Source organism: Arvicanthis niloticus, chromosome 7 (genome assembly GCF_011762505.2).
Source record: "Arvicanthis niloticus isolate mArvNil1 chromosome 7, mArvNil1.pat.X, whole genome shotgun sequence".
NCBI lineage: Eukaryota > Metazoa > Chordata > Mammalia > Rodentia > Muridae > Arvicanthis > Arvicanthis niloticus.
Genome location: NC_047664.1, coordinates 11,592,400 through 11,730,002, shown reverse-complemented (window position 1 = coordinate 11,730,002; position 137,603 = coordinate 11,592,400). Strand labels below are relative to the sequence as shown.

Sequence of the window (137,603 nt, the reverse complement as noted above, 5' to 3'; positions counted from 1 at the left end):
ATGTGTGTCCACTGCTCCGGGCACAGCTGCCCTCCCAGGAACAACTGCAGCTCTCCAGATGATGAAGAGCTCCCAGAAGGGGAGGAGAATTAACTAGTTCCCAGCAAATAGAGCAGGGGCCTCAGTGCTCCCAGGCAGGGAGCTGGTGGCTTGTGGTTGAGACTAAGCTGGCCCCAGAAAGTTCTATCCTCCATATCTACACACAGACAGGGATCACAAGGGGTCTCTTAGAGCTGCGTCTGGCCAATGCTATCCTCCTAGTAGCTAAATTACAAAGTGACCCACACCCACTCATGAAGTTTCTGGTCTCACAGCCACTAGTGTGTAGAGGGCAGAGCCCAGGTTATCAGTTGAGGTGCCGAGCTTCTCAGACCTGTTCCATTGATTCCATACCCAAAAAGATACATCTGGCATTTCTTGGTCTCAGGACCTGCGGTCCTTAGAGGGCAGGAAAAAGTACCAGGTCCAGAAGACATCAGTTCAAGTTCAAATCTCTTTTTATTTGCCAGATGTGTGTGACCTTGGCTGCACTTCTTAACCTCTCTAGGCACCCATTTTCTTTCTTTTTTTTCTTTAAATTATATTTATTTATTTTCACCTATGTGTGCACTTGTAAATGTGGGGGAGGGGTGAGCCATGGTGTGCATGTGGAAGCCATAGGACACTTGTGGGAATTGTTTCTCTGCTATGCTTGGGTTCTGAATTGAATCCAAGGCAGGCTCCAGACGGAGTCATGGTACCATGAGATGGGATCACATAGTCATATGACAGGCCCCTAGGTATGAAGACAGGGCTGTGATTGGAGCTATTGACAGGTTAGGGGCTGGGAAGAAGGCCAGTTACCAAGCACAAAGAAGAACCCAGGGCAGACCGCTGGCAATACAGCTCCCGCCGTGTCTCTCACACAGCCTGCACTACGACCTTGGGCAAAGACATTCATCCATCCCTCCCTGTGCCATCTCCTCATTAGAAAGCCTGAGAAAAATAGTAATTATCTGCTTCAGTCTCAGAAAGTCTTTAAATAATTAACATTTATTGGACAGCTTTGAATTCCTCAGATATGAGCCATGGTAAAAAATATTATTATTGTTTTAAAAAAATAATATGTCTCCAATTCCAGGCTACTGTGGAAGGTCTGTTATCTTTTCCCTGGGGGGTGGCTGTTGGTGAGTTGATTAATTAAAACTTGTTTTTTTTCTGACTTTTTAATTTAGATGTTAATAAATTCAATAATTTGATCCATTTGTTGTTCTAGATAAGGTGCTTTGGGAATAGCTTCTCATTTATGATGGTGACCTGGTGAGGAATCTCTTAAACTATATTATAAATGCCCATACACAAACTAGTGAACATGGCACCATGGGTATGGCAGTCTCACAGGTCCCCAAGGATCCAGACCCTACCCAGCCCAACGTCACCAGTGAGATGAGGTGAGACTCCTGTAAGGAATGTGATGTGTGTTTCATCTGACTTTTCTGTTTAATTTCTCAACCCAACCATTCACATTTAATCGACTTTGCTTCAATCTTTATTCAAAGGAGAGGAGATGCAGGAGGAAGCCACTTCAGTTTTGTCCATTTCCCTTTCTCTGGGCTAGCTCTGCTTTCAGGAGCAAGAGGCAGGCTATGTGAAAGAGAGAGCCAGCCATGAGCCAGGAGGGGCCTGGGTACCAACTCAGACAATAGTCAAGTCTGACCGTTGTTTGCAGAGTGATGCCTGGGTACCAGGAGTAGACAGAGCCTTGGGGAAGGTGAGGGCTTCTGTTGTTTCCAGAATACCTATCTCTAGCCTCCAGCCCAACATCCAACTGAGGACTAGCTTAGTCTTGGGACTAGCCAGTAACTCAGATCTCCACTGGACATTTAGTATTAGACATAAATTTTTCTCGAAAACTTAAATGTCTGAGACCTTCAGAGAGGACGCCAACTCTCCTCTAGATTTCTCTTTTGCCACCATTTTTGTCTTAAAATTTTTCCCAAAGCCCAAGTATCTCCTTCTTGGTGTTAATGGAAGGCCATTGAACCTTTAAGAGGCCCCAGTGGAGGTTTTTCAGTCACTGTACGTGAAGGAGAGTGGGCTCTTGTTCTTTCTCTGCTCTCAGCAGTGAGGTAACTGGCTTGGTTCTCACCATAACAGGCTGCTAATCTATAAGTCCAAAGTGTTGATGGCCCACAGATAGCTCTAAAAAACAAGGGCCAAAATAAACCATCCTCTCTCCAAGTCTTAAGTATGACTAGAGAGAGCCAGTCAACACAACTGTTCTGCTTCAGAACCTGTCAGGAATGAAGAGCTGCAGCTGCTCCTCCAGAGGACCTAGGTTGGACCCCCCCCCCCCCAGCACCCACATGGTGCTCACAGTCATTGGAAACTCCAGCTTCAAGGGATCCAATGACTTCTAGCCTCTGAAGGCAGCAGGCATGAATGTGGTGTGGAGACAAACATACAGGAAGAACACCCATACACATATAAATTAATAATAACAATTTTGATGATGATGACAACTGTCTGTAGAGAGCCTTAGTCTAGACCTTCATCTGAAAGAAAATTTTGAAATAGGCCCAAACTAATAAAAAATAGCAGGGCCCTGTGATTCCTTTTCACTAACCTAAATAGTTAAAAATGCCTGTCGGCAGGTTTGGGCCCAGTTAGTCAGCCACAGATGATGTGGAGTTATAGGACAAAGGCCTGTTGAATCATCCAAGGACCTGGCTGGACATAAAGATAAAAATGGTATGCAAGGACACCTTTAAATAGAGAATAGGGATGTGCCCTGGAGTATGTCTAAATGAATAATAGGCCATCTGGTGTTCCTCCAAACCCTTCCCCCCCCCCAGGTCTTTTCAAGGTCCAAGAAACTGCAATTTAAGTTTAACTAGATACTATGCTAACTTAGATAAGCTTCCGCCTGTAGGAACTGCCCTCTGCCCCATTGACCGGTACAGCCTACTGATATAAAACAGCCAATCGTGTGTACCCATGTGAAGATTTCCCCTTTCTCCTCACTCCATACCTATAAAGACTCCAAAAATTGAAGCCTTAGGGTCATCCCCTCTGTCTCTTGCACAAGACATGTGTCTGGTGGCCCGGAGTGCTCCGTCATTAAACTACCTCATGTGTTTGCAGCAAGCTGGTCTCTCGTGAGTCCTTGGGTGTGTGCCGTCCTGAGACTCGAGTGGGGTCCCCTTCTGGGGGAGTCTTAAGCCTTTCACATCCTTATGCTTCAGCCTTCCTTCCTCTACACCGGCCTGTTCTCCCCATCTTGTTGCCTGGACATGTGTCCCTTTTCCTCCTTTAGCTGGCCCTCCTCAGCCGGTCTACCTTCACATCTCTAAGAAACCATGATTGCGTAGCCAGTACTCTGGATTTGGCTCTAGCTCTCTGCTACCTGCATAGAGATGCCAGGGTCTCATGGTCTCCACCTTCAAAGGATGCTTCTGTTGGCGCACTACTAAAATGAGTGTCAATCTGCGATCACAGGGCACCAGTTGGCATGAGATGGGTTGAGGACCACACCCCAGTCCTCTGTTATGTGGCTCAGCACAGGTGGTCACAGAGCCCGCTCTCAGCAGCTGGACTTTCCCTCAGCTCTGGGGTTTACTGAGCAGATACAAACAGCATACTGAGAAAGTCAGAGTGTGGGGAGTAGAGAGATTTGAAAGTTAGCGGTATTGTCAGACTGTCTACTGAAGACAGTGACAGAAATCCCTAAGAACTTGGCTCAGAAAGGGCAGAAATAAGTTTTGTACAGCAGCTTCCTTCCCTCTGGCTGTATGTGCAGATCTGCCTGCTGAGGTCACAGAATGACTCTGACCTCCGTGTCCCTGAATCACCCCAACCGCAGGCTCTTCCTGGCACATCCAGGTCCCCTACTGCCACAGGCTCACCTGCCTCCTGTTTCTGGAGACCCTACTGTGTAAGGATGAGGATTGAGTTTCATTGGATACAATGTGAACTCTGTAGCCAGGCAAGGGGGTGGGGTGTGGGTCTTCCCTGCTCCCCTTTTACTCTTGTCACAGATCCCAGGAGCTGACTAGATTCTCTAGTCCTTTCTTCCTGCGTATTCTCCATAGCTAATTCCCATAGGTCTTTCTGGCCTTTCCCCTCCCCTGCCATAGTCTTTCCAGGACTCCCCAAAGCTCTGCATAGACCACTTTGTAGTTCTAAAGCTCTTTTTCTCTGCCTTGGCAACCCAGGTGAGAGGTAGGAGGAATCCATGGTTGAGTACATAGGCTCTAGAAACAGATTACCTGAGCTCAAGGGCTGGCTCTATGGCCTTACAGTCATACAACTGTGGACAAGTAACCCTCAGTGCTCCCCTCTCTTAAATGGGGCTAAAACGACTTTCTACTATATGAATTAAAAGAACACACACACACACACACACACACACACACACACAAATGGGCACATGTGTATAAATGAACATAAATATATATTACATGCAAATATATGATGTATGCATAGATATGTTGCTTAGACAATATCTGGCATACTGCCGATGCCATGCATACATTTGCTATCAATGTTAACAGTATGTGTAATCCCTGTAAGCACTTCATATTCCCAGATTGCCACAGGACATCAAAACGAATCATCTCATAGACAGGTTTACTAGTGATACAATGCTGGACTCAAATCCTGTCTCTGTGAATAAGTTAACAATAAACTAACAATGAAGATTGGTCCCATTATCTGAAACTTCAATGTGAGGTTTGGAATATCTTCTTGGGGATAAGGGGTTTGCTTAGAAAGTTCTCATCTCTGTAGTATCCAACCTCTGATGGACACTGGATAAGCTGCAACTTCATTGTTATTGCTGAATGAATGATCTGTGAGCAGTAGACCCTTCAGAGCTGGGATGACACTGGTAAATCTTGAGAAAATCTGCCAGCCACACAAACTGTAGGGCCCAGGGCAAGATGAAGTATGCATCCATTGCCCGAGATTCATCCTCGGGTTCTGGACAGCAACAGTAGATGGTTCCTGCAAGCACGGGCCCTCCTTAGTACACAGGTTCCTCCCGGGGGGAAGTCACCAGGGCTGGTTTCAGACAATAGTTCCCAGCCAGAGAACTTCAGTCCTTTACCTCACGTTTCTTCTGGGTCAGAGCAAGTGCTCAGAACTCCTGCTGTCAAGTCTGGTGTCCCTAGCGACCACCAGTCCCCAGCGGCAGCCTGTGCTCGCTCACTCCTGCTCTACCGAGAACCCACACGACAAGGAACAATGTGTCCATGTTTATCTTCAAGTTTTTGTTAGGAATGAGCAAAAGAAACTTTTTCTAGGGAGAAACTAAATTCAAGGTCCTAGACTCTAGGGGAGCTGGGGACTTCCCTATAGCTGAACTGTTTCTGTTGTAAACAGTTGTCCGAGTCCAGCCATCTCAAGGACACTTCATCTGGCTGGCAGGGTCAAACAAGTTCACGTTCCCAGGCCGAGGAAGGAAGGCCTACCCCACACCTCCAAATGTTTTCTTAATTGTCTGTTAACGGCTAAAGAATACAGAAACTGCTGCTATCTAAACAAAGGTTGTAAAAGTATATAACCAATTGCTTCTTATGCCCTAATTAACTGCATGCAGCTGACCTGCTCCTTTGTTTCCGAACACTCTGAGCTCTGGACCTAATGTCTAGGAGAATGCATTAAGGACCTTGAAGCCAGGTGTCCTGGATATAGCCCAGTCTCCATTGACTCCCTTCTTAACTCAGAATGTCAAAATACAATTGGGTAACACTGCAGCTCCCCCCAGCACTCCTCCTTGCTTTGTGTTCCCATCCTTTAAAAATGTTATATAATCTCCCTTCAGGGATGTGGTCTAGAACCGGAACTGGCCACCTCCCTGAGTCTGAGTTTGAGTTTGTTTGAGTGCTCAGACAAAAAAGCTTCCATATCTGAAGTGAGTTTTCTCGGCTTTCCTCCCAAACCCAACCTTTTGACTAAAGACCACTGTGGTGCCTGTGATTAACTGAGCTCTTGGTCTGCTTTTTTCATGTCCGCTTACACTGCTAGATCCCCACCCTGAACTTGGAAGGTGTTCACAGTAGTTGTTTGGCCGGAGGGAGTGGTAAAGCTTGCCCTCTTGGGTACCTGCCCCTTGACATAGGAGGAGCACACCTTCTGTGCCCAGTATCCAAAGGAAGATGAGAGATGCGTGGGGCAGAGACAGATCTGCCCCACTGCTGCAGTCACATGAGACCTAAGTCAGCCACGTTCTGCAGAACTCAGACTCAAGAACAGGATGGAAATGTTACTACTTCTCAAGTCATTTGTCAAGCAGAATACTGTGACAAAGCTGACTGGTGAAATATCCTGAAGCACACCCTCCACCGAATGTATTACTTACTGAATGGCTACCCTAAGCCAGACAGCTTCCAAGTGCTTAAAAATGAAACACAGGATTGCACTCTCACACACACACACACACACACACACACACACACACACACGGGAGGGGGGTGTAAATATCTAAAAGGACTAGTAGATCAGTGTATCTGTTATATTGAATGAACATCTTTATTTCTGAGGCTCACGATTCTTCTGGTCACTCCTGAGTAACACACTCAGTGCTGTGGGACTAACAGTCACAATTATGATGTAGCACTGGAAATGCCAGCCCCGAGCCGAGGCAGGATTCTAATCTTGGCCCAAGTCTTCACTTTGTTTTTCTTTGCTGCCCCCAGACCAGGCCTACAGAGACAAGAAGGCTAGTTAGGAGTCCTACAAGGAGAAGTGTCCCCTTCATGGTCACTCCTAAGATGACTTGCATTGACTTCCTCTGGACTTAGGGGCACTGCTGTCTTGTAGACATCCTCAGGGATGCTCTGGGGACACCCTGCACCACAGGCTCCAATGCCACCACCTTCCTCGGCTTGTAGACATTCTCCATTTGGATTAGTTTTTCTCCTCCTGGCCTTAGGTCATCAGTGGATTCTTTCACTCCCTTAAGCTGAGGTCAGTCTCCCACTTAGATGGATCCCTTGACAAGATCCATACTGACCTTCTACTGCCAGTGTCCAGAGGGAGTTCCTAGAACTCAACTGCCTCTAAGCCTCTCGCCCTGGATGACCCCAGGGTCACAGACTGTGATGGCTCTTCTTGGTTGCCAGCTTGACTACATCTGGAATGAACTAAAACTCAAAACTGCTGGAGATACCTGCGAGGAATTTATCTTAATTAGATCATGTGAAGTGGGAAGATCCAGTTCTGGAGTCAGACGCGCTATGAGGTCACCCGAAGATCCAGTTCTAATCCAACTCTCTGAGGTGGAAAGATCCACCTTTAATCTGCCATACCTTCTGCTGGAAGCCTATATAAAAGGTGTGGAAGAAGAAAGCTGCTCTTAAAGAGCCTACTTCTTTGAGATTCTCGTGTATACTGAAGACCACTTGAGACATCTAACCTTGTGGTGGACTGAACTACTAGATTCTTGGACCTTATATTTATAGGCAGCCATTGTTGGATTAGCTGGATCACAGCCTCTGTGTGTGTGTGTGTGTGTGTGTACACATATATATACATAATTATATATATGAAGATATCCCATATATATCTTCATATATATAATTCTCTATATATAATCTCTATAAAAAGATTCTGATTCATTCTGTAAGTTCTGTAACTCTAGAGATCCTGACTAATCGTTTTTGTCAGAACCTATGTTTCAGGACCTTGTCTGGTGTGCCCCACCACCATCAGTATAGGGTGGCATAGTGACCTTTGATTATTGTCTATTTCACACCTTCTATCTGGAAATGGGGCTGCAGAGGATCAACCTCCTTGCCCTGTATTGGGTAGGGTTCAAATAAGAAACCAGAAACCTTTGTTATTTTAATCAGAAAAGATAATGGAGTCCATGCTTCTGGCAGCCCCGGGCCATGCATATTGCTGCATCGATGTCAGAAGACATCTGTGTCCTGAGCTTGGGTGAGGAGAGTGGACCTCCATGCTAATTCCTAGACTCTTCCCTCGGCTGATTTTAATCTTTTCCCACAGTGAAGTACAGCCGTGACTGTAGTAGCTATCAATGCAAGACCTTCTAGAGGCTTCTAGAACCTAACAACTGGGATTTGGGGTCTCTTCTAAACCTGTAGCTGGAGTTAAAGAGAAGGTGGTCAGGGCTTCTGTCCCTGTAGGTTTGCAGTTGGCACACTCACTTAGACAATAGATGCTGGCCCGATTCTTAGACAGGCCAGCAGAGAAAAGTCCAGTCTGACAACCCTTGACTCCACACTGGCTCATGCTTATCTCATAGCATTAATTCCAAAGATCACAGAGCCTCTGACACTGCCTGAAGTCCAAACGCTGTGGTCACCACCACAGGCAGCTATGTGTAAACCTTTGTGTCCTAAGCTTGAGTTGCCCAGAGATGACACTGGCCAGAGAACAGAATTCTGTGGAAAACTCCATGTTGGCCAGAGCTTCCCTGCTGTGACCACGATGAGGAGGAGGAAGGAAGGATTTGATTTCCACTGTGGCTTCCAAATCTAGTTCCAGGGTATCTTATTGCCAGGAGTGAACTGTAGCAGTTAGAGCTCTGTAAACCAGCAGGTCAGAGGCAGATTCTATACTTCCTGAGCAAGAGAGAGCAGATGTCGTGGGCCAGTCCACAGATGCACTGTGAGGGACAGTTTGCAAAATAACACATTCTAATCTTCAACTACCACATGCCTACTACGGAGGAGTATTTGGGATATGGGGCTAGGGTGGCAGCACTGTGTGATAAATTCTGCACATGGTCCTTTCCCTCAGAGTGTCGCAAGTTGTTGTGTGAGTTTCAGCTTGCGGTGGTCTGAATGAGAACTGTTACTCCATAGGCTCTGGTATTTGAACACTTGGCTAGACCTGTTTGGGGAGATTTAGGTGGGTGATATAGCCTTGCCAGAGGAAGTACATCAGTGGGTGGGATATCTGAGTTCTCGGATTCCTGTTGTGACTGCCATATCTACTTGCTGCCATGCTCCCACCAGGATGGACCTTATCCCTCTAGAACCATAATGCAAAATAAATTCTCTCTCCTGTGAGTCCCCTTGGTTATGGCTTTTTACCACAACAACTAAAAAAAAAAAACCTAACACAAGCCCCAAGTACCTGTTTAGATTGCATTAGATCTAGGATGACCAGAGCAACAGCAAACACCTGGGATGATGAAAAAACAATAGGAAAGCATTAGGATCTGAGTTTTGCCCCCAATTTTATCTTTGAGGAAAAGTAGAGGTGACTGAAGACCCTGATCTTCAGGCAGGACCAGTCACACCTTGCCAGGTCTCCCTTTAATACTCCTAGTTACCAAATCTGAAATTACTAGAACAATCCAGTGATAAATATTCATGTGGTTAAAAGATTCCTGGCACACACACAGTAAGTTAATGGTACAAGTCCCTAGATATTTACCACTTACCACTTGTCAAAACAGAAATTCCAACGTGTTAGGAACAATCGTTAGTTGAATGCCAATTATGAATGCCAGGAGAAACATTTGCGGGAAGCTCCGAAGAATTGTAGTTTGCTTTACACCACACTGTTTCTATGGGAGTCTTTTTTTTTTTTTTTTTTTTTTTTTTTTTTTGTACAATAAGACTGAGCTGTAAATTATGGGTATGGTGTGGCTTGGTGAATTCTCTCCAGCACATGACAGAAGCACTTCCTGTCTTCTTCTTTGGATGCTAATCTCTCCGAGAGAGTCTGTTACCTGCCAGTATTGCTTTTCTCTTAGTATGCAAATCCCAACTGAGTAGCCTTGAACGACAGAGATACTGATCACCTGTCCCAACAAGAAGTCTGCAGACAGGAAGTGCTCAGCTTGCTTAATTCGATGTGATGAAGTCACCAAGGGCCAGTTGCTTTCAGTTCTTTGCTATCTGCAGTGTCAACCTGGATGCCACAAGGTGGAAGATGGGTTTGAACGCCCCCAAGCCCATCATGATCTCCTCAGAAGAAAAGATAACTCTTTTTGTCAGATGTTTCCCTGAAGATCCATAGAAGGTTCTCCATTTTAGTTCTTTAATCAAGACTGGATCATGAGTGCATTCAGTTGCAAGGAAGTCTGCTGGTGTGTTAGGTTACCACAGATGTGCATTCAGCCAGATTGAAAGGAGATGAAGAGAGAATCTAGGTTCAGTAGTATGTCTCCCACCACAGGCAACTGCTCCTTCTAGTAGCATGGCCCATGCTCTGCACACAGTGGGGATTCAGCAAATGAAAAGTTAAGGAATAAGGCATCTGAGCACCAGCAGGGGCTGGTGCTGACTCAGACTCACCTCAGTTTTCTGTTGAGTATTTCTGACTGTTGAGTCTCCTTAGAACAAGAACCAGACTTTATTTTCTCATTAGGTGATGATGCTGAACCAGGAGTATTTCCAGGTATGCTATGCTCTGGTTCTCAAGCCATTCAAGGGAATGACTTGCCCAGGCAGGAGAAGCTCAGAGGTTTCTGCAGAAGAGATATGAACACATCAAAGTTGACCCTGCAGAGATAGGAGCCTTGACCACAGATCTGGAAATAGAAGGGCTTTGTTGGCATTGCTGGGACATGGAGGGAAACGCTCTGAAGTTAAAACAGGTGCTTCACACGGGTCTTTTGGAAGAGCTTTCAAGAGGAAAGAACAGAGGTTCAGAGGCAAAGTCCAAGGGTCTCCTACCCCACAGAGACTCAAAGACAAGGGACATTGCCTTGCTGCTTAAGATGTCAGTAGGGGCTCACTAAGACAGCCCAGCTTCTCCAACTTGCAGTGGTTAAAGATCTCATTTGACTGAGGGGCCTCATGACCTTTGACAAGCATTCTTTCAGTATACTTCCACCATCTTTCAAGAAGCCAGAGAGAAGTTGAGACTTCACCAGGGATCTCATCAAACAAGTAGATCAAAAAGAAATTCTTGCCCTGCAGACTCTGGGGGTAAATGCCAGAGGAAGAGTCACCCCTAGAGGGCAGCAGACCATTTGTGCTGAAGGGATTAAATGATAGTTGTTTTAAGCCCGTGGAAACCAAAACCCCAGAGAGACACACACAGGTTCTGTGACTCATAGGAGATGCAAATGAGCCCGCTTTCCACTCCTAATTAGCTACATAATCTTAGGTAGATTGATAAGCATTGGAATGCCAGCCTCTTCACCTGTAAAATGGAATTAATAGTGCTGACTGCACAGGGCTACTGTGAGCATCAGATGAGAAGAGGTGTGTGGTACTTCCTGGAACAGGAAGTCTCAGTGGCTGCTTCATTCACATACCTCCCTTGAGGGTCCCTGAGGCAGCGAGGAGTTGTGGGCTCTCTTTTCTTTCCCTAATACAAATGCAGCTCAAGATGAAAAGCTACGCAGGGATTCCCAGCAACGAATCCTGACCTTCAGAGAATGACGTTGGCCAGGGGCTGGATATAAAGTGAAGTGGTGTATGGAGCCCTCTTGGGGACCCTCAGCTGCTCATTCCACCCTATTTCTCCAACCTGCTCTCTTGGAACTATCCATCCTTTGTCCCCACAAAGAGGCCACAGCTTGAGAAGATGGTAGTAACTATGGCCAAGTCTGGGATACAGTTTTCAATCTCTTCTTTCTAATTGCACACTAGGCCTGCCCCAAAGAGGCTGTTTGTGTGACTGCTTCCAGGTTCCATCATTATCTGAATCAGTTCTAGCCCTGGAGGACAAGGGCCGCCATCTCTACCTCCCTACCACCTACCCTAAAGAGTATCTGAAAGCTACACCATAGTTCCAAAGACACTGCTCAATTTCTCTTTGGTTCCAAGTAGAACAATGGGTCTCAGTAGTAAGGCACACTCCCAGCCTACGTGAGACCCTGGGTTTAATCCATAGCACTTCCAAAGATAAAATGAAGGTGAATAAATAAGGAAAGCAGTAACCCACAGAGACCCTTCTGGAAGAGCATCCTTGGGAACTTCAGTGTTCATAGGGAAGAATCCTTTTGTCCAGGGTTCCTGAGTCCCCTCCATTTGCTGGTACCTCTATGGTCATTCTGCAAAATTTCTGAAAATCTTTACTTGGAATTGGAAGTGTGTCTTGCAGAGAAGCAAACTTTGAGCACAAATAGAGATATGGGGAGCCCTAGGTAAACCTGGGGTGGCATCTTGGATCCCTGCTTGTCCCATGGGACCTCAGCAAGCAGCATTTTGCCTCCCGTATCCTTGGAGTTTGATGTGAAGATGTGATTCCCTCATGGGGTCTTGTAGGGAACAACTGAATAGCGGTCGTGTTGCTAAGGCTTTTGGAAAGCACTACACAAATAACCCCACACATGAGTGAATGCCACGTGTGTAAGATGCTGTGGATGGCAGGGGGAGGGGTGGAGGGAGTCCTTCGCTACAATCAAAGACACACATCTCCATGTCCGGAAGCAAAAGCCCTTGAGGGTGGGATGCCTGCCGCGGGCTGAGAATTAAATGTCAGCCAAGACTCTGCTGTTCCTCATTTCCCTGCCATCACCACATGCAGATAGCAAGAGATGGATGGATGTGTTCTGAAAGCCACCAACAGTCAAATCCTCTTAGAATACTCAGACAGCCCTCCTGTGGAGTATCTATGGTGACTTCCATTCTCTTGGCCGCTACCTTTAAATATTGTGAAAAGTGTAGAGATGAACGTTAGTTTTCAATCTTATCTTGGGTCGTTAAGCCCTCACTCATCCTTTACCCACTGTCTTAGTTTGAGTTTTACTGTTGTGAAGAGACACCATGACAAAGCCAACTCTTATAAAGGCAAACATTTAATTGGGGATGGCTTAGAGTTTCAGAGGTTCATTTCATTATCATCATGGTGGAAAGCATGGCAGCATGCAGGCAGACTTGGTTCTGGAAGAGCCAAGAGTTCTACATCTTTATCCAGAGGCAGCAGGAGACTATATCCCGTAGGCAGCCAGGAGTAGGCTCTGTCACATTGGTCAAACTTGAGCATATATGAGACTTCAAAGCCCCACCTCCACAGTGACACACTTCTAACAAGGCCACGCCTCCTCCAATAAGGCCACACCACCAAAATAGTGCCTCTTCTCATGGGCCAAGCATATTCAAACCACCCCACCTAAAGAGACTTCTAAAGGAGGAATCTGCCTTTCACCTTACATCTCAGTGTTGAGGTTAACTAGATGTTATTTGCAGCCAAGCATGAGGTACACACTTATGCTCCCAGCACTTGAGAGGCCAAGGCAGGAGGATCTCTAGTTGAAGGCCAGCCTGGGAGTTATGGTCAAAACAATCAGAAACTTCAAATAAACAAACAGAAAAATCGTACAAAGCAAAACAAAAAAGAGATCATTTATAAAGATGCTCAAAGCCAGCCCCAACACACACACACACACACACACACACACACACACACACACACACCTTCTATTTTGGTAGAATGATCTTGAGACAGTTTTAGTCTATCTAGGTGGGGAAAAATTCAGTAGATTATGATTGTGTAAAGCCACACAATCTTTTAGTGTGACAACTTAAATGTTCTATCTCTGAGCTGAAAGCAGAGTCAACATAAAGTGCCATTTTGGTGACCAGCCAAGCCTGTTCCAACATGGGACAGATGGAGAATACAGACAGGCCAAACCTTTGAAACCAGAGCCCAATTTGGCAAAGAAAAAGTATAAATAAAATATAAAGGGAATGAAACCCAGTAGAGCTTCAAATAAGTGTCACAAGAAAATAAATGGACAATCTTGCACCAATGAAGCAAAAACTTAGATGAATTAAATAATTTCCTACGTGATTTAATTCACTCCCAGAAACAAAAAGTGGACTTCTGGGTTAAGACAGTGTATGGGTAAGGCACACCTACTATTCTTCCCTCCACAAACATCATTAAAACTACCATCAAAATTTTTTTTTAATTAAAAAAAAAAAAAAAAAAGAGCCGGGCAGTGGTGGCGCACGCCTTTAATCCCAGCACTTGGGAGGCAGAGGCAGGCGGATTTCTGAGTTTGAGGCCAGCCTGGTCTACAGAGTGAGTTCCAGGACAGCCAAGGCTATACAGAGAAACTCTGTCTCAAAAAAAAACAAAAGAAGAAGAAGAAGAAGAAGAAGAAGAAGAAGAAGAAGAAGAAGAAGAAGAAGAAGAAGAAGAAGAAGAAGAAAAGCTGGAAATCAGATCTACTGGTTCCTGCCCACTCTCTCACATCCACCAGGCATGGTTCTTTCTTTTTTTCTCTGTTTCCCGGACCCTCCCTTTGGGGACCACTGCCAAAAGGCATTGAGGGTAGCATCTCACTGTGCTCCTGGCCTGTTGGGCCTGCCGATCCCCATGAGAAAGTTGGACATCACCCTACCTTGTCTGCAGTGATCTCCACACACAGAATACTGGACAGGCAAGAGAGTCAGTACTCATGTCCATTCTTACCAAGCCTCCAACCAGGAGGCCTTCTCCTTCTCTCATTTCCTGTGACGCTGTCACACTGGCCCTTCTCCAGGCAGAATGGGGTCAAAGTGGGTCTCGTAGCTACCCTCTTACCTTCATTATGTCAAATTCAGTGCCCCCGTTGCTCTCTTCCTTGGCTAGCTTTGGGGAAATCTCAGGCAAATTGATGCTTGAAGCATCTACACATCTCTGCCATCTCCCAACACACACACACACACACACACACACACACACACACACACTAGCTTAAACTTCCCACTTGGTGCTTCAGGTTCTACTGTGGGCCCCTGCTATTCAGGCAAGACCTGACTTTTAAATTTTCTACAAAAGAAGAAAAGAAAGGCAGTATCTAATTCGTTTGCATTTACAGTGATCACACTTGATAGCTTCGGCATAAACGTCTCCCTCCTCACACAACTTTTAAAAATACAACCAAACCTGCTCCATTCCATTTTCATTTCAAGCAGAGTGCTCAGCCACTGAATCCTTCAGCAACCTAGCACTGATAGCTTCCACTGGGTTGTGAAAAGGCAAGCGAAAGTCCAAGGAGAAGTCAGCTGCATTTACCACAACAAAGAAAGGTGTCCTAGTGGGTCTAGAATAGATGCCTTCTGATGTCGATAAGGTAGAGAGAGAGAGAGAGAGAGAGAGAGAGAGAGAGAGAGAGAGAGAGAGTTTTATAGGATTGACACATTTCCAGACTTTCTGTGTGGAGTCTTATCTGTAATACTGAGAAGGCGGATGCTTACAGTGGGTGTTCTGTGTCTATCCTGAACCCTGGACTGAATATCCACATATTCCTCTATCCAGTTCACAGCAACCCAGGCCGGCAGATGCCACTGGTACCCATTTCTCAGTTGACAAAAATTCTTTCTGCTACCACTAATATTTCATTTGTATCAGGCTTGAGAGAGCTAGACTTCTGCTCATCTGAGAAAGAGTTTTCTGTACCTTCCTCCATATCTCTCTCTTCATCTCTTGGGTCAAGGTGCAGACTTCCAGAAGGTAGGTCCTCTGCCAAGAGAAGCCAGAATCCCAGGGACCACGGCTCATTGCCCAAGGGTATCAGGACCAAAGACCTAGTGGCATTCTGGACATGTCAGTCACACCTTCCTATCAAGCTGATGCTAACATTTTTGGTTGTTGAATGATACGTAAAAGAGTTTTCTGAGCCTTGATTGTGCTGGTCCCTGAACACTGTCAAGAGAGAGACCACCACTGACCTCCAGGGTGTGGATTGCTCTTTTAGGTTTGGTTATTAGCTCAACCATGCCAAGACAGTCCTTTCAGGTCCTTTTTGGGTATGCAACAACCTCTCAGATGTCTGTATGCCATGGTTACAATTCAGTCACAATTGACCCACTGACCTCTTTAGGGAACCCATATACTTCATAAAAAGACATCTACAACATTAGTCCTACAGCTCAAGACCTGCTGTAGGCTGTGTCTTACCCACATCCACTCACTCCAACCCCAAACTCACCAGCTTATGCCAGAGCTCTGCTCTTTCTATCTGACTCCGCAGTGCCCTGCTCCTTGGGCCAGCTACCCAGTTTAACCCTTGCAGTCTGTTTCCTTTTTGATCACTGGCTAACAGATTCCCTTACTCCTCACATTATTCCCCTAAAGATTCTCGGCCCTCCCTATGTACTGCCAAAGCATGAGCTTCTAGGACCAAGAAATGGAGGGAACATTGAAGGCTGGACACTTGGCAACTGTCGGTCTTTACAACATGTGACTTATTAATCCCACATTTTATCCCCAAAATAGACTAAAGAACCCCATGAGACTGCACAAAAAAAAAACAAAAAAAAAAAAAACAAAAACAAACAAACAAACAAAAAAAACAAAAAAAAACCCCAACTTACCATGAGTGAGGAGTAGAAGCTAGAAAAGAAAAAGAAGTAACAAGACACAGAAAGTAAAATTCAAGTTCGAAGTGTACTATATAAACTCTTCATTAGGTGTGAACTGTCATGGCATCTCTAATGTGCCCTGTACATAGTAAGGAAGGAGAGCCTCGGGGCTTATAGGAGGCTACCACCATTGCCATTTGCAGTCTGGGGTACAAAAATGACCAAAACTTGACCAGTTCATCCAAAGTACCACTAAGAGGTGGCAGGAGAGATGTGAAATTCAACATTTCTTATTCAGACTCTCTGAACTCACTCCAGTGTCAACTAGGGCCACAGCTTCTTTCTGAATTCCTGGTCCACCAGCGTCCAGCAGTTGTCATGGTCACTGTGGCCAAATGGAAAGGACAGAGCTCTGTATTAAAACATAGAGTTGGTGGGTTTGGGGTCAGCGGGTGCTTGTGGGTAAATGGACACAGTTGCTGCAGCTCTTGAGCCGAGGAGCTGGTGACAATGCTGGCTTTTATAGGGTGTGGGGATGCTTTAAAGAGAAGAGATCTCACCCAAATGAAGCGTGAAGAGAACAGCTGGCCAGTGTGGTCCTGTCTCTCCTGAGACTGAGAGAAGCACATTCTAGCTGTCAGTCTGTGCTCGAGGCAGAAACCAGTCCACCTCCCACTCAAGGCAGAACCAACAGGCTGAGGAAGAGCTAAAGCCCTCTGCGTTGACCCTCCACTCCTGTGTGACTGCCCGTTCCCTGCTTCACCTCGGAGGCAGTGTATACGTCTAATAGGCTCGTCATCTGGGGAGATAGCATTATCCTCGTCATTGCTTCTTACTAAATAAGTCATTTTAGACTAATTACCACGCACTCTAGAAAGAATTAGCTCTAGTTGACTCTTCCGTTCCTGCTGATTATCAAGTTGGCAGAATTCATTAGTCCTGTAGATAAACCAGTGGGTTTCTAAGCACTGAGTAGAGACGAGCTCACCCTCCCTCTCACGGTGGTGGGTTGCTACTAAAAGCCTAAGTACGAAGGAGCAAACACATCTGGGAACGCTCAGCCTGCAGTTAGCTGTATGGCTGGGAATGTGACTGATCTCACACACCAGGTCCTCCTCAGGAGGAGTGCTGCAGCAAGGGCAGTCAGCCTCCTATTTGCTTGACTTTGTTCTTTGCCTCTCTAGTGTTTCCAGAGAAAAACTGTCAATTAGCATGTCGACTGCTTCCCTCTGGACCCACGAGTGTCAAAGGACAATGGAAAGGATGCTCTGAGCAGAGAGGGGCATTACTCTCAGAATGAGCCCTGTATGGGGCAACAAGCTGAAGGATGCTGTACCACAGCAATGGATGGGAGGGTAACCGCTGTGTGAACAGCCACAGGTCTAGCCTCTCCCTAACTCACCAAGCCTCAGTACCTCTAAGCATTAGTAACCAAATTCCAGAGAATATTTGCTGTATTCTGGGCACTGATCTGAACACTGGAGACATAGGTATCATCCTGACCATCCAACTCTATGAACTCTCTGCAGTTCCTGTTAGTATTCTGTCTAAACTCCACCTCCACAGTTACCTGGCAACAGCCAGGTATGCTCCTCCCCACAGTTACCTGGCAAAAGCCAGGTAGGCCTGGTCCACTATAAAAGAGACTGCTTGCCCCCTCCTCACTCTCTTACCCTCTCTCATTCTTAATCTCTTACCCTCTTGCCTCTCTGTCCCCTCCCCACCCCCTTCCTCTCTCTCCATGTGGTCATGGCCGGCCTCTACTTCTCTACTCCTCTACTTCTCCTCTTCCTCTCTCTTATCCTCTCCCCACCTTTGCCCTATCTCTTGAATAAACCTCCTCCCCCTTGAAACCGTGTGGTCTGGAGTGGTCTGTTCTGAACTGCGGTCGGACTTCTAACAACTAACAATTCCCATCTTCAGTTAAGAAAACACAGGGACAGTGTGTTGGTTGAAGGAATTGGCCCCCACAGGAGCAGAGGGCATGGTATTATTTGATTAGGTGGTGTGGCCTTGTCACTGGCAGTGGGCTTTGAGGTTTTTGTCCTTCAATCTAGTTCCAATGCCTCACTCTCCTCCTGTGCCTACCTATCCAGATATAGAACTCTCAGCTCCTTCTCCAGCACCATGTGTCTGCCTGTGTTTCACCATGCTTCCTGCCATGACAATAATGGACTAAGCCTCTGAGCTGCAAGCTAGCCCCCAATTAAATGGTCATGGTGTCTCTTCACAGCAATAGAACACTGACTAAAACAAAAACTGGTACCAGGAGTTGGGTATTGCTGTGATAGGACTGACAATGCTTCTGTTTGGAGGAATGTGAACTTTGGAACTTTGAATTAGGAAAGCAGTGGAATGCTTCAAGTGGGACTTAAAGGGCCATCCTAGTAAGAGCATGGAAGACAGTGGTGCTATGGAGATTTGAATTGGGGACCTGGATCAAGAGGTTTCAGAGGAGAAGAAGGTTAGTATGTGGCCTGGGGACTGATCTTGTGATATTTTTTGGTAAAGAATGTGACTGCTTTCTGTCCTTGTCAAAAACAAAAGAAGAAAACAAACAAACAAACAAACAAAACCCTGAGGCTAAATTGAAGAGTTATGAATTAATAGCTTTGGCAGAGGAGATTTCAAAACAGCCCAATATTGACTGTGTCCTGTGGCTATTAGTGGCCACCCTTATACAGACCTGTAATGAAAAGGAGCAAGCTGAGAAAGGAACAATACAAAATGTATACTTTGAGGAGAAAGGGGACATGAGAAAGTTTAATGGAGCTAAGTCCTGGGTTCAAGAAGATAAACAGATTAAAGAAAAGCCTGATGCTAAATAGAATAAAGGTAGTGGTGACCTTGGGGCAAGATCCCACCCAGCTAAGCTTGTGCAAAGGAATCAAAGAAAATCTTAGAGCTGGGCTTGGTGTCACACACCTTTAATCCCAACACTAGGAAGGCAGACTCTGAATTCAAGACCAACCTGGCCTACAGAGAAAGTTCCAAGACAGCTAAACTTAGGCAGTAAAGAAAACCATTGGAAATAGAAAACTGATAAAGAGGCAATTGAACAAGAGGGGCCATATCCCAGCCCCAGGAAGCAACGGAACTCGGCATTTTTGGTCACATGGTTCTGGCTTTAGAGTCAAGTATACAAGAAAGGGGTTATGCAATGTCCCTCCGTGGCTAAGGAAAGCCACTGAAGATGGGTACATGGCAGGGCTGTCCCTCCGTGGAAGCCCAGAGAAGCCATTTTGTGAAGGTGTGAAGGTGAATTCTGGATTTCATTAGAGACCCCGAGATGTTGAGATGTTGAAGATGCCAGGGCCATGGGATACCTGCCAAGGAGATCTGCTAACCGGGAGGGGAGCCAGCCCAAAAGAAAGAAGTGTGCTGCAGTGAAGAAAGCTGAAAGGAATTAGAGATCTGAAGACTGCTTTGACATCACATGTGGAGATGCAGAGTTTGGAGTTTGCCCCGCTGGTTTTCAGTCTTGCTTTGGTCCAGTATTTCCTCACTGTGATCCCTTTCCTCCCTTTTGGAACAGTAATGAATATCCTGCGCCATTTTATGTTGAAAGTATGTGATCTGTTTTTTAGCTTTGGTTTTACAAGAGATTACAGTTAAGAGATGGCCATGAGTCCCAGAAAAGACTTTGAACTTAGGACTTTTAAGCAATGCTGAGAAGACAGTTATATATAGACTATGGGGACTTTTGAAGTTGGACTGAATACATTTTTTGCATAGTGATATGGCTACAAGCCTATAGGGCCTGGGGTGAGTGGGTGGGTTTAGGGAGTGGAATGTGGTGGTTTGAATGAAAATGGCCACCATAGAGTGTAGCACTATTTGAAAGGATTAGGTCTTGTCCCTCTTCACAGCAATAGGACACTGACTAAGACAAAAAAGCCAAATTGAAGCCCTCCAAACTCGGGAGACCCTTACTCAAGTCTCAGGAAATCACAGCCACCCCAGAATCACAAGACACCGTACCTGGATGCAATCAGCAGAGGTTTATTGGGGAGAGTTGGCTAGCCAACGGTAAAACTGCTCGTCCACACAGGAACAAAGTTTTGACAAAAGGCCAGCAAGCTGAGGGGCCTTTTTTATAGCACGGAGTGGGGAAAGGGAGGAATTTTCGCACGGTTACACATGATTGGTTGTTTTACAAATTTTGAACATCAGCAGGCTGTAACACTGGGAAAACCTCAAGGGGGGTGGGGGGGAGTAACCAAGAACAGTGGAAAGTTAGCTAGTTCTTGGAACCACCCAGATGACTTGCATCTTTCTCTGTGGTCAGGAATGTGTCTTTTTGCTTTGGGCCTTCCCCACCCTGAGGCTTGAGAGCCTGAAATCTTACACTCAGTCCCGCCTTCTGGAACCTGCATTCTCTTGCTCAGGTTTAGGGTAAAGAAAAAGCCTATATATATTTCATAAAATGGTCTTTATAATTTTTCAGTCTACAAAACAACCAGCTGATCCAGACTATACAGCTAGTGAGTGGCAAAGACCAGCTCTGCAGCTAGATGATCAACACCTCAGTGACCTTTGCTCTTCACTTGTGTCTCGTGGATTAGATAGAATGATGCCTAAACCTTTTCGTAGAAGCTGTGGTCCTTAGGAAAGATCCAGCCACTGTCAGCTCCTGTTGTAGTTGATGATGCAGATTGCCAGGACAGAAAGGACAACTGAGAGCAAAACTGGCCAGATGGGACCCAGCTGTCCTGGTTCCTTTCACTTTCTGAAGGGACTCTGCTGTCCAGGATTCTCACTTTCTGAAAGGACCCTGCCATCCAGGTTTCTCACTTTCTGATGGGACCCTGCCGTCCAGGATTCTCACTTTCTGATGGGACCCTGCCGTCCAAGATTCTCACTTTCTGATGGGACCCTGCCGTCCAGGATTCTCACTTTCTGAGCTCCCTGTGCTGCCCACCACCTCCCTGCCGGAAGCAGTCATGGCCATGAACTCTCCTTCCAAAGCTGCACTTTCCATAGTCATGTATGATCCCCAAGCACAGAGTGTTTTGGAGTGCCGGAAGGGAAGCTACTTACCTGTGCAGCCCAAGTCCTTCACACTATAGACTATAAGAAACTGAGGCCTGCAAAAGTCATCGGGTCAATGAGAACAGAACCTAGCAGAGAAGCTGTCTCCGTGATACTTCATGAATTTCCCTTCTGACCAAACTCAGTGTCCCAAGTTTTTGTTTGCAATGTTGGGGATCAAACCCAAAGACACATCTCCAGCACAATGCTCACACACCACCAGCACAATGCTCACACATCTCCAGCACAATGCTCACATGCACACTGCACTCCGTACATTTGCAAGTTAGTCTCTAATGATTCCACGAGCAAAACAAAACAATTTACGGATGCCAAATTCAAACCAAATAACCAATAGCCCTGAAATGCATAAGAAAGCCCGGCTGCAGTAAGGGGTGCCAAGAGCCCGTGGAAGGGGGTCAGGAGTACAGGATGATGTGGGTCTTTCCTAAAGAGAACCCAGAGACCATGAGTCCACCATAAGCCGCTGCTCCCAAGGGCAGAGAACATTGGAACCACAGAAACACATCTAGGGTAGTCAGTCTGTGGGGCACATCCCTGGGCCAGGTAATCTCTAATCCTAGTCTGACTGGAGGAAAAGTAGGGGAATTGACACAAAGTGAGTGAACATCCTAAACTTGCTAAAGACAGTGCTACCAGGTCTTGGGGCCCAGAAAGACCTCACTCTCTCCCCAAAAGCTCAAACGGAATCAGGGACAAGAGAAAACTGAGCTCGGAGCAGCTAGACCTGGTGAATGCAGGGAGTCCTGAGAAATGCAGTAAAGAGAGAGTGGTCTGGGGGTGCCAAGGCACACAGAACTCACTGGAAAGAAATCGCTGGAGTAAAACAGCTGAGGACACACCCCTTCATCTCACAGAGGCTTGGCATCCAGAAACCCACAAGAGGCGCCTGGCTGCTTCTGTGAAAGGTCTTGCCCCATTCCAGACTTCAGGAAAGCCTGCCTTGTCCAGGCCAGGAGAAACAGGGTGGCAGTAGCCTGAGTTGCAGCTATGGGAAGGAAAGGGGAAATTGGAAGCAAGGAGAAAGAAGCGGACAAGACTTGGTGATGGGCTAGCCCTGAGGATGAGGAAGAGAAGTAAAGATGGCTACATGTTGCAGCCAGATGGCAGGATGGTAGCATTAAGTGGTATTACATATAGAGGACAAAAAGAGGAATAGGTTCGGCTGGGGACATGGGGAGTTCCAGTCCTACAGACCCCTTCTCTCTAGTTAAGCCTCTTTTTTCCAGACTGAAGAACAACCTCAGGGTTTGGGACTGTGATGGATAGCTTGGTTCCCGGTTGAGCTAAGGCTTGAAGCCCCAGAAATCCTGAAGGGAGAGTAGGCACTTCGCCTGTTTCCAGGCACCAGGCCCCTGTCACTAGCTACAGACCCCCATAGATTTGTGGCCATCAGTCACACAAGGGCAACGCCCCAAGCCCCTCCACAGGTAGAGGACCTGACTTGTGGTCAAGTAGGCTCAAGGCAGATCTCCATTTTAATGAGGTACCTAAAGGCCTGGAGGCTTAGCCAATAAGCTTTCCTTCCCAGACACCCCTCCCAGCAAAAGGTATTTAATCTCAGGCCCACCCTGAGAAGTGGGGTATGGTTTTACTCATCCACTTTCCGCCATGACAATAAATGTCTTAAAATCATGAACTGCCTCTTTTCACCAGCCGGATCCGCCACGGGGAACCATGGAGAAGGCCTTCGCCTATAGAGCCGCCTTCTAGTCTCCCGTAGAAGGCCTCTTTGTGCTTCCAGCTTCGACCCCCCACCAAGCTTAAGCCAAGAACTCTCTCCCCTCAGGACCAGCCAGAGCTCCCCTTCCCACACCCACCAGTGTCCCCAGGCCAGATCCAGCCTGCAAGACCCCACTCCATTCTCAGCTCTTCTGCGGCTCCCAGTGGTGCCTGCCCCCACCCCTGGAGGGGTGTCCGGGGGCTTCTCTACAGCCCAACACCCGCCCATGACAGCGTGCAGTCAAAACTCCTGCGTCCAGCCTTGCGGAGTAGCCCAGCCCTGTGGCAGAGGGGATGCGGGACCCACAACCCTACATCAGGGGACTTCAAAGATAACACCAAATCTCTAGAACACTTAACAGAAGCCAGGCAGGAAATGACTTGGGTGGTGGACGTGCACCAAGGAGCCTGAGAACAGAAGCCTGGGGTCTATTACTTCTTTCCCTGCTGCAATCAAGTGCTCTACAAAGGTGACTTGGAAGAGGAAGGATTTATTTTGGCTCATGGGTTGAGGGCAAGGAAGGCAGGGTAGCTGGCAGTTGCCTGGCAGCAGGCGGCTGCTTGGTGGTGGTGGCTGGCGGTTGCACTGCATTGTGAGGCAGCAGGGCTACGAGGCCCTTTGCTCACATCTCAGTAATGCAAAAGTAGAGAAAGGAGAATTACTGACGCTCAGCTGAAATTTGCCTTCCCGGGCTTTGACTCGGCCCCCCGCCCCCCAGCAGACATTCCTGGTGGCTCTTCTTCTGAATGTCCATCTTTTCTAGAAATGCCCTCAATATACCGTAACTCAAAGAGTTGACATGGATATTAACTATCACTGAAAAGCAGAGAGAAGCTGAGAAGCTTGGGAAAACTATGACGGAGGGAAATTCGGATGGATATGGCCCTGGCAGCTCACAATGGGGAGGTCACCCACAGGTAAATGGGGTCAACAAATAACTGAAAGGGCTGAGCAAGAAACAGAGGCAAGGATGGAAAGAAAATGTCGACCCAGAGGATGCGAAGTCCCTTCAAGTCAACGGACTGCATGGGAATCAGGATTTCTGTCCCTACATGAGTATTAAAAAATGCAAACATTTTGAGTTATTAAAACATAATTTATAAATCTCCGATTATTATACCTGCGCTCTCCACATTAGCTCTCTTCTAATGAACTAAAAGAAGGCCTTTATCATCACTTTATGAGCACAGATTACTGAAATATTAAAAACAGATAAGTTCTCCATTAATAACAGGCCCACCCTTCAGCTATGGCAGCTGAAAGCATTGTATATTATTATTCCTTTATATTCAGTACCGCAGGAGGCTTTGCTCAGTTTTCATGAGCATGCCCAGAGTTTGAGCCTACCTCCATAGATCTAGACTGTCCCATACCACTGTTCCCTCTCACCTGGGCCGTGTCTCTGCTGCTCAATTCATTTCTCGGGTAGTCAGGTAGCCAACACTGATAAAGGACCAGGGGAGGTTTGCCTCTCTAGCTTGAGCCATCTAAAGATGTCTGCCCGTGCCTGTTGGTGTTGTAGCAAAGAGTGTGAAACAAAGTAATTTATTATAGAAACTTCTCGCTGAGGCTAAGAAATCCAGGAAAGGCACAAGTCCACTCACAAGGGCACCCCTGCCCCCAGGCTTTGTCACACTCCCAGGGGTCCTCAGCTAAAAAGCACCACTGTAAGTTCTGACAGGAAGACACTGTCATGCAAACCAGACCAACTTCCCATTTCAACCCAAAGGCCTGATAGGATCTTGCTCCCCACCCCCATCTCCTTCCTTGTTCTTTAGACTTGCTTCATCTGTGTTTATTGTGAGGCCTCAGCCAGCAAGCAGCACGTCCCTTGTGTGTTCCATGTCTTCATTCAAATGACATAATCTCAAAGTTGCCTTTCCAGAACTTTCTATTTAAAAGTGAACATTTACACACACATTCCTTATCTCCTTCTTTACCCAAGATTTAATTCTCTTCCTTATAGTATGTAATACGTGTACATGTGTGCACGAGAGAGTGTGTGCACGCATGTGTGCATACATGGTATGTGTGTCTCTTCTCCCCTGGGTTGCTGGCCACTGGCCCATGGGGATGATGGGAGCAGAGTTGATGAACAGGGTTTCAGACAGCCCACGAGTAGGAAAGGAAATGACGACATTTCGGGTCTAGCTTCGGGGAGTCAGATCATCTTTACTTGGGGTGAATCAAAGGTTATATAGTTTTGAGGATGGGGGGTAGGAATATCCAGGGTGGGCAGAGGCCTTTGGCTGAAGGCTGAGGTACTGAGATGTCTCACTGGCATAAGAAGATTCCAGGAATCTCAGGTGCTTGCTGACCAGGTTCTTACCTAGAGAAAGGAACCTGAACCTGTAACCTAACATTCTGCGGGTAGAAAGTGTGGGGGTTTCGAGCTTCCCAGACAAAGTCACAGGAGAAGCTCTGCTGGGAAAGGGAGGCCCCAGGTTTTGCACTGAGCTCAGAAGCCTATCCAGACAATGGAAGACTTCAGCCTTAATTAGCAGTTTCTACACACTAGGGATAGATAGATTGATTGATAGATAGAATTTACTCATTTGTTTTCTGTTCCCTCAACTTGAATGTGACTCTCCAGAGACAGGGACTCTGGGGCTAGAAAGAACCTAACACTCATGGGTGCACAAAAACCTGGCAGTGGACTGGATTTGAAGCTCATGAGAAGCACTGACACCTGAAGCTGACCTGGCTGGACATGAGACCGTCAATAGGGGACTCGAGCGGCAGTCAGCCCCACTGCGAGGTCTTCGGCAGCTTCAGCCTCCTTACCACAGAGCTGCATAGCTGCTCCCTGCTCAAGACCCCAGCTCTACAGTGGTCTGAGGTTCAACTTCCTGGGATCTCTCCAATGAGTGCCTAAGCGTTGATAAAGCTGGGCATGGCTGGGAAGTGGTGCATGCCTGTGCTGCCGGCTACCCAGGAGCAACACTCCAGTTTAGACCTTGTAGCAAGACCCAGACGATAATATTTCCAACCTTGTGCCGTTGCCCAATGAACCAGCAGCAGCTACCCCCATGGGACCTTGAGGTTCTCGCCGTAGCCATTCAGCTGCCACTTAGAACTTTCTGCCCTACTTAAATGTGTTCCATCTCGTCTCTTCTGTTCAAATAACTGCCGTGCCCCTCGAAGGACAGAGTGGAGTCAGCCCACACTTGGGATGGCACCCACAGCCTCCCTGCCTGAGCTTCTGCCACGAACCTGGGTCCAGAAGAACAGCTATGTAACTCCTTTACAGTTACACCCTCCCCACCCACCGAGGAGAATGAAGAGAGGCCCCACTAACTTAGTGGCCTGAGTTGTGCTACTTTATAGAGAATGTACTAGAAAGGGTCCCCAGAAGCCAGAAAGCAATCCAGCTGCAAGGCTGAGCACAGTGGGTTCCCACTTCTACATGCATCCCCTGAAACATTTACTGCTAATTCATTTCTGAATTACACAACAATGCACTTCCTAATTACATGTGGGGAGGGGCACAAGCAGCTATAACGGGGTCCTTATCTATTGCACAAGTGATTCTAATTTGTACCCTTCCCCCCACCATGAGCAAGCCTGAGAGACCTTGTTTACCACAACAAGGTCAAGTGACAGGATCTAGGTGGAGTTACCCACCTTGGCTGCCCGGAACACAGAAGCAGAACTGCCCCTGGGCTTGCCTTGAGACATCTCTGGCCATGACCTGGAATGGACTATGGATTATCCCACCCATCTGGAACCAGGAGGGGTTGTGGGTTGGGTCTTCCCCTTTAAATTGAGAGCTGAACATTAAAGCTTGGGGCCTTGATCAGAGAACTTTGTCTTGGCCTCATCTCTTCTCGCCCTCCTTCCCCCTTCAATTCCCAGCCCCCCTTTCAGGTGAACCCAGTTGACTTGCGGCCCGCAGGCAGCTACACTAATCAATGCTATTAGGCTGACTGGGAGAGGGGTAGAAGAAAGGCCAGGGCAAGGGAGGAGACAAACAGAAGGATCCAGGGAAGATCCCTGGCTGATACAAGCCTTCTAGCCTTGGAGCAAGGCCTCTCTCTGAGGACCACAACAGCCCTTCTGGGAGCTGTGTATCAGCCTCTGGGCTCAGATAGGAAGGGCTTCCTTGGGAATTGTGCCAACTGTGCAAACACCAGCACAGAAATGTAAATAATAACATGCAGACTCAATGCAAACATAATTATAGCCCAGCATCAGCATTAGGAGGGAAGACTCGCTGGAAACCTGCGTGTCTTCACATCTGCAAGTCCCAATCTGCATGGTGGTGATTAAAGCAGGGGCTCTGGGTGTTTCTCTCTCTCTCTCTCTCTCTCTCTCTCTCTCTCTCTCTCTCTCTCTCTCTCTCTCTCTCCTCTCTTCAGTGCCACCTGTATTTTTTTTTAAATCTACATGTTTGACCAGCACATAAAAATGAAGAGTTTTCATATTATATGGGCATATCTGGGCTATCGAATGTTTGTTAGACTCAATGAAGACTACTGAGTGCCTACCATGTGCTAGGAAGTATTCCAGGCAGCAGTCATGAATAGAATACTATGGGAGCCTGATTTGGGATATGACACCAAGGGAAAAAGATATCAAAACAAGGAGCCTCAAGAGATGAAAGGAGTGAAGAAGGAGGTGTAGGCAAGGAGCTACAAGAGTGTGAGGAACCCCAACTCTGTCTCAGGGTTTGGGAGGCCGTGCTCCATGGGATAGTGGAGAATATGAAGTATGAGTTTCCTCCCTAGGCAGTGAGGCCAAGGGAGCAACTGTAAAAAAGGTATTTCTCATCTACTTGGAAATCGCTTGGGGTCCCAGCCAGGATAATAGGGAGATAGACATTACCAAGGAATCTGAAGCTTAGAGAGTACTAAAGTAGCCTGCAATAACTTTCCTCTGATGGGGCGGGAACACCATGTAGCTTAGCATAGGTTATGTACCTTACTATACGTTAGCTCATCAACAAAGACAGCACAGAAGCAGTCGCTTGCTGGTTCAGGCTGCGTAGCTGGACTATGGTGGCAAGCTTGGAGATATTGTGAATCCTCCAGAAACACAGGAATCTCCAAGTAGACGTATCTTCCTCATTCCTTACCTTCTCTCTGCTTTTCCCTGCTCCTCTGTCACCAGTGTCTAAACATACCCAGAAATGTGTGCTGTGTGAGGTTACTGATGAATAAAGAACCATCTATCAATGTCCTATGTGTGGGGCACTGTGGAGCTGTGAGGATTGTGGAGCTGTGAGGAACAGGCTGGGAGCAAGAGTGGGGCCAAGGCATGTCCAAACCCTGGAAATCTCATCCTGAGATTGGCACAAGGAGGATGGTTACCGCCCCCCCACCCCCACCCCCTGTGGGGAACCTGCATATGTCCTGGCACATGTAGCCTTACAACCCCACCTCTGTCTCCCTTGAGGTAGTTATGTAGCTTGTTTTAGGTTAAACTTCCTCTCTCCTTATAAGCTCATGTCCAGTCAGCAGCACCTCTCTGTCTTCTTGGCTGTCCTTTTCTGTACCTTCTTACCACCCGTAGGTCATTTCAGGTTTTAATGACTGGGGCTTCTGCACCAGTGTCTCCTCATTGGATAGTGGCCACACTCACCTGGTGCATTCCACTTGTGACACGTGGCCTGCTTAAGAAATATTTATTGACAGAATGATTGAGGTGGTGACAGGCTTCTATTCCAGGTGACCAGAAGGAGATGGGAACTGGGAGCAAGAGGTAGGGTGTGTGAGAGGCCAAGGTACAGACCCACACTAGCCTTCATGATGTCCTGGAAGAGACTCCTCAGCAACCCTCTCCTGAGCTAAGGAGGACTCTTTTGATTACAGGATGGTTTGGGCTGGAATTTCAATAGCAGATTATGGCTTTCACCTCACTCCATTCAACAAGCCTGAGATGAAGGCATCTGACCTGAAGCACCCTGGGAAGATCCCGGAACACTCCAATCTGCTTTCCGTTAACTGCCTTGCCTTTCCTCGTGTGCACCCAGAAGCTGCTGAGCCTCAGCAATGCCCCTTGAGCCTGGAATTTTCTGAGCCTCGGAAGGCTGGGGGTGCACGGGGGAGGCGGTGCGTGGGGAGTGGGGGCAGGGACAGCTGTGTTCATGCTGCTCAAAGGAGCATTTGATGAGACAACTCTGAGAAGCCTGCTAAGCTGCAGACTCCTCAGGCTTGAAATTAATTCATGGAAAGGCAGGCAAACCTCAAAATCAGCAGGAGACAAACTCTGCTGCTACCTTTCAGCAACCTCTGAGCTCATGCTGGCCTGTTAGAACCTGGGCGTCCCACCTGTATCCACAATGACCCTCCCAATAACCTGGAAAGTGTGTGTTCCTTATCAGCCTAGTTTACAAAGAGGCACAAACCGATGGCAAGATACTGTCATCTGCTTGAATATGTTTGAGTGAATGAAGGAATTAGTTTACAGGAAATTTCTGCCCAGAAAGACCCTCTTGGGGAGTCTTTGCTTTAGCACGAGGAAGAATTCACAGGTCTTTAACATGTGCTCCATTGGAGGAGCACGGCTTCTGGGTGTTCCGTTTTGTTTGTACTGCTGAAGTACTCTGACCCCGAGTGCTAGGTACCCTTGAATTCTACCCAGCTCAGGCTGGAATTGTCGAAAGCTTGAGGGAGGGAGGGTAAGAAAGGGGTGAGAAAGAAAGAGCCGGTTTTTTTTAGAGGCTATGAAGGACATGCTCCCAGCAGGACCGGCTTCCCATCCCCTGAAAGCAGCTCAGAGAAAGAGAAAGACTAAGAAAGACTGCGCATGGGCTCTGGACTAGCTGTGGGTGCTGGGCAGGGGCTTTTAGCCTAGACAGTCCCGAGACATCAGGCCCAGGAGACAGAGACCTCCTCCAAGGATAGGCCGGCTTGGACAGCCTCCCTGTCGGAGTGAAAATGAGAACGGCTTTCCCACTATGCTGTGCTCTGTAAAGCGCACCGTGCGCCCCTGTGGGGGAGGAGCAGTAGAATGGGAACCCTGCCTGAGATTTAATTAGACTGAGAAACAAACCTGTCGAACCAATTCATATCACCAGCGTTCTCTTTTAAAACTCCAGTTATACTTTCTTCTTCTGTTTTATTTTATTTTTCTGCAGTTAAAAAGTATATGATGGCCGGGCAGTGGTGGCGCACGCCTTTAATCCCAGCACTTGGGAGGCAGAGGCAGGCGGATTTCTGAGTTCGAGGCCAGCCTGGTCTACAGAGTGAGTTCCAGCACAGCCAGGGCTACACAGAGAAACCCTGTCTCAAAAAAACCAAAAAAAGAAAAAAAAAAAAAAGTATATGATGAGGAAGTATTTGAATCTCCACCCGAATGAACCGATTCTAAAATGAAATCGATTCTAACGCCAATCAATGACATTTGAATGGAGATTGATTACTAAAGGTGATTAAAGAGTTATTAATTTTGTTGAGTTGGCCAGGGGCTGAAGCTATATAGTAAAGTGTCTTTTCACAGGGAAGCGTACAATAAAGTAAAATGTCAGAGAGCTGACATTTTACTCGAGCAAAAAGTTTGTCTTCAACACAAGAAAATAACCCAACAGATATGGAAAATATTAAAAATTGTTCAGTGTGTTTATATATGGGGCTTTGGTATACTGTTTCAATTTTGTTTATATTACACTTGTATAAATTATAAATGATGACATTTTATAAGTTAATTTCTATAGAAAATAATATATAGGAAGCTGTACATGGTGATACACATGTATAATAATATATAGGGAACTGTATATTGTAATAATCATGTATAATAATGTATAGGGAGCTGTGTATGGTGATGTGTGTGTATAATATTGTATAGGGAGCTGTACATGGTGATACACGTGTATAACCCCAGCACTTGGGATGTGTGTGCAGGACAGTAAGTGAAGTTGAAGCCACATAGGGAGACTTGTCTCAAAGAAAATGGCTAGGGATGTAAGCAAGTGGAGCGTCTGCTTAGCATGAGGAGCCGTCTCAAGTACTACAGAGAAGAGAGAAAGAGGCAGGGTGAGGGGATACAGAGAGTGAACGAAGAGGAGAAAGAAGAGAATAAGAAGGGGGGAAGGAAGCGAGATGGGCTGGTGGCACAGCAGAGTAATAGAGAATGTATTTGTCTAGAATGAGGCTTTGGGGCCCCAAGTTCGATTCCTGGCATCATAAAAGTATCAAATTTGCAAAGAGTAAGTAACAAATAAAGGAATAAGTGTGTGGGTATATGTATACACACACACACACACACACACATTTACACAGTATTCAGTAACTCGAGTACATCTTAGCACTCTACAACTAAACCGTGTCCCAACACTTCCTTTACTTTTTACTTTTTATTTTAATTGTCCAGGCAAGCCTGGAACTTGTGATCCTCCTGCCTCATCCTCCTGAGTAGGTGGAATTACAGGCCTGCACCAGCAATCTTGGCAGAATTGTCTTAAGCATCTATACTTGTCAGTTTTGTTACAGCTTTTCCCGAGTGCATGTAGTCCCCAGATCTGCTTTATGGGTAGCAGAAAGAAGAGACATGTCAGCAGCTTTAAATAGCTCTGTGGAGGGGACAGTGCCTCTGCCTGGTTTCTACTCCCCCTCGAGGCCCTTCGCAACTAATGAACCAAGACAGGCCTGCCAAGTTGATAGGAGCCAACATCTGTCTCTACAAGATAGAAACTCATTATCACCTTGTCCCCAACTGGTGGACCCTCCTCCTCCATTCAGCTGCAGCACAGCTGCATATGGCTAATGTGTTCCTTCTCAAAGACAAAAGGCACAGGCAGGAAACTCATGCTGGCCCACCAGACAGACACTTTCCTTTATCCTTGTTCTGTTAGTCTGTCTACACTCAATGCTGCAGGGCACACAGGTCAGAAACAGCAGGCATTATGTCTCACAGTCTTGGAGTCTAGGAAGTTCACGGTGAAGGTGATGAAAGATTTGATGTCTAGTGAGGACGTAGTTCCTGATTCCTAAAGGTCTGACTTTATCCTCCTCACATGGTGGGTGGACCCAGGGAGCTCTCTGAGATCCCTTTATAAGAACACTAACATACACTTGTGTATGTTCCACAGTCATGCTATAATTCGTTCTAATAACACTATATCTAATTAATGGGTTTGGGGGAGGACACACAAATTCTATAGCACCTGCTATGCTATAGACAGACTTAATCACATGGGAGGTAAAGAATAGAGTAATAATGACAGATAAGTCTCCTTAAATGAGCCCTGCAGACATAATCTTTTCTGAAATCAAAGAGGTCATGGATAAGCAGAAGACTTGATTCCTCCCTGACTGTTTCACAAGCCATTAAGTCACCCACATCTCTGACTCAGAGGACATAATTAAGGCACAGAAGGGAGACAGACACTCATCTATGACTTGGGGCTCTTGTAGGAGAAGAGAAGACAGGCAGTGGTGTAGGAGAACAGGGGACAGCCTTGTCCTGGGGCAGGGCTATAAGTGGATGGGGCTCCCAAGATGTGCGACATGTAAAATTGAAGAGATGATGGACATCTGAGGACCTAGGCAGGTTGAACTGGACAGAAGCAAGTCAAGCAATGAAGCCTGGCTAAGTAGAAAATGTGTGGCTGACAGGAGGAAGGAGGCTTTGTCTTGGAGACACACTGAAGAGCAACTGAATTGGAAGGAAGCCAGGAGCCAGAGAGGGACAGACCACCTAAGCGAGGGGGAGACCCTCTTGGCCAGTTGGGTTGGACCTAGGTACAACTCTGCAGAGCTAGCTTGGAAGACCCTCCCATGGTCTGTAGATGGACTGTGTGTCTGATTCTCCCCAGCCTCGTTTCAAGCTGCTTCTGTGATTATCTATAATTACAATAAGCCCTGCCTGGGCAGGAGGATGTGAGGAGAAAGCTAATTCACAAGACTGTCTCAGTGCAATGTTCGTGCTACTACGGAGTTACACAGAATACTAGGTATACTCGGAACGCCTCCCACCTAAATGCCAGCTTGCAGTTCCTGAGGGGCGGGGCGGGGCTCCGATGAGTCTGGGGTTTGTATGTGGCCTTTGCTTCTTCCTATTGACTAATGAGCAATAAAAGGTGCCTTTAAAAAGTGAAGTGAATGGCTGAGTGGCAAGGGGGGGATTCTTTGCAAGCCCCGCCCCTCCACTCCTGGTTGTTCCTCCTAGCTGAGTTAAGCATTCTACTAAGCCTCTTCGTGGGAATTGGGAGAATTCAGGAGCTCTCCAAGAATGAGTGCACATATCAAAGACCTGATGGTTTGAGGGCCAGCCCACAGGGCTCCAGCTTCCTTTGCTCTGGCATTGGGGTGGTAATGGAAGCACTCGGCAGGGAGCCTGAAGGTGTCACATGTTTCCAAGAGAAGCACGCCCTTCACACTGGACAGAGTCCTGGCTTCAGCACATCTGCATGTCAATTGTATCTAGTCTGGGCTCCAGATGCTGTAAACTCCCGCGTCATCTGTATGTGACCAAATGAAAACCCATCTAATCTCCCTGGAAACTCAATGAAGTCCCTGGTGGTCAGAGCCTCCTCTGGCAATAATGTCATCTTATTATCTTCTTTGTGCCAGGCACTGCACTAGGCTGGGGAAGAGGGAGAACAGGAAAACATGATTCCTGCATCTACTATCCAGTGGGAACATGGGAGGCCAGTCGGTCAACATGCTTATTTGGTAGTGCGGCATGGGCTTCAGTGGAGACATGTGGGATGCTATAGAAGGTCTATGTCTCCTGAGATGCAGCTGCATCTAAGGGATGTGTTTGTGTGGATATGGGTATAGCCCCCAAAGGCCCACATTTTAAGACTTGGTTCCCTAGATGGTGCGTTGAGAGATGGTAGACTCTGTAAGGTCTTAGGAGAACCCTTAAGGTTGTGCCTTCAAAGGGGAATTGAAACTCTACTGGTGCTCTCCTTCTCTACTTCCTGGCACATGATGTAATTTCTTCACTTCCCTGCTTGCTCCTGCCACAATGTGCCACTGTCCCTGGGAGCCTAAAGGTATGAGATTGCCTGATTTGGGATAAGAACCTCCAAACTACAAAGAAAATAAACATTTCCCTTTATAAATATATCGTTTCGGTATTTCATTACAGTGACAGGGAGGAGCAAGGGAGAGGCCATGCCTAAAAGCAACATTTCTAATGTCTTCATCTGGGAGAGGAGTAGAGAAAGAAGCCTGAAGCGAACTCTCAAGAGTTACAGTGCTGGGATTCTCAGCCTACCTCATTTTGGAATGTAAGACAGCAAAGCAAATGCCATTTTTGTAATGAGACGGTTTTATTACCGATCCATTCCCTAAAGTAAGTAAAGCCCACAGGCTTAAAACAAAATACTTGCAAGTTGATTATAATGCAGCCATGTAAAACTACGCCACATTTTCCAAATACTCTACCCACCTAGTAGGTTCCATACATTGAACTCAGAATTTTGTTCTATTTCCAAGCTAGAGATAGGTGGTGTGGTTGTCTCTTACAACACTGGGCAGTGACAACAAACCACAGCTCTGCATCAGGGTCTTGTTCACAAGGAAGACTTGAGAGGATGCCTGAGGACACTATTGGCAGGGCTTCTGGACACAGACATTCAGAAAATACCAACATCTTAGTTTGCTTTCTATGGCTTTGGTAAACATCAGGACCAAACACAGCGTGGGGAGGAAAAGGTTACTTCACTTCATAGCTTTCAGTTCATCAAGAAAGAAAGTTAGGACAGGAACTCAAAGCAGGAACTGAAGCAGAGACCTACTTACTGGCTTGCTTTTCAGGACTCAGCCTGGTTTCCTATACAACCTGGGACCATCTGCCCAGGGTGGCCCTGTGCATGATGGTTGGAACTTCCCATGTCAAACATTAATGAAGAAAATATCCACAGACATGTCCACAGATTTGTCCAAAGCCCAGTCTGATGGAGTCAAAAACCTCAATTGAGGTTCCCTCTTCCCAAGTAACTCTAGTTTGTGTGTACCTGACACTGATAAGCACAACTGAACCCTAATTAATTTGACATACAAACGTATCAGTCTTAAACTGTAACCTTTTCTTACTTGTTTATCCCCAATATTTCCAGTTGATATCACAATATAAAATACAATCCCACTTTAAAAGTCCCATAATCTGTAAAAAATGGAAATACTTTAAAAGTTTGGTCTCTTTAAAACATCCAAAATCTCTTCATTGTGAATGCCCTCAAAGTCCAAATAAGTTACATACGTTCTTATTCCAAGAAGGAATGAAGACCCCCCATACTCGGGAGACCCTTCCTCAAGTCTCAGGAAATCACGACCACCCAAAGATCACAAGAAGCCATACCTGGATGCAATCAGCAGAGGTTTATTAGGGAAAAGAGCTGGCAGCCAGCGGTCTGACCACGTACTCTCGCAGGAGTAGGGTCCGACCCCAACATCCAGTCTGTGGAGGGGTTTAAAGGGAAAAACCACAAACCAGGGGAGTAGGGAGGGGTGAGGGGTTGCCAAGGATACATAACATAAGAATAGTGAAACATTCCAGAGAAACCCACCCTGAATGGTTAGTGTCATGTGGAAATCACCCTGCATTCTTCTAAAAAATGTGGTTTTTATCATGTCATTGTGTCCTATCCTGCCATTACCAACTATTTCAGATTAACTATCTTCCGGCTATAGCCCCACCTAGGTGGCAGCATCTTTATCTGTAATCAGGAATGTGTCTTCCTGCCTTGAGCCTCTCCCACCCATAGGTGGGCCTGTTGCTTGAGGCTTGATTCAGGGGCAGTGTCCTCCACCCGGAATGTGCCCCGGGGAAAGTGAAGGCCTGAAATCTTATTTTCAGTTCCTCATTCTGGAATCTGCACTTTTCTGCCCAGGTCTAAGGGCAAAGAAATCTACACATATTTCATAAAATGGCCTTTATAATTTTTCACTCTACAGGAAGAATAGTCAGATCAAAATGAAACCAAGCTCAAGGATAGTCAATAAGACTACAGCTGAATTTTCAGCTTCAGATAACTAGTGTTGATTGGCCCAGTGTAGCAAAGGTTTCTCTTCACTGTTGAGTGGTCTCTTGTTAATCATAGCTGATTCTTTAGTCCCTGCTTTCCAGCAACCACAGATCTTAATTAAAAATCACATGAACAACCCTGATAGGATCTTTGCGTCATGCTAAAACTTCTCAAACCAGGCCTCTACTGTCTACATTTCTCCCAATATTCTTTTCCTAGCTCACACAGACCATCCCATTAAACTCTGAGTGCTAATGGTTTTTCTAGCCCAAGTTATAAACACATCCATAATCCTCCTTCCTAACAGTAAGGTCGGGTCTCCCACAACAGCCCGCTCTCCAGGACTAGTTTATGTCCTGCTTTGCTTCCTATTGCTGACATAAACATAATGTCCAAAAGCAACTTAAGAAGGAATGGACTTACTTCAGCTTACAGTTTATAGTCAATCCTGAAGGGAAAGTCAGGGGAGGAACGGAAGCATAAGCCATGGAGGGACATTGCTGACTGCTTTTGCCTTCCATGGCTTGCTTAACCAGGTTTCTTGTATAACCCAGGACTACCTGCACAGGGGTGACACCTTCACTTATCCTAACGATGGTCTGCAACCTGTAAGCTGAAATAACACCCTGTCTCCCCGAGTTGCTTTTGGTAATGGTGTTTATCATAGTCACAAGGTAGATTCATGTTTGAACCACAGGTTCATGTTTGAACATTCAGTCACCCACCTCATGCTCCTCCCCTTACCCTTTCTTTCAGGGGTAGGGATTGAATCCAGGGCTTCCCTACATGCTAAGAAACATGAGTTACCATCTCAGAGGTCTTCTTACTTTTTGAGACAGTCACATTAAGTTTTCCAGGCTGGCCTTGAACTCATTCTGTAGCCCACATAGGCCTTGAGTTCACAGTTCACCGGCCTCATTATCTGAGTAGTTGGGATTTCAGGCCTATACCATCAAGTCTGTAGCACTGTTTTGAGAGCTGTGGAACTTTTAGGATGTGGGATGTGGGCTCTGGCTAGGCTGTGACGTTTGTTTGCTTCTGGTTCCAGCCTATGTGTCCTATTTCTTGTCTTCTCTGATATGAAGAGCCAAGGTCATATGTTCCCAACTCTGTAAACTCTGCCGTGTCTTCTTCACAAGGATGGAACGAAAGTTCTGAGATTAGCCAAAATAAACCTTTTCTCTTTAAGTTGATGCTAGGGATCTTGTAGTAATGGGGAAAGCAACTGCGGGGCTGGACACAGCTGTGATAAGCTTGACCATGAGATTCTCAGGCTGTTTGAACTGGTTTGCAGGAGGAATTTGAAAGATTTTAGAACTGCAGGCTAGAGAGTAGCTAGGATAGTGTAAGTTTTGCCAGATAGTAGGTTCTGGTGGGAGGGCAGAAAATCAGAATGACAATAGGACTACAGGCAGTAAGGATTGAACTCACAACTTCCAGATAGATAAGAAGACCTTATTGGGAAAGAGGACTCAAGGTCATTCATGGTACACCCTGACCAAGAACCTGCATTGATTTCACGTATCTTTAAGGACTAGTTCACCTGGTAGAGGAAATTTCAAGACACCCAGACTATGGCATGGTTATCACCGGCTGTTTTTAACCAGATTTACAGCAAGGAGCCACTGAGTAGAAGGATTTGTAGATCATTCATCAAAGGAGTCTGAATACTGTTATTGTAGTGAATCATGTGAATACTGCAGGCAAAGCCATGGTAGCTGTTAAAGTCAAATTGAATGCTTTGCCATAGTTCAAGGGATGGGTGGCAGGGGGCGGGGCACACAGGCCTCAAGGCAAAGATCCCACCTATTGGAGACTACAGGGTATAAACTCAGTTGAAAGACTTTTATTTAAAATGAGAGTTCCTATAAAGGAGTGCCTAAAGGGGCGCTCAGGAATTATTTCTCCAGGCTAGGCTTTTTGGGGGCTTTAGAATCCTGGCTATATCCTGAGTTGGAAGCAAAAATTAGTGTCATCTGCATGGTGCTGAGTTTTCACACACAAAGAATGCAATTGTAATGGATGGAATGCTTTGCTACGAGATTCCAGAGAAAAGTCTAAGGCCTGGAAATGTGCAGCAGGATTGGGGCTCCTCACAGGACCTCCTGACTAGGCTGTTAAGGTGAGGCCCAAGTTTCAGAGGAGACTCCAGGATACTGAAAACACCAAAAGCAGGTGACATATGCTGATAAAAGCCACAGGCAGTAATTGGAGGTGGCTCTCAATTTTCTCACCAGCAGCACACAGCCCTGTGTTCACTTGTGAGCAAAACTCACCTGAACTGCCATTAGCTCTCGTGGCTGCTTATCAGCTAAGAACATTCCTCGACTCTAAAAAAGGAAGTTCTGGTCCCCCATATACCATGAGCGCTCAGGCAGCAGGGATGGAAGGGGAGGGGCCGCCCCAGCCCCTTGAAGCTCAGATGATGTCATCATAAGCCTCATTTGCCAGACACAGAACTTACTTACGTAATTTACTGTTTCCATGCTTGGCTTTGGTCTTGCTTTGGTCTAATCTCTCCTTACCGGTGTCTCATCCGTCCCTCTGTACCACTGTGTACGAAAAGTATCTAAACTTGTTTATTTTTGTAGAGTCTCACAGTTGAGAGTTTGCCTCAAGTCTCAGAAGAAATGTTAAACTTTCAAACAGGGTGGGGACTGTTGCAACTATGGAAACTTTTGAAATTGGACTGAACGTGTTTTGTATCATGAGATGGCATGCGCTTTGGGGGGCAGGGACGGAGTATTTTTACTTGAGTGTGAAATGTTCCTAAAAAGTTCCTGGTTTGAAGTTGGCTGCAGCTTGCGGCAGTATTTTAAGGAATGCTATGGGACCTTTCCGAGGTGGATACGCTAATGAACGCGAGGCAGTAGGGATGTTCTACCCACTTTGGGTACTGGCTGGTTTGCTGGGCATCTTGTCTACGGCCATGCTGTGTGGAGCTCAGATCTCTGTTCCCACTGTCATGGACTCTCTATGCCTTCCCTCCTGTGGGGAGTCTAAAACCTTTTGCAAACCGTGAGCCAAAGTAAGCCTTTCTTCCTTGAGTTGCCTCCATCAGGTCACCTTGTGTCACTTTGTCACAGTGAAAAGTGCTGCTCCTCCTCCAACTGAGTCTAGGAGAGTTGAAGTCAATGTGAAAGCTGTCACCATGACTTCTGGTCAAAATCCTACAAGGAACATTCATCAGACTCTTCTGCTAGAAACAGAAAACTAGTCCACAGTTAAGACTAATACAGGAGTCAGGGCGTGCAAGGAAGTGTACTGTCTCCCTTACACTTTGATCTGAAGGCCGTATGGGAGACACAGCACTATCCTGTGGTAGCAGCTTGAGTGGAATGTTCTCCATAGGCTAGGGCATTTGAATACTTGGTCCCTGGTGGGTTTGGGGGGTATGGCCTTTCTGGAGAAAGTATGTCACTGGGGGTGGGCTTTGAGAACTTAAACTGTGCTTGTGGTTCAAAATGCGAACCCCTGGCTACCTGCTTCTGACGACATAACTTCACTCCACTCTGCTCTGGAACCATGAACCCAAATCTTTGTTCTCTAAGTTGCCCTGCTCAAGGTGTTTTGTCACAGCAATAGAAAAGTAGCTGATACATCTGTCTGCACACAGCGATGCTATGGCTGTGCTCTCATTTTTTTCACCAGCAGCAGGCAGCCCTGGGTTCACTTGTAAGCAAAACTCACCTGAACTACATTAGTCCTTTAGCTTCTCATCAGCTAACAACATTCCCTGTCTCTAAGGAGGGCGGTTCTCAGCGTCCCTACACCTGGCCTGTACCCTTTCTTGGCATTACTGAAACTCTGCCCTTTCCCCAGGAGCCCTCAGAAGCAGCCTTGCTTCCAGCAGGAGCTCAAGCCATGTCTTCTCCCAGAGCATGAGAAGCCCAGGTTGCTTTCACCACTGTACATCTCTAGAGGAAGGCAGAAACCACCCTGGCCCACAACTTTAATTGATTGCTTTCCTTCTGCTGGGCCCTGGGATCAGCCCAAATAGCTCAGAGCTTGGTGCTGCCGAGAGATCTGGGGCTCCCCAGCATGCTCTGTGGGGTAAGGCCAGTGTCTCAGGATCAGTGATTGGCTGGAACAATAATACAACAGTCAGTCAGTAAGTGCCACTTGAGGATACGTGCTCATAAGATTGCGAAGAGACAAGCGGGAGGCAGCGAAGTTGTTGATATCCAAACAGCGGGTCAGACCAGCGCACAGCACAGCCACTGCAAAAGAAGAGGTAGACTTAGCACATAGTTTCTAGGGAGTATGTGGGCTTTGGCCACAGATGCTCTCCTGTCTAATAGATCATCATTTGTTACAGCTCCATCCTGCTCCAAGTGCCTTACTCCCAGGAAGCCCTTAACAGTCACTAGCTCCCAACTCAGAGCACTGTAGAAAATGCCACATAGAAACTCTCTGTACCCAAAGGGGCCTCCAAAACTAGGTGTGTCGATAAGTACAGTGGGCCTCGTCTGTCCACAAGTTACACATCCGTGACTTAGCCAAGAACAGATTAAAAATCTCCAGAAAAAAGAATTATACCTGTGTTGAACATGAACAAATTTCTTTCCTTGCCATTTCCTCCCTAAATAATGCAGTGAGACAGTTCTTTACCCAGCCTTGGCATTCTTGCAGTATATTAGGCTTTATATTTATTGTAGTAGACGTCATCAATAGTCTACAGAGGATTTAAAGTGTGCGAGAGGATGTATATAGGTCCTATGCAAATAGTACGCCATTTTATACAAAATCTGATGCATCCAGGTGTCTTAGGAAGGTTCTGGAACTAAATCCCCATAAAGGACAATTATGTTCATATACATATATATTCTTAGAGACATACATATATCCTTATATTTATGTTTCTGTATACTTATGTCTCTATATTTTTACATATGTGAATATATTCCTAAATTCATATCTGTATTATATACATATGTATATGCATTCCATATGTATGTATGTATTCCTGCATTTTATTTGTATTTCACATATATGCATATACGTTCTTATATGTATGTATGTATGCATGTATGTATACTCCTGCATGTATACTTCATTTTATGTTCTACACTGATTCCCAGGTATCTGCAGGAATTCACAGATATGTTTCAAAGAAAGCTTTCTTTTGATCATAGGAAGTAATCAATAGCATTTCCATTAATAAGAAGAATAAAAAGCATTTGGACTCAGAACATGTCAAGAGGGTAAATAACCCAGTCCTCTAACATGGCAGGGAGGGTAATAATCCAGTCCTCCAACTTGGCAGGTAGTGTAATAACCTAGTCTTCTAACATGGCAGGGAGGTAATAACCCAGTTCTCTTACTTGTCAGAGAGGTAATAACCCAGTCCTCTAACATGACAGGGAGTTAATAACCCAGTCCTCTAACTTGGTAGGGAGCTAATAACCCAGTTTTCTAACTTGGCAGAGGGGCAATAACCCAGTCCTCTAACTTGGCAGAGAGGTAATAACCCAGTCCTCTAGCTCCACTGCCTCAGAAACCTTGAGCCATGTCGGCAATTTCTGTTCCCCTTACCGCCCTCCCCCTCCATCCCCCCCAAGCCAGCGACAGATTGTGTTGCCCAGGGTTTGCCCCTTACGAGCACTGACTGGCACTTTCTGCATTAAGCACAATGTGACTTATGTACTATTAGAACCCTCATTTAATTAGTACCTTTATATTACCTCATTGGAGATTTAGTCTTGGCTTCTGGTGCCCCCTATATGTTAATTCAGAAGTCCCAGAAGTCAGGCATTTTAAATTTTGCCTACTCCCTGCACCAAACACAAATGCACCTACAAGTCCATCCCAATTAACAAGAGTTTGCATCTTTGGAATAATTTTAGATAGAGCTACCTGTAGCTTTACCTTTAAGATAAAGGAATGGAAGAGGTAAGAGGGGGGCCTTGATTAGATTATTTAATTCATTGATTAAAATGTTTGACTTAAAGTACTATGCATTCCTTCTTCCCGTGTCCACCATAGAACATTCAGGGGGTTTGCATGGCAATAAGCTGGTTGGTAGAAATAAACACAGCAGAGCACCTATTCTGTCCAGGGACTTAAAAGTCTGTCTAGGAGAAGATACTTGGGCCTTGGGCCATTTACCTCAGCCAGGGAGAGCTGGACAATGCCATTCTGATCCTTGTCCAAAAGGCTGAACACTTCTGAAACACCAGAGAAGGGTGAAAATTAGTCATGTCTGTTCCTGGGTTTTGGAACATCAGAGAGTAGTTGCCTCTGACCAACCATGCCAAGCTATAAGCCTCCACCCCTCTTTTCCCCTCTACCCCCTGCCCTCCGGATCTAACCCAGGGACCAGCAGTCAGGGTGAGTTTGGTGGCAACAGACATCTCCCAGATTGAATGGGAACCCTAACCCTGACCCTGGCCCTGACCCTAACATCGTCAGCAGAGATGCCCCTCTGGATTGTCATCTTCAGAAGCTCAACTAAGAAGCTGGTAGTTTCTTTGACAAGAGGGTTGAGGATGGCCCAGTCCCTCTGCTCTATCTCTAGCCAGCTGATATTTTACCCCTAAGACTTTCCACCTTGTACTCACCCTGTGTGGGGAAGGTCCCTTCCCTTAAAAAGATATTCTACTGAATGGCTCTCAATGCCTATCGTGGAAGGAATGCAGCTACTGCCTCCTAGAGAAAGCCCTCCCTCTTCCTGGAAGGTGGCACAGCCTCTCAAACGACCCTCGTGGTGACATACAGGTGAACCAACACTAGAAGCTCATATCACAGGACCTTTAAGAGACTCAGCATCTTGGTCTAAGGAGTTTGCATAGCTCAGTAATCAGGATGGCAGAGCTCCAGGACTCCAAGGAAAGGCCGCCTCAGCACTTAGGTATGACCACCTCAGACATCCATAGCCCCTAAAGTGTCTACCGTCCCATCCTCCTGAGTATCAGATATACAAATCTCATATATACTTTTAGTCCCCAGGCTCCAAAGGCACCATCAGGCCTTACCTCCTGGCCTAACCCCTGAAGTGCTCTGTGTCTCTGAAGAAAAGAAGAGGGGCAATGAAAACAGGCTTACTGAACAGTGTCTCCAGGCGGATCATACAAGCCACAAAGCCGTCAAAGTCAATGCCAAGCTTGCTGCATGCATATCGCGTGGCAATGGTCTGTTGCACCTGGTTGTTGAGGGTGAAACCTGATGGCCAAGAGAGACTGTGTCATGCGTGGATGATGCAAAGATCTTTGCATTTTCCTGATAGACTCCAAGGGGATGACACCACAGGGGCTCTCCATCAGTCTGTGGAAATCTGTAAAGCAGGACTCCTCTGCCTCTCCCAGGGAGTCTCAGGAGGTGCTCTGACAACAAGTCCCTCCACTTTTAGAGAAGTTTCATCAGCCCCTTCCCTAGTCCAACGCCGGCCCAGCCCTGGGTCAGTCATAGCAACATACCCACTGTATATGAACTAGAAAAGGTGAGGAGTTTTATATCAGTAGACACGGGCAGTGCCTCAGCAACAGGCAGAATGCAGAGCCCTGAACATTTCTCCTTCCTGGATAGGATGGATCTTCAGCAAGACTTTCTTGTCACGCTGGCATCCAGTGTAGGAAAGCTCTCGGGAAGGACCCCTAGGCCCCACCATCATTAGAACATGTGCTATTTCCGGTGAACACATCTGGGTCCTAAGACCTCTTCTACAGGACAGCCCCTCACCTGCTTTCTTGAGAGCTGTTCTCATCTCATGGGCATCCATGATCCCTACATGGTTGTGGTCCATTTCTTGGTAGATCTCCTGAAGCCACAGAGAACACATGAGAACAGCCTAGCCCCAGCATTGACACTTCCCTCCAATCTACTCTCTTGAGAGGCCAAGGATACACCCAAGAAAGGTTATATTGCCATCTCCAAAGAAATTCTGGAACAAATAGGTATGGGACAAATGTCCGTGTTGTGCTTTGTCTTCTGCATGAGGCTTTCGTCATAGAGGTCGGCATTGGTGTCTCTCATTGCCTTTGCCTCCTGGCTTCTTTCTGAACAGGGTACCTAGGTGTGGATGGTTTTGGACCAGAGTCTAGAATCTAGAACACCCCAGGAATGAGTATTATAGAGGGTCATAAGAAGGAATGGGGCCAGGGCCCAGAGAGATGCCCTTCTCTTCCCAGAGGTAGTTACCAGATACGTGTGGATCTTCATCCAGAGAGTCTTGAACTCCTCAGGTTGCAGGCTTCCTGTCCCATCGCTCTAAGTTTGTTAAAGGTCAATATGGACAAGCTCTAAGTCATTAGTGAGCTTCTCTCTTGTGTGAGCTGACATCAGTGCCTTGAGCCCTTAGTAAACCTTCCACATTTGCAGCAAGCCACACAATGGGGTGATGGTGGGAAGCAAACTCAAATTAAGATGAAAAGGTTCGGTACTCACTACAGAGGCCAGGGGCGGAGGTAGGAACAAAGAACCACATGGGCCTAAAGCCTCCTACAACAGCACTGATTGGCCTCACACCCTCGCTATCCTGGGTGACAGCGGCTGCAGCTATGTGTTAATACCAGACTCAGATTTCTGCGATTGGTGCAATTGCTCTTTCAAATCATGAGAGTATTGTCAGAATGTTAAGACAACAACAACAACACAACAACAACAACAAAAACCCAGGTATTAGAAACACAAGGTCTTCTCAAAGGCTCTAATAAAACCAAAAGAGGGATATGTGTGTGGGGAAGGCTGTGTGGAACTTCCCATATCTGGCTTATCTTCTGTCATGAGTACTTACTGAGGGCTGAGCTACACGTGGGACTTTGGCTGTCCATTGTCCTTACCCTCATGAATTTCAGTCTCTTTTTTCATCAATCACAATAAATCTATAAACACCATTGTGTTGTAGGACAGAAACTCCTCCACGTGTACTGTAGATAGCCAAATGGAAGGCCACTCTACACCCAAGAGTGTAAAGCTCTCTGCCCCAGTCTAGAACCGTGGTTACTGCCAAAGGCCCAGATGGTAAAGGCTCAGTCCCCAGCGTGGCACTCTTGGGGAGGTGGTGGAACTTCGACAAGATAGGCCTAGTGGGACACCACAGGTTACTGGATCCTGAAAAGGATGTTGGACCCTGCCCCTTCCTCTTTCTCTCTCTCTCCCTCACTTCCTGGATGCCACAAGGAAAGTTCTCATTGCCACCATTGTGTGTTGCCTCGTCAGAGGTCAAAGCAGCCAAAGTCGTGAGCCCAGATAAACCTTTCTATGACTCATCCCTTCGGGTATTCTGTTAAAATCATGCAAGGCTGACTTGCATCCTCATCCTTTCAGACTATCCAGTCTCAGGCTGTATCTCTGATTAGCGCTGGATGCTGAGTGGAGCACAGCTCACTCCCTTACTACAGCACAGACAATCGCTGCAGAGTGCTGGGCTTGCGGAGATTCCACCCTGAGTGTCGGCATTTTCTACGCTTGCATCTCATTTTACCTCCACAATGGCTGCACAAACTAGACATTTTTATCCCATTCTCTAGGGAAAGACCCTAACAACTCAAGCATTTAGAAACTGCTCTAAATTTATATACCTGATAAGTCATAAATACAGCATTTGAACTTTTGCATGTTCCAAAGTCCAGATAAACCTATTGAGTCAGGGTCTCCATCACTGAAATGTAAGCAATGGCACTTTCAAGTTTCCATGGGCGAGGGGATACTGATGTGCTCTGATACTTGAAACATGTTGTATCTGATGTGGATGCCAGGAAGTGCATGCTGACAGGAGCCTGATATAGCTGTCTCCTTAGAGGTCTGACGGAGCCTGAAATATACAGAGTTGGATGCTCACAGCTAACTATTGAACTGATCATGGGGTTCCCAATGGAGGAGTTAGAGAGAAGGAGCTGAAGGAGCTGAAAGGGTTTGTGGCCCCATGGGGAGAGCAACAATACCAACAAACCAGAGCTCCCAGGGTCTAAACCACCAGCCTGAGAGCACATAGGGAGGGACCCATGGCTCCAGCTGTATATGTAGGGGAGGATGACAGTGTTAGGCATAGGTGGGTGAGGAAGTCCTTGGTCCAGTGAAGGCTGGACGCCCCAGTGTGGGGGAAATTGTGGGTGGGGAGGTGAGAGTGGGAGGCTGGGTGGGGACATATCCTCATAGAAGCAGGAGGAGGGGGGATGGGATAGGGGGTTCCTGGGTGGGAGGGAAAGGGGATTACATCTGAAATGTAAATAAAATATCCAATTAAAAAAAGAAAGAAAGAAACATGGTGTAGAGTTGATTCCATGGATACGAATGTCTACAGTGGGCAGATTTACATAGGTATACAATATAGACATGGCTGCCATGGAATTGGGGACAGGAGAATAGAGTGACTGCTAGCATGAGTGCAGGATTTGGGGGTGCATGAGAAAAGTGTTCTTAGCCATGTGGTGATGGCTACACAGCTTCAAATCTAGCAGAAGCCACGGAATAAACTGTATATCCCGACTAAGCACATTTTTGACATATGAACTACATCTTAATAGGCTTGACATTTTTCTAAGTCTGCAAGGGCATTTCCACTGCACACAGAGATTTAAGCACTACCTCATACTGGGGCAAAGGCTCCGAAAGAAGGCAGAGTCATCATGTTGGCATCCTTTGTGGCCACAGGAGACCCGGCATCACTAGAACAAACGGTGGGTAACTGTGACAAAATCTGAGTCTGAACTAAAATCAATAGAAAGCTTTGATGAGGGTAGTTCTGGAACCAAGGCTTTATCCACAGCAGAGTGAATCAGAGTTAGTCATCTGTGACCACAGTTAAACTGCTAACCACACACCCATGGAAGGACACAGGACAGAAAGGTTCTATCACTATGCAGCAAGGGGGGCACTTGGAACTCTGGGCTCACTGGACAGCACCACCTATCCTTCACTGATAACTTGTGCAGAGATTGACACACACTCCACTACCACAACTCTCTGCACAAACCCTGCTATGTGCAAAGGAAGGTCACGCTTACTGACTTCCTTGAAGCTGATGAAGAGGTCCTGTATCGAGGTTGCCAAATCTCATCATGAATAAGGCCCCCGAGAGCTGAGGAGGGAGTCTCTAGCCTAAAGGACTCACTTTCACCACCAGTATATGAAGAATGGCTACCTGGATGTATGCCTTAAATGTCGCATATATTTTTTTTCTGTTTTAAAGACTCCTCTAACCTTTTTCCAGGAAGCAGGGACTGTAGAGGAGGAAATAAGAAAGGAGACATATTTACTGTTTCCTTTCTATCCAGGCAAAGCTTGAGGAAAGGCTGGTGAGCCATCAGTACCCTGTACCTTCTACAGAAAGTCTCTGACATATAGACCACGCCCTTCCTCCACGCATCAGAAAAACTCCCACCCATTTATAATAGATTCAGTGTTTGTGTCCCCCAGATCTGTGTGTTGAAATCTAGTTCCAGTATGAGGGTATCAGGGAAATGGGACCTCTGGTAAGTAACTGGGTCACAGAGAGGACCCCTTTGTGAATGCAGCTGAGCTGTTATAAAAGGTAATCCCAGGGAAATCCCCTACCACCTGGTGAAGTTGCATCCGGGAACCCAAAGACAAGCCCTCACTAGACAAGGTCTGTACATCTTTGTCCTAGGTTTCCAGCACCTCGAACTGTAAGAAATGCCTACTATCTGTAAGCTACACAGTTTAAGGTCATGTGTACCACTATTCTGGCAAACTCTGAAAAGACTATCCTTCAATAGGGGATGAGAGTTAAATCAGATCAGAGAGAACAAATGGGTTTTATCTTGTATCATAATCCTAAACTATCAATAGTAGATATCCATGGGCCACCCTAAGTATCTGAAAGAAAATCATACAGTGATGGGGTGAGGGGGGAGCTGAGGAAGGTCTGGGTGAGGATGGAGAGTAGAATGGATTTAGCAGATGGGGACACACAACATAGTGTGGAGGATGAAGGAGGACACAGTCTCACTTGTTATCTTCAAGTTCCCTAATTTTAGACCAGGCACTCAAGTGTGGAATATCTTGTTGTTGTTGTTGTTGTTGTTTATGGATAAGTGGAAGATAGTCCCAGGTATGCTGAAGTCAATCACAGAAAACAAAATGGTACATTTCTCTTTAAAACTCAAACACAGTTCCTGACAGATGCTCAATAAATGAGTCTCCTTTCTCATTTCCTTCCCTGCACTTCCCCTTCCTCCCTGGAAAAAGGTAGAGGAGTCTTTAAATCAGAAAAAAAAAAAAAAGGATGTGACAATTCAAAAGATACATCCAGCAGGCTGATCATTTCTCTGCAAGTGTTGATGTTGAATCCGTCAAATTTCATGTCTGTTCCTAAATATTTAAAAAGAAAAGAAGGTGGGAGTCAGGAGTGTTTGAAGTCTGGGAGAATAAATAACCCAGACAGTCGGAGACCATCAAAGAGAGTACAGTTCCCATGGAAAAGGTGAGAGCATCTTGGGTGGCATGAGACAGACACTCCAGGCTCCTGGTACCCTGGGATATAGTACTGACCAGCCTTGGCACTGTGCTTCAAGCTGTGGACCTCAGATTTGGTACCCATGGATTTACATTTGTAAGAGTTGGTTTTCTGCATCATATAATGATGCTACTTGCCACCAAGAATTGGTTGAGCATTGCAGTAAGTTAAGTGAAGCTTTGTTACCAGAATATTTCTGTAAGCCCATCCCCTACTCCACCCTACCCTCCATCCTCACCCCAGCCCCTCTGGGCTCTCTCCATCATTATATGATCCACTCTTGGGAATAATTCCACTTGGCAGATGTTATCATCATCATCTTCATTTTATAACCAGGGACCCTGAAGCCCAGAGAGCTTATACAGTTTGCTCAAAACCATTGACCTACAGGGAACAGAGCTGGGATTTAAATATAGACCACCTGGTTCCATAGTCACAACACATACTGCCTCAATGAAGTAGCCATTGTTAACTCACAGGCATCTCTCTGGGGCTCCAGACACCTCTGCTCTCTACCCTCATCTGTTAAAAACCATGTAGCCCTCTACTCCACTGTTCCGAGCCACAGAAGGAGCAAAAGCAGAGCAGAGTGTGGAAGGGCTCTCCCAAGCTAGGGTGGAGCTCTGAGACCTAGGACACTGCTCAGGTCCCTGCCTATCTCTGTGCTAGCATGAGAGCCCATCACCCAACCAGCTGAAGGACTTAACCCTGGACATGCCTGGACCAGAACAGAAGGTAGCTGACTCCATGCTGGCTCCAATGGCACAGAGGCATGGAATGGCAGTACAACTGCCCTCCTTGGGAGACAGTTTGACACGTGAGAAGTCCCCAAGGCTTGCAGAAGTCTGAAGCTTCGAACAACTGAGTATTGGCAAGAACTGTCAGAATCACCCTCCTACCTGTATTCCCCAAAGAAGCATGATAGGGGATCTTCAGGCAAAATTCATTTTGTTGGAAAGGTGTCACATAAATCAAACACAGCTCAGCTTCTTTTCTCTCGGGACTTGCAAATAATTGCATTGGATATCAAGATTCTTGGTCCTGCAGGGTCTGGTTGCTTCCCAGTGTGGGTCTCACTTCTCCCAATGCCACCTCCTCCCAGCCTCTCCTATCTGCTATATGCCACCCACCTCATTGCACAGAGTTGGAATCTATAGGTCAGAGGCAGCCTGAATCCCTCTCTTACTTCTGGCCAATCTCTGGCCTTCTCTCAGCCCCACCTGCCACCTCTCTTGGATGCCCACGGACTTCCTGATGGGCTCCAGGGGAGAACTCACGTTTAGAAAGCACTCCGTTCAGGACCCTCCTGAGCTGATGAACACTGAACTCAGAATCCTAGAAAGAGCCCAAATGTGAAATGTTTCAGACCCAACAAGCTGTTTCTTGGCATCCGATTAGAGCTTCCCTCCCCACCACGACTCCAGGTCCACCAGCCCCGTGACTCTTCAAAGAATGTGATGGACTCATTCTCATGAAACTCAACTTCTCTGTTTCCTCTGAGGGCAGGGCACAGGAGGGTTAGTAGGGAAGAGGAGAGATGGATGGTCCAGGCTTGGTGCCTAACTCCACAGAAGGCTGCCAGCCCAGCCTCACCTGTGTTTTATGGGCTTGCTTGGTTGGTTGGAGAATAGAGTGTGACAAGTCGTGACAGTGGGAGCTTGCACTGATGCACACATCCTACGTGCAGCATTGCTAAATCTTTAACAAAGCTGCATCCATACTACAGTTAAGGAGCTGTGACTGTAGAAACTGTCAGTCAACACACACACACACACACACACAGTCATGTATCATTGAACTATAATGACTTGAGGTTCACAGACACCAAGTGCCAGATTTCCCACATATGTGAGCTGCCATTCTGTGCAGGAACACATTTTAGGCTGGGATTCAGACTCAGGGACTGAAGCAGCCCATGTGTGTTTGATGTGAACTCTGAACCAGAGAGAAGATGCTTGCTTTACCTCCCAGATGGAAGATGGGCCTCATGCAGGAAGAGGAACAAAGGGTGTGGTAGAAGCAATAGGCGGTGAACTAGGTTCCAGTCTGGTCTCTGACCACTGTCTGCACTGTGACCTCCTATACTCCCCAGGACAGGCCCTAGCATTGGAAAGGTGAGAATAAAACTTCACAAAGCTGCATCTCTGGATGGCCTCCTCAGGGCATAAGGTGGTCAGTTTTCATGTAATACCAGGGACCTCTCTAGAAGCCACTGGATAGAATGATTCAGCCATCTCCCAGTAAAGAAATGGGATACTCAAAGTCCATACTGGACCTTGGTTGTAACCTCATGAGGCCTTGTGACCTCCGACCAGCTCCTGAACCCTCTGTCACTTTTCTAGCAAGGGTGTGGATGGTGACCTGTGTTCAGACCCTTTCCCCATCACAAGAGAGAAAAGACAAGCTAGGGAAGAAATCTACCTAAACACAGTGTTTCTTCTCTGCTGTTTTGAATGTACTGAATAAAACATGCCCTTCTGGGAGCTGAGGAAGCAAGCCTCTGTAAGACTGGCCTGAGCAACTGGGGAAAGTGAACTGATGCATTCCGAGCTTGTAGGTTTGCTTTGCTTTGTTACAAAGGTTTTTCTTCTGGTATAATTTATGTTTTTCCATTATTCCCCACCCCTCTCTCTGACAGAGGACTCACCATATATCCTAGGCTATCCTCTAACTCCCAGATCATGCAATCTTCCAGCCTCAGCCTCCCCATTTCTTGGGATGACAGACCACTGTGCTAGGCTTCCGTTCCATTCTTAAGTCTGGAAAGTCTCTTGGTGTTTCAATGGGATAGGATGTGCCCGGCGAGGCAGAAAGTGTTTCTTGGAATCTTTTTAGCACTTCATGGCCCATCAAGGGTCCTCAATCACTATGGGGCCAGTAAGGACACACTGGATCCTGGGTGGGCTCAGACTTCTGACCACTAAAAGACCAGGATGAAATGAGCCCTGAACAGCTGAGCAGAGAGAGAAGAAATGGGAAACAGCTGTGCATACCCTGACCACAGTCACAGTCATACACACACTGAAACAGGCTCAGATTCCACAGGCGAGCACTGCTGGTCTCCCAAGTCAGTGGGCCCAGCTGTGTCTGTAATCCCAGGGCAGGTTAACTGAGTGACCTCCTGCTGCTGCTGGTCAATTCCCCCTCTAAAGGCTATTGATTTAGAGAGGTCACACTGCCCTGGCTTTCTACTCAGAGGCACCATCTGAAGGGACCAATTTACAAACTGAAAGGCTTTTGGCAAGACCCAGAGATTCGGCACTTCCATTTTCTCAAATCAGTCAACACAGGAAGAAAAGTGGCCTCTGGACAATAGTTATTCTCTCCCTCCCAGAAACACTGGGAAAGCCTGCTGGCTTCAGGCAGGATGAAGGGACAAGCAACAGACACAGGCTGAAGATGCAGAGTGTGCAGCTTTGCCCTCCTGTACTCCTGTAGACCCAAGGGAGTGCAGACAAGCATGACCCGAGCCTCCCACGGCCCAGCTGAGAGGCGCTCGCCCTCTACTCACCTTGTCCGCAAACTCCTCAAACAGGCTCCAGAAACGCTCATCTTTGACATCCATGTCACAGGGATGTGGCTGAAAGGGAGGGAGGGTACCAATGAAGTTAAAACAGGAATTGTGGCGTGAACTATGGAGAATCCCATTAGTATCTATGGTGAACCTGTACTCGGCCAGGCTTTGGGTTAAGTGGGAACATATGGGGTTATGAAAAATGTCCCTCATAGTCTCAGACACTTGAATTCTTGTTGTCTAGTTGATGGCACTAACTGGGGAGGCTTAAGAGGTGTGGCCTTGATGGAGGCAGTATGTCACTGGAGGTAGACTTTGATATTAGAACCCTCATTCCACGTGTGCTTTGCTCTCTCTGCTTTGATGTGCATTTAAGGATGCGAGCTCTCAGCTTCCTGCTCCTGCTGCCATGCCTGTTGTTTCATGTTATGCCTCCCTACCTGTCCTCTGGAACCATGAGCAAAACTAAATCACCTGCAAGTTGCCTTGGTTTCAGTGTTTTATCACAGGCAGAAATGCAACCAATACAGAAGGAGGCACGCAGAGGATCCTGCAGCATGCCATGCCAGATCCAGAGTCCTCTCTGAGTTCTACAACCCCAATTTCTTCTTTAAAGACTTATTTTAATGTTACCTATCTATATGTGTGGAGGGGGTATATGCATATGAGTACAGGTGTCCATAGAGGCCAGAGGTATTGGATACCCAGGAGCTAGAATTACAGGCTGTTGTGAGCTATCCTACCTAGGTGCTGGGAACCACATCTGGGTCCGCTACAAGAGCGGTATACACTCAGCTGAGTGGTATACACTCTCAGCTGATGAACCATCATCTCTCCAGGCCCCTGAGCCTTAGATGATTTGTTTCATCCCTGAATCACTTTCAGAGAACAATAAGACAGACACAGGGAAAACTCAGGGTGGGTATGGAGGATAGCCTAGGACTTTGCAGCAACCGCATAGGAATCTGAAGTTCAGAAATCACGTGAAAAATATTCGGCTGTTTATATGTGCTTTCCTAGCTCTCATAGAGGCGGGGGGGAAGAGACAGAGATAGAGAGAGACAGAGACAGAAAGAGAGGGGAAGGGGTTTAGGGAGGGGAAGAGGGAGAAAGAAAGGGAGAGAGAGGGAAGGAGGGAGGAAGAAGGAGAGAGGAGGGAGGTTAAGGGACACAGCCTATTAGATTATAATGGGACCAGTCCTGAACTACAGATCGGCTGCTTACTGGAGCCTGTCTGCATACTGAGCATCCACTTTCTAATGCTAATATTAAACTACCTCAGGATGTTTTGTGGGTCATTTTTAAATCAGATGAGAGCTAATGTAACAGTCCTTCAAAAATTACAAACCATTCAGTGAACGCCTTTGACCAAATACATTGAAAATGGTCTTGCACTGTCATCGAAAGAAAGAATGAAAAAGAAAAGGCTTCCCAGCTAGCCCAAAGAGTTTCCAGGAACCAAAGGCATTGCTAGGATGAGTACACAAAGCCCAGGAGAGCCTAATGATGCTGTAATTGTAAGTTACAGTCGTAGGAATGGTATTCTCCTTACTTACTGCCTGTGAAGTACATTAAATAAATTATCTCACTTAGTGGGACCATGCTGTGAGGTCGTCTCATTACTTTACTATTCACAGATGGGGAAAGAGAGAATTCAGTCACATCACAGAAAGAGGGGATCAGAAAGATAGTAAGAGCCGGAGGTGAGGGAGGATTACCGAAAAGTGGTGTCCTCTAGACGCGAGAAGCCGGATACATCCGTGAACTCACAGTACCTATGCTGTAGTTACCTATACAAACCTGCACAAGATGGAGCCTGTCAGCTTGCCAGCAAGTGTGGGTGAGAGGCAAGTGAGACCCTTCCCTGGCTGAGGAACTTTTGGCAGGTGATGGTTGCTGATTTGGGGGAGGGGCGATTTTCTTCATCGTGTACCCATGGTAGATTGCTCATGCTTTAATGAATGGCCCTGTTCCCATCTTGTATGGGCAGCACTGATTGTATTCCGTGGGTTATGAAGGTGGGGGAAGAGGAGGGGGAGGAGGAGAGGAAGGAGGAGGAGAAGGAGGAGAAGGAGAAAGAAGTGAAGATGAAGTTGGGGAAGGCTGGAGAGGAGGATTGGATGTGGATATAATCTAAATCTATTGCTAAAAATACAGACTACACACACACACACACACACAGAGTCAGGCCAAGCCCACACAGCTAATAAGTGATGGAATCAAGATTCAAACCCCTCTCCGCCCTTCTCTACCATCCTATGTGTGATAACCAGACATTGCTGAAAGAATGAACAGCCCACGACTTGGAGACTCGTACACTCGTCTTGAAAGGCACGAGACTTCCTGTCTCCTACATCCTAGTCTCTCAGCCTCCAGGGCTGCTTACCCATCTCTTCCAGGGGCTACTGACTCATATCAGCACACACAAAATGCATAAACCCGAAACCATGCGTGTGGTCTTTAAAAAAAAAAAAAGTAATACATGTCACCCACAGGATTTAAAGGTTTTTTTTTTTTTTTTTTAAGGAGAGAAAAATGTTATGTTGTTCACATGATGTATTGTAAAATCTAGTGGTGAGCCCATGAATTCTAGATAGGGGATAATATGCTATTATTCTGGGGGAGAAAAGGTATAAAGTTGCATTTTAAATGGAGAGATCAAAGGCCACCTGTGCTACATAACAATCCAGGGTCTGCATCCAGACAAGTGCTGTCTGCAGCAGGCAGGCTGCCAATGGGGAGGAGCCGTACCACTGGATGTGGGAACTTTGGTACACAAGAAATGTGAAGGATGTATTTCTGCAATGACAAAGTACCTCAAATTTGTTCATCCACTCACCTGGTACCAATTGTAGACTGCCCTGGCTCTATCAACAAATAGAGTGATGAACAAGGTCTGCCCTAATCTCAAACAACATGTTTCTGGAGAAGTGACTACAGCCCCGGGAGAAACGCTTGGCAATAAGGTGGCAGCCAGACAAAGGCAGGGATGGAGTCTCTAGTTACTAAATTGGGTGCTGATGTCATCTTAGCAGCCCTGATCAAAGGCACACATCTGAGTTCTGAGAGTGGCCGGTTCATAATGTATCTCCCTCACTCCAAGCGAGGCAGTCGGGCCCTTTGAACATCTAGATGCAGGTGACTTGGAGGTGAAAATGCAGGAATTCTGGAAGGCCAAGGCTGTATCTTCCTATCTCCTGTAAAGTCCTGAGTTCAACAAGATATTACCACTGTAGTGTGTGTGCTGTGCACACATGGGTATTGTGTGGGTATGTGCTGTGTATGTGTGTGGTATGTACAAATGCATATGAGTAGTGTGTGTGGCATAAGTCTGGTTTATGTGTGCATTATACATGCAGGGTATGTGTAGTGTTGTGATAGAGTATATAGCACATGTACATGATATGTGTATGGAAGTGTGTAGTCTGTATTGTGGGTATGTGTGAGTATATATGTGTGATATGTTTTATGATCAGCATATGGTAAGTAGTATACATTTTGTGATATGTGTGGGATATGTATACAGTATGCATGTATGGTGTATGTATGTGGCGGTTATGTGGTGTGTGTAGTACATTGTAAGCATGTGTGATGTATGTGGTGTGTTTTATGGTGGTACAGTATGCATGTGTGGTATGTTTTATGGTGGGGACGTGGTGAAGTATGATGAGTGTGTGTGCCCGTGTGCACGAGTGTGTATAAAGTTTGGTGTGTATAGTGTGTGGTATGTATATGTTGTGACAGAAGTGGTCACAGTGAGAAACAAAGTCAGAGCTTCTGTGAATCAGAATATTCTTAAGTCCCAGGCCTTAGAATCCCAGATTCCCTCTGATGGTTCCATTGCCACGCTCTGGAGACTGCTGAAGGCTCTCTGTCTGAAGGCTAGCACGTTATGAAGCTACAGGCCAAATAAACTGTAACCAAGGAAGGAGCATGTAATCTGACCACAGACTGCCAAGGCAGACCCATGGCCAGAAGAGACTCCGTGTTACTCTGGGGCTTTGGAAAACCCTAAGACCATGGGAGATGGAGACAGGAAGCCCCTGCGATGACCAAAATTTAACTTCTGCCAGCTTGGTTCAGTAGGGGTGTGGGCTTAGTTTTAAGTCATTTAGCAGAAATCAAACCAGACTTGTAATTCTGTACAGTCTACACCAACACACTATGGCTCCTCCAGCATCCCTGTGCCCCAGTGAGAACGATAAGACTCTTGGGAATAACGAGGCTGAGCTACCTGCAACTAGAGCTCAGTTACCAAGAGCCCAGCCCAGGAAAGGCTGATGCTGCAGAGAGGTGGGTACCAGGAGGGGGCTACAGACCCTGGGGGGGGGGGCAGTCACACTGAGTAGAGACTAAGAGTAAGATTAGACAGATGATGGGCATTTCCTGCCAGACAAACTCATCCCCAGCCCCAGGCATATAAATCCTCAGGTGCCACGTTCCTATTCAACTGTAGAAACAAGAACTTATACATTCGATTCTTTCCAATGACAGAGCATGTCTATCCTGGGACCGTTCACCAGCATAGCAAGCTCAGCCAGTAGAGGGCACTTTGAGCAGCAGCTGCATACAGATACTCAGTCCATTTGGGTGGACAGCAGAGTGGAGTTGGATTTGTGTCATGTGAAGACATCTGGCATCCCGGGTCCTGCCCCATGGAACAGAAAGACCACACACACACACACACACACACACACATACACACACACCATACACACACATATGCATGCACACACTCATGCATGCCATGTGGGAAGGACAAAAAATTGAACTCATACTTCGAGCCCTGCACATTTCTCTGTGTATATGCACACATACATGTGCAGGTTATGTGTATGAGTGCATATGGAGGGTACATGTATACATGTGTCATGTGCGTGTGTGTAGACTAATGGACAGCCTCTGGTGTCATTCCTTAGACACTATAGTACAGTGTCCCAGAGAAATAAAATGCTACTATTTTTAATATATAAAGAACTCCCTCAAATCAACAAGAAACTTGAACGTCTGCTATGCAGTAGTGTAAGAGTTTGGCACAATAGGATGGCATACCTCATGTGGGTTTCCAGCTACAGTGTCTCCGATTTCCCTGAAATCCAGACAGAAATGAATTAAACATGAAAACGCAAGTTCAGATAATGGCTGGGTCCTTTCAGAAAGAATTTCCTCTTATAGGGGGTTGATTTCACACTCACTATTTTCAGTTCCTGTTTTTTTTAAAAAACTGTGTGGCTGAATCCCTAAAAGAAATCCTTCCCCTTTACTGCCCCAACCCACAACCCACCCTGAAGTTTCACGAGACAAGGGGCTCCCATGGATTCCAGAATACTGAACATTCTGAGATGTGTCCCTGTTTACCCCAGTGACTACTCTTCTCTCTTCTGAAAAGTTCACTCCTGAAGGCTCTGCTGGCCTCATAGAAGCCTGAAGTCAGAGGGCTGGGTACACAGCACCGGATATGCAGTCTGTATGTGCTGTGTGCTCAGGATCTGTGGCATGGTGTGTGTGGACGGTGCACGCGGTATGTGGTGCATGGGATATGTATATAGTTTCTATGCATCTATGTGAATATTCTGTGTGCGATGTATAGTGATTAAGCATAGCATATTTAAGTTATGTATTAGTGGTATGTGTGCATAGTGTGGTATGTGATATTGCAATGTATGGTGTGTGTTATGTATATAATGCATAGCACATATGCATGTCATATGTTGTGTGTATAAGATGTGATATATAATAATATACATATGTGGTTTGTGTGTTGCATGCTTGTGTTATATATTTGATGCATGTGTTGTGTGTGTACATAATATACATGCTATGCATGCTGTACACGTGTATATGTTTATCTATAGCGTATATATGGTATGTATACATTATAATGTGGGATGTTTAGGTGGTAGGTACACATTTAACACATATGTCATATATGTGTCTAGTGTATATGACACACACAGAATATATATATATAGTATGTAGGTTATGTATAGTATATATAATTGATGTGTATGGTATGTGTACAAAGTATGTGTGTACTGTGTGCACAGCCCTACCCCAGATCCCATCAGCCTCTGCCAGATGTTAGAACAGCTGGTTAACAGGCTGTTGTTCGTACCCATTCTCCCCAGCCTTCACTTTCTGGATGAGAAAATTCCCAGTCCTATAGAGCAAAGTGGAGGCAGCAGGAGGCACACCCAGGGAAGGTCCCTGGGAAGTGTTATGCTTTTCAAATTTCCTTTAGAAGCATCGACAAAGATCCTGGGGCAGGTCATTTAGCAAAGAGTTCCGCCCAATGCTGCTCTGGGTCCTAACTCAGAAAACACCCTCCCCATCCCACGTGCTTGACAAACTTGACGCACAAAGCCTTGGCCTTCTTCTCCGAGAACACCCTCAAGCAGAAGTCACCATCCTTGAAGGGCTCGAAGGTAGATGGCACCACCAGGTACTGTCCTGGGGGGAGTCGGACCCTGCTGGACACCTCCCGAAGGTTCATGTAGGTGCTGGAGCAAGTTGAGGGCTGGCGGCCCAGGAAGAAGTCCCGGCCCAGGTGTGCATTCGTGTGATTCTCCAGCTGCACAAAGCAATGGGCAGATTCAGTTCCTTCTCGGAGCTCAACCCCACCCTGTCGAGTTAGGGATTGTTCGTTGTACCTAGTATGTAAGAATCAGAAGGTTTTGGTTCAGTCGTGAACTAGCTTACTGGGTCTCAACCACCGAGTGGACTTTCAGTGTCTGCTAGCTGCCAAGCCCGATGAGGCGGTGGCCTTAGCTGTATGACTTGAGCCAGCCTTTCAACCATCCGGGCCTCCCTTTAAGTGAAGAGTAGAGCTCTGGGTATCTAGTGTGGGCTTTGTATATTTCTCCTCATGATTCCAGCAGCAAGCATCTGCAGCTGTCTCTACAAGAACGGCATGGAATCTCAGTCCAGCTGGTCCTTAAACAAAGGGCTCCGTGAGGTGACTAAAGTGACCAGACTCTGAAGAAGACAGACAGAGGAGACAGCTATCCAGGCCTGATTCTGGGTCCTTCCTAGCCTCCTGGGGATCAAGACTCTTCCACAGACAAGATAAGATACTCCCGTGGATTTTGTCGTGAGGAGTGGGGAGGCTGCTTCTGTGTGACATGGACTAATTACTGACTGCAGAGTGCTCTAAAAACACAGGTGCCAGTGTTGTTAGCAATATAATTACCCTCCCCAGAACCCTCTAGCTTTACAATCAATCTTTTTATGGTGCCCATGACAGAGGCAGGTGCAAGCAAGCTGCAAGAGCTGAAACACCAGTGTCCACGCATGCTCACCAGACCCTCCCCCAGATCTCAGTTCTGATGATCAGGGGAGAAAAGTAGGCCCACCTGTCCGTCTTGTCATTGCCCAGGCTGGGACTCCTCAGGGATCCTCCCAGGTGACAACTAGGCCAGCCACGGTGCTGGGATTCCCTCTGAAAATGTTTACACCCTGAACACAAGAGTGCTGGGACATACCAGCAGAGCCACAGCCGACATCTGAGTGTAACAAGCTCAATGCCATTCTTGTTGTCTCTGATGGAGATGAGGGAGGAAAGAGTCCCAAGAAAGAAGGCGCTGTCCGTCCGTGCAGATGGGCAACTGACTATAACCTGGGCTTGACTGGGGAAAGGCGAATGGAGTTTTGGGAAGAATCCAAGGGTGGAAACAAAGAATCTTTGTTTAGGAGACCAGAGTGGGACCTGGAGCCACTGAGGCAAGAGCCTGGTTTCTTCTGTGCCACTGGAGATCCCATTCAGTCAGGTGTCAAGGGTCTCTGGCCTTCATGTCACCCCTTGCTGTGACTCAGCCGGCAATGGCAGTATGGGGGTCAAGCAGGTTCAACTGACAATGAGTCCCAAGGTGTGAGACTAAGGTCAGCAGATGAATCCTGCAGGGTGGGGCATGTGCAACTCATTAGGCCCACCCTGACCTAGAGCCTGATGTTATAGATGTGAGGCCAGATGGTCAGTGCTTTAACAACCCCTCCAGGGACTCTGAGATAAGTTCAAGATTTATCAGAAGACTCCATGACACTTGCAGATCACACCAAGGGCAGGCACTGTTGATGCCCCTGGGAAAGTTCTACGTGCACACGGAGGACCCCACACCCATATTGATGGAGCAAATCTGATGGGAATCACGGTTAAGTACACTTAGCTCAAGTTTGATTTCCATTATTTTCTAGTCGTTAAAGTGATGCACCAGACCACCCACCCTGGCTGTCTCCTCCATGATAAATGGTGAGCATCTGTGATTCAAGGGCAGGACAGACCGGTAGTCTGCAATCTGGGAACACAGCCTGGGCCCAAGCCTATGAATCTAGGCACTGTTGCTCTACCTACTCTCCTGGTCATGCTGAGAACCTGGGAGAGGAGAGGCAGTTGCTGCATGGCACACACCAGTGCCTAATTAGTGCAATTGATCCAGATCAAAGCCCAGCCATGGCTACACATGGGAGTCGAGGGGCTGTTTATAAACCTGCAATGCCTGTACTCTCCTGACCCCGAGTTGCTGCTATGACCTTCTGGGATGTCGTCTGTACACTAAGACTTATTTTAAGAGTCCCTAGGCTACAGCTGAGATGATCCTGGGCCAGCACATCTGGGATCTTGCTTTGTGCTGTCTGTACCGTCTTGTGGGGCCATGCAGGTCCCTCTCAGGAATGTTTCCTTCTGAGGTGGGTGGTCCGAGGTGAACAAGACCCAGGAGGTCAGAGGACATCTCAAACCGGAAAGACATTATTGATAGGATTCCCTAAGCCAGCTGTGAGTTACTGAGGATCATGGAACAAGCCAGAGCAGAGAGGGTGAACTTGGCACTTCACTTTCTAATTAGACATCAGGGCATTGCTTCTGTTGGCCAGACAAGAAGGATCCTACACGATGCTGTAATCACCTTATTCAGACCAAGCCACCATGCACATAGGGGCAAGAATCACCCCTGCTCTCTTCCCAAAGGGCCTAGCAGGACTTCAGCTTGTTTTCACCGGCTCTCATGGCTACCAGCTCACCAGATCCTAAGAATATTCACAAGAGAGCCCGTTTCCATGGCAGAAAGTAGCCAAAGGCAGGGATGCCCTTTCTTACCGAATGAATTCCACCTCTGTCCAGGCAATACTCACGTACCTCCTTGGGAATCTGCATGGCAAAATAAATAAATAAATCACAACAAAAAAAAAAAAACAAACAAACAAAAAAAAAAAAAAAAAAAAAAAAAAAAAAACCAAGAGCAGGTTTCCTGAGAGCTCAAGCCCCTGCTGAAATGAAGGGTGACTAGCATTTCTGAACTGACTGGGAAGTGATTGGTGGATTCGAAGCTGTATGCAGACTGCTGAGTCCTGGAAACCTGGGGCTGGGTTTGACCTTTGACTTTGTTTACTAATTGTGTAATCTACCAGGATCTCCCAAATCCTTCAAAAGTAATAACATTTAAGCTTAAATTGGATTCAAAGTAGTCCAAGAGTCTTTTTACCCTAGCCTGCCTGTTCAAGGAAGTTAGCTGGAAAGAAAATTCCACTCAACTTGAAGTTGTAAATGATCCTGTCTTTGGCCATAGCAACCCAAACTGGCCCTATAGTAGGATTTTTAAATTGGAACTAAGGAGCCTCTTCCTTTATGTTAGTGACATTGAGCAGTGCAGAAAGCTAGACAGGAGAATGGAGCTAGTGTCAGAGAAAGGGATGCAGAGACAAAGCATCCCCATAGCCTCTGACTCCCTCACCCTCTGACTTATCCAAGCATCCTCTCTGACCCTTGCTTTGCCTACATGAGATGGTGAATTCTTTCTCACTAACTCAGCTGCAGCTCTCTCAGGGAAACCAAAGACATCAACTATGAAGATGAGCTCTCAGACCCAGAGAGGGAACCCTGCTATGCCCAGTGTTCCTGTGCCAGGCTAGAAAAGAGGACCCCCATCCTCCTGTGTCCACCTTCTGCTGCTGCTGCTGCGACACAGGCTGTTTGAACCAAAAGAGCACACTGGTGCCTTGGGCCTGTTCTGCAACTGCCTTCCACTCTGAGGGAAAATGAGAGCTGTCTGGCATCCTCTCAGCAGAACTACAGTGGTCAGGAGACAGTGGCACTCCTCTAGTTTAAAGTTTAAAACACAAACAGCTGCACCCGAGGCCTCCCTAACCCTGCCAGAAACTTTCCTAATTCCCTTGGTCAGCTTTCCCTCAACAACCTGGATGCTTCTGGCAATATGCTTTGAGTCTACCTGGCCCTGAGTCTCCTGGGTCAGATAGGAACAGCCACTGCCCACCAAGAGACTGGAAGGGCAGCCATCTGTGAAATGCAAGATCCTGACTGGGTGGTGGGAGAAGGGCTCTTTAGCCTTCAGGGCTGCCTGGCAGCTTCTCAACTGGCCACAGGTTTTCAACCTCAGGCTAGAGTCCAGTTTCAGGCAGTGACAGCCATTGAAGGGTAACACAGGGGTGAGAATATGATAGTCCTAGCTAGCCAAGCTCCTCCGCACATCCAAGCTGCTCTCTAGCCCAGCTACTCCCTACGCCCCAGATGTTCCCCTCACCTAAGCTGCTCCCCTCACACCTAGGCTGCTCCCTACAACCATCTCCTCAATTGGATTTAAAACCTGATCTTGCTCATAGATTCTAAGCTCTAAATTATATGCCTCCGGTGACAAGAAGTGAGGCGACAGATCACACACCCTGGAGTATCTTATAAGCAGCTATAATTTGATACACGAAATTGACATGCTGTGTGTATTACTTACTGATGCAAATACCACACCACACCAGCTATTGAGAAAGATCGCTTTGTTGCTCTGGCACAATGAGAGGGGCCTGAAGGATAAAGCACTGGCCACCATCCCTGAGTGGCTCACCCTGTAACCGCTCCTGCCAGCTGTCAGCTCTCTAGAACTGTCACTAAGTTTTAAGCTATCAGGGAGCACATGGCATCCCTTCAGGCTAGAATGTTCTCTCTTCTCCACCTTTGAAATCCAGGTCATCTTTTGAAGACCCGATCAAAGTCTCCTCAGCATGAAGCTGAGGAGCCCAGACTGCTGTGGTGGAAACCACCATCTCAGATGCCTCCTGCCTGTTGTCAGCTGAGTACATTGGGGTTCCTATTCCAGATTGTAAGCACCCTGAGGACAGGAACTGTGTGTGGTGTGCTGTCCCGCAGGGTCCCAGCTTCTAACTCTGCACATGGCACAGAGTAGGTGCTCAGGCAAGTTTGCCATACTGGGATGCATCCAAGATGAGATGGTTGTGGATTGAGCTGTTAGCTCTGTGATCACTGAGGATGGGCTTGCAGTATTTATGTCTCCATAGGGCCGGAACAGCTGAGTGAAAAGGAGTTTGGCTACTTTCGAATCTTTTCTCTTGCAAGTAAGTAGCAATTCTTTTCCAATCACACACACACACACACACACACACACACACACACACACACACCTGAAACCCTAAGCTTAGGAATCTGATCAATGGGACTTGGAGGCTGATGGTATGAACTTGGCAACTGAATTTTTCCTTGTTAATGAATTTTGTTACAATACTTCATATCACAAATGCTTATTTTAATGTGCATTAATTTATACTAAGACGTTGAGCCTCCCAGCTGCTCTGGGTCTTCTAATTAGAACTGTATTTTTACCAAGAAATTCATTTATAATAAAACCATACCAAACATACAAGAGTCCCCATGGGATGCATTAGAAGGAGTCTTTGCCTGGGTTAAGGTATAGACTAGAGCGTGGTCTTAGCTGAACTGTCAAGACCTGAAGCCTTGATTTACTGTATCAGGAAGACAAAGTCCACAGAGGGGTAGTCACTGGAGAAGCCTGGTATCCTGAAGCAGGGTCTGAAGCCTGAGACAAGAGCCAGCTGTGTTCCTCAATCCAGAGACCCTGGAACCAAAAGGGCTGGGTGGGTTTCTTACCTAAGCTGGTGGCTATGAGTTCCTAGTGACTTCCTGTGATAGGAAGAAGGGACTGTATACATTTGGTTTCTTTATCCAGCCATCTTTCCCTACTCTGGAATGCGTATTATTGCTCAGTTATGTTTCGCCTTCATGTTCTGAGCTCCTGTGCACTGAGACACCTCTTCTCGGCTAAGAGTCTAAGATGCACATTTACACTGAGTTCTCACTGATCGGCACTGTGTAGTGAATTGTGTATCCCAGTGTTAGCAGACAAAATTCTAGCCACAGGGATGAATAACTATAAAACTCAAGCCTCAGTAAGAGTTTTAGAGATTTAAGGAAGGAAAGACAACACCTTATTGAAAGAATTTGAACAATGGGAAAGATGCGCTCCAGTTACTGACCAGAATATTCCCATCAAAGACACCAGTATACTGTGACAGAGAAACCTGACTTAGCCATACCTGGTAGACAGCATAGCCTATGCTGAGCATGCCCTGGCCAATTCTCTTTTGACGTCTGCGATTCTTCTGCATCAGACCCAGCAGCACAGTGCAGCAGGGTTTACTGGTGCCCTCCTCCTGGTCCTCATCCACTTCATCCAAATGGATTTTAAACTGGGGATTGGTTCAGTAGGTGGCTGGAAGTTGTGCAGTGATGGTGGTCCAACAGGGGTGAGAAAAAAAAAAAAAAAAAAAAAGGCGAAAACCTCTATCATCCCAGGGAAAGAATAACACTGGCCAGACTGCCTGGCGTAGCAGAACTGGGAATAACACTGGCCTGGCGTAGCAGAACCGGAAATCTGACCTTCCACCTCCCTGACACATCCCACAGGTAGACACTTAGAACATCTATCGTCTCAGCTTAGTCAACCTACTGGACTGGATACTAGCCCAGAACCGTCTGAGTGGCTAGTATCTTGAGCTGCTCTGGACTGTACCAGGAAGAAATATCTTACCTTCCTGGAACGCTTTCATTTCTTCCTGTTCTTAGCTAAAGACTCCACCTGGACGGAGCTGGTGGATGAGGAAGAACCAAAGAAGCCTCTGCCTGATAGTTTGGAAGCCTTCTCACCGCCATGTGCTCCACCAAGCCCAGGAGAAACTCCTGCTTTGGTTTTGACCCCATGAGGCCCCAAGACCTACCCTCTGACCCTTAGCTCAAGAATCCTCCCAAGATGTGCAGCCTTGCAGCCTGCTGATGAGACACATGCCCTTCCAAACAAGCCATTTAATAATGTAAGAAAAAAACACAGTGTTGTTAAGCATTCCTGACTCACCACCCATGGATACCTAAAAGATGCCTTCTAGAGGTGGGGACACGGCTCAGTGGGTAAGGGAGCTTGCTGTGCAAACAAGAGGACCTGAGTTCAGATCCTAGCACCATGCCAAATGCTGTGGCTGTGACTGTGACTGTAAACCAAGTGCTGTTGGGGAATAGAAACAGGGATTGCTGGCCCTGCTGGCATAGCTTCAGGTTCAATGAAAGACCCTGTCTCAAAGACATAAGTGACAAAGGGTGATAGAACTGGGAAGACACCTGACATCTGCAAGTGTGCACACATAGAGATGTATAAGCCAACACCCCATGGGCACACGTGATGCCTTTATTCAAAGACAGTTTTTGAAAAAGTTCACTCAACTTAGTATCTACCCAAGCTAGGCATGGAGAGATTGTGGAGATCAGCCATAGACACCAAACAGTTCTATGGTGGAGCTGAATTTAGGGCATAAATGAAGAAGACAGGCCTGGTGGATCTCACCACGCCCGGTGTTCAATTGCAACAAAGAGTTGGGAAGGAATGTTTGCTTTAGGGTGAGAAGGGATTGTGGGTGTTTTCACAATCTCTATACAATGGTACAACACTATAAAACACCATAGCAGTCTCATATGGCCAACACACATTCTTTATTTTTTTTTCCCCCTAACAGCGAGAGTAGTTATTCAGCTCCTCCTTCCCAGAACCTCCATTTCTAGGTATTTCTTTTTTCACTCAAGGCTCAGGTGTACATAGATTTTAAGATCAGGTGTCTGTGAATTCCAGGGGAGACAGAAAATTCAGTAATCTTCTGTACTTACTTCATTACCACGAGGCAAGAACAACCCATTCCTTCCTGACAGCTAGCTGGCAGCACAGATGGGATTATGATTTGGTGTGTGCAGATACCTTGAGAAGCCCCTATAGTTCTGAGCTTCCAGAATGATCCATGCAAGTTTCCTATGTCTTTCCTAAGAGCTTGTTAATGGTGAGCATATTTTAATTTCTCCCAAATGTAGCATTACCGCAATCCCTACATTTTTTGTTTACTCCTTAACAGTACTACAGGAAGAGAATGGGCCATAAAAATAATACATGCCATTTGTTTAACGCAGCAGTTTACAAAGCGCCTCCCCGTGCTCTCTGTGTTACAATGCTCACTGGGCCCCACCAAGTCGGAAGGGAGGAATTGAGGACTGAGAAACTGAAGCTCCAGGAAAGGAGCGCCCCTCACAATCCTTGACTGATGGGGGCAGGCCATCAGCTCTCCCTTCAGGCCTGACAACAGCTGGTCTTTGCAGCTGGATGGAGATGGATGGGAGTGGAGATAGGACCTTGTGCTCCCGGTTTGTACCCACATGAGGTTTTTACAATGCTGCCATTTCTACAGCAAGCAGTGCTCTGGCTGGGAGGAGCTACTCTTCGCCCCGCCCAGAGTCACCAAGTCAATCAACACAAATCAACACAGCAACAGCAAGCCAAAGAAGCGTGAAGGTGGGGAACTAGCAAGCAGGGATGTGTGTTTTTCTTTCCTTTCTTTCTCCAGAGAGCTGTAGGGTCGTTTCTCAGTTGTTTCTTCAGCTGCTGCCTCAGTGGACTCCACCTAGGAGGAGCCTACACAGTACACGTTAGTCATCTTGCAAGAACCAGGGAGACTGATCGCTCTCACCTTTGGCAAGATGAGGAACCAGAGTTAAGTCAGAGGTTGGACTAGGACATCACCACCAGGGATAGATCCCCGGTAACCCCCACAGAATGGAACATGACCCATAGATAGCCCATGGATGTCCATTCCTGACCCCCAGAGCCTTACTCCTTCTGTTCTAACTCAGGCAGCACAAAGCTGAATGGCTGGCCTTCTGAAAGCAGCCCACACAAGCAGTAGATTGCCTTCTGACAGCATTAACTACTCTGCCCCACAGCTCAGTGGGGCGGTGTCAGCCAGCTGGACCAGGGAGGGAAGGCAGAAGTCTAAGAAAAGAGCAGGAGGCCTTAGCGATGGTCCAGGAGAGGTGACCCAAAAGCAGCAAGCTGGGAGGACAGAGGGGATGAAGCAAAAATGATCTGAACACAGAGGAGCTGAGGTGAGGCCTTAGATAGGCAGCTGCAAAGTCACTGTCCACTCTTGCCTGCCTGGCCTCTGAGCCAGAAGAGAAACAGGACCCCAGATCCACCAGCATTAATTATCCACAGATTCATGTTAAAAGCCACACAGCCTCCACAGGAGAAACCAGAGGGCCCTCTGCCTCACCTGGGTAGTTTTGGCAGCCCCCAGCTGTAGAACCCCGTGTCCAGCGGCCGTTGAAGAGTACCAGGTTCCACTTGTGTAGCTCCTCACAGCTCAGAGAGTCCGGGGACAGGTTGCATATCTCCAGACGGGAGAACTGCTTCAAGAAATCCGAAAAGGACATCCTGAAGAACAAAGGAACCAGAAGGGAGTGAGTAAAGTGGGCTAGACTGAAAGAGATTAAAGGCCCAGGAAGGAATTCTGTCTTCTAGCAGCTGTGGGCTGCCTGAGTTTCTTTCTACAGCCCAGTCACACGGACAAGCAGAGCTACCATTCAGATTTGTTGCTGTGGTCAGTGTCTCAATTCCTAGAGTATCTCCCCTCTGTGTCTACCAGCCACACAGAATTGGAACCATGAACCAGAAGGAACCCTCCACTCTTCCTGGGAGCAGGGATGTGAATGCAGCCCTCACCTCTAGGCTGGATCATAGCTAAGCCCACCAAAGGCTCATTTCTGAGGAATTCTCCATGATATCCAGTGTGGAGATTTCCTCTAAGACATTCCATCTTCCAAGGGACCCCCTGCATCTCCCAGGAAAGGAAAGAATCCTGTTTTGACTATAAGCTAGGCCTTAGGATTGGCTGGGGGTAGAGAGGGCTTGGTTTAGGCTCACAACAAACAGGCTGAAGCCTGTTGTGGGCACGGATTGCTGCGTTCCAATGCTTTAGACATGAGAATGGAGGCAGAATTATACAATCATACCAGAGGAAGGGGAAGAGAAAAACAAAATCCCCTGTGCTAGGAACGTTGTCACATTCTTGCAAGTCCGAGAGACTGGCCCTCCCATACACCTTGGAACAGACTGGCCACCACAGGGCCCTTTGGCGCAGCTTCTCACCAGAACTCTCCGTCTTCTGCTCTCTTGTCCAGCTCTTCCTTCTTCCCTGGATCTATGCAATTCCACTCAGGTGCACTGTGGAGGGGAAGAATGAGCCAGAGGTGGTCGTTCCTGAGATGCAAGCTGTTTACTGCAGCTAAATGTCCCCAAAGGACCACAAATGGGATGCAGGGATGCCCCCCAGCAAGGGAAGAAGACAGACTGGGCCTGGTGTAAAGTGCTGACCACTGGGGAAATGGGTGAAGCCAAGGATGTGGGCTCCCCATGGCCTAGGCATGCAGCTGAAGTGCGATGGCTTTGTCTAACTTCCACTCTCTGGGCACGTTTTACATTCCAACTAAGACTTAAGGACTTCTCACGTAAGAATAAGGAGGTCCTGTCACACGAAAGGCATGCATTTCTCTATCTATCGGTAACCTGCCAGTCTCCTCTCCTATCAGACTGGGACCAGCCAGCTCTGGGTACATAGACACTGTCCACCTCCTAAGTCTACAGCTTTGATCATTGGGCCCAGTTTTATAGAAATTTTCCTCAGGTGTCCAGTTGGTGGCCTTTCTGTGACGATATCCACGTGTTTTATTCAAATGTCATCTATAGCTGCCTGACCTTCACAACTTTGGGTTTTCCTGAGATACATCCATGTGCAATATCTAGATAAAGGAACAGGGTTGGTACCAATCCTAAAAACAAACAAAAGCTCTTCCCTGAGCACACTCAGGAAACAACCCCCACCCCCCATTCTTTCTTCCTTCCCCAGCTGAGAAGGCCAGGCCCAGCCTCTCCCTCCAGCTGGCTTCTAAGCACTGGATTCCGGGACTTCACAAAGTCATTGAAACATCCATTCAATCAGTACTGAGTCCCACTGTGTGCTTGAAAAAAAAAAAAAAAAAAAAAAAGGTTAGGAATCTTTTTTTTGTTTTGTTTTTTTTGTTTTGGTTTTTCGAGACAGGGTTTCTCCGTGTAGCCCTGGCTGTCCTGGCACTCACTCTGTAGACCAGGCTGGCCTCGAACTCAGAAATCTGCCTGCCTCTGCCTCTCAAGTGCTGGGATTAAAGGCATGCGCCACCACCGCCCGGCTAAAGGTTAGGAATCTAATGGAGAATTCTAGTTCTAACCTAAATCTACCAGTTGGTCATCTCATACCTTCAGTGGACTTCCCCAACTGCCATCAGGTCAATAGCCCAGGCAGTTCTCTGGTAGGAGACAGGAAGAACATGGGTGCCAGAGAACAGCCATCCCAGGACCTCACCTCCTCTGACTGACTCCCCTTTCCCCTGGCTAGGCAGCCCAAAGACTGTCCTCCCAGCCAGGGATCAGCACCCATCCAGTCCTGAACTCATGGTGCAATGTAGTCCCATTCACTACTGCCTCAGTGGGCCATGGCTCCCAGAATCAAGGTTCTCCTGACATCTTAGTTTTCTGTTGATACTGATGGAACAGTGTTTGTGATGTGGAAATCAGATTTGTGAGCTATCGATTTGACCTTGTAGCACTCAGTGTGGTAGGCAGGAAATAAGTAAGCCTTCAGCACCAGGCAAATTTCCATGGAGCTGCCAAAGTTTCAAGTGCCAAAGCAGAAATCCATAACCAAAACCGTCAGCAGAGTGGTTTCTATTCTGCCTTTCCCATCCTAGAACTATTTCCACAGCAGGCTATATAATCTACAGAAGGTAAGCCCTGCAGAACCCATGGAGCTATGGGTCTCATTGTGTATAGTGTGTTATAGGACATCTTTGTCCAGTTGAGCATTGAGAAAAACGAAGAGGGATATACTTATCACTCCAGGCTCCCGACCACTCCACTTCACCCCACGGGTTCCTCAACCTGATCAGCTTCTCTGGGTGGCCACGGAAATCCACCTGCAAGATCCACACACCACACATACGAGTCATCCATGACTGCTGTCTGCAGTGTGTGTCTGCACCCAGGACAGTCAGTGTTCCAAATATTGCTAAAACACCACATGTTCATTTCTTCCTCATGCTTTTTTTTAAGCCTTGGTCAAGTGTTCTTTTCTTCTCACAAATTATTAGAACAAGTGAAGAGTGAATTTACCACAGAACAACTATGTATCTACTTAAAACTTAGGTTTAAATTTGCAGTTGACTTAAGTTGGACCTCATTCTGAGTATCAAATATCCCATAAACAAAGACAAAAGCATGGAATATATATATATATATATTTATTCATGGAAAACAGTTTTTCAAAATAGGGTTTCTCTATGTAGCCTTAGTTGTCCTAGAACTCGCTCTGTAGACCAAGCTGGCCTTGCACTCATAGAAATCTGCCTGTCTCTGCCTCTCAAGTGCTGGGATTAAAAGCATGTGCTGCCACCACCACCAACATCACCTGGTCCAACTTTTATTTATTGCTTACTACTGGGTTAGGTACAGTGCTAAATATTTCAAATACACAATCGCTGCATTTAAACTTCATAGTTTGATGTAAAAAATATGAGTCTTGGAGAAGGCCAGTTATTCAAAATCATTTAGTTAGCTGTATAACTATCACCTCCTGAAGAAAACTCATAAGACTTGAGGAGTAAAGGAAACGTGAAGGCCCAGAAAGTTCCTGAAAGTGTCAAGATTCTCAAATCCCCTCCCTCAGGTTATAAAAGTAGTGAACAGTTGAAGAGCAAGCAGAGTTTCTTCAACGAATGCTGCCTTCAGGTCAAGCAAGCAGCTCCAGGGATAGCCATATGCCCCACCAGCCATGGTGGCTTTCTGGTGATGCAGCTGTGCTTGAGTCACACAAGCTCTAGGAAGTAACCCCAATATAACCACTGGTTCACTGAAGTAGATCTGGGTGGGCCTGTTTCTCTGATCTGTCACCGGCACTTTATTCAGGTCAACAGATGCTTGCTCACACTTCTCCACAGCAAGGGAAGAAGCCCATAGTCTAAATGTATAAATGCCTTCAGACAGCTGTGGTAAATTTTTATCACTGCTGTCATGAGATTTGCAGGTGGAGCTTTCAAGAGATTAAAACATGAAATGGAATTAATGTCTGTCCTAAGAGCCTGAGTTCATTCTTCTGACGTGAGGTCTCCTTCTCTCAGGACTGGACCAGTTGCTAAGAGTGATAAAAAGCAAACCCAGCCTGTCTCGTTTCTATGTCTTCTGCATCCCACTTATCCATAATTTCAACTGATGCTGTTAGGAAGCACCATGAAGCTACTCAGTATTGGACTTCCCAGCCTCCTAATACATGAAATAAAAGAAAAAAAAAAAAGCCTCTTATAAATAAATAAATAAATAAATAAATAAATAAATAAATCATCCAGAGTCAGGTATTGTGTTATAGTAACAGAAAATGAACTAAGACACTCCCTCACCCTACTATTTAGTGAACACTCAAGTATGGTCCCCATGCACCTGCACACATGCTAAGACTCACATACACTCATAAAGATTTCAGTCTTTATCCTCCTATTTTCCATGAAACGCTAGCCTGAAGTTCCCTCATATTCAATTCATGTTTATGGAGCTGACTTGATTTTACAATACCACACTCAACAGAGAGAGATGTAGTGAATGTTGTCACCGTTACAATAAGCAGCAAGCTGGAGTACCAGAATGTGGCTCTTTCTGCGTTGACTACTAGAAAACCTAAAGAAAATTCATTTCTCAGTTGTGGCACCATTTAGATTGATGGACTTTACCTTTGTCTTATGGTCCACTTAAATCTATGCTTTTAGCCATAAATCAAATTATTCAAATCCTATTTGGACATAGATAAACCATATGAAATCAAAGTCATGTATAGTACCTGGCAATGCTGAGGCCAGAAAATGAGGAATATCTATGTGCCTTCTCATTATTAAATATCATCCTGAACACTGCAGTAGAAATTGTTACTTCTTTTAGGAATGCCTATGGGTTTATACTGTTTGGCCTAAACGAACATTTGTTTGGAATGTGTGTATAATCTAGCTGACATTTGGAATGTGTGTAGAATCTAGCTGACAATCCCTATGACTTTTCTGACAACACCTCATGAAAGAGTTGAGTTTAATTAAAACCAGAGAGCTCGAGGCCAGAGTGGCTCAGATACTGTCCTTGGAGAAGCCAAGAGTTGGAGCCTCCTGTAACAGACAGGAGTTAACTGCACATCTGTCCAGGGCTCTGAGTCCAGAGAGAAACTTGCCCTGGGCAAGCAGGCAAGCTCAAAGGCATCCCCAAACTTCTCAGTGTTACCTCCTACATTCTCCTAGGGATGAACCAGACTTTGGCTGTCGTTCATATTAACCCCTTCCTACCTCTTCGACTCCAGTCACAGAGTATGCGTGACCCTTAACCAGCTTTTGCCTGGTGGTGGCTTCTGCTTCAGCTGCACTTGAGACCTGTGTCAAGAAGAAAGTCCAATCAGTAAAACTGATTCTTACTTCTGACTTCTCTGGGGTCAGCACTACAATGCTTTCTAATAGTCCAGAACCTAGCCAGAGACCTCCCAGGTGAGAAGAATGCTGGGGTGGCCACGAACCCATGAGCAGAGGGACTCATTTCTAGGGGACCCACTTTCATAAGTCAGTCGGACACTGAGCGGCTGCTGAGGCTGAAATGTGACTGAGAGCACAGTCATGCTGCCTTAAAACAAACAAACAAACAAACAAACCTACCCATAATGACAGCCACACAGGAAAAGAACACATGACCAGACAGATAACAAAACGGCCCTCAAGTTACTGGCTTCCAGATCTGATAGCTAAGACCACGTTGGCATTCTATACAGCCAAGCTTCCTGTCAGAGCTGGGTCCTCCACATTCACTCAGGGATCTCCAAGTTCATCAAACATTGTCAGCTGCCATGTTTGTTTCCCCAAAGACCCAGGTGACTTAGCAAAAAGATGGTAAGTAGATAGTGCCTAGGATCCAGGGACTGGGGCTGTGCTCTCAGGATGACTGGGCCATACTAAAGCAGCTCCAACCATTACCAGCCAAAGATAATTTTAAAATATGACCAACCCTAGTTCCCACCCACTCACCAGGCTTCACCATTTCCTGTACACTGTAAACCAATATGTCACCAGAGAAAAGAGACAAAGAGTTGAGGCTTACATCAATGGAGCAGCCCAACAGAGAGCCTTTGCGGAGGGCCTTCTGGATGATATAATACAGATTGCCCGGAGGCTTCCTCAAGTCATAAAATTCAGAGATGCCACCGGTGAAATCCTCAAACCCCTCAATTGTGGAGCCTCCAGCAAGAGCTTCATATGAACCATTAAGCCTGTTGAAAAAGAAAGAAAATATGCACCATCCACAGCCATGAGCAACCCCAACAAGGGGACCATGGGCCACGGAAATGGACAATGCCAAGACATAGGCTAGAGGGCCAGGAAAAGACCCTGGCCTATTATGAGGAGGAGCCCAGAACACACACAGGCTTCTGTTTCAGACAGACACCTCAGAACACGCACAGGCCACTGTTTTAGACAGATACCCCAGAATTTGCCTAGAAGCAGATCTTTAAACAGCTCCTCCAGGCCTCCCAACTTCAAAACCAAGTGTAACCCTTCCAGAATTTTCCTTAACTGCTTAGGTTCCTGGGGTGCCCAGGCAGATAGGAATGGGGAACCCTACCTTGAGGCTAAGAGGTTTCTGCTAAGGATTGCCCTAATATAGCCAGAAACTTACTGGAGTGTTAGAATAGAGTGACTGCAAACCAGACTAATTCAAAGAAACCCAAAGAAGCCATTGAACTTGGAATGTCAATCAAAAAACAAATGTCACTTTTCTTCTTCTTCTTCTTCTTCTTCTTCTTCTTCTTCTTCTTCTTCTTCTTCTTCTTCTTCTTCTTCTTCTTCTTCATAATCATCATCATTATTTAAACATCCATGCTGCCCTAAGATCTTACCTTGGGGCTTGAGAGAGAATAAGATGATGGCTAGGGAGATATTCTTATGAGACAGAGTTAGAGTCTTAAAAAAAAAAAAAAAAAAAAAAAAAAAAAAAAAAAAAAAAAAAAAAAAAAAAAACAAAAAACATTATTTTTTACTTATTTAAGTTTGTGGTATCGGGGGTTGAACCAGGGCTTTAAATGCATGCTAGGCATGCACTCTATCCCTGAGCTACATCCCCAGCTGCAGAGATGAGATCTACAAGTCTCAGGCCAAATTTCCATTTCTCTTCAGAGTGGTACTTTCTGTATAGCCTATGGATGTCAGGATGCTGGGGGCAAACCTCGGCCATGGCAGGCTCCCGGGTCTGCTGGTTCCTCACCTCCCCACTTACTTGGCATAGGCTTTCTCCAGCAGAGCACTCCAGAACTCATTGCCTTCCTCCGAATGTAGAAAGAGCAGCTGTCCATTCTTGGTGGGGAGCCGGTCATCAATGACCACGTCCACCCATTCTCCATACTGCCAGAACTAAGGGTGGGAAACAGAACACAGATCACATGCAGAAGCAGAGACGGGTCCTCCAGTGGCATCCTTGGACGGGGTTTCTGCAGTCACTGAGCAAGTCTCCAACCTTCATGAGCCTTAAACACCCTGAGAGAAGGATTTATGCCCCATCTGCACACAGGAGGTGCCACAGACACCAAGAAGGCATTTGGTCTTTCTTGGAGTCTGTGGAGAAGGGAGCCAGAGTGGGCAATTCAGACACCCATCCTTAGTCCACAGTGATTCTCTTGGCCCACGGCCTGGAGGGAAATAAAGATGATTGGATAGATGTATAAAATGGTTCTCCAACTGAAGTGTGTACCCACAGGGATAATCTAACGTCAGTAACATGGCCTCGCTTCCAGAGTTTCTGGTGCCACAGATCTGGAGTGATATCTATGATATAAAAGTAGCGGGGAAGGTCACAAGCAAGGACTAACACCTGGAAATGGAAGATGCCCGCGTAGTTCTTCTGGAAGCTCTGGTCCCTGGGAACCACTCGGTAAAGCAGCTTTTCATTCAAGGTGAGGGAAGCAATGGCTGCAAGAAGCCAGCAGTCTCCTGCAAGGAATCAGAGGAGACAATGACTGATCAGGCCAGGCCCTCGCTGTCCCCATCACTCCAGAGTCTGTGTCTGTTGAAGACTACACTTCAGCTGTAACACAATTCCTGAGACAGGGTTATGTATAAACAACAGAAATATACGTGTCACCGTTCGAGAAGCTGACGATGAATTGGTATTGGTGAGAGCCACTCTCTCTGCTTGATGCATGACAGAAATGTGAACAGGCAAAAGGACCCGGCCAACTCTCCCACCCTATCAGAGGAGCACTGATGCCTAAGGCTCTCCTCTTGGCATAATCACGCTGGGTTTGTGGTCTGCCATTGAATCTTGGGAGGACACATAGTTGACCAAAGGTACCAGCACTCTCCTAAGTCATACAGGTGGTTTCACCTCTCCTGGCTGAAATGCACACACATTCAGCTCCTGAGGCCTCAGTGGGAGGGTTTTACTCAGACATGGGAACTCTCTGCTTATCTTTATTACTCTGTCTCCCTGTACAATGAGCACTTCACAGTTCTGAGGCTCTCACACAGTGGAATGCAAATGGAGAAGAAGAGAGAAAGAAATTCCTCCGTTTGTTTCACTGGTTGTCAACTTGGATACACTTGGTTAGGAAAAACAGTGAACCCATTTGGATAGGATATAAGGTATGCAAGGGAGGGAAAGAGATACAGAGGAAGGGAGGGAAAGATGAGGGGAGGGAAGGATGAGGGGAGGAAGGGATGAGGGGAAGGAGGGATGAGGGGAGGGAGGGAGTCGGTGACTGAATGATCCTTTCCCATTATGGCCTCGGGTAATGGCAGTTGATTTTGTATGATCTGTGTGGAGGATAATGGTCCTTTTGTGTTTCAGAGTTCACCGTGAGAACCCTTGAGGTATTGATTAGCATGAAATCATCATAATTTGAAGCAGAAGAAATAAAAGTCAAGAGAGGTTAAATATCCCAGGGCTTGGTGTTGGTCACTTTGAATATCTGAGTATATTTAAAAGCAGAAAGAAACCTCCCTTCTGTGTGAGACAGACCTCCTAGGCCCCTGAAAGCCACATCCGAGACAGCACCACTGACTCCTAGTGACATTAAGTGATGAATCACAGGCCGTGGACACTACATGCTTACCTTAACCTCCTGAGTTGGAGGGAGCAGCGTCTTGGAAGCTATGCAGTATTGCTTACACCTGTGTAAATGCTCATGGCTCTGCAAAGTATGAGGGCCAAATGTCCTTAGTGTCCCTCACATCTATAAAGCAATGTGGCATCTGCCCAGTCTTGCCTCTTTCCAGCTTTACTGTGGATTCCAGACTCTAGGAGTCTAGGGTTTAGTGGAGCAGTCCTTGCTTCTCTTACTCATGTGGTTCCTCTTGCTCTATGACCTTGTTGTGTGTTCCAGGCATCTCTGTCCACACGTGAAAAGTTAGACCTCTCAACCTTAGCTAGAGAAGCCCCTTTCTGCTTGGCACCAGCACAGACTCAACAGGTCAAAATGCTGAGACTAAGTGACTATTGAGCATTCAGTCCTAAGTGAGACATATATATCAATCCTCCCCCCAGCAAGGCTTAGGACATATTGTGGAAGGCGCAGCCAAAAGAACATACTAGCCAGAAGATAGACGGCTGTGAAATGCTGTCTCCTACACAAGGCATGGCCACTGCACTGGCTCCTGCACAAGACCCAGACAAAGTCAAGCCAACAAAGTCCTCAGCAACTCAGCAGGCAGAACCAGCTAGACCCAGAGGGTTAAATTTATTCAAGGAAGACAGGAAAGGGAAAAAGGAAGGAAAGAAGGAAGGAAGGAAGGAAGGAAGGAAGGAAGGAAGGAAAAAGGGAGAAAAGGAAGAGGCTGACAGATGGCTTAGCAGTTAAGAACACTCCCTGCTCTTGCAGAGGATCCAGGTTTGGTCCGCAGCACCCACATAGTGGCTCACAACACTCCTTAGCTTCAGTTCTAGGGATTCTCTGCCCTCTTCTGACCTCCACAGGCATTCACACAGAGAGAGGTAGAAGGAGAGATGGGGGAGCACAAATATATACACAGGCAAATATAAAATATAAAATAAACTATATATATATAATAAATTAAATAAATAAATAAATTAAATAAATAAACTTGTATATAAATTAAACTAAATCTAAAAGGAAAAGACAGGACATGAAGGTAGGAAGGGGATGGGTTGGTTGGTATCTGGGAAGAGTGGAACACGGCCCCCACACACTCTTGAGGTAGTGGATGGGTATGGCTTTGGATAGACATGATAAAGAAACATACATGCATATGTGAAATTATCAAATAATGATAATTTGTAAGAGATGTTCTAACAAACAAATAAGAACTCTTAACCTCTCCTATATACTTTCAGACTAAAAGCCTGGCATCATTTTAAATGTTTTTCAGGCCCTTTTCTAACTTTATGTTTTCGTTTTAATGGCAGGACTAAATAAAATTGCTTCCACAGCCCAGGAGTAAACACACCTGGTATTTCACACTCAGACTGTTTGAACATGTAGTCAGTAAACTATGACCCAGGACCAGTGTCTGAAGGTCTATCACCACCAGCAAGAGCTCTGTCACAATTTTACCCCTAACCTTTCTCAAAAAGCAGAGGCTCAAGACTACATTCCAGACTAATTTCAGTCTCTTCCCTTCTCTCTCTCTCTCTCTCTCTCTCTCTCTCTCTCTCTCTCTCTCTCTCTCTCTCTCGCGCGCGCATACAAAGTTACTTTCTAAAGAATTTTTCTGACCTTTGAAGTGGCATGGTCATTACTTCCCTCGCAGCACCAACAAATGCAACCCCTCAGATGATCACAGAGATTCAAGGCGAAGTTCAAGGTGAGACTAGAGACGGTTCCTGCATGAACGCACCGTGCTACGTTGCTCCTTACACAGAAGACTGCAGCAGGGTGGTAAGTCATTACAAGCAAGTTCCCAAGAGTGGAAAAATAACAGATTTCCCTTCCCCCACCAGGTGCCCCTCAGCTCCAATTCTTCTTGTGAACTCTCCTATGAGCTCATGTTACAATGTCATTTCTTTGCTTGGAAACCAAGAGACTCTACCCTTACCTGACCGGTTCCCTGCCTACTGTGAGTTTAGCCTCCAGTCATACTTGGAAAGCACAAAGTAAATCCTGATCACTTTTCCTGCCTGGTCTTTTCTTATTAGTTCTGTCTGTCTATCTGTTGGTCTGTCTGGTGCTTCCTGCAGTTTGACCAGTCTTCACCCCCCACTAAGTTCACCTTGGGGTCTACTGGGAAGACACCTTTTTTGTCCTTTGTATGTTCTGGAGATCTTCCTTATCTCTCTCAGCTGATCAGCGGGCTTTGTGATCCATAATTAACCCCACATCCCCAAGCCCTCCTCCCATAGAGCTCCTAGCCCCTACCAAGGCCACCTGATATGGGTCTCTCATCCCTGATCCTCTCAGATCTCCTCCTGCTGAGAAGGAGCATGGAGTCTTTCCCAGTAGCATCCCAGTATCTGACAGAGAAGATCCAGTGAATTTTCAACAAAGAAAAACATGTCAACAAATGACCAAAGGAGTTCGTCAATCATGTTCTGTCCATTTGCGAGTAAATAATCCTGCCTATCATGTGTTCTCAGGATGATCCCAGGTCTGGGCTGCAGTGAAAGTGGCCATGCATTAAACCTCATAAATTTCATACATGACACCCGCATCACACCAAGATGCTTGGCTACTCAAAACTCGGTAGCAGGTAAGATCCGCACAGTCCCCAGGAAAGGGGCAGAGTGACTGCTCTGTGGTGTCTCTGAAGCAGGTGAGTTCTAAAGGAAACCAGAGATGCTTGCTGCTCAGCCATAGTGATTGACATGTCCCCGACTCCCTTCTGATGTGAAGATTCTCACACACAGTCTAAGCTGCTGCAACACTACACTCTGAGTGCTTCCTAGATATTTCAGTAAGACATACCAGAAGACACTCTTCAGTGGTCAACATCAAATAGGTCAGCCCAGCCAAGGGAGAGTTTAATGCTTCTTTCTCTCTTTCATTCCTGACATTTTGCAGGGCCCACTCAGCTGCTTCAGCAAGCACAATGGGATTCAAAGAATGCCATAGATACAGACATTTGGGTCCCTGCCAAATACTACATGATTTTTAAGGGAATTCTCCTGTCAAGGATGCTTTTTCTGAAGGGCCCAAACAAATGTGCTTTCTTCCAAAGGCACTCTTGGAATGGCGGACATTTACTCTTCTTATGCATAAAACACCTTGGCCACCTGTTTGAGGGGCCTGCCTCGAAGCCATGGCACCTTGATCTCTGAGCATAGTTTTGACTTTCAAAAGCAGTCACAAAGCTTTGGGATCCACGTTTGTTGGCAAATGAGGTAGACAAGAAAGCCTCAGCCTGTTTCCACAGACGATCTCTTCTCTCCAGCTACCTCCGAGCTAATGACCACGGGTTAGCATTCCCAAGAGCTTACGTTTGAAGTGGGAATTTGATAATAGCACCTGCTTTTCTGATGGAAAATGGTGGTGGATTTGCCTACCAGAATCTTTCTGCCTACTGTTCTTCTCTTACATCCTTACTTAGGAAGTTTACCTTATGCCTGGAGATCCAGACACATCTCAGAAACCCAGGGCTACAGCATGGGATGGGAGTCAAGACACTTGGGAAAACAACAGAAACCCAGTGTGTGTCTGGATTTCTAAGAACTAGCCGAGGGCCACCCACCTCCAGACTCCTGTCACAACGAACAATGAGCCCCTCATCTGTGCTTGTCTACGCAGTGGTTAATGGTGCTTTCAGCCAACATTTTCCTGATATAATAACAAAGTGATTAGCATGCCTTGTGAAACGATGCTGGAAGAAACTCTACTAAAGGAGCTCTTAAGAATACCAGGAGTAGGGATAGTTGAAATACACACATTATTCTACACACTGATTGGTCTGGCTCTGTCCTGAGGACACTGGCTGGGTCGTCTGTCTGACCTCCACAGAGAATCATGGAGTATGGAATTACAGAGAATAACATTTGCATATGAAGCCCAATCAACTGAAATATGGAAGAGGAGCCTGATGAGAAAAACCCAACTACTCCTCAACACCAGCAAACATGGATATGTTCCAGGGACAGAAAGGATACTTTGTGTGAGGGACTGTGGTGGTTAGTTCTAATTGACGATGTGACACAGTCTAGAATCACCTAGAAAGAGAGCTGTCTCGATTTGTTGGTCTTTAGGCATGCCTGTGATGGGGAGGGTCTTGACTGTGATCATTGATGTGGGAAGACCTAGCCTAAGAATGGATGGTACCCTTCTACATTGCACTAGTGGGTGGTGTAGTCTACACTGCATGAGTGAATGGTACTCTTCTACACTGAGCAAGTAAATGGTACCCTTCTATTCTGCATGAGAGTAGAAGGACAAGCAGAACAGAGCAATTCTATATTCTCTCCCAGTTCTTGATGTGACCAGCTGCTTCAAGGTCCTGCCTTGACTTCCCCACCATGATGGACTAGAACCTGGAATTGTAGCCAAATAGACCTTTTCTTCCTTAAAGATGCTGTTGGTGGTGTGTTTGATCACAGCAACAGGAACTGAAACTAAGACAGGGACACGGGCCTTTTCGTTCATTTTTTTTTTTTTTTTCTTGCTCTAACAGAATACCTGAGCCTGGGTGATTTATGAAGGAAAGGACGACTACAGTTAGCTCATGGTTCTGAGAGTTTAGGAAATCTAAGAGCAGATGTCTCATGCTGCTTCACCTCATAGCAAACAAGAGCAAGTAAGTGCATGCAAAGAGGAGAGAAGCCCACTGTCCTGTGGTGGCTAAGCCGTTCTCCAGGAAAAGGCACCGAGCCCTCCAAATGAGCTCATCACTTAAGCAGCCTTACCTCCCCAAAACCGGAACACTTGAAGAGTCTCAGTGGGGACTGACTATTCAAACCACAGCAGATGTTTGCAGAGATGGGAGTCACACCTACATCTTATGTTATATCCCCATTAAGGGAACTGTACCCTGTCACTAAAGTCAACCTGAAAAGTCTCTGGGAATCTCTTTCCTTCTGGCTTGGCTCTGGTGTGGACCCATTTGCATCATCTGAGTCCAGATGATGTGGAAAGGAGAGAAAGACAGAGACAATGAGAGAGAGAGAGAGAGAGAGAGAGAGAGAGAGAGAGAGAGAGAGAGAGAGAGAGAGAGAGAGAGGGGAAGAATTCCAGGACACCAAGCATCTTGTCAAGAAGAAGTGGAAATGAACGAGTATTTCGGCAGTGGAGTCCAAGATTCCCCTGGCCCAACTGAGCAACTAACATAAGTCTGAACTGAAGAGAACTGAAGAGCCTGTCCTCTCTTTATCCAATGTACAGAATGAGTTAGAAGGTGTTTTGTGAATGGCAGGCACGCAGAACAGAAACAGACTCACTAGAGAGCACACTAGAGGCAGCCTTTCCCACTCATGTCTGTATTTGGTAAAAGAGTAAGCATCTGAAGAAGCTTGGGAAAGAGTGGGCCTCACCAGAAGCACAGAGGGACAGGAACATGAAAACACTCACCAGGACAAGCCCATCCATGAGTGCGTCGTGCCAGAGTCCTCGGAACCTTGTTCTCCTCATTGATTAGGAGTGACTTGTCTTTAAGATAAAGCTCTCCTGACTGCAGAGATGGCTCAGAGGTTTGGAGTACTCACTGTTCTTCCAGAGGATGAGGGTCTGGTTCCTAGCACCCACCCAGTGCCTCACAACCATTTATAACCCTAGTACCAGGTGATCCGATGCCCTCGTTTGGCGTCAGTGGGCTACTACACCCATGTGGTGCACACAAACTCATGCAAGCACATACACAGAAAAATTATTTTTTTAAGACAAACTTCTCATGTTCACAACAAGATACCCAAAAGGAAGACTATCTGAAGACAGTCAACAGAGAGGGGTACTGGTTATTGATGGCTCTGCATTTCATGAAGAATGTGAAATACCACTCAAGACTGAGGCTGCTTCTTTAAAAAAAAAAAAGCCAGAGGGAAAAAGATTCCCAGAGACTTTTCAAGTTGACTTTAGTGACGGGGTACAGTTCCCTTAATGGAAATATAACATAAGACTTAGGTGTGACTCCTGTCTCTGCTACTTACTAGCTGTGTGGACCTAAAAAGAGGCAGCAGCTCCTGGAGCCTCGGTTCATCGTCTGTGCACTGCCAGTGTTACTGATCCCCACTGGGATGGGTACTAACCGACCAAATGGGATCTGTAAGCTAGAACACGGAATGTGGCCATTAAATCATAGCTTATTAAATTACAGTTACTCGTGGGAAAGAAAAGACTGACAAGTAGCTACCAGGGCCAGGGCAAGAGAATAAACTATCCCAGTGTGGCATCCGGGCAACCAAAGGAAGGGGGCATAAAGTAGACAGGCTAGCAGCAGGGCAGATATTCTACACAGATTTGAGATAATAAAGACTGAACAGTGACCATTGCACTTAGCAATGTGGAGACAGGAGCAGCAACAGCTGCCATTTTATTCCTGTTCTATATATCCAGCTGCCCAGGAGGTGGAGGCAGAAGGACTGGTTGCTGGAGACTAGCTTGGACAATATAGCAAGAGCCTGTCTCAAAACACAAAGAAACAAATGATAAATGAGCAAAAACAATAAAACCTGCATATGTCAAGAGCCATTGTTATAAGAACTCGAGCTTCAGGGAATTTCTTGAACACTAGGTAGAAAGAGAAGCTTCCAGACTGCAGGTAGATGAGGAGGCAGGGGGAGAAGGTAAACACTGGAACCCAGCAGGAGGACCTTCCTCACCTTAGGAAGTGCAATGACTGGAAGAGAGATCCTCTGAACAGGAAGCTGGCCCTTGCAGTCCTTATGTCCTGCTGCCAGACACAGGAAAAGATGGCATCACAGTGCCTGAGTCAAGGGGAAAAGAAGGACAGGGCCATCCCCCTGCAGAGGTTATGGAGTCGTCTCGGGCCAGACACCAGATGAACTGATGTCTCGGGTAGAGCTCATGGGCACTCAGAGGGAGCTCAATCAGGTCTGTTGGGCCCTGATAAACAAGGAGACCATATAAGATACCACCACCTCTTCAGGAAGCAGTTGGTGCCAGGCTGTACAAAAACCATCTGGTTCCCCCTTCCATTGGGAAGTCATTTTGGCTTTCATTGTACCCAGCTACCATCTTGGGGAGAAACAAGAGAAGCACTTTCATCCACTTGTGATGCTAAAATAAAATACTACCCACTAGGTAGGTGGTTTGTGAACAGTGCCAATCTGTATCTCCCAGTTCTGCAAGCTGGAAGGCCAAGTTCAAAGTGTTAGCAGACTCGGTACCTTTTGAGAGCCCTCTTCCTGGTTCATAGATTAGGGATATCTTACCCCATCCTGACATGGTGGAAGGGAGAAGAAAGCTTGCCAGAGGCTCTTTTATAAGGGCACTAATTCCATTCATAAGGGCCCTATCCTCATGACTTAATCACCTTCTTACATCCTCTACTCTGAATAGTACATGTTGAGATTTTCATGAATTTCAATGGGACAAAGAAACCATTCCCCTGTATAATAACTCTCACAAAGAATAACCAAAGGAGGACTACCGTGTCCCAAAGAGAAAAGAACCTAGAACAAGGAGAGTCATAATACCTTTGATTGGCTAGTTTCTACTTCACTCCCTCCCATTCACTTTCACTAGAAATGGGGGCACTATAGCAAGCTAGGAATAGCCAGGACAAACAGTCTCCCTGATTACACATTCAGGTGGAATCCAAAGACTTTGACCCCACTAACAAATACTTGGTTTTTTTTGTTTTGTTTTTTTTTTTTTTTTAAATCTTCAGTATTTTATCACAGCTAAGGCACCCTTCGCCTGCGCTTCTTCCATAAGACTGCTCAAAATGTTTTTACACACAGGGCACTAATTTAGCTTGGCATTTCACTGCCCGGCCATCTCAGGAGCATCCTTCCTCCCTCCCTCCTGTTGGTGAGCAAGCTTTTTCAAGCCCGCTGGACTTCACTCATGCCAGCTTGACTGCGTTAGAACACATATGCTTCTGGCTGTTCCTGCTTTTGTTGGTTAGGCTCTGCCTAGGCTGGATGCTGGTCACAGATGGAGGATGGGCTCCACCCAGACCCAGGACACAATCCATCATATACACCTCAGGAAGTGATTTGAACACACACACTTGGACCATCAAGGGAATCCAACAGTTCAGCCCATGTTGCAGGTTTCTCCAACAGAGAAACACGAAGTGGCATGTATTTGATACCGTATAGGATAAGAACTGGGCTGAGATCAGAACTGCTCTCTTGGTGAGCAAAGCTCTTACGATAGAAGTGTAATGAGCTAGTGTAGGGTTCTCGGCTACAACATGGCTGGCATAATGGAGGTTATCCTGAATGTTGAGCAATGTATCTAACTTGTAGCTGATGGGTGCCAATAGCAGCCTCTCTCCCATCCTCCCCGGTGTGATGAACAAAAATTGATATAGATATTGCCAAATGTCCTCTGCGTGAAAGAAAGGAGAATCAAACATGTACCCATACAGAGAGAGAGAGAGAGAGAGAGAGAGAGAGAGAGAGAGAGAATCTAGGAAAGAGGAAAGCTTCCCCACACTGGAAAGAGGACAGACAGAATGACTTCTTTCTCCCCACAGTCCTATACAACTGCTTAATATTATAAATGTCACTAGTGGTAAGTCTCATGCTATAGCTTTGCCTGACACCATTAGCGTTTTCTGAGACCTACTTTCTGCTTCCCCTTGCTTTTTCTCATGCCTGCCTTCTCTGATTAAAGAAAAATTTCTCAGCTACAGGAAGTCCCCGCCTAGTCTCTACCTCTGACACCTACACCAGCAGCATCCAGTAGCCATTTCTCTGAACATTTTTAATATGTAATGGTCTCTCAGGTCCACTGGGATTTAGGTGGCTGGCCTCTTGGCCTCCAGTAGACCCTTCAAGCCACAATGATGCAATTCTTGGCTCTGCTCAAACAACAGAGATACTATCTCTCACTCCTGTGAACAGAGAGAAGCTAGACATTTCAGAACCTCTGCAACCTGGTCTCTCCTCTAGGTCACCCTTCACCTTTGCCCTCTCTCCAGTTCATCCTGGTAGCACATGGCTCTAACTCAGCTCTGGCCTTAGGCATCTCCATGACACCTGCGAACTCTAAGATCATGGTCACCTGCTCCCTAAGACATAGCACCTCCTGTTAGCATATCCATGCAGCTTGGCCAGAAGCAGTTGATCAACTCTATCCAAAGGTTTTCCCAACAAGTTTCTACAAAATAAAGATGAGGAAAACTCATTCTAGGCTCCTCCCTCCCCTCTCCAGCAGGTCTGTCACTCTCAGACCTCACCCCCTCACTGCTAGAGTGCACAAGGGCAAGGCGGGGTGACGCTTTTCTGTACTTGGCTCTCCATGCACAGGTAAATTGCAACTTTGATACCCACTTGCAGATGAGTAAAGCTGAGGCCCTGACCAGCCACGTGATCTCGGAGGTCGGACAGTCAGTATCCAGTTGAGAGATGAGCTTGCTGCCTCTCCTTGGAGGGCCAGAGGCTGAAACCAGCAGCATCATGACCATGTGTAATAGATGTTCCTCTCCACAAAGGGAACCAGAGATTTCAGGACTGACCCTCCTGCAGGCAGCTTCTCAGCCTCTCCTCCACCTCACTTTCCGTCTGCTTCCAGAACACACCCTCTTCCCACCTTGATTAACACTGAGCTCACCCACACCTACCTCAGATAATAGCATCTACTTAGCTGGAAGACCAATGCAACAGTCACTACCCCTTAGGGTGATTAGGAAGAGAAGAATGAGGTAGGATGTGTAAAGCTTGATGCCTGACACCTGCGAACCCCTCAATAAGCACCCCCATTATTCTTTATTATCACCTGACAATTAATCCAAACACGGGGAGTCCCAAAATGTGAATCAGCAGACATTTATGGAGTAGCTGCTACCTGTAAGTAAACAAAACTTACAATGACAGTAGTTAGTTGCTGGGGTCTCCCTGAGTCACCCCAGTTTGTACAGGAAGTGAAGTGTCGTCCGATTCCCATCTTCCAGTGCCTGCTCCCACTCAGCCTCCCCCAACTCCTGTAGCTGACACTGCCACCACAGTTGTCTCCATTCCAGCCTGGGAGCTGCTCTGTTCTTCCCTCCCCCTCCCCACATCCAACTGCTGGCCAACTAAAGGCCTCTGGAATCCCATTTCCCCAGCAATCTCTGCCCAGACTGCAAGACTAAGGGACCCTTTCTCTAAACATTCACTACCAAGGTGCTATAGTTAGGAAATCACAAAGGTCACCCTAACACAGAAATACAGTGAAACCACACTCCTAACTCCCAACCAAGCCGGCACATCTGCAAACACGAGGCCAACGGGTGGCAAAGCGACTACCTTAGTCTGAATGTCTGTGTCTCCTTCAAAATTTACATGGAATTTACTCCCATCTTGGAGCTCATTCACAGGAAACCAAGTCTTGAGAGGCCGGACCTCACACGTGTGTAATCCCAAGAGTTGACAGGGCTTGCCACATTTTTGCCCTGCTGCCCGAGACTGTGTGAGGACATGGTGTTCAGTTCTAAGAGTACACAACAACAGAACTTTGTTCTGGAGGCAAAGGCATCAAGTCTGTAGCATTTTGATCTGGACTGTTCGGCCACATGCATTTCTGTGACTGGCGGGTTACCCAACCTGTGGTATTTTGTTACACATAAATTACGATAGTGGCTACATTTGCAGAACTGGGAGAAGCTGGTGAAGTGACTGTGCCTTTGGCCACAGACCTGAGCTGCAGCTGAGAGAGAGAGAGACCTCAGCAGCTGTGGGAAGACCTGGGACAGGGGTAGGTTGAGTGCTAAGGGCTGAAGGGAGATCTTAGAAGAACTCAGAGTTGCCAGTGCTTTCAAGATCTTGCTTTGACAGTACAAATGAGGCATTGAGAGCACAGGGCCCTTGTCTTGTGTGCGATTATTTCCTAAGTATTGTGAGCTATGAGGAAATGGTTCATAATTTCTTATATCATTTATCAAAACAATGGGCTGATCACATCTTTTTAAAGAAACGGTTTGCTATGAAATGAGGACTTCCGGTTTATGCTATGGACCCATGATTATCTGCGGGCAGCAAGGGTCTCTCATATTGCAGCTGTGTCCTACCTGGGCTTCCTGTCCTCCATGCTCCACATCGGACCACACACACTTCTGCTTACAATCCATGTGGCTCCCCGTTATCCTTAGGAATAATCCAGAATTTTTCAAATTCTCTGCACAAGATCAGAGCTCCGACATGATCTGACCACTGTGAGGCCCCTGAGCTCCTTACTTCCTGTCTGTCCTACCCTACTTCATCTTAGCACCCTAACCATGTTCTTCTAGGCGAAATGGCTTCTTCAGATTGCTACTGCCAAGAAGCCTCTCCCACTCCCCCAGGACAGAGGAGGAGAGACTGGGACTGTCTCATTAATGGTTTCCTCCCATGAGAAAGAAACGTACTACTCAGTCAAATGAATGAAAGGCCATGAACATCCTTCCTAATTCTGACTAGTGAGGACGTAGGGTAAATCACATGTTCCTTACCCCTTAGAAGCATCTCCCACCAACCTGGACCCACCACCATAAAACAATCTCTTCAGTTGCAACTACAAGTGAAGGGCCTATCTAGCAGCGCTTGCTGGAGTATCATGTAAACCCCACAGCTTCATTCCACCAGGATATCATTGATCAATTCCATGTTTTGTACAAGTCCAAAAATCCTCAAGGACCCAATGCCATGTTCTCTATGGGACATGGCGTACTATGGTCATCTCGAGAGGTCAGCTACTTTCCAAAATCAGCCTTGAGTCCCCCTGGTGTTTTCCTGAGTGGCAGGAGCCTAGTCCCTCAGAGCAGCTATAATTTTTATGTCCTCAAAATAATTTTTCCGTCTGTACTGCATATAATAATAACACGCACTAAATAATCCACTCCTGCTGCCCCGCAGGTCGCCTCGCACCTCCCCTCCTGGTTCCCATGGTGACTCAGGAAAGGCTTCTCGAGCTTGACAGCAGATCCACAGTCATGTGAGACATCTCAGCGTGGAGGGCGGCTTCAATGAACAATGGCATTTGCCCAAGAACTGTTCTGAGCAAGGGAAGTGGGGAGAGGGGCTCTGCTTCTAGGAGCTGTAGAGCACCCCAGACCAAAAAGGGGGGGGGGGGGAAGAAAACCAGAAAGGGGTAGCAGGCCAGGCTGTGTGTGAATGCAAGACTATCATGCTTTGTTTTTTAGCTTATCAGTAGGGGGGGAAAAAGAGAGAGAGAGAAGAGAGGATGCTTAGAATTGCATAGGAAGCCCTGAAGAACAACTCTCATCTAATTTGAGCTATTGAAGAAATCAGACTCTCTGGCATAAAACAATTTAGGGAGTTCCCCACCCCACCCCTCCGCAAGCCCTTCCACTGTAAATGAGACCTTTAATGCCACTGAGAGGGAAAGAATTTCTTAGTAGATTATAAAAATGAAGCTGATTCACCAGAGCAGGAACATAATTAGGTATATACATTTGGGGTTTATGTAAATACATCACACGGCACCTTGCTTACTGTGTTTAAGTATAATGCCTTTTGGAATGACAACAGTCCAGGAAAATGCTGTAAGACAGGTATCATAGGGAAATACTGAACACTAAGAGGACCATGAAAGAACTGCTAAGATCCAGCAAGTTTGCACCAGCCACAGTTAAAGCCAGGGACAGCTTTGCTTAAAGCCCCCTCCAAAGCTGGCTGGAAAGTAGGGGGGGGAGCTATGAGTCCCCAAGGGGCACATAGTTCTTAAAGTTACAGCACATGTCAAACACAGGGTAGCTCAGGTCTCCCTAGAAAGTGGGGACAGCTTTCCAACCACAAGCAACTCTGATGTCAAAATGCAGGAGAGATCGAAACAAGGCATTTGTAGGCTGGGTAAATATCCTGAGCACAGTTCACAAGGGCAGAAAGAGTGAACGGAAGAAGAGAGGACAAAAGCTGAGCCCTGAACAGGGAAGCAGGGGGCCCTGCAGAGGAAGCGTTGCCACCTGAAAACTATTTAAGACTTTTTGTACAAACTCATCTCACAAATGGCCACGGAGTAGCTGCTCTGGACCAAGTGTGACTCCTGGCTCTAAGTAAGTGTGTCAAAGACAGTCTTTGACATCTTGGGTGGGACATTTAGTGAGGAAAACCATTAATAAACAACGTGCCTGGTGGTGGTAAATGCCATAAAGAAAATAAAGCCAGGCAGTGGGAGGGAGATAGCTGGAGGCAGGGGCTGGGGCAATGTGCCAGAGATGACAGTCAAGAGGTGACAGGAAGGGATGGGGCAGGAGAAGGCATCTAAAAATGCATGATGCATTGAATGGCTTGTGGAATAATGTCTACTTCCTTTCATCGGATTGGCAGCCTCGTGGAACTGTGTTATCGCCTGTGAACAGGTGCCATGGTTTCACTGCTGGAGGACAGGCTCTTGTGGGTCCTGCTTCTGGTCCTTGGACAGTGAGAGCTGGTTTCTCAAGGACTGACAGTACACATCTCTGAGTGACAGCCCCAGATGCAGTTGCTGAGCCTTCTAATACAGCCCCAAAGCTCCCTGAATGTGGAGGCTGCCCTGCCCCCAGCAGTGCCTACATCCATCTCTGTACAGCAGCACCCCCAGTTTCTGAGGACTGAGACATTGCATTCCCAGTACTCAGAGCTCCAAAAGCATGTTGTCAGGTGGTCTAGAGCCTGTAATCAGCCATATCCCTTGACCTGGTGTCTAAGGTAGGGGTTCCTGAAGCACCAAGGAGAACACAGAAACCCAAGTATCATGGTTGGCCAGTGATGAAAAGTTCCTCTCTAGGTCTCCCAAGGACTCCTGCAAAATGCAAGCCACAAATGGGAAGCAAGCAGCTATGCTTCCAGTGGGGCACAAACAGTGGAATCTGTGGAATATATTAAAGCAACACAGATGGATTTCAGCCTGAGCCTCTTGCATAGGAATCTGCTACACTGTGGGATATGGCTTGCACATGCAAACTCGGGCTGCTCAGTCAAGACTGAGCCTAGAGAGAGAAGCCCGTTACCTAAGCCTGTACATCACCTCCTCCTGGGATGAAGACAATGTCTCCCTGGGGACTCAGAGGCTCACCTGTACCTTTTACAATTGAGAACTGTATTTCCTTCCTGAAGGGCAAAAAGTGCTGTACTGAGTTATATTCTGTATAATCACATAAAACCAGAATATACTAAATTAAAAAAAAAAATCACCCCGACAAATCTTCACCTGGAGAAGTGGACTGGCATATTGTAAGTGAGCTCCACCTTGCCTGTGACATAACCCTGATCGATGGCAGCCAGTGAAGCCATAAGTTTGACCTCAGAATAGTGTTTCTAAAAGCATAGAACAAAAAGTAATAGTGTTCAAGTTCAATTCTACTGAAAAATATCGATTTTGGTTTGAAATTAAAATGTTTGTGCTTCATTCAGGTCTTATATGATTCGGAGGGAGGCTGCCTAAGGAATGCGATAAGGACAAAGTATCAGGCAAAGTGATACTTTGTGTATTTGTAGCAATTGTTCTATGATGCTAAGTGGCTGGAGTTGCCAGCCCTGTTTTTCGGCACTTTCAGTCCTTCCGGAAGGGAACAAGTAAACGTGAGTGAATGGAACTGAGCGTATAGCATAGAACTCTTCCATGTTCCGGAATAAGAGCCAGTATGAGTATCTTTTAGTAACTCAGTGTGTCAAACACACAGCAAATGTTAATGCTTGTCCCCAGCACATTTGCTCAGAAGGGAAAGGTCAAGGGTCACAGTGGAACAGAACATGAGAGCATCCGGAGACAGGAGCAGAAAGCAACAACAAAAGGAAGTTGAGACCCCGTCAGAATCCAACCCATCAGCGTCCCACTTACCCCCACTGGGTAGCATGAAACTGGCCCCTGCAGCTTCTCTACTCCACCCGGAGCGCTGACCCTGTGCTCTCCAGAATCAATGAGCAGATTTGGTCCTTTGTGCTTGCAGAAACTTCCCCAGTTGCTCATTAAAAGTAAGCATCCGGACCTAATGAATTGATCTACTTCGCCCCAGTCCTGGGAGGATGTTACAGATCAGAAGATGTCTTAAGGTGCCTGACACTACTCTCAATTACTGTTGAGTGCATACTGAGTCTCTGCCCCAGGAATCCAGGCCCTGCCCATGGGGGAAGCGCTGGCTCACAGAAGAAAATCAATGCCAGGGCTCCATCCAAGAGGGTGATGAGGTTCTGTCATTGTTATTGGGCTTTCGATTATCTTTAGAGACATGAAATGTCTCACTCAGTCTCTTTTGGAAACATGAATACAGAATATAAAACTCTATTCAATAAATGCAACAGAGATGACTAAGATATCAATTCCAGAGAGGTGAAGAGAAAACTCAGGTCAATAGAGAAAGGAGGTGAGGGGAAGTGACCACATACAGACACAAGCACACCAGGTACATGACAGTGAAATATAAAAGGGAGAGCCAATGTGTCAGTGGTAGAGCATTTGCTGAGGAGGAAAGAGCTGGGGCGGGGTGGGGGTGGGGTGGGTGTCTTCCCCAACCCAAAAGAAAAGGCAAGGAAGAGGGAAGGGGGAGGGAAGAAGGAAGAGGGAAGGAGGGAGGCAGGCTGTGAAGGAGGGAGGGGAGAAGGAAGGGAGGGAGAAAGAAAAGAGAAGGAAAGAAAAACATCCAATAGATTTAAATTTTGAATAAACATTACAGTAAGTTATTCAGAAAGCCCGCTGACTTCTTTCTACATTCTGGAAGTCTGTGGGCCATAGTAGTTAAAGAGAAAAAACTGTTCTTCTTCTGCAGGCAGCGAGCTTTAAAATTTTCATTTTCCAGGGACCAAAGTTTTTGCCTTTGGGAGTGCACCGCCATGTGACATTTGGGCCCATGAGTCACTAAAGGCCTTTGAGTCCTTTGCCTTTCCACAGCCTTGAGCGCCAAGGACATGTTAATGTTTTCAGAAGTCTCAGGCTTTGGTTATATCAGTTTTCAAATACTTTAATAATAACACAGTGACAGAGAGTTTAGGTCAAAGATCAAAGTGCTGCAAACCCTCTCTGGATGCTGCTTCACACCATGCCCTGCGGAACACACGGTTGTGATGCCCAGAGCTGTTAGCCGCCATTTCGCTCCAGGGTAGTGCCCCTTCCATGGTGATAAGGAAGCAAGTGATAGCTCCCTAACCACATTTACCTGGCAGGTTTAATTGTAACTGTGAAAATGGTAGAGAGCCGGGCGGTGGTGGTGCACGCCTTTAATCCCAGCACTTGGGAGGCAGAGGCAGGTGGATTTCTGAGTTCGAGGCCAGCCTGGTCTACAAAGTGAGTTCCAGGACAGCCAGGGCTACAGAGAGAAACCCTGTCTCGAAAAACAAACAACAAAACAAAACAACAACAACAAAAAAATAAATAAATAAAAGAAAAAAAGAAAGAAAGAAAAAGAAAATGGTAGAGAGGGCACTCAACAGCCAACCGTGAAGACCCAGGTCTGCACCAATGAGCTGAAAGAGTCTTGGCTAATTACTAATCCATAGGGAGAGCAGAAGCAGGGAGGGAGGGAAAGGAATGGGAATAGCAGGGTGATGGATTAGAGGAGGAAAGAAGCCAAGGCCCCGGGCTCAGAGGACAGTGGGGAAGCCCAGACTGGGCCAGACCCCTGTCCCCACCCCATACACATACATTTAAATGTCCCACTGTCACATTGTCCTTTTTCACATTGTCTATCAAGAGTCACTGCCCACTTCTTTTGGAAAGTCTTCCCTGTATAGAGTGTTCACAATCCTAACAGTGAGTGTAGGCCCAGGTTGGGCTAACAACAAGGAAGCTCACCCTTCTGTCTGAAGCAACCGGGCCAATGTATGAATGATCACCCCAGCCATCATATCAGAAGCCTCTTATGACATCTATAAAACCAAAGTTACTAGGGAGAATGGGAGACCAGTAGTGGTCAGAGTGCCATCCTATGGATCTTCTCTTCCATGGAAGGGATAACAGACAACTCATACAAACCAGCAGAGACAGAAGACGGTCAGACAGTATGCCAGGAACATTTAGATCCATGGATACCAGCTTTACCAATGCCAACAGAGCAATCTCCTACCCATGGGCCAGTATATTCCCTGTTTTCCTTAGAAGAGTTGGGTAGAACATTAAAAGCCAGGCACCAAATGAGTTGTGATACACAAATGTACCTTCTTGTGTGATAGCCACCAAGTTCAGTGCCACAGGGACATCAGATCCTCTGGGACATGCACTGGCCAAAACGCAAGGGCAGAGGAGGAAATACCATGGTGGGACACTAGAAGACTGGGATGGGGACAAAGGAACATTGAGGTACAACAGGTTGTGGACTACTGAGATGGCTCAAATGGGTATAATCATGGGACCAAGGAGCACTGTGATGAGGTAGTGGAGCACTGTGATGAGGTAGTGGAGCACTGTGATGAGGTAGTGGAGCACTGTGATGAGGTAGTGGAGCACTGTGATGGGATGGTAGACCACTATGGTGGAATATTATACAGGGAAGGTATAGCAGTGTGCTAGAATTTTAAAACATTGTGAGAGTTCGTCAGAAGCATTGTGCTTTGTTTTGGGAGCATTGGTTTGGAACAATGGAGCACTAATATGAGACAGAGGTACTGTGGTGGACAGTAGAGCACCATGATGGAACATGGAACGCTCTGGTGGGACAGTAAAGTATTATAAAGAGGAAGTACCGCATTGCAATGGGACAGTGGAACATTGTGAAAGACAGAACACTGGGATGATACAAGGGACTGTCGTGTCAAGACAGTGTAGCATTATAATAATGTTTGATGTATGGTGTAGCTTTCTGATAGTACGATGAAGAATTTTGATTGGACGATGAAGCATTGTGATGGGACATGGGGTACTCTGATCGGACAGTGGAGCACTGTCACAGGACTGTGGAACACCATCATGGGACAGTGGAGAATTGTAATGGAACTGAGCCTTGTGATGAAACCGATGCACATCATGATTAATAAAGGAAACATTGAGATAATACCACCTCGATAAAACAGTGGAGCACTATCATGGGAAAATGGAGCACTGTGGTGGGACAGTGGAGAATTGCAATGGGACAGAGAACTTGGATGAGACAGGTCTACATTGGGATAGAAGGACAACTGTGATGAAACAGTGGGGTATTGTGATAGGACAATGGAACACCGATGGGATGAGATGGAGCACTGGGATGGGATGATGGAGCACTGGGATGGGATGGTGGAGCACTGGGATGGGATGGTGAAGTACTGGGATGGGATGGTGGAGCACTGGGATGGGATGGTGGAGCACTGGGATGGGATGGTGGAGCACTGGGATGGGATGGTGGAGCACTGGGATAGGATGGTGGAGCACTGGGATGAGATGGTGGAGCACTGGGATGGGATGGTGGAGCATTGGGATGGGATAGTTGAGTGCTATCACCATAGGCAGTAGAACACCATGATGGGTTGGTGGAATACTCTTATGGGACGGTGGAACACTCTAACTGGGTCTGTAAAGCATTGTGAAGAAAATAGGCATTTTATAGAGGACTGGAGGACTTTAATGGAGGGGACAGTAGAGGAGTGTTACAACTCTCAAGTATTGTTTAGAGATACTGCAACATTTTGATTTTTAAATGTGTTTACCAAAAATGATAAGAATTCTATGAAAAAGCTACTGTTTTCAGCTCGGTGTTTTAGTAAACACGTATAACCTCAGCACTCAGGGAAATCTGCGGCAGAAGGAACATGAGAACACAGCCCAGCTGGCTTGCAGAGTGAGTCTGAGGCCTGTCTGTGCAACTTAGTAACATTCTATCTTAAAACGAATGTTAAAAGGAGGGAGGGCTTCCATTTTGCTCAGTGGTACCACTCCTGCCTTGCATGCCCAATGGCCCTGGGTTCAACACCCAGTACGATAGAAGTAAACAAATGACCTCTTTTTAGTGTATGAATTAAGCATTTTAAATTTTTTAATTAAAGAAAAAATATGACACCCAAGTGCCAGGGTTGGACTCTGGAATGCAAACAAGGAATTAAGTGAGCATTACCTTCTGCCACACCCAAATTGGTAAGTGCTATGTCAAGCTTCCTGGGCCCTCAGGAGAGTGAGCTATATCCAGTGAGGAATCTTTTCTCGTTGTTCAGATCTCACAGGCCACAGAGCTGCAGTTGCTCTGCCATCGGTTTCAGCCTTGACTATGAAACACCTTTTTTTTTTTTCTTTCTGCATACTAAATACAGTCTTGATAAACAGGGGCCCAGGCACCTGCTCTCCTCAGGTGCTCAGTGGCCCCCTTTTCTAGCTCTCTTCATTAAAATCCACGCCACAGAGACAGCTCCAGTTGTTTTGATGTGAGCAGGAACCAGAGAGCCAGTTAGGTTCAGTTCTTGTGCTTCTAGCTTGGGTCTCCATCCACCAACACACATTCTCCATGGAAACGCTCCAGCCCCTTCTGGAATCTCTTCAAATCTCCTTGCTTAACAGTAATCAAAGGACAATCCCACCAAGTCAATCAATGAAAAAGCTCTCATTAACAGCCTTTCCCAAAGTTAAAAGGTCTCTAACAAGGAGTCATTAAAGACAGACATTCAAAGTTGCCTTTCCCTGGGCTGTTCGCTAAATTAGACTAACTGTTTAGCTTGAGGGAAAAGGGCAGCGTGTCCTCACCGGGAGCGTGCAAAAGGTCAGCACATTCATCCCCTCTGGGAGCCTCACACCAGGGCCAGGAGATGCAGGATATGAGTTTCTGGGAGTGGGGCACTCCTGCGCCACATCTCATTTGTGTTTTCTGCTTTGTAGTCGTGCCGCCTGAGTTCTGACTAAGCTATTTGCTGCTATTTGCTGTACTCACTGAGGGACAGAACATTGAAAGTGTTTAAAATCAACTGCCCTGCAATTTTCCAAGTCATGACGGTTTCCCACAGACTGAAGAGAAAGAGATTTTCCAGGCTGGAACAAGGAGCAGGGAGAGGGGAGAGAGGAGGGGAGAGAGGAGGGGGGAGGGGGAGGGGAGGGGGAGGGGAGGGGGAGGGGAGGGGGAGGGGAAGAAAAGGGAGGAACTGGCTAAGGAACAAAGTCAAGGGGTTGGTGTAGAAGGAGGGTGTTGCTTATTTTCATCAGGTAGTGTTTCTCTCTCTCTCTCTCTCTCTCTCTCTCTCTCTCTCTCTCTCTCTCTCTCATCTCTAACCTGTGTTTTGTAGCTCTCCACTAACTAGCTAGCAAGGCAATACGGAAGATTAGCGAGTTTACTTTAGGGTCCCACTGTGCCATAAAACCTATTAAATGTTGTCCAATTCTGTGTAGAAACTTCCACCAGAGAGGCTCTGGGGTTAGGAGGGCTGGGGGTCAACAGAGCTAACCCTATTACCAAGGATAGCCTGTACTCCCTTCTTTTTTATGAGAAATATACACTTTAAACATTTGAAATATTCATATAAGGGGACTGAGGAGCCGCCCGGTGTGGAGAGGGCTGTTGTTTGTTTTCTGGTAGCAGTGAGAATTAAACCTAGGGCCTCCTGCATGCTAAGTAAGCACCCCACCACTGAGCCCCAGCCCTGGGAATGCTATTTCTGAATGTTCTCTCCATATTAAGAAAAGGTAGGGGCTGGAGAGATGGCTCAGGGGTTAAGAGCACTGACTGCTCTTCCAAAGGTCCTGAGTTCAATTCCCAGCAACCACATGGTGGCTCACAACCATCTGTAATGAAATCTGATGCCCTCTTCTGGTGTGTCTGGAGACAGCGACAGGACAGTGTACTCACATACATAAAATAAATAAATAAATCTTTAAAAAAAAAAAAAAAGAAAGAAAAGAAAAGGTAGTCACACAAGCTCCCGATCATGCTATTCCTACGAGCCAACCATTATTTTTCTTTTAAAGAAGTAAGGCAACAGTTGTACCTACTTTATGTTTAAACAGTTAAGAACTGGTTAAAACTTGATACATTTTCAAGTAAATTTTGCTCCCTAACAATATTTTGATATTTAAAAAAAGTCTTTTTCCAGATGTTCTTCAGTGGATAGAGGGCTGGCCTGCTACACCAAATGCCATGATTTTGATCCCCAGTACCGTTTATAATGGGCGGTGGGCTTGGCACACAGGTCTGTAACCTCAGATATTCCAGTGGGTGGAGGGTAGTGGGTGACTTCATGCTTAGCCTCTGCCTCAGCCAGCCCAGGGTCACTCAAGATAAATTTCACTGCCACCCCCAAAAATGTCCTAGGTATGTCTCTATGCATATCCTCAGCATATTTGAACTCTGATGAGAAGGTATGAAAAACTTAGTGGTTAGGAGCTGCCTTGAATGATTCTCTTTGGAAATAAGATACCAAACTTTGTAATCAACAAAGTGTTTTGTCAAACTCTTCTGATCGGTAAACTTTGTTTATTATTTTTGGTGCTGGAGAGTGGACCAGGAGGCCTCTTGTATTCCAGCATGTCCTCTGGAACTGAGGCACACCTCTGAGCGCATAGATCATACAAAATAGAAGGAAAAATATTTTCTAAATTGAATTGCTGCTGGCTTGAAAAGACTGTGAGACTTGGGGAAATGGTGGGTTTTCTGAGCCAGGTGGGTGTTTGTTAGTTTGTTTCCTTGTTCATTTGTCTGCGGGACTGAACCCAGGACCTCATCCTGGCTGGTACCCATTCCTCCATGACTCCTTAAGTCTCCTAAAAAGAGGCTCTTGATTCCAGACTCCCCGACCTCTGAAAGAATGTTTGGCTGGGAAAGATAGGATCTTGTTTTCTTACTCACGATGGAGGCATCTCCTCTGCTGTAATTACACAAAGAGGACCACTCCACAGCAAGCTCTGCCTGCTTAAGGGCAGTTATGGAAAACATCCTGGAGTTTCTACAATAGGTAATCCTGGCTCTTCACTCTAGCGTGAAAGGAGTTCAATGAGCTGGCAGGAAATGGCGGGCTAAGGGAAGCCAGAACTTCGTCATAACACTGAGACCTACCATGAAGCACGCAGCTGCAGAAACAGAAGCCCATATGTGTGTAATTGGGTTGGCTAAGCCTTAACAGCTTAATCTGATGTTGCTCATTTCGCACGCTCACCCGCCCTCGCCCTAAGTAAATAGGACTCAACCCAGTTACTCACCAAGACCCCCTTGGCGGATGTCTGTGCGTGTGGCTCCACCAACGATAAACTGAGCATTGGGACACAATTCCTGAAAGTAGTATAGAAGAAAACACAAGTCAGAAGCTGCTGTTTAATGGTGGAGGCAACACAGGTCAGAACATCAGCCCAGAACTCAGACCTGGAAGAAGCCAGTAGGTTGTCTACCACCACACATGCATGACTCTACTCCTCCGGCAGATCTTTAAGATTAGAGAAGGGAGGACACTAGAGACACACAGCTACCAGTCTGCAGGACAAACGCTGGAGTGCAAAGCCCCTGTGACAAGCAGGATTTTGATTACTCTGCAGGCTGGGTGTGTGGTGTGTGCCATGGGGGGTGTGACAGGTCTGAAGGGTGTGTTGTTGGAGGAGAAAGGCAAAGGCTGAGATACTAATACACTGAGATCGGACCTTCCCATTTAGACAACAGCCCTCTGTACACAGAGGTCCAATTAAAGGGCCCAAAAAGCAAAGCACACTGTGGACACCCATTAAACAGGTGACTAGGAAGCAAGGATCTTGTAGCTGAGGGAATCGTGATGGCATGGGGAGGAAGTTGGGGATGAGGTGTCAGGGAGTACTGTTTCCAGACAGGAGAACTCAGATATGATACAGTCATTCACCAGCCCCCACTTGGCATCTGCTCACTGGTGAGGTCACCTAGACTAGGGAAGAGATACCAGGAGGCTTGCTTTCCGCATTTTTTCTTTGTTTACCCAGGAAGGATCTACTGGGCCCCATTCTGGACATTATGTTATCACAGCAGGCAAGGGAGAGGGAAGGATGGTTGACTGAAGAGAACACAGGTAAAACACTGGCCTGAAAGTACTTTTGGTTTGCACAGGCAAATCAAGCTGACGTTATTGGAAAACAGAGTAAAATAGCACATATTAAAACACCAGCAGGAATTCTAGCTGACCAGCCAGCCACATGTAAGCATTGTCTGTCTACTAGAATGATGGGCTCTAATGCAGTCTGCAGAGGGGTGTCCAAAGAAGACAGTCAGACAGGGCACAAGACAGATTGTTAAGGAGAAAGGGTGGGACCTCAAGGAACCAAAGAAAACTTAGACTGCATTTACTAAAAGGCATTAAATCAGTGGGTTGCACCACAGAGGGGCTGGTTAGAGCTACAGGGTGAGAATGAGAAGCATTGCTTACTCCAGAGCCATGAAGAAATGATGTCTGGCCTGACAAGCAGGCAAGAGAGTGAGCTGAGCAAAAAGAGTGGGGCCCAGGTGGAGCTGTGAACAGGGCTTCTGAGCTTCTACAGTAGGAGGTGGAACTTTCTGGAAGGCAGTCCTACAGTTCTGCATGAACCTGTCAGCTCCTGCCTTCATGGCCAGAAGCAGCCCCTGTCCCCTCCCACCTGACTCTCCGACCCAAGACTCAAGTGTTACTTTTTATTTGCATTTTTGTATTAAGAAAGTAACTGTTACTGATACAAAATTCCAACAGTAGGTAATAAAACCCCTTAAGATTTCTAACACATCCTTCCAAAAACTGTCTTTAATATAATGGCACATTTTCGCGTGTGTCTGTGTGTGTCTTAGTCAACTTTTCTATCACTATAACAATGTAGCCAGGGTAATCAACTTACAAAGAAGAAAAGTTGCCAGGTGTGGTAGTACATATTCATAATCCCAGCACTTGGAAGAATGAAGCAAGATCATTATTTTGAGGCTCTATTGAAAACTCTGTTTAGAGAAGGAGAGGAAGAGGACAGAGGGGGAGGAGGAAGAAGAAAAGGAAGAGGAGGAGAAAGAGGAAGGAAAATCTCATTTGGGCTCACATCTTTGGAGGTTCAGTCTATGATTGGTTCTACTGTTTGGGGGGGGGGGGTCTGTGGTGAGGCAGACAGCAGTGTAAGAATGTGTGGTAAACAAGGCCTAATCACCTCATGACTGTAAGGAAGGAGAGAGAAAGGGAGAGAAGAGTCGGGGTCCTAATTCCCCCTTCAGAGAAACACTCTCAGTGACTTCGAGTCCCATCTCACCACATGTCCCAGTCATCCTAAGGTGAGCCCTCTGGGAAAGACAAGTGCAAACTATAGCCCCAACCCCCACTCTGTGTGTGTGTGTGTGTGTGTGTGTGTGTGTGTGTGTGTGTGTGTGTTTGAGTCTGTGTGATCATAGGTACCTTTTACATCTTTTATTAGAACAAAGAGAATTTTAAAGTTGCATTAAAAGTACCATGAATCATTCAGCCAGTCCTCCAGTGAGGGAGATTTCATTTTTGTTCTATTTTGTTTTAATCTTCTGCAATCTCTGGTGGCAAATGAAAGAAGGGCATGATGGGCCAGAGAGATGGCTCAGCAGGTACAGGTAACTGCCATCAAGCCTGACAGACAGCCTGAGTTCAATTCCTGAGGACTCATTTTGAGGAAGGGGAGAACCTCCCTCTGCCTTCACACATGACGGGACATTGGTACATATACACTACATATGCACACAATACACACACATACCACATACACACACCACACACATACAACATAGCACACATACAGCATGCACACACACCACACACACATACCACATACACACACCACACACATACAACATAGCACACATACAGCATACACACACACCACACACACATACCACAATACATGCAACACATATCACACCACACACACACACATATACATCACATATACCACACACACATACCACAATACATGCAACACATATCACACCACACACACACATATATACATCACATATACCACACACACACACACCACAGCATACTCACATACCTATACTCATACATACACCATACACAACATATCACACACAACACACATACCACATCACCACACACACCACATACACACCACACACATACCACACGCACCAGATACCGCACATACATACCACCTACCACACACACACCACACAACACATCACACATACCACATACACACAGCACATACATACCACACACACACCACACACATACATACCCTACATACACACACAGCATGCACCCACACACACTTACAACACATAACATATATAAACACACACATACTCACACACTCTCTCACACACACTTGCACACACAGGCACACATGCTTGCACACACACATACTTGGGCACACGCACACACTCACACACACTTGCACACACTTGCATGCACACACTTGTACACACGTGCATGCACACACTTATGCACACACTTGTACACACTTGCATGCACACACTTGTACACACGTGCACGCACACACTTATGCACACACTTGTACACACTTGCATGTACACACTTGTATACACTTGCATGCACACACTTGTACACACTTGCATGCATACACTTATGCACACACTTGTACACACTTGCATGCACACACTTGTACACACGTGCATGCACACACTTATGCACACACTTGTACACACTTGCATGCACACACTTGTACACACTTGCATGCACACACTCGCACTCACACATACACATGCACTTGCACACACACACATGCACACACAGAACATTAAATATAAAAGCTGTAGCTACAGCACTGCTCTCAGGTGCTCAAGAGCTCTCATCCTCTGGATCATAATTTCCTGACAACTAAAAGGTGGGGGATTGGAAAACACTAGCTAAAAAGTAACAGATTGGAAAATCTTTTCACTGAAACGTTGCTTGTATAAAGAAGGAAATAACTTCGAGACAGAAGGGAAGAAAGCACATTGAATGGGGTTTCAAAGAGTCTCTTTCCTTAAACAATTCTTTTTTTAAAAATCTCCACCACTGTTATTCTGCTAACACAGTACCAAGCTGCCCTCCAAATGTTATCTCTATACCACGGATTCTCACAGCGTGGCGGCGGTTCAAAATGCAGAAACTGAGTGTCACTGAAGTGTTCAGCCACAAATGGGACAACCGTGTCACACTTCCTTCCCTCAAGACTTGGGGGCCATCTCAGAAGAGGGGTCAGGAAGACTGTATGAGTCAGGGGTTGGGATGACCAGAGCAAAGCAGTGTCTTCTAGACAAGTCCAGACTCTCAGGGACTCACGAAGCAGGACAGGGTGGGAAGGTGGAGCATGGGGTCTGGAAAAAGCTATAGGGATGGGGTTGGGGTACATAAGATCAACAGCCATTGTAAGCATATCTAACATTCTTGAATAATTAATGAAAGTATTTTTTAATTCATTCATCCATCACTCCCATCCATCACTACCTTCTTCACAGCTCCACAAAACTGATCTCGTACGTCACCAGTAACCCCAGAATGAGCCTTTTGTGACCCATCTCACTGGGTGTTCCTTAATGTCTGCTCCCATTGGCTTGCTCTCCCTCTAAAAGCCTTCCTCTGTGGCATGTGTCTTCATTAGCTCTTGAGTCTCACGACTCTCAATCCACTGTCTCAGTTTCCCCCCATGGACTCCTGTTTTCTTGCTATAGGAACCCGGGAACCCTGGAACCCTGGACTTGGTCCTCGGCCTCTGTTCTGGCCCCATTTTATGCATCATTTCATGTCCTCATGAGCAAGGGAAATCGATCAAACTCAACTCCTAACCATAGACGACACTGTTGCTTCTAAAGTGACTCTCTGCCCTGTCTGCTCAATTCTATCACACTGTTCATGTGACAGAAGCTAAGGACGCTCACATCCAGTGTCTGCTAAGCTCGGCTACAATCCTAAGGTTGAGTGAGGAGAGAGAATGCTGGCAAGGCCTACAGTTTAAATGCTGTTTGTAAGTAGGTAGACTATTAGTCTTCGTGTGTGTGTGTGTGTGTGTGTGTGTGTGTGTGGTGTGTGTGTGTGTATGATATTCACTAATTACAATGCAAAAGTCCCCATTCAAAGAAAAAAAAATCATGACCAGTAACTTACATGGATCCTTCAAGGGTCACAGAAAGTCCTCAGCCCCACAACTCACAGGGAGATAAGACCTGGTCCACTGAATGTTTTCAGCTCCACCCATTGCCCACCATGTTTTATCTTCTCTAAGAACCCTGGACCACTGCCTTCTCTGAACACTGTTGCTTGCATGCCCTTCCGCAGTCCAGCCCTTGGCTCTCACCTATGACCTCTTTCTCCATCAATCCCAGCTCAGCTCTCTTTCACAGTTTTCCTGTCCAATTGCACAGTCGTCGGGATTCAGTGATTCTTCACTGAGCTCCAGTGTGTTTTGTCCATTTAATGCTTTACTCTCTGGACATTTTGTCATGTGATGCCATCTAGAGATAACTCACTTTCTAAGGATTTACGTATTCTTTCATCCAGACTCACTCATAATTCAAGGAAGTGTGTAAGACTGTGTTTCTCACTTCATGGATGAGAAAACTGGGTCTCAGAGAGGGCAGTAACTTATTCATAGTGACTAGTGGATGATAGATGAGGGACCAGTACCTTGACTACTGTGTGATATCCAAGCCCACATTCTTCTCCACCACAGTTCTTCCTCAGTTATCTGCCTATTCTTTGCCCCCTCCTCAACTAGCTAAAGCTCCTCATGACACCTCCCTGCACAGGACAACATAGCAAACCATAGCTGAATTAGAAGCCCCAAAGCCACAAATTCAAGATGTAACAGCTAGAGAAAGAATGGATACTCCAAACTGAAGCCACCACCATCCATTAACTTTCCAACAATTCGACCCCTGCACGTGTCTCTTAACTGGGGCCCTTACTATGTGCCTGGCATGGCTTCACTCTTAACTGTATTACTCCTTAAGATCAATAAGCTGCTTAATTGCCAAGAAGGGGAAAAGGATACTTCAGGCAGAAAAGAATATTGACCAGGCTGCGCTAAGTCCATTCACACTGGACATTGCATACATCACAGAAGCTTGGAGTGGTCACTGAGCCCAGACGGTGAGACAAGGAGCCAAGAGCACTGGAGATCAGTCCAAAGAGCTGCTGTCTCTGGGATAGTTGCTGCCCTTGCCCCACCCACATAAACAGAAAAAGCCCTAAGGGGTTCCAACCTCCCAACACAAAGTTCATCTTGAGAACCCAAGTGTCATCTTGAAACCTTCATGTGGACAAACATGTCTTCCATTCCTTGAGACAAGAGCCTAGGTAGACCTTCTACTTAGAAGCATAAGAATAAGAAGCACCCATACTCCTCCTGAGTGTGAATCCAAAAGAATCACAGTCAGCTATGACACTTGCGCATCCATGTTTATTGTAGCCCCAATCACGATAGCCATGTTACAGAGTCAACAGAGTACCCATCCACAGGTGAATGAATAAGAAAATGTGTACTTATGTGGGGGTATATGTGTGTATGTACAGTAGAGTATTGTTTACTATAGAGAAGAACATCATGTCATTTGTAGAAAAATGGACAGAAGCAAAAAAAATCATTTTGCATGAAGAGAGCCCAACTCACAAAGATAAATATTACATATTTTCTCTCATGTATGAAATTTGGGGAAGTGTAGGAGTAAAGGGACCGCTATCAGGAAGTGGATGAACAAATGAAGCAAACAGCTTAATTTTCAGAATTACTAGGCGGGGAAAAAAAAAAAGAAAGAAAGAAAAAAGGCAGCTCCCAAAGTAAAAGAAAGGGTTATCCTCAAAAGTACCAAGTCAAGCAAAGAAACCAAAAGCAAACAGAACCATTGAGAAACGGGCAAAGGGTTTAAACACTTGTCTCTCTACGGGATACACCTGTGATGATTAAGAACAAAGATGAAAACATACAGCATCTATTATGGTCAGAGAAATGCAAATCAAGACCACAGTGTGACCACACCCACCACCTTTAGGATGGCTTCCACCTCTCTGCTCTCCTCTCCAGACTTGGTGGAACCTTCTATGACCTTTAGTACCCCTGTCTCTCAGCAGTGATGCTATCACAGTTTGCCCATAGCTGACTGTCTCTACCCTTGGTTTGTTTCTCTGTGAGCTGGCCTGGGGGCACTATGCAATCCTAAGTAGCATGTGTTCTGTGCCTCTTACACACAGGGCAATTACACCCTGAGATTTATTTCTAGGTCTCGTAACCACACTGAAATACAATGGTTCCTGCCACACTATTTTTTTGGGGTGCGGGGGGGGGGACTGAATCTCAAGAGAGATGTTGCTCAAGGTCACATCAGCAGAGCCACTCCTGGGGTCTAACTTGTCGAGCTCTAAAGCCTGTGTGTGTTCTTCATCAAAAATAATTTGAGAAAATTAGATGGGGGGAGGGGGGGGTCAGAACTATGGGATCCAAAAACGGAATCCACCACTGTTACTTACTTCAGCTCTTGACCAGATGTGACAACTCTTTACCCTGAGTGACACTCAATTGTGCCTTGCCATGGGCCACTTCTCCATTGCCTTACCGTTGGTCGCTTCCATATGATGCCTTGAGTCTCTGGGGAGCCTGGTCCAAGATCTCTGTACCCCAAAGCTGACGGACATGCTGGGAATTCTGGGTCTTTAAATAGGACCCCTGCATTCAAGCATTGCTTTCTCAGGGTCTCAAAGTCCTGGCCCAGATACTTCACAGCATTCTGGTTAGAGCCAAGACCCTCAGCAACTGCACGTTGCTTGGATACTCCAGCTGCCAGGGCTGCCATAGCCTGGCTGTGAGTCCTGTAGGTGACAGGAAATCAGGGCTTCCCTGTCTTTTCAGACATCTGCCCTATGGGGATGCTGCCTTATAAGGCAGCTCACAGGGAGGTGGAGCATGCAAACTTTCCAAAAGAACATGAGTCATAAACCGGATCAAATATGTACCCAAGGTACAGATAACTCTGCCCCACCTTCTCCTGCTGCTCACAAGCTATCAGATGCCACAGTGGAGGCTATCAGAAGTCTCCAGAAGCTGGATAGGGCAGGGATGACTTCTCCTACAGAGGCTCCACAAGGAGTGGCCCTTGCCCACAACTTGGTTTTAGTCCAGTGGAAATAACTTAGGTCTGTGGGTCTCCAGAACAGAAAGAGAATAACCCTCTGCTCTTTTATCTTTAATTTGCCTGCATGTATACCTGTGCACTAAATAAGTGATCTGTCCTTAGAGGCCAGAAGAGGGTACCAGAGTCCTCAGAACAACAGAAGCTAACAGCTGTTAGCTTCCAGGTGGGTGTTAGGAATCAGTCTTTGGAAAAACAGCCAGTGCTCTCTCAAACCCTGAGCCACTGCTCCATCTCCAACTTCTGCTCTTTTTAGTCACATGTGTTCATTTGTTACAGAAGACACAGGCAACCAATACAGTGTGACAAAAATTCTCTGAACCGCTTACCCCACACACAGTCTCCCCATTAGGCTGCATTATTGTCACCATCTCTAAGAGCATTCTGGGGGCTGTAGGACGCCTCAGTGGATAGAGGGCTTGCCACACAAGCAGGACAATCTACATTGAGAGGTAGAGATGAGAGGATAAGGAGTCTGAGGTCACTGTGGGCTAAATAGTGAGTTCAAATCCAGCCTGGGTTACATGAGACCCTGTCTCTAAAATGAAATAAAACAAAATATAAAACAATTGTGATTCAGCAGTTCTGAGATAAGTCTCAAGAACCCGCACCACAATCTTTAGACCAGTCACCCACAGATGACTCTAAAACAGGGGTTCACACCGGACTCTGAACCTGCTAGCCTCTGACGCCTGCCAGTCTTCAAGCTGAAGGTAATTTGTGTGTTCAGTCCTGAGTGAGCAGAAAACACATTTACCTCCCAAACATGAAACAGACAAAAACGGTTTCCTGCGATTCATCAGAAATACAAGGTCAGCATGACCTTCAGGGGCTCAAGGCAGTTATCGGAAAGCTTTGGCTCCCCCATGCCTCGGGAGCCCCCTTTACTCCTCAGTACTTCTTTTCCTTCAGATCAACACTCACTCAGTGTTGGGCTCATTGGGGACTCACAGCTAAGTTTTCACCATGCACAGGCTGACCCACCCTTCCTCTAAACCAGAACCCTAGCTCCATCCCATACTCTGAAGTTGCCTGGAACACTGGAGATTCTAGAAGCTCTGCAGCCCTAATTTTTTTTGGGGGGGTGGGGGGGTGGGGGGGGAGGGGGGGTTTATTCCTGACTCTATTGCCCAGTTATCTGAAATTTGTGCTGAGTCACAGGAACCAGTGGTCGTTTCGAACATAGTTTTGTTTGTTTGTTTGTTTTTCGGTTTTTAGAGACAGGGTTTCTCTGTGTAGCCCTGGCTGTCCTGGAACTCACTCTGTAGACCAGGCTGGCCTCGAACTCAGAAATCCGCCTGCCTCTGCCTCCCAAGTGCTGGGACTAAAGGCGTGTGCCACCACCGCCTGGCTCGAACAGTTTTCTAACCATCACCAGCAAGCTAAGAAGAGCACAGGCTAGTGGGAGCCCTAGCACACACAATGACCCTGCTGACTTTGCCACCTGTCCCCATGTCTCTCCTTCCTCCATGTTCTTCTCCAGGAGCATTGCTTTCTGTTTAGGGAACACTGTGTTTGTCCCACCTCAGGGTTTTGCATGTGCTGTTCCTGCCAGACTGAAATACTCTTCTCTGCCACCTGCTCATCCTTCAGACCTATGCCTCAGGAAAGGTTTTCCTTAACCCCACCCTCAAATTTAGCCCCCGCCCTTCACACTATCAAATGAGTAGGCAAGGCCTTGCCCAGCACAGACTCCTGCCATCAGTGAGTTAAAGCCCCCTGCCCTGTCAGGCTTTGCATCCCACAAGGACACTTATCAGGACCAGTTTTATTTGTCATTCTCTGGCTCCTAGGACACTCCCAGAAATACAGTAAATACTTGTTATATGAAGAAACAACCACATATCTAGATTTCCAGTAGATAAATAGATAGAAGCAAGATATTACAGACCTGGCAACCTCATACAGGGTCACTAGTCAGTTAATAAAGAACTCATGGGAGCTTTTTTTTTCCTTGTGTTTCTTCCCTGTGCTTCCCCAAATCATCCTCCCCCCTCCAGACTGACAAAAAAGAGCAAGCCCTTCCTTCCTCTTCCAAGCACAGAAGCTGCACAGCTGGTAATTCTGCTTCCCCACGAGGAAGCTCACTTGGGGTTAGCCATCTATTCTTCCTTCCCACTCCCCTTTCCTAAATTGCCTCATTCCCGATCCAGATGCTATACCAAGAAGCCTTTCCTCATCAGGCAGGCAGGTCTGAGCCACTGCAAATAGAGCCCTCATTTGCCCAGTCACGAAAAAAAAAAACAAAAAAACAACAACAACAAAAAAAACCTGGTGAATGGAATGGGGAGGCCCCGGCTCAGCAGCCTCTCTCCAACAGACAAGTCTACCTGTTATCCAGCCAGGATCCAAGGAGGAAGCAACCTGTACCCACAGTCTCTGTCCATCTGGACAGATGTCTTCCCAACCTCATGCTGGAGACAGCTGCAAGAGCCAAAGCCAGCTCCCTGCCAGGAAGCCTCAGGATCCATTACAGAGGCAAGGAGCCTGGCGGGCCCCTACTTAATAAAAGCACCTCTTGGCAAATAGCCCAAGTGCATATCAGCCAAATTGGCTCCTGAATCTCACCTACAGACAAACCCTCTTTGACTACAGGGAGCCAAGCAGTAATGTCCCCTCAGCAAGAAAGATCACCCTGGTTGCACCCATGGGTCCAAGCATGCTTCTCAGGCAAATAAAATGTGTAAAGCTCGTCTTGTGTACCTATAATGCTGAAAGGATGGGTAAAAGCTGGCAGATTTGTCTCCTGAGCCTCCCATGTTCAGAAAGCTAAGGGAAGCAAGAGTTGGACTCGGTGTCTAGAGCATTTTGGGGGTTCTCTTACACGGCTGGGAAAAATCGAAAGCTGTACAGATGTTTTGGAAAACAGTCGGGCAGTTTTGCAAAATGCCAGATGTGGAGTGATACCATAGCTCCCAGCAGCACTTCACAGTTAGAGAATAGAAAGTCCGTCCATGCCTTGTCCATGGATGCTTGCACAATGAAGAGTTCCTCACGACAAAGGGGAGAAACAAGCACACACCAGTCAGTGGGTGAGCAGACAAAAATGTAGCGCATCCCGAGAATGAGAACAGAACAGTATTTAGTCATAAACATGAATGCAGAGCCTAGGTGTGATGTCACACGCCTGGGAACTCAGCACTAGGGGGCAAAGGCAGGAAGACTGTGAGCTCAAGACTAGCCCAGGGGACCCAGCAAGAGATGGGGGAGGAGGGGTAGCTTACAGTACATCATTCATCTGACATGAACAAGGCCCTAAATTCCATCCCTCAAGAGTGGAATACTGCTGCGTGCACTGAAACTTTATGCAAATTAAATGAAGGTAATCACCAAAGACATGTTACTTTCCAAGTCACTGTAATGATACATCTAACAATTGAGTTCCAAAGTTTTCATTCTTATGGCAGGGAGGGTGTGACAGAGCTGAGCAACTCACATCATGGTAGTCCCAGAACAAAAATGGCTGACTTCTAGAAGGTTCTTCCCATTTTCTGATCTCCAAGCCTTCTTAAACATGGGGCCATCTATATTCAAGGCAGGTTCCCATGCCCCTACCCCCCACCCCACCCCCAACCCCTGCTTAGTTAGCAGTCTCTGAAAATGCCTTCACATACCCAGAGTGCTTATTCTTCTTTTAGGCGCTCTTCAATCCAGTCAAGTTGACATCAAGATTAACCATCATGTCCAGTTACATGAGACTCTCAGACCTGGCGAAGCAGTAGAGACAGAAAGTGCCTGCCAGTAACTGGGAAGATGGGAGATTAGGACTGACTGCTACTAGATACACAGCTTCTTTCTGTGGTGATGGTCTTAGCTAGGGGTGATGGTTGTACAACTAAAACTCCTCCTTTAAATGTGTGGCTAAAAACAGTGATGCTTGTGTTGTGTGCATTATATCTCAACACAAAATCTAAATAGATCTGAGTATTCTGACTCATGCCTAGAATGTCAGCACTCAGCAGCCTGAGTTACAGAGTGAATCTGATGCCAGACTAGATGACATAATAATGAGGGCGGGGTTGTGGGAAGGACAGAAGGACAAAGGAGGGAGAGGGAGGGAGGGAGGGAGGGAAATATTATGTAAGGGAAGACTTGCAATAATGAGTGCAAGACTGGCTTCTCATCTGCCCAGGACATCAAATGGCTCATTATGCTGTAGGGTACTGGGCTGTGTGCCGAACCTACTCTAGCTACACCAAAGAAAAGAGAAAGTTGACCAAGTGACAGTATTGGGGTATATCCCTCAGCAGGTCTGTGACATCACACATGTAACCTTGGGGTTATACCTCAAGCCCTCATCTCTGGCAAGAAGAGACTAAATCAAGCCCAGTTGGAAGGCTGGCTAAGATTGCCCTCCAGTGGCCAATGCAGGTCCAGCTGAGCAGCTTGGCTAAGAGAGGGTGGTTAAACCCTTCAGTAGAATAAACTGGATCTATACAGGACGTTTACATTGCATGACTGATCAGATTCAGCACAAGCCCACAACCAGACTCCTCCAAGGTCACTCGGGTAGCAAATTCCAGGTCAAATCTTCTAATTTGAAATCTTGTTATCTTCTCACCACTAAACCTACAATTCCCAAGGCATCTGAATATCAGGATCAGATGGAACGCACCATCCATGATAGCACCAGGAGGGCAGGGGCCACAGATGATCAAGGGAATGAAATGACAAATGAACACAGCCTGCCCCTGCCAAACCATGGCAATCAAGGGCAGAGTGATGGAGTTTGAGGTCCATGAGTACAAGGAGGGATTCAGGGAAGAGGTTTCCAGTTGTCAAAGGGCTTAAGGGAAAGGATGTGGGGAAAGGAGGTGAGAAGCAGGCATGTGAGAAGCAGGATAACAATGCCAATGAGGAAGACCCTGCACACAGCACTGCATGCAGTGAGAAAGACTCTGCACACAGCACAGCCTGCAGCAAGGAAGACTATGCACTGGGCACTAAGAGTGTATCTGTGATGCACTGCAGTGCAGTGGAGGAGGGGCAAGATGAAGAGGTGTGGAGGGATCCTGATAGCTCTTACCTGGCAAGGACATTTTCTCATAGTTAGAAGGCACCTCCTGAAACCCGACAAGAACTGGTCAAGATCTAAATAGGATAGTGTCAGCAGGGTTGAAGAAGGGAGAAACTAGTTCCCAAGCTGCCATCTCTGTGAGGCTATGGGTGATAGGAGATGGGTAAAGACAAAGAGATGTGGCCAGGTTCCTCTTCCACCCCACCGTGTGTGTGTGTGTGTGTGTGTGTGTGTGTGTGCGCGCGCATTTCTCTCTCTTTCTCTCCCTCCCCCTTTCTTTCTTCCTCTCTCTCTCTCTTTCTGTCTTTCTTTTGGCACAGAGTTCCTAAAACCCCTGGAATTTCCCAAGCAATTAAAAATAACAGGAGCGTCTTTTGTGCCAATAACAAGTCTTCTATGCAAGTTCCTAACACAGAGCTCCTAAATCCCTTGGAATTTCCTGGGTGGAAAACATCCTTGCTTTTAATGAATTGTCTCTGGGTGGGCTTCTGGATCAGGAGTGGTTACAAAAAAAAAAAAAAAAAAAAAAAAAAAAAACCTAAACAAACAAACAAACAAAAATCAAGAAGGCTACTAGGAGCCTAGAACTTGCACTAGTGTCATGTGTTCCAGGAAGGAAAGTTCTGAATTGAGTTACTCTCCATCCTGGTTATATTATGAGGGCAACAATGTGGTTGGAAAGCCTCCAGGCTAGACCATGTGGTGCTAGGGAGGTGGTACATCTAGAGAGGGCTTGGAAGCTCCACCCCCTCCCCACACACTCAGCCCCAACCACAACCCAGCACCCCTTCCTGCTGGCTACTTATGAATTGTATTCTTCTACACTAAACTGGTACCTCAGTAAGTACACCTACTCTGATTCAAGTAAGATAAGCTATTCAGATCAATGAGATGAATGTCTTAGGAACCTTCTCTTGTGACCAAGTAGTACAGGGGGTGGCAGTACATTTAATGTAATATAATCTCATTGCTCGGGAGATTGAAGCAGAAAGACTTGAGTTTGAATATAGCCTGGGCTATACAGCAACACAAGACCTTATCTCAAAAAAAATCTTAGATTTGATCAAGTTGAACAGGAGTGGGCACAGGGGTACCCAACACTAGCAATGAGATGTAATGAGTGGGCAGTCTTGTAGGTCTGAACCTTGACCACAGAGGGCCTGCAGAATCTAATAAACTGTAAGACACACAGCTTGTATTAGAAAACTGGTCAGTGTGAGGGGGGAGCCCAGATCTGGGGTCAGAAGCAGAGTAGACTGTAAGCTGAGACAAATGGGGAGTGCTTCCAGTGTCTCTCAGCATCGTCAGCCTGATCCCACACACTGGGCCAGCTCAGAAGTCACTGTCTAGGGAAAAAGGGAAGATGCTGGCATTTCCTCTGAAAAGAAACTGCTCACGAGGAAAGCAGTGGCACAGGCTGGGACTTCTCAAGGTTTTAGAAAAGGCCCTAGAGACAGGAGCTGGGGTGCTTTACAGTCCCAAGCCCTTCACAGACTCCCCTTGCAGTCTCAGGCTGAGCACATGGACTTGGAAGTTGTTCTTGCTGGGCACCTCACTTGTCTTTAGTCCCTGATGCTAAGTGGTCACAGACATACCTGAATCATTAACCCGTCCCGAGGGTTCTAGTTATTCGTGGGTCTCAAGGGAGAATCTCACCTGAAAAGGAACATGGGCAAGAGAAAGGATGAGACCAAGGGAATACATACTCGTCAAGGTCTCATTTAATGTGAAAGAAACTCTCAACTTATACAGGGAAATGGGGAGGGAGTTACAATACGAGGAAGAAGAGCAGTCCATATCAAAGTCAGCCATCTGGGGAGACATCTTGATGGGACATCCTTGTGGTCCTTCTCATATCGAAGTCAGTCACCGGATGATGAGACCCACACTCTGCCCCAATGCTTTGGTGCTAAGTGCTCTGGTCAAGAGAGAGAGTGGGGCTGGAGGGGCAAGCGACTCGAAGAATGGAGACAAGACAGGGTGTGTGGTCAGGTCTTAATTCTCGTCCCGTCTCCTCCTGTCTCTCTTTCCTGTCTCACTCTATTGAAAGGAAATCTGGGGTATTTATCAACACAAGCAGGAGAACACAGGTGAAAACACTTTACCACGTGCACCATACAGCTGAGGTCACTAAACAGCAAAACAAGCTATGTGGGATAAACAATATACTTATCAGAGTGTGCTTCAGCTGTTATAGGCTTTTAAAAACCAAGTCTTTCATCAGGGTATATGGTTCCAGATGGCTGCAAAGTTGATCTAGCCGCTTTCTACTAAAGTTGGCTCCCAACAACCGGAGGGACATCCTGTGGTTTTATCTCATTCCAGTAAGCTGCTGTTCTGATATCAGGAGCAGACAAGCTGCACTTCCTTGTGGAAGCTGCATTTCCTCAAGCTTAGGCAAATCGTGGGAAGAAGATTTCAACTGGTCTCCAACAAATCATTTCTCCTCCTTCTTCTCCTCCATCACCACCACCATCACCACCATCACCATCACCACCACCATCACCACCATCACCACCACCACCATCACCATCATCACCACCACCACCATTACTTCCACCACCATCATCACCACCACCACTACCACCATCACCATCACCACCACCATCACCATCACCACCACCACCACCACCACCATCACCACCATCACCACCACCACTCAATTCAGCTCTTTGAAACAGTCTTTACTCTGTTACCTAGGCTGAGCGAGTCCAGACTGTATACTCAGGCTGACCTTGAAATGTAGATAATCCTCTAGCCTTGGCCATCCACGTGCTAGTTACAGATGTGAACCACCACATCTGGCTTCTGCTTTTCCTTTTACAATAAAGTTTGATGAAATTAATGTGCGTATTCACAGTCTCTTACTTACTGTCCCCCCCCAGGCAGATTTTCAGGATAAAACAAGGCCAGGACCCCTCAGGCCCCTAACATTATTCATCCAATGGTTGACTCTGAGTTCTCCTTGCATTTGACCTGCAAGTAGCAAATTAGACACCCAGGTTAGTGACCTTTCCTCCTAAAATGGCTGGGTTTGGAGGGTGGATTCCAGAAAGGAGACCCTAGAAGAAGCCAGATGAGATTATACCTAGAGTGTAGGGAGAGGCTGGCCTCTGCCAGGAGTGCAGCAGGCCACAGGTATGACAGCAGATCCAGTTGGGAGGGAGGTGTGGGCGCAGAACCTGGGAGTTCCAACCTGTTTGACTTTCTCGTGGAAATAGGTATTCAGGCCATTATGAAAGCATGAAAGGGGGCGGGGAGGAAAGGGAGAGAGAGGCTGAGTCTAAAAGAAAGAACAAGTTACATAATTATAGAAGGCAGCATTGGGGGGGCATTTGAGTTGGCAAGCATTAATTTAATGTGAGGCCAATCCACATGTGTATGATTTATCTATTATTACTAATTATCCCAAACTTAATGGTCTAGAACAGCAAACATTTATTATCCCACAGTTTCTGAGGAGAATGAATTTAGGGGTGGCTCTGGTCTGGAGAGTCTTTCAAGGGGCTGCAGCTTTGAGAAGGTACGGGGAGGAAAAGCGGCAGAAATCAACAGATGGCATGATGGGAGAGGAGGGGGCTAGAACCAAGATGGCGCACACGTGTGGTTGCCACGGGGGTCACAGACATACTTGTGGCCTCAGTGTGACTTTCTATGTGCAACTTGTGTGTCCTCATGATACAGGGACTGCCATATTTCAGGTCACATGATCCTGAGAGCCTGAAGTGACACATAATTATTTATGATTTATTCTACTATTAAAGAAATGGCTGGCTGGGCAGTGGTGGTGCACACCTTTAATCCCAGCACTTGGGAGGCAGAGGCAGGCGGATTTCTGAGTTTGAGGCCAGCCTGGTCTACAGAGTGAGTACACTGCTGCCTTGTGAAATGCTAAAACAAGATAGCCTGAGCCACCTGAGAGCAACTCTTTCTTCTCCGAAACCTCCAGGGTAACTGTCAGTGTAGAGGAGTAGGAGATTGAGACCGATTTCTCAATCCCTGCACGACTGACTTTATGTTCTGGGTGACCACCAAAAATAGCAGGATAACTGAGTGACCAGTTTACTGGCGAAATAGAATAATTTGAAATAGAGTTGATCAAAAAGAAAACACACGGAGAAAATGGAAAAGAACATAGAAGCAGTAAGGCAAATAAAAGAAGGAAGTGTTAGGTGTAGACACCAATAAATCAGTAGTTCTGTCAGGTCTTAGTAACAGCATAAGTGTACTTAGGATCAAGTGAATTGTTTGGTGGTGTGGGGGTCAATATTGTCAATCTGAGACAATTCATAATCCCCTGGGAGGAGAGTCTCAATGAGGGGTTGTTCAGATTAAGCTGGCCTGTAGGCATGCCTGTGAAGGATTCTGTTTCATGCTAGCTGAAGTGGGAAGAGCCGTTCCACTGTGGACAGTGGATCCTAGACTTTATAAATTCAGAGGAAGGGGTGCTGAGCATTAACAAGCATGTATGCATTAATTTTCCTCTCTGTTCTTGACTGTTTCAAGTCTCCCCTCCCCCCCCCTTCCAGAATGATGATATAACCTGGAATTGTGAGTTAAATTAGCACCTTCTCTTTCCAATTTGTTCTGTCAGGTTACTTTATCATAGCAACAGAAGCAAAGCTAGAACCAGCGGCACTCGGTGTTGTACACACTGAAGTGCGCCACCACCACCATCTATCCACGGAAGTATTTCTAATCTTTCCAGAATGAAACTCTAACCATACGGAAAACAAACAAACAAAAACTGTTACTTGTCTCTCTGCCCAGCCTCTGGCAGCTACTGTTCTACTCTGGGACTACATTTTTGACTCAGTTTCTCCTTGTTGGCTATCGGGACTGCTTGTGTGTACATGGCAATGTATATGAATGCAATGCAATGAATCTTGCATAGACAGGATTCAGTCCACTGTAGAGTAAACAGGACTGTGGATGGATAGGGTAGTGACAACTCATGCTTGTGGGGCTTGGCCCTGCACCTCCTAGGCTCTGAAGCTCAGCAGACTCACCAAAGACCTAACAGGGCTTCCTCATCACACAGGTGCTAGATCCACAAAGTGTTTTCCCAGCCTGGCTGCTTACTGCTTAATATCCCTAATGAGCCCTCTGTGTAGGTCCTGCATGTATGTAGAGGTGTGTGTGTGTGTGTGTGTGTGTTTGTGTGTGTGTGTGTGTGTGTGAAGGCTGGAGTTGATGTTAGGTGGCGTCCTCAATCACCATGTATCTTGGCTTTTGAGACCGGGTCTCTCACTGAACCTGGATCTCATTGGATCAGGTAGACTGGCTGGCCATCAAGCCTCAGGGAGCCCTGATATTTCTACCCCCCCCCCCCATTGTTGAGACTATAGGTGCTTGCTCTCTAGATTTTATACAGATTCTAGGGATGCAAACTCAAGCATTTCACCAAATGAGATGCTGTGCCATCTCCCCAGCCTAAGAAAAGAATTAAGGAACCAGCTTTGTATTTTAGTTTTGCGATACTGCATTTGTTTTCTTCCGCTATGCTTTGTTTGTGACAGCATCAGTGTAGTGTGCTCTGTCCCCTTTGCCTTGAACTTAAGAACCTCCCACTTCAGCCGCCTGAATATAGGAGCTACCACATTTGATTTATTTTAGTGATGTTTAACGGCACTTTGGGGGGGGGGGGTTGAAGATGGCTACATTTTCATTTTGTACAAAATTGTAAACATCATATTATTAATTAATTATAACCCTGGGGTACTCGTATATTAAGTTGGTTATTTCAAACGTGCGCAGAGGAGACCAGGAACACCTGCCCTGTTCTCTCTTACATAAACCTTAGCATGAATGAAAGTCAGGTAGTTCTAGAAAGGGTTTTCAAATGTGCAAAGCCATGTCCCAGGGAAGATAGACAGCAGGACTGAATACCATTAAAGGGGAGGTGGGGAGTGATGGAATTGGTATAGAGACCTAAAGACAGATGCCAGATTGTGCCCAGTTAAGTTCTGTTAAGTTCTGTTAGCAAGGATGTAAACCGTACAGCTAGATATTTAAACTGAGAGCAAAGAACACAACCCAGCTAGAAAAACTAAAACTGAAGTTGCCATTGATAAAAGACATTAAAAAATCCCCTTACCCCAGAAGTATGCCAACGCTGTGCACAATGCTGAAGACTTTTGGAGATATCATGCCACCTCCCACTTAAAACCAACTCTGGATAGCTCAGCTCTCCAGAACCGGGATTGTTGCTTATTATCTGGGGTCCTCTGCAGAAGCATCGATTTCTCAGAATTCTAAAGAGAAGAAAGTAATGTGGTATTAATTAAACTGCTCCAATCCAGACATTTTCTACAGGGTATAATCACTAACGTGTCGTTAGGAGAGCAGCAAAAGCCAGGCACTCAGAAATTGTAGGTAAATCCATTGCATGACTCTTCAGAACTGATGGAAACACAATTTACTCTTTTTTTGTTTTTGTTTTTGTTTTTGTTTTGTTTTGTTTTGTTTGTTTGTTTCTCTTTGTAGCCCTGGCTGTCCTGGAACTCACTCTGTAGACCAGGCTGGCCTCAAGCTTGGAAATCTGCCTGTCTCTGCCTCCCAAGTGCTGGAATTAAAGGTATGTGCCACCACTACCTGGCTTACTCTTTTTTTTTTTTTTTTTTTTTTTTTTTTTTTTTGGCCTTGTCTGTATGTGAAAATAAATCCATGGTTAACAATCTTCTAGCTAACAATAGCAGAATAAATCAAGACAGTTTTCATTATACAGTATGCTCTTTGTTTTTTATCTGAATAGGAAGAAGGGAGAGAAGACTGCATGGCTCTACTTTTTGGTACAGAAGTTGGAGATCTGTGGGTGGTACTGAGGATAGCATGAAAAGGGGCCCCAGGCACTGGGGAGGAGAGGCTTTCTGTGACATACCCCAAATATCTGAGTATCTATAGTTGTCAGGAGCCTCTGCCTTCTCTATCTGGCCTACTCTGTCCTCTAGACAACCTACTTTTAGACTCTTTGGGTACCAAGTATAGAACCTCTCAGACAGTTTGCCAAGTCTCCCAATGTAAGACCCTGACCCTTGGTCAGTGGTACTTACTTCGGGATGCCCTCGAGTGAGATACCTAGATGCAGACAGATGCAAAAGCAAGAGGTTTGTTTTCTGGTGCATTGGGGTCCACCTTCAATCAGTCCCTGAATGGCTATTACAAGCAACTTTTATACTTTTTTAGGGGCACAGGTTACATCAGCAAGGTTACAGTTCAAACTTATAGGCTAAGCATATTGAACTTTAAATCTATTGGTTAGCAAGCATGGTATGCATTTGAACTCTATGACTTTCCAGAGGGTCAGGTGACTTATCAGTCAGTACATTCTGAGAATTTTTTACTCAGAAATGATCCTATGGGTGGAGAATGGAATTTGGCCTAGCCCTGAACAGAGACAAGTGGGTGTAAGGCTGGTGAAAGTCCCTAGGGCTCTTCACCAGCACCTGAAATAATTTCCCTTGTTGTTGAAGCTAGCTTTTAAGCCTCTTGAGAATAGCCCATGCAGTGAGACCCAGATTAGAGTTAGAGGCTGGCATAGTAGCACAAGATTCTGTCAAAACCACAAAACAAAACTAGAGAGATGGCTCAGTGGTTAAGAGCACTGACTGTTCTTCCAAAGGTCCTGAATTCAATTCCCAGAAACCACAAGGTGGCTCACAATCATCTGTAATGGGATCTGATACTCTCTTCTGATGTGTGTCTGAAGACAGTGACAGTGTACTCACAAAAATAAAATAAATAAATCTTACAACACACACACAAAATTTGTGCAGGATTGCCTCTAATACCTTTTTAAAATTGAAGACATAAAAGTCCAGTTTCCGAAAAACAAAAAATAAAAACAAAAAAACTAAGCTGGTAAGTGGTGGCGCACACCTTTAGTCCCAGCACTTGGGAGGCAGAGGCAGGTAGAGTTCTGAGTTCCAGGCCAGCCTGGTCTACAGAGTGAGTTCCAGGACAGCCAAGGCTACACAGAGAAACCCTGTCTTGAAAAACAAATAAACGAAAAAAAAAAAAAAAAATCCAGTTTCTAGCCAGGCTCTGGTGGCACACACCTTTAATCCCAGCACTTGGGAGGCAGAGGCAGGCAGATTTCTGAGTTCAAGGCCAGCCTGGTCTACAGAGTGAGTTCCAGGACAGCCAAGACTATACAGAGAAACCCTGTCTCGAAGAAAAAAAAAACAAAAAACAAAAAACAAAAAAAAAAACCAAAAAAAAACAAAAAACAAAACAAAACAAAACAAAAAACAAAAAAAATGTCAAGGATGGCTGAGATGGTTCAGTGGGTATAGGAACTTGTCCCAAGTTCAAGTCTTAGAACCCACGTTTGTGGAAGCAAAGAACCAGCTTCTACGTTGTCATCTGACCTCCTCCACACCTGATAAGTGTATGCACTTTTAACTGTTAGCTCTCAAATCCCAGGCAAAAGGCTGATGTGCCAGTTTAACAAGTGGAACCTGACCTCCTGACTCTGCCTGCATTCTTCTGTCCCTCCCGCCTAGCACGCCCCACCCCCACCTTAGACTCCTCTAGTCCAGGCAATGGTCTGTCCTTCCCTATAGACTCCACACTTTGTGGTTACCTGGCCTTTTTGGTTCACTTTCCTGGCCACTTTCTCCATCATACCTAGGAGCAGTCATGTTCTGTCCATTTTATTTCCTTTTTTTCCATCCATAACCTCCTACACACACACACGTTTTAATCAAAACTACAGAAGAGTTGAGGGTATAGACACTTGGTTTTGTTTTGGAGCTGGATTGATGTGTGCAGTTAGAAAGGCTTACTGCTTTTTCAGGAGATCCAAAATGTAGGTCCTTAGTGCATATGTAATTCTGTATCTCTCCAGAGATTCTGATCTGGACTCCATAACACCTAAACTTACATACACATAACCACACACAGTGTTCTTAATGATTGAGCCATCTCTCAAGTTCCCTCTTTTTTGTTGTTGAAGCAGGGTCTATGTTATTGAAACAATCTATCCTGGCTTTGAACCCAGGCTTCTCCTACCTTCCAAGTGCTTATTCCAGACACTCTGTAGACATTTCTACTTGATTTCGTAATACTATTCATATTTGTTTTCTTTCTTGCATTTGGAGAACGGTAACGCAGTATTTAATGTCCCTCCAATCTACTAATAAAAGGGTTCCTTTTACCTGAAAAATTGGCCAGCTTTGTCTCATTGTCTCTATTGTAAAGCAATGCCCTAAGACTTCCAGACCTTTTAAATATCTAGTCTTCATTAACCTTCATCCAATAGTTTTAGCTATTGGTGATCATTTTCTAAATTGTTACTGCTAGTCTTGGCAATAAAGCCCAAACCAAGCCAGGTAGTAGTAGCATGCAGCTTTAATCCCAGCTCTAGGGAGGCTGAGGCAGGCACATCTCTGAGTTCTTTAGACAGGCCAGCCTGGTCTACAGAGCAAGTTCCAGGACAGCCAAGGCTATCAGACAAACCCTGTTTCAAACAGCAAAAAACAAACAACAACAACAACAACAAAAAAACCCAACCAACCAACCAAAACCCAAACCACCCCCCACCCCCACCAAAAAAAAAAAAAAAAAAAAAAAAAAAAAAAAAAAAAAAAAACCACCCACAACAAATAAGCTGTTACTAAGAACCAGCTGAAGGACTTTACACGATACCAAGCTCTGCAGGGCCTGGGAAAACCCAGGTTCGTCTTCATCATAAACCATAACACACTGAAATCACCTCCTCACCAGTGAACCCAAATGGCTTCATATTTGTTTGAAACAGTGTTTTTTTTTAATGTATTTATTTTATTCATATGAGTTCACTATAGCTGTCTTCAGACACACCACGAGAGAGCATCAGATCCCATTACAGATGGTTGTGAGCTACCATGTGGTTGCTGAGAATTGAACTCAAGACCTCTGGAAGAACAGTCAATGCTCTTAACCACTGAGCCATCACTCCAGCCCCCAAAATACTGTTTTTAATAGTGAATAAACCAAGGTTATTCAGTGGCTACCCTGAAGCCTAGATCAGTTTGGGGAGAGGGGCAGACAAGGAACACATGAGTTTTGAAATTCAGGTCAGTTCAAAACATCCAAACCAGGACCTTGAAGGACGACAGTGGGCGCGATTTAAAGGCACAGCATCTAGAGCTTTTAGTGAAAAGAATGAAATCCCAAATTTCCTTTTCATTTCTTTATTTTGGTTTTTTTTTTTTTTTTTTTTTTTTTTTTTTTTTTTTTGGTTTTGTTTTGTTGTTTGTTTTTCGAGACAGGGTTTCTCTGTGTAGCCCTGGCTGTCCTGGAACTCACTCTGTAGACCAGGCTGGCCTCGAACTCAGAAATCCGCCTGCCTCTGCCTCCCAAGTGCTGGGATTAAAGGCGTGCACCACCACTGCCCGGCTTTTCATTTCTTTAAATGACAAGAATTATTGTTGAGCTCTTGGGAGTTGCTCTGGCATCCCATAAAATGAGGTCCCAGGATCCGATTCTTCCTGGATGGGAAAAGCTATAGTCTTTTAGAAGTCTTTGAACCTTCCAGTATGGATTCCCCACTTGTCGGGGTTCAGATCCCATCAGCTATTTCCCAGAGGAAGGTCATCAACACTGACTTCTATTCCCAAGACACCCACTCCTAGATTGGGAAAAACAAGGAAGCACAGACAACAAACCTACTTAGCTTGGATCAGCTGGAGAGGGAGGCCTGGCGGCCTGAGTTAGTCTCCCAGGGGTATAGCCTAAGGGTACAGTCTGAGATTGGGCCCCGTAGGGGGCGGACCCTAGTGGGCGTGACCTAGTAAAACACCGCCTTCACCAGCACTAAATTTCCTGAACCTGGAGCCATCAAGGTTAAACTTGACCTAGTCTTCCCCTGGAAACTGGTTCCTTGTCAGGAATTAAGATGAAAACTCTCTTGACCCGTAAAGATATTCCCCCATGGCTGAAAGTTCCTGAAGACCTGGAAGATCCAGAAGTATTACAAGTCAACACGCAGGTGCTAAACTCTCTGTTCGGTGAGTAGCAAGTCTTGACCCGGCTGCCAAGGCCCAGGCTCCAGGTCTTGGAGCGCTCATTTTCTTTCCCCAATAGGCCCAGAGAGATCTCGAATGCCTCACATCGAGCAGGTGAGCCAGGCCATGTTTGAGCTGAAGACTCTGGAATCTTCTGAATCTACCGAGATCTTAGTTTATGGCTCTGACAACAACAAGCTTCGGGCTAAATGGATGCTTCAGTCCATGGCTGAGAGATGCCGCCTGCGCCAGGAAAGAGGTGAGAGTCGCTAACTAGTGCCCTGAACCAAGGCGTGGTGGAGCAGCCTCCTCCGTCCACCGCGCTTACCTCACTTTTCACATCTCCGCTGCTTGCATCCCTCGAAAGATGCCTTGCTTTGGGCATCACCTGGGACTCCTCCTTGGTCTCTGGGCTGTCTCTATGTTTTGGGAGTTCGGGGGCGCAGAGGTAAGTCTAAAGTGAGAAGAGGTTGGGACTTGTCCCTCTGGGCAGGGTTATCGGAGATAACACTGTCCCACCCTACCCCCATCTCCAGGCTTTAGGAAAACCTTAGAACTGGCCCAGTGGTGCCCTAGTTCTAATTAGAGGTCTACAAAAAGGTGCTTAAAGAGACGGTGAATTGGGCCGGGCAATGGTGGCTCACGCCTTTAGTCCCAGTACTTGGGAGACAGAGGCAGGATTTCTGAGTTCGAGGCTAGCCAGCCTGGTCTACAGAGTGAGTTCCAGGACAGCCAGGGCTACACAGAGAAACCCTGTCTCGAAAAACCAAAAAAGATGGTGAATCATGCAGCCCCCCTACTGTTGCACATCAGTTAATCCTCCCGTTGGTGTTTCTCATGCAGACATGCGCAAGCTGGAGGAATCCATGAAGGTCCTGGAAGTAGGCGAGGAGTGAAGCTAGTTTCCAGTCATTGTGACTCCCACCTGGACACAAGCAGTGTTTGGTTCTGACATGATTTTTAACTTTGTTATATCCTTCAAGATATTCTTGGACCCCTGCTGTGTATTCTGATGTGAATGTCTGCGTGCCATCATTAAAATATGAAAAGAGCCCGGACCCTTTTCTTGGTGTCTTTTGTATCCTTGTAAATGCCTGAAAGGACTGTAGCTTGTAGGATCTTTATGTGTCCAACCTGATGTGAAACACCGTCTAGCTTGTAATATGGGATGTTAATTGCTTCGTTAGGGTATGTGGGACTCTCGATGGTTAGAGAGCCACCAACCAAAGTATTTCAGTTTTTACCCTGGTGGAGACCAGTTTGATACTCAATGTGGAACAAATCCCACGTGGGGAGCCTTCTGGCTTTAGGACCTTAGGCAGGTCATTTAATTCCTTTCCCGGTCCATATGTCTTTCACCTAAATATATGTAGGGTCTTGGGAGGCAGGAGGATCTGCGAATTCATGGCCAGTCTCAGCTACAAAGCAGGTTCTAGGCCAATTTGGGCTAAGTGGAGCCCTGTCTCAAAACAAAAATATATACATATTCCTGTACATCTACATGGACATGTGGGGGGCTTAGAAACAAGTGCGTGTAATAAATGCCATTGACAGCAATGGAAGAAAACCCTTATCTTTGGAGATAAGTCTGTTTCCACTGCATAACTGCTCTCCCTTTGGTGATCAGTAAGGAAAATATTCTGTCTAGCTGAGCATGACTCCACCATGCTATCCTCCTCCCACCACTTCCCAAGTGCTGGGATTATAGGCTCGAGCTACCACACCCAGGGCCAAGAAGTCTTCATTGATTTTTTTTTTTTCTCATCAATTAAAATATCCCAACTCCCTTTGTCCCCCTTCTAAGGCTTTAAGTAATCTCGCTCTGTGTGTAGTGGGTGTCTTTTCTGCTCTAGTTATCCCAGATACCGAGCTGGAAGATCTTTTGCTTTCTTTTTGTTGTTTTGTTTTTAGGTAGGGTCTTAACTCTTTACCCCAGGCTGTCCAGGAACTCCCTATTTAGTAGATCAGGCTGTCCTTGAATTCGCAGAGATTGCCCTGCCTTTATCTCTTGAGTCCTGGGAATTGGGAGCACCCGCCAGTTTTTGCTAGTCTATGATAAGTATCTGCTGAGAGCCTCTCCCTACCCGCAGCTGCGTTCTTCCTTCTTGGCCTTTACAAACCTCACGTGTTTTTCGAGACAAAGTTTCTCTTTATAGCCCTGGCTGTCCTGGAACTTGCTCTGTAGACCAGGCTATGTTTTTAACGATTGAGGCATTTCTTCAGCCCCATAATAAGTATTGTTAGTCTATGGATGAGAAGCTATTCTTATTCCAATGCTGAGTGGGTTAGATTTCTCCCACCTCGCATCTGAAGCAGGAACTCTAGCCTTAACCTAGCCTCCAAGATTCAATTTGGGAACACTCAAAAGACAACACCCTAGGCTCCTTTATACAGTTTTCCAGTGTTATTGGCTGTCACACATCCTGTGTGTTGCTGGTAAGACAAAAGCTTGCTAATGTACCAGTCTCCACTGCTTTAACACTTTGAATCTGTCTTTGAGAATTCTGACCTGAACTTTCTGGACCATTCAGATATTTTGAAGGAAATATAAAGTTTGGGTTTACCTTGTTTTTCAACTATTTTTTAGATTTAAAAAAATGAGCCAGCCGGGCGGTGGTGGATTGTTCAACCTTAGATTATATGATCCTACCATCCCTGATAAATCTCTTAAATGATTTGAATTAAGAATGCTTCTTTGAGCCGGGCGGTGATGGCGCACGCCTTTAATCCCAGCACTTGGGAGGCAGAGGCAGGCGGATTTCTGAGTTTGAGGCCAGCCTGGTCTACAGAGTGAGTTCCAGGACAGCCAGGGCTACACAGAGAAACCCTGTCTCGAAAAACAACAACAACAACAAAAAAAACAAAACAAAACAAAAGCCAGGCAGTGGTGGTACATGCCTTTAGTCCCGGCACTTTGTGGGAGGCAGAGGCAGGTAAATTTCTGAGTTGGAGGCCAACCTGGTCTACAAAGTGAGTTTCAGGACAGCCAAGGCTATACAGATAAGCTCCCTCCCTGCCCCCCCCCCCAAAAATTGTATGTGTATGAGTGTTTTTCTTGCATGTATATCTGTGTACCATTTGTGTTTCTGGTGCCTGAGAAGTTAGAAAAAGGCATCTGATTTCCCTGAACCGGAGTTAATGAGCCACCATGTGGGTACTGGGAATCAAACCCAGGTTTTCTCCAAGTGCAACAGGTATTCTTAAAAACTCTTTCTCTAGACCTCCCCCCCACCCTTTTGTTTTGTTTTTTTTGAAACAACCCTGGCTGTTCTCAAACTCACTCTGTAGAACCAGGATGGCCTTGAACTCACAGAGATCTGGCTGCCTCTGCCTCCCTAGTACTGGGATTAAAGGCCTGGGCCACCACCACCCAGCCTGCCTCTATTTTAAACTGGGTCTTGTGGTATATGTTACAATCCCAGCATTTTAAAGTTAGAGGCAGGAGGATCAGGAGTTTGAGATAATTTTCAGCTCTTTGGAGGTCAGCTTTAACTACAGGAAATCCTGACTTCACACAAGCAAACACAGGCATGGTGAGGGGAGAGGACTGTAAGAGATGTGATGGAGCTTGCCCTGCATCCCTGAAGCTATGAATTTGATTCCTGGCACTTCAAAAACAGAAGGTGGCTGATAATAACACTCTTTGGAAGGTAGAATCAGAAATTCAGGGTCATCCTTAGTTATATAGTGAGCTCAAGACCACCTTGAGTTACATGTGAGCTCTATTGTTTCAAAATTTTTGTTTCTCTCAGGAAATGTAAGTTGTTAAAGCAAGTACATCTTCGATTAACTAACTAAACAGAGATAAAAGACTTCCTATTTGGAGTATAAGGGAAATTTGTTTCCACTCTAGATTACAAAAAAAAAAAGCTGTCTAAACTCGAGGTAGTGGTACACACTTTTAATCCATCACTGGGAGGCAGAGGCAGGTAGATCTGAGAGTTTGAGGCCAGCGTGGTTTACAGTTCAGGTCAGGCAGGTGTATACAGAGAAGCCTTGTCTTGAAACACTGTAGTGCCAGGGAAATGTTAGTGATCCCCAAAAACACACACAGGAGCCAATCTGATGCAACTCACAGCCGGGTTTTTATTCTATTCAAGCTAGCTTGGGCTCCCCTCCCAACCATTGTCACAAAGTATGGTTTTGGTGGTGGGGGATCCCCGAATGTCTACAGGGGCAAGGCTTTATAGAAAGCAGCAAGCAGGGAATACGTGTGCAAGCATCCAATTGGAAAGATACTGTGCCCTTTAACACAATTGGCTGGTACTGGGAATCATATCATAAACTTGACTTCTGGTCCCCTCTGCATTGGTCATGGGGGGGGGGCTTTTAACCTGGGGTGCAGGTTTGTTGGGAGAATAAGCTGGAAACTCTGGTCTTATTGGGGATAGGCTCAGGTTTTGTTGGAGGGCAACTTGGAAACTAATGCTAGGTACCAGCCTATTCGTTTACCTGAGTTCAAACTTGGATCAGGTTCTGTAAAACAGAGTCTGAACTTAAAAGCTTGGGTATCTCATACCACCCACATTCCCCCAAAACCTCAGTCTGCCTTGCAGAATTCCATCAGTACAGGAGGATCTTGTGCCCCTTATGGTGAAATAAAAGCCATTTTTAAAGTAACAAAGGCCTGGAATGGAGAGCAGTCAGCCAACTGTTTGGGGAGCTGGGGTGGGGGGTGCTTGAGACAGGATTCTTCTATGCAGAGATCCACCTGCCTCTGCCTCCCAAGGGTTGGGATAAAAGGTGTGCACCCCCTTTGTCACCTCTGCCTGGCCAGCATTCTTTTAGCCAACTGTGGTATTTTACCACAAAGAGCTGAACCATTTCCCTCCTGACACTTTGGAGCAAACATTTCATTCTTCAGAATCAAACTTCAGTTCTTCAAAATTAAAACAACTTTAATTTAAAAATTTAATTTAAAATTAAGTTAAATTAATTAATTTAACTTAATTTTAAAACAACTTTTTAAAAACCATTCTTTGTTTCTTTTTCACTATACACAGCAGTGGATTGATTACAAGAGAATATTTTCTTTTCGTTTCTTTGTTTGTTTGTTTGTTTGTTTTTCGAGACAGGATTTCTCTGTGTAGCCCTGGCTGTCCTGGAACTCACTCTGTAGACCAGGCTAGCCTCAAACTCAGAAATCCACCTGCCTCTGCCTCCCAAGTGCTGGGATTAAAGGCTTGCGACACCACTGCCTGGCTTACAAGAGAACATTTTCATGCAAGTGTACCAGGCACTTGGAGTGTGCCCCTCCCCAATTCTCCCCTCCTCCCATTATTCATCTTTGTCTCTGATACAATTTCTGCTTCTTTCTAGTGGTGTGTCCATCTGTTTTGTTTTGTTTGAGACAGGGTTTCACTATGTAGGCCTGGCTGTCTAGGAGCTCAGAGATAGCATGCCTCTGCCTCCCCAGTGTTGGAATAAAGGCATGCACTATGACTGACCATCTTTGATTTATGTGTTTTCAAGTAGTGCCACTTGAGAAAAAAACAGGCACAGCTCCCCTTTCTGAGGCTGGTTTAGTTTACTTAATAGAATCACATCAGCACTAAGAATACAGATACTTTAATGAATCGAACTGATTACAGCCCCCCTTCCCCCCCAACTACTTAATTTTAAACTTACATACATTTTAAACAAACACTACAGGACTGAGGCATGTGACCAGTGTGCCTGGAATGGTGAGGCCTTGGTTCAGTCTCAGCATTGCAAAGAAAGAAAATTGAAAACTTAAGCAAATATTGCATTCAAGTGAACCAACTCCCATTGGGCGGCACCTGCAGCCACTTAGCCTAAATTCAGTTCCTGAGACCCTTTTGGTGAAAGGAACCGGCTGACTTTCACAAGTTGTCCTGACACATTTGTCATGGCACCTACTTATCCCCACTCCCATACAGACATACACACACACACACACACACACACACACACACACACACACACATCCTAATGTGATAGAACATCTATTATCAGTTTCATGTTCATCTATTTTCTCCTTCCCAGCAATGAAAAAGCTTTATTTTCCTGTATATATTTTCAGGTAGGTTTGTTTGTTTATTTATTTATTTATTTATGGTTTTTCAAGACAGAGTTTCTATTTGGAGCTCTGGCTATCCTGGAATTCAATTTGTAGACCAGGTTGGCCTTGAGCTCAGAGATCCATCTTTCTCTTCCTCCCCAGTGCTGGGATTAAAGTCCTGTAACACCACTTTGAGGCTTCCAGGTTTTTTTAAAAAGGGGTATTTATGTCTTAATTTCTTCCTCCCTATCCCCACCCATACCACTGTGTAGGGATGACAGGAAGTCTTGCTGGAGGTAGACCTCTCCTTTCATCTGAAGGTTCTGGGGTTAAGACTCAGGTCATCAGGCCTGGCAGAAGCTGAGTTATCTTGCTGACCCTGTTTGTTTTTTTGTTTTTTTGGTTTTTTTGTTTGTTTGTTTTTTGAGACAGGGTCTCATTGTTATGTAGCCCAGTCTGACCTTGAACTTGTGGCAATCCTCTGGCTTTAGTCTCTTGGTTGCTGGGATTATAGGCAGGGTCCACCACCCAGCCTGAGTTCATCAATTATAAGTGTGTATTCTCTTTCCCCATGGCAGATTTCCCTACAGCTAATTTCATTTAATTAGCTCTCTTTCAAAGGGCCATTGTATATTCCTGACCTTTTGTCTTTACAGATGTGTGGAATTCCTTGACTACTGTTGTTTTGTTAACGTGTCCACAGGCTAAATTCCTATTGACAAAGCTGCTGTTCTAAAAGAGGAACAGAAAGGAGCTCCAGGGATTCACCTGTGGCGGACACCTTTCTGGTGTGCTCAGGGCCTCGGCTTAAGTGTTCAGCGCCACACACAAAGCACAAACAAATCTCTTCTGCTCTTACTTTTACCAGCTGTCATCATTTTCCTTCAGGCAAGGTGCTACCGATTTCACCCCCGGGGAGAAAAGAAGAGAGAATGACAGTTTCTTTCTTAACTGCCCCACCCAGGCAAACTTTTTTTTCCTCCCTTCCTAAACTGGTAGGCTCAGTATTCAGTGTTTGCTCATGAATCCTGGAGAAAATCAGTTGGCAAAGAAAGGTTGTGTATGGTAATGGTAACTGATACTTGAAGTCCAATACTGAATGGAGAAGCCAGGATTCAAAATCTGACCTTGCAGACTGGGAGGGTGGTGGCTCTGTATGTGCTCAAAGCCCAGCCCCCAACGCTTGTGACAACAACAAAGATTGACCTTGTCCTTGACAATGAGTGCAAATAGCACACAGAAAAAAAAAAAGGGAACTTCAGGAAAATACTGTGAACTCCAAATGTGTAGCAGATGAAGGGATTTTCAGCCTCAATAACCAAACCAAGAGTGCTTTAAGAAAGTCCAAATGAGCTTTGGAGGTAATAGTGTGAAGATTAACTTATTATTTGAAATGGCTTCCCTTAATTTCCAGATATCCAAGAACTGATTAGGGAAGACAACAAACCCAAACAAACCGCAAAACTCTGAGCTTTCATTGTTGTGAAAATAAAAGTGGTCCCATCCTATGTCACACCTAAAATCAACATCCTGGGCCGAAGGAGGCTGGGAAACCTGAAGTTTAATCAGGTCTTCGCACGAGGACCTAGAATAAATCACTCCCCTACACACACACACCAAACAAAAGTCCCAATACTACCTCCTGAAGAAAAGACAAACAAAATGGCTAACAACAGTAAAAAGAACCAAGGCTAATTAGAAGCCTTGGACATCTGTACAGTTGAGGAAATTAAGTTATCAATTATAAGTGACCCTGCTTCACTTCACATAGGACAAAAACAAAACAAAAAAGCCAAAACCCAACAACAACAAATAAGCAAACATAAAATCTAACAAGACAAAAACCAACCAGCACCCCCCCAAAAAAAAACACAACAAAAACAGGAATTGAATCTTCAAATACACACACACACACACACACACACACACACACACACACACATATATATATATATATATATATATATATATATATATATATATATATATGAATGAAATGCTTTGCTCCTTGGATGGATGGATGGATGGATGGATACAGTAGGGTCACTTCTTGCCACGGTCCTGTTCTCCCTGGCCCTCTCTGAAGGGAGGTTGACTGAAGCAATTGCCAGCCTCTTCAGAAGGGAGGAGGGCTCTGCCTTCTAGCCTGATATAGCCTGATAGGAATCCTATGGTCCTAGGATTTGTGAAACTGCATCAGTGCTAAGAGCAACAAAGAGCCTGACGGTTGGTATTCAGCAAGTGAAAAGCCTAGGATAGGACCCGGGAGAAAAGAGCAGGGAAAGCTACCTCTGTGTGAACTTTAAGAGAGGAAGCAGAACGCCACCTGCTGGAGATCTAGGAGATAACGGAAGCGCGGCGTGATGGGATGGAGGGAGCAGGGGTAGGCAGGTGTGTAGGGTCCCCAGACCTTCCAAAGAGGCGGAAGAAGCTAAGGGCTTGGGGCAGAAAGTGATTTGCCAGCTGTCGAGAATCAACCAAGCGGTTCCGCTTTATCCCTGGCCTCCAGCTGGGCTCTCAATTTGGATCCCAGTTCTTCGTGGTCCTCTTTCCTACCTCTCCACTATTTTTACGGATTGATTTCCTCCTCATTCATTTTTTGTTTTCCATACTGAGCACAGGATCCAGGGCCTCCCACATGCTAAGAGCCCACTGTACCATGGACTTAGCTTTGAGTGTGTGCTTCGTGATCTCTGCAGGACCTGCATTGGAGGTAGAAAACAAAATTAATGCTACTAAAAAAAACATTTTGGGAATTTGAAAGAACATTTTCAGACAAGAGTACAGATTTACATGGTGAAATTTAAAACAATAACTTGTTTGCTAAATAAATAAATAAATGTAGACCCACCCACCCCCACCCTTCCAAGAGTGTCTATAAGGCATTATTAGGATTTGAGAATGAGAATTTTTCCAGAGATGGTGGCTTGCCCAGATTCTATAGCTATTTTGTGATTTCTGTAGCAGAAATATAAGTCCTGGGCCAGCCAAAGTCTAGTCACTAAACCGACTTGATTTTATGGAGTTTCTGTTTCCTTTCTACCGTTAATAAGAAGCATAACTAGGGCCAGGAAAATGGCATTTGTTGATTTGTTGCCAAGCCCGATGATATGAGGTGGAAGGAAAAAGTGATTCCCTGCGCAAGTGTTGCCAGGACACACACACACACACAGAGAGAGAGAGAGAGAGAGAGAGAGAGAGAGAGAGAGAGAGAGACGCATGCATGCACACACAAATAAATAAAATAAAGAAATAAAGTGAAATAAAGCATGATGAGTGTTGTAGTATTGGGGTATATTAGTGATCTTTACTAAAATACCAAACTTTGTTCAGCTGTACAAAGAAGGAAGAAAATGTCCAACATTCAAGGCTTCTGGCTCTCTCTCTCTCTCTCTCTCTCTCTCTCTCTCTCTCTCTCTCTCTCTCTCTGCCAGGAAGGGGGTTCCAGAGTTCTAGACAGGGTTTCTCTGTGTATCCCTGGCTGTCCTGGAATTCACTCTCTAGACCAGGCTGGCCTTGAACTCAGAGATCTGCTGGTCTCCTATCACTTGTCTCTTGAGTGCTGAGATTAAAGCCATGAACCACCACACCTGGTTTAACTTGTGCTCTTAAAGTGCAAGATTTTATTTCATGCAAAACTGGTGTGGGATTCAAGACCTTGTGCCTAGGAATGAGACTGTGATAGAGAGAAAAGGTATCTCTTAAAAAGAAATGGATGGAAGGAGTGGGGGGTTGGGGAGGGGAGCCAAGGCTTGTGGCCCTGAGGGGAGTGGGGATGGAAAGGAAGGGCAAGGCTACATGCTACTTTTCTTTGACAAGGTCTCATTCAGTAGCCTGTACCGGCTTTGAACTCACTATGTAGCCCAGGCTGGTACTGAATCTGCTGTATGGATCAGTTTAAATACCTTATTTCACCTGGCAGTGGCGGCGGACACCTTTAATCCCAACACCAGGGAGGCAGAGGCAGGCAGATATCTGAGTTCAAGGCCAGCCTGGTCTACAAAGTAAGTTCCAGGACATCCAGGGCTACACAGAGAAACCCTGTCTCGAAAAACCAAAACAAAACAAACTCCCCCCCCCCACACACACACACACCAGACAGGGTTTCTCAGTATCCAGAGTTTGATGTGTGTACTCTGCTCAGTTTCTATTACTGTTGATATGTAGCTTTATTCTATCCTGGTCAGATAGAATACAGGGTTATTTCAATTCGTGACATTTGTTGAGACAGTGTCTCGGCATGTGACAATGTTGGAGAAATGTCTGTGGGCTGCTGAGAAGAATGTAGTCTCCTGTGTAGCTATCATCAGGTTGGAAGAAAGGAGTAAAACAGAATTGATCCTGGGTGTTTGAACATGATGTACATCACCACCAATGGAAGCAACTAAGGGTTCCAGACCTGAGTGGGCAGAGATAGAGAGATGCTCCTAGGGTAAAGACATCTGGAGATGTCTTTGCACATCTGGAGATGTAGATATTGACCTTGGAATGCTCAAATTGTGGAGTTATTTAGGAAATTGGATAGTATAGAAGCAGTCTTAAGCTCTAATCCCAACAAAAATGACATAGGTGTCATGTTTAAGTAGTTCAGTAGGGTTGGGTGGAGGCCTAGAACTGGATTTTTGATGAGGTCCAAGAATTTACTCATGCTGCCTTCCTAGACTAGGTATAAAAGTTCATGAGTGCCCGTGCCACATCTGCAATTGAGATCCCAGTGCCCTGTGCAGATGAACCCTCTACCGTGTGCAGAGGCGGTTCTACTCATTCATAGACTGCAAGCAAAGCCATGTCAACCTGTGCATTAGCAGAAGCTGCCTAGACATGAGGTGTGAGCAGAGCCACAGGCTGGCTGGCGTCTGGGGGTAGAGGAGGTAGGTGGTGGGCGGAGACACTCCTCTGGAGTCAGTTTTCTTACTTTTAGATGCTAATTCTTTTGGAAATGACAAAGACTGGCCTTTAAAACTGCTGGGAGATAGTTAGAGGTGGAGTCAGTCACACAGCTTCTGAAGGACAAAGGTGGGAGGCTGCGACACGCTACCTCGCCGATAAGGAGCACGTCACACTCAAGATTCTTCTGACAGCGTCTTTTATTGTTACAGCTCTTTTAGTTAGAAGGATGCAAGATGGAGAACAAAGGAAGGACCCCAAGCCCCAGAATGTACTGACTTATATACTATCAAAGAGACATGATCTGTCCTCATTGGCTTATAGACTGGGGTCTCATTTACATATCCACTGATAGTACTATCAGCGGGAAAATTCGCGCCTACTCGTGCGCACAGCAGCAGACACCAAGGCCAAGAAGAACCAGGAACAGGAAGCCAGCGCCATCTTATAATGGCGAGCGTATAGCTACTTCAGCAAACGCAGCATGGCTCCTAACAGGAGGCATCTGTGAAATAATTACAAGACCCTCTGGTCACTCTAGGATCACAGACACCTTCTGAGGCTCATGCTCGCCAGGCAGAGTCAAGCATGTGGCATCTCAATATAATGCCTGTGGTCTATGAAATATTTCAGGCTTGAAATCATTGATCTGTAACTTCAGGAATGGTTCCTTGACCTGTTTGTTCCTACATGCAGGGACCTGTGACAATCCTTTGGGAGGATAGACATAGCTATGATCACAGGAGGCCACTGAAGAGGTGTAGCCGCCTGCGGCCACAAGTCAACTGGGTTCACCTGAAACGGGGCTGGGACAAAGTTCTCTGATCAAGGCTCAAAGCTTTAATGTTCAGCTCTCAATTTAAAGGGAAAGGCCCAACCCACAACCCCTCCTGGTTTCAGCCAGAGATGGGTGGGATAATCCATAATCCATTCCAGGTCACGGCCGGTTCTGTGCAGCCAAGGTGGGTAACTCCACCTAGATCCTATCACTTGGTCTGTTGTGGTAAACAAGGTCTCTCAGGCCTGCTCAAGGCTTGGGAGGAAGGGCACAAAGAGGCTGTAATGAGAGTAACCCCTTACTTTCACTAGCCCTTCCTCCTGCCACTCCTACAACATGACCAGAATTTACCCTTTTTAACTCTGAGATCTGTGTGTCCTGTCATCCTTTACAAACACACTGTCCAAAGACTGCTTGGGACAGTCATAGCCACTGCATCTGTCTTTTGGTGACACTCAGACATTGAAAAAGAATGACAGTCACACAATCAGGATCACATAGTAAGACCCCCATCTCGAAAATAAAGTCACAAATGCGCAGAGATTCTCTAATTTGTTAGATGTGCTATAAAACAGCCAGTTTCTATGACCACATTCCAGTGAACATCTGGTGTTTCCAAGCCTGGCTTCAGCCTGTCCCTTTAAGGCCCCACATTAACTCTGGTACTTTGACCTCTTGTTTCTTGGTATTGACCATTCTTCACTTGGTTTAGTTATTGAAGGACCCCAGATGCAAATCACCTGGACTTTAACTTTCAATGACTTTTTAAATTTGACACACTGTTTGCTTTGGATTGCATTTCTGACTAATAAATATTTAATAGACTCGACTATTTCTTTTTGGTGAAATTTTGCCTCTCTCTGGAAGAGACTCTTTCAGAACTTTAAGCACTCCCTTGACCCCATGACCTGTTGAGTCCCACTCTAGGGGCCCAGGAGCTGAGATTCCTGCAGTCTGTGGACATGCTCAACTCCTCTCTGTCTGTGCACATCATCCACACAAAGTATCCGAACATAACATAGCTTCCCGGGGGACTTGTGAGCCGTGTCGCTCGCATTTACATCGCACTCCCACTAGCAGCGTTCTGAGCTCTACTTTACGTCTGAAGTGCTGGGCTCAGAGATAAGGCAGTGAGCAAATGTTAGTGAGCACTGGAGACAGTGAACTCAGAGTTTGTGTACAGTTATGAACTGTAGCAGCATGAGACAGGGGGGCAGTTGAATTGATGCAGAGCAAAGTTAATCCTGCACCACGATGGCTATTCTTTCATTTGATTTTGTGGTACAGGCGGTTGAAGTTATACCTCACACAGCTCTGTCACTAGGCTGTATCCCCAGCCCTCTTTTTCAACCTTAGCTTATTATTATTTATGTGACTGAGTGTGTGTGTGTGTGTGTGTGTGTGTGTGTGTGTGTGCCGCACACATGTGCATTTATGTTGCTTCTATACACAGGCTCTCACAGAGGCAAGAGAGGGCATTAGATCTCCTGGAGCTGGAATTATAGATGGCTGTGAACCTCCTGGGAATCAACCTCTCATTCTCCTCTAAAGCAGCAATCTCTCTGGTCCTCATTTTAGAACTATTTACTTATACTTTTCACTCAGGGACAGGGGTTTACTGTGCATTTGTCGGTGTCCTGGAACTCCTTAGCTAAATCAGATTGGCCAGGAATTGGCCCCTCCTGCTTCTGCTTCCCCAAGGCTGAGATTGCAGGCACATGCCACTGTTGTACAGTACTTTCCTTCCATCTGGAGAGACAGCTCAGCAGTAAAGGTCACATGTCCTAGCAGAGGACTCAGGTTCATTTTCCAGCATCCACATGGTATAACTCCAGTTCCAGATATCTGAAGCCAGCCTCTGACCTCTGAGTGCACTGGGCACACACTGGTGTACATGAGTACATGAAGGCAAACTGCTAGTTTTGAAGTAGTTTTATATAAATTAAAACAAAGAAGAAAGAAAAAGAGGAAAAAAAAGAAAGAGAGAGAGAAAGAAAGGCAGAAGTCTTGGATGCAGAATAAGAAATAAATATAAACCCAGAACAGCTTTACTATAGAAAGTCTCTAGGAAGATTCAAAATATTTCTTATTGCATATAATGCTGGGAAATCATATGTTGAGAAAGAAACTCCATTAATTGACCTTAATTTGCACACACACACACACACACCACACACACACATCTCTTCAATCAAGTTATCCAAAAATTATAGGGAGGGCCTGACTTGACCCAGTTGGTTATTCTTCAGTGTTCAGTCACAGGGTCCTTTGAGAGAGAGGATAAGGGGAACAGAGGTAAGAAAACACATTTGTTTGGAATGCGGAAGTCTTAACACAAAGCTATTTTTATGCCAAAAAAAGCTTATTAAAGAAGTGCAGCCATTATGGGGGAGGGGGGACATCCTCTCAGAGGCAAAGAGAATGGGGGGTTGGGGACAACATTTGGGATGTAAATAAAAAAAAAAAAAAAAACTAATTAAAAGAAAAGAAGTACATCCGTGTTATTTATTATGTTTAAGGGAGAAAGCAGGCAAAGACAGCAGAAGCTCTCATGTAATGGGACAAACCCAGCAGGAGGTTAATCACACAGTGTTGCACAAAGGAAACAGACAGGGTGTCTCAAGAGCATTTCAGATGGAGAACAGAGTGGCCTTGGAACTGATAACTCCAGTCTCTTCACGGGAAACGCCAAGTTCCCAGGAAAAAAAAAAATTTAATTCCTTCAAGGCCAGGTCTTCATCCCCAAATTTGCTTTGACAAGTCCACTCCTTAGCAAGGACACAGAACTAGGTTCTTCTGTGTCCTTTCTCTGGGGCTCTGAGAAAGCCTAAGATTGGTCTACTCTCAGCAAGACTCAACACAGATTCCAAAACAAGGCTAGCATTCTTCAAAAGCATAAACTTTTCTTTCTTTCTTTCTTTCTTTCTTTCTTTCTTTCTTTTTTTTTTTTTTTTTTTTTTTTTTTTTTTTTTTTTTTTTTTTTTTTTTTTGCCACAAACTCTTAAGGGACAAAGAGAAACAGCCTCAGAGTGGTGAGACAAAGGGGTCTTGGTGTCTACATTAAACTCCACACTGGGGAACAGTATTTGGGGATTCTATACCTTTGAATTTGTCTTTCCCACAATGGGGCTCTGCCCCAGGCTCTTGGGAACATTCCAAAACATGCTATACCACCAAGGGCCACTCTCAGCCCTCTGAAACTTTTCTAGAACCCAAGTAATTTTAAAGAACACAGTTGAAGGACACATTGAGTTTTTATTCCAGATAAAGTCAAGGAGTTGCTCCAAAGAATTTTGACATTTGTTAGTTTAATGGGTAGCACATGACAAATTACCCAAATGTCCTTTCTAGACCCTCACACAGGAACACATCTCGAACACTAAATGGAACTTGGTCACGTGTTCATCGTGGCCTCTCTCTATGCTGCACACAGGGCCAGCCATGGGAACTTGGAACAAGACCTGGAGAACTCCTCACTCAGGGCATCTGGATGGGGACCTGATAGAGGCAGTGCAGCATGCCCAGAGGATGGAGAGAAAAAGGCTGAAGAGGATAGAGAGGAGGAGGTCCAGCTGAAGAAACATGAGTGCAGAGCCTGGGCTGCAGAGAAAGCCTAAAGTGCAGGCAGGCTTGAAGAACAGAGACGCCACATGACCACAGGCAAATGGCACAGAATGGGCAGGCAGCTGACTGCTTCCTTCCTTTCCAGGCTGGGACAGTACACTCAGCTCTAAGGCAGTCCTCAGCAGGACTCCTGACTCAGTCCTTGCTCTGTACTTCAGATGTCCCAGTTCTCTCTGCTGGGTCTTCACATTGCTCTTCTGGGACACTCTCCTTTCACCACGGGTTTCCTTTCCTCCTCTGCCATAAACTCTCAGGCTGTGACATGG

The 137,603-nt window shown here is 46.1% G+C and overlaps 2 protein-coding genes across 2 annotated transcripts; one reads left to right on the top strand and one right to left on the bottom strand.

The window, feature by feature from the left end:
• Positions 1-36,726: 36,726 nt before the first annotated feature.
• On the bottom strand, positions 36,727-105,727 carry LOC117712807 (calpain-8). The gene is given in 21 exon segments (XM_034508957.2): positions 36,727-40,119; positions 42,008-42,066; positions 42,944-43,060; positions 43,577-43,655; positions 44,036-44,104; positions 48,105-48,169; positions 49,592-49,649; positions 51,826-51,894; positions 56,881-56,917; positions 58,188-58,399; positions 60,959-60,970; positions 64,180-64,355; positions 67,225-67,385; positions 68,100-68,174; positions 69,873-69,958; positions 72,359-72,442; positions 73,158-73,326; positions 74,331-74,464; positions 74,922-75,040; positions 98,146-98,215; positions 105,449-105,727. Coding segments are annotated over 21 exon segments (2,112 nt in total). The 5' UTR covers positions 105,686-105,727; the 3' UTR covers positions 36,727-40,095.
• A 16,137-nt stretch (positions 105,728-121,864) lies between these two features.
• LOC117712743 (developmental pluripotency-associated protein 5A-like) lies at positions 121,865-123,075 on the top strand. The gene is made up of 3 exons (XM_034508861.2): positions 121,865-122,029; positions 122,106-122,285; positions 122,870-123,075. The coding sequence occupies exons 1-3, from the start codon at positions 121,918-121,920 to the stop codon at positions 122,920-122,922; spliced, it is 345 nt and encodes a 114-aa protein (XP_034364752.1). The 5' UTR covers positions 121,865-121,917; the 3' UTR covers positions 122,923-123,075.
• Positions 123,076-137,603: the final 14,528 nt, after the last annotated feature.

Excerpts from the sequence above, each read along its gene's own strand:
- LOC117712743 (XM_034508861.2), top strand. The coding sequence starts at position 121,918 with ATGAAAACTCTCTTGACCCGTAAAGATATTCCCCCATGGCTGAAAGTT. Across the intron at positions 122,030-122,105 it reads GGTGCTAAACTCTCTGTTCG|GCCCAGAGAGATCTCGAATG; the intron begins GTGAGTAGCAAG and ends TTTCCCCAATAG. Across the intron at positions 122,286-122,869 it reads CCGCCTGCGCCAGGAAAGAG|ACATGCGCAAGCTGGAGGAA; the intron begins GTGAGAGTCGCT and ends TTTCTCATGCAG.